A 142,889-nucleotide genomic window follows, 5' to 3' on the forward strand; every position below is an offset into this window, starting at 1 on the left:
TTCAGAATGAAAGTTCACGGAACAGGGAAAATTCTAGCTCTGGTGTTCAGAATTTATACACAGATTCGGAGAGAACTATTTTGCAGTATTGCTTATTTACAACGGACTACGCACTGAATATTTACTATAACTAGTTTGCAACAGTCCTGGGTTGATTCCCTCCTGCCTTTTGCAATTGTAATCTGTAGTTCATAAGAAGCTTTGTGGGGGGGAAAAAAGAGATGGAAATTTCTCTTCTCGCTTCTCCTAGTTTATGTATATTAGCAGGACTTCCTTGGTGTTGCTTATAGACAAAACTAGAGCTTTCCCAGAAGCAACATATGGCTGTGGGAGCTGGGCTATAAGGAAGGCACAGCGCCGAAGAATTTTTGCTTTCAAATTGTGCTGTTGGAGAAGACTCTTGAGAGTCTTCTTGGACCGCAAGGAGATCATATCAGTCAATCCTAAAGACAATCAACCCTGACTATCCTTTGGAAGGACAAACACTGAAGCTTTGGCCATCAACTGAGGAGAGAGGATTCATTGGAGAAGACCCTGATGGTGGGAAAGAGGGAAGGTAAAAGGAGAAGGGGACGGCAGAGGTGAGATGGTTAGATGGTGTCATCAACGCAACAAACATGGATTTGGCCAAACTCCAGGAGACAGTGGGCCATGGGGTTGCCAAGAGTTGGACATAACTTAGTGACTGAGCAATCACAACCTTGGTGTTTCTAGCTCAAATGCTTTAATGAACAGGTTTCAACCAGAATACTGGTCGAAGTAGTCCTTAACTTACGACCACAATTGAGACAGAAACTTCCATTGCCAAGCAAAATGTTTGTTAAGTGAATTGCACCAGATTTTATCACCTTTTTCAACACGGTTCTTAAAACAAATCATTGCGGTTGTTAAGTGGATCACAAGGTTGTTGAGCGAATCTGGCTTCCCCCATTCACTTTGCTTGTTGGAAGGGGGCTGGGAAGGTCACAAATGAGAATCACGTGACCCCGGGACACTGCAAACCTTGTAAATATTTGCCAGTTGTCAAGCGCTCAAATTCTGAGCACATGACCGTGAGGATGCTGCAATGGTCATAAGCATGAGGACTGATTGTAAGTCAATTTTTTTTAAGCTGTAATTTTGAACGGCTGCTAAATGAATTGTTCCAAGTCGAGGACTACCTGTTTATTGTGATTGTTCGCGAACTCATTTCAGAGCTCACATTTGGTTACATTTGAGGCCTAAATAGGAACTATGTTGGAAAATGGCAATAAAAAAGGCCATCATTATGGCTGAAATTTAGTAAAATTGAATATAATTAAAGAATAATCCATGAAACAGATTATATAAAACATCAAACTAGAATGCATTGAGTCAGAGCAGATCACCTGTGATCTATTAGTGAAGGTCATTGTGATTATTTCTGATGATCTGGCCAGCTTGTGTCTCAGTGACACCACTGACATATGCAAGGGTTGAAGATTGATTAAGATAGTTGGTGCCAGAAACCCGATGGATCTGATTAGATTTCAGCAGGCACTTGAATAAACTCAAATACTTTGGTCACCTAATGAGAAGGAAGGACTCACTGGAGAAGAGCCTAATGCTGGGAAAGGTTGAGGGCAAGAGAATGAGGTGGCTGGATGGAGTCACTGAAGCAGTAGGTGTGAGCCTAAATGGACTCCAGAAGATGGTAGAGGACAGGAAGGCCTGGAGGAACGTTGTCCATGGGGTCGTGATGGGTCGGACACGACTTCGCAGCTAACAACAAAAATATCAGGATGATCAGTTCAGCCCTCGGCTACTCCTATTAGCTTTAGTAAACTAGATCAGGAGGACAATGTAAAATATGGGGATTTGGAGGGCAGGTAGATGCAAAGGTATTTGCCCTTTGACTATGCCCCAAAGTTTAATTTCCATTTTCCTGGCGGGATTTTATTTAATGCTGTGTAAATTACAGTCTGATCAAACAAAATTAGTTGCTTTGGTGGATGGTGATGTCTGTCTCCCAGGAACAAATGTACTTGTTAACTTCAGAATAATTGCATGCTTTCCTGTTTAAAGATTAGTCTTCTCCCTCCCTATTTACCTAGCTATTTCATTCCCTCTTTACATGTGTTTTTCTACATCAGTGTTTCTTCAATTTTTTTTCCCCTCTCAGTTTTGAAAATTATGGAAGACCCCACAAGTTTTTATTCATACGGGTTATATTTACTGCATTAATAATTAAAATTGATGCATTAGCTGCTGGTATCACTTCTCACAGGTGCTTGATGGAATTTTAATTGTGAATTATTTTTCAACAGAGGTGGGAAACAATTTTGATTTCAAGCACTCCTGAGAGGGTCTTGAAGGACCCCCGGGGCCCTAGGACCACTTTAAGAAATACTGTTCTAGACGAAAAGATGAGATACAAGGGTATTTCTGGGGCTATGTCCGTTCATTCAGTGACTTACGCTGGTTCTGAACAAGCGGACTTACAACCAATCCTAGAGTTTTGGCTGTCACAGTATCTCCTTAGTCACATAAGCACAATTTCTGACATTCCTTGCTGGCTTCCCACAAGCCAAGTTTATATATCACAATGGCCAGATCTAAACAATTTGTTGGTTCCAAAGTAAATAAACTATCCAGATAGATTGCATTTATTACAATACAGGTTGTCCCCATTTAGCAACCACAATTGGGAGCAGCAATTCAGTCATTAAGATTGTGCTAACGATCTTACTTCAGCTTTCCTTTGCTTTACAGACTTGTGAAAATAATAAAAAAAAATGTAACAATTGGTCATAAAGTTACTTTTTCGTCACCGGCATAACCCCGAGACAGTCACTAAATAAGGACCAGAGATCTATTTATTTATTTATTTATTTAGTTAGTTACATTTATATACCGCCCTTTCCCTGAGGACTCAGGGCGGTTTACAGGGAATTAAAATCCAACATACAAAAGTTAAAACCGAATTAAAAATATTAAATTGACCCTGTACACAATTAAAACCCCAATTAAAAATTTCTCCTCAGCCTGGGCCCGAGAGCTCAAAGAGCCAGGTCTTCAGGCCCCTGCGGAATGATCGGAGGTCGGGGGCAGTTCTCAGCTCCACCGGCAGCTGGTTCCAGAGGGCAGGCGCTCCCACTGAGAAGGCCCTATCCCTGGGCGTCACCCGCCGGCAATCTCTCACCGGCGGAACCCTGAGCAGACCCTCCCTGTGGGAGCGCACTGGGCGAAGGGCATTTGATACCGGCAGCAGGTGTTCCCTCAAATAACCCGGACCCAGGCCATGTAGGGCTTTATAGGTAATAACCAGCACCTTGAATTTCACCCGGAGGGCAACCGGAAGCCAATGCAGCTCGCGGAGTAGAGGTGTTACATGGGAGTATCGGGAGACCCCCATTACAACTCGCGCGGCCGCATTCTGCACCAGTTGAAGCCTCCGTGTGGTCTTCAAGGGCAGCCCCATGTAGAGAGCGTTACAGTAGTCCAAGCGGGAGGTCACAAGCGCATGAGTAACTGTGCGTAGGGCGTCTCGGTCCAGATAGGGACGCAACTGGCGCACCAGGCGAACCTGTGCAAAAGCCCCCCTGGTCACGGCTCCTATATGGTCTTCAAAATTGAGCCGTGCATCCAGGAGGACGCCCAGGTTGCGAGCCCTATCAACGGGGGGTAACACCTCACCCCCCATCATTAAAGGTGGAATAAGTTGGTTAACCCGAGATGCCGATATGCACAGCCACTCAGTCTTGGCGGGATTGAGACGAAGCCTGTTTCTCCCCATCCAGACCTGAACCGCCTCCAGGCACCGGGACATCACGGAGAGGGCATCACTGGGTTGGTTTGGGGTGGAAAGAAAAAGTTGGGTATCATCAGCGTACTGGTGATACCCCACCCCAAAACCACGAATGATCTCGCCCAGCGGCTTCATATAGATGTTGAACAGGAGGGGCGAGAGAACCGACCCCTGAGGAACTCCACAAATGAGAGACCTCGGGGCGGATCTCTGCCCTCCTGTCAACACCGACTGCGAGCGGCCCTGGAGGTAGGAGGAGAACCACCGTAAAACGGTGCCTCCCACTCCCAGCCCCCTGAGACGCCGCAGCAAGATACCATGGTCGATGGTATCGAACGCCGCTGAGAGATCTAATAGGACCAGGACAGAGGAGCAACCCCTGTCCCTGGCCCTCCAGAGATCATTCACCAGCGCGACCAATGCCGTCTCCGTGCTGTGTCCGGGCCTGAAGCCCGACTGGTACGGGTCCAGATAATCAGTTTCCTCCAGGAACAGAGGGAGCTGGTGCGCCACCACACTCTCAACAACCTTCGCCAGAAAGCGAAGGTTGGAGACTGGATCATCAATAAGCATGATCAATGCTGTCTCCATGTTGAACCCAGGTCTTCTAGTCCAGAGGTCCCTAACCTTTTGGGCACCGGGAACAGTGCCATGGAGAAAGGTTTTTTCCAGGGACCAGACAGGGTGTGGTTTTGAATACTGCCTGCATCTCAAGGATGGAGCTTTGCTTGTTTGTCATGCTGCGGACCGGTGCCGGTCCATGGACCGGGGGTTGAGGATCCCTGTTCTAGTCCACCCCTCCTGTTCAAACAGGAGACCCTATAACAAGAGTGGGGAACCTTGGCTCTTTTATGACTTGTGGACTTCAACTCCCAGAATTCCTGAGCCAGCCATTCTGGGAGTTGAAGTCCACAAGTCATAAAAGAGCCAAGGTTCCCCACCCTTGCCCTATTGCATTTTGGACAACTCCAGTGTTGGAACAGTCACAAGTACTGGAGGCAAGTCGTTCCACTGATTGTTCTAATTAGACTAATTGTTCTAAGAGTACAGAGAAGAGCAACAAAGATGATTAGGAGACTGGAGGCTAAAACAATACAAGGAACAGCTGCTGGAATTGGGTATGTCTAGTTTAATGAAGAGAAGGACTAGGGGTGACATGATAGCAGTGTTCCAATATCTCAGGGGCTGCCACAAAGAAGAGGGAGTCAAGCTATTCTCCAAAGCGCCTGAAGGCAGGACAAGAAGCAACGGATGGAAACTAGTCAAGGAGAGAAGCAACCTAGAACTAAGGAGAAACTTCCTGACAGTTAGAACAATTAACCAGTGGAACAACCTGTCTCCAGAAGCTGTGAATGCTCCAACACTGGAAGTTTTTAAGAAGAGACTGGACAGCCACTTGTCTGAAATGGTATAGGGTTTCCTGCCTGAGCCAGTGGTTGGACTAGATGACCTCCAAGGTCCCTTCCAACTTTACTATTATGATTATGATTATAACTGTCAGGAAATTTCACCTTAGTTCTAGGTTGGTTTCTCTCCTTGGAGAATTCCCAACCGTTACTTCTTGTTCTGCCTTCGGGTGCTTTGGAGAATAGGTTGACACCGCCCCCCCCCCAAACACACACACACACACACACACCTTCTTTGTGGCATCCCTTCAAATAGCGGAAGACTGCTATTATGTCACACACACACACACACACAGCCAGTCCTTCATTAGCTTAGAACAGGGGTAGGCAACCTCGGCTCTTTTATGACTCATGGACTTCAACTCCCAGAATTCCTCAGTCAGGCATACTGGCTGAGGAATTCTGGGAGTTCAAGTCCATGAGTCATAAAAGGCCCGAGTTTGAAGACCCCTGGCTTAGAACAGGGGTAGGCAACCTCGGCTCTTGTATGACTCATGGACTTCAACTCCCAAAATTCCTCAGTCAGCATAGCTGACTGAGGAATTCTGGGAGTTGAAGTCCATGAGTCATACAAGAGCCGAGGTTGCCTATCCCTGGCTTAGAACAATCCCCATCATTGGGGTTCAGGGGTGTGTGTGTGTGTGTGTGTGTGTGAGGGAAGCGCGAGATGAAGGAAACCTGGTGCAAACACTTGACAAAGCGAGAGCGAGCCGAGCTGTCGCTGTCGCTGCTTCCACTTCCACCCGGGGCCAAGGGCCCCGCGCGCTCGTTCCTCTCTTCGAATTCCGCGCCTGGGTGGGCGGAGCCTGCCGGAGGGGCGGGGTCAGGAGGCGGAAGAGCGCGCGGGCGCTTTACGACTAAGGCCCGCCCTCGGCTTTACGGCAAGGGCGTCGGAGGGGAAGGCGGGAGGGGCGCTCAGCCTCTCCGAGGGCTGGAGGGTCGCGGCTGGCTTTCCCGCCTTTTGCTTTTCTCCTCCCCGAGCGCGTGAAAGGAGCGCGGCAGGCATGGTGAGTGCGTGGGAACGGTGGCTTGACCGTCCTCCTTCACCGGCGGCGGATGGGACGGCCTTCCCCTTCCTGGCGCTCTCCCGCTCTGGGAATCCCGGGCATGGTGGTGGTGGTGCCAGCTGGGGAATCCTGGGGGTTGTAGTCCCAGCACGCTTACCCGGGCGCCGGATGCACAACAACGGAAACAAGCCACCTTTTTCAAGACGGGGTTTGCTTTGCCGGGTGGGAGGAAGGGAGGGTCTGGGAACCCTGACCTCCCCCCCTCCCCAATTGTCAATAGCCACCCTCCCCCTCCAACCCTTGTTTCAGCCTCCTTAGGCCAGGGGTCTTCAAACTTGGCCCTTTTGTGACTTGTGGACTTCAACTCCCAGAATTCCTCAGCCAGCCATGCTGGCTGAGGAATTCTGGGAGTTGAAGTCCACAAGTCACAAAAGGGCCAAGTTTGAACACCCCTGCCTTAGGCTATCGCTGTGATGTTCTCCTTATAGCAGAACCTAAATGGAGCTAAAAAAAAAAGAGGAATTTGGTTGAGAATCATCTGGGGGGGGGGAGAGAGGGGCTGACCTCTCCCTGAGGATATGTTCAGAGCTGTTTAACTACTATTGCCCAGGATTTTTTATTTATTTTTTTATTTTAATTCCATTTAATATCCCGCCCTTCTCCGAAGACTCAGGGCGGCTTACAAGCTTAGCAGTAGCCTTCATTCTATGTATATGCCTGCTTATTAGGGCTTTCACACACACACACACACCCCAAGCGGCATTATTACAAAGTCAGCTTATTGCCCCCAACAATCTGGGTCCTCATTTTACCTACCTGGGAAGGATGGAAGGCTGAGTCAACCTTGAGCCTGGTGGGATGCGAACCTGCACTAATTGCAGGCAGCTGGTGTTACTTAAGGAGGCATCAGCCCACTGCTCCACCAAGGCTTTGCTTTTGAATATGGATTTTGAATATGGATGACTATCCTGGCCTGCTTGTTATCACTGATTCCTGACTCCATGAGGACAATGGTTAGGTTTTTATCCTGCCTTTTACTCTACACCGGGGTAGGCAACCATGGCTCTTTTATGACTCGTGGACTTCAACTCCCAGAATTCCTGAGCCACTGGCTCAGGAATTCTGGGAGTTGAAGTCCACGACTCATAAAAGAGCCAAGATTGCCTACCCCTGCTCTACACATTGAACATACTTAATACTCTTTCCTCCTCCTATTTTCCCTACAATCACCACTAGCTGTGAAATGGGTTGGGCTGAGAGAGAGCAGTTGACTTAAAGTCACCCAGCTGGCTTTCATTGGCTAAGCCTTAGCCAGTGAAAGCCAGCTGGGTGACTTTGGGCCAATCATCAGGGGACTGTGAGTTCTAGTCTCACCTTAGCCACTAAGGTGAGACTAGAACTCACAGTCTCCTGATGATTGGCCCAAAGTTATCCAGCTGGTTTTCATTAGGTAAGGTGAGCCTAGAACTCACAGTCTCCTGGTGATTGGCCCAAAGTCACCCAGCTGGCTTTCTTAGCTAAGGTGGGACTAGAATTCATGGTCGTCTGGTGATTGACCCAATGTTACCTAGCCAGCTTTCTTGCCTAAGGGAGATCTAAAGTTCATAAGTACCTACAGGACCATTTTTTTCCGACTAAATCACCCATTCAGGCTGCCTGGAAAAAGCATTTGGATGCATTCCTTTTCTATGAAGTAAGGTATATAGAGTTCGGCATTGTTGGACCGTCTTCCCTTACACACAAGGTTTGTTCTGTCCATTCCAATGTTACAGAATGGAATAGATTAGTATTGCTCAGCCAGTATTATTACTAAATAATAAATACTGTGGCTAAATAGCAATCACTGGTAGAACCTGAAGGGTAGAATTTATTAATTGCTAAAAATTAAGCCATCTCCAACAGCTGGTAAATTAAACGTCGCTATAGCCACCTTTAGTTATCTTGGCCATAGTGTAAGAATGGCTTGTTATTGCATTTATTTATTTTAAAGTTTTTACTGTCCATCAAAAGACTTAAAAGTTAAAGAAGAGAAGTTCAATATCCATCCACTACTTTTCCCTCAATCTCTTAAGGTTTCCACAGCAACTGCAGTTGTGTTAATCCAGTCATGTCAAACTCCCGGCCTGCAGGCCGGATGCGTCATGCTGAAACCGCGGCCACCCCATTGCTGGCAATGGGGAAAAAGTTGCGATATGCTGCGCGACGTCACGTGACGTCACGAGTTTGACATGTCTGTGTTAATCAGTAACGTTCTCCTATCTCACCTTCAGATGTATGCTTGGCGATACAAGGTTTTCTGTCGGCTTTATATAGACCACAATCTTAAAAGGGTTTTTCCCCTTGGATTTCTGCATATCCTTTAGGAATGTTTCTTTCAACTTCCCAGTCTATTTCATACCCTTGGTTTGTCTTGGGGTGGACTTCAAAATAAGAATACCAAATGTGGGCCACAAAATCTGCTTGCTTCAGGGAGTAAAGAGTATTTTCTATATTTCTTTGCTGTCATTCAATCTGATGACTGTCTGAACTTTGTAGCCGTAACTGAAGCACTAACCAGGTTAAGCCTTAACTAATTTTTCAGCAGCTAGTCAAGGTCAGCTAGGTGCTGCCATCTGCTGGGCTATTAACCAAAACTTAGTTAATTCACAGTTACTGTGTCAAAAGGTTCTCAGTCATCCAGATAAGAGTTGTCGAAGTTGTGTCATGGCAACTGGACTACTTGTTGGTTCAAAATATTTCATTTCATATCCAAGTAGCTTCTTTAGTCTGGGCAAGTTGGTCAGGGGACCAAATATAACAAGATGGTGGGTTTGTTGTCACTGTGAGTTGTGGTAGTGGGGGCACACAGGGAGGCTCACCCAATCTCAATGTGTATGTGGTTGTACTTTGACAATAAAGGTTCATTCATTCATTTATGTCCTCCAAGGAGGTTTCATTTATCGTGTAGCCGGGATAGGCTCATTAGGTGAGTAGCCAGAGAGTCATTAGGGTAAAGGATTTAAGAGCTGAAACTACTCAACTACTCTCTGCCTACTTACCTAATGAACTTATCCAGATTAGGTAAGAAATGAAACCTCCCCCGAGGACATATATGAGATCCTGCTAACCAATTTGCTCAGACTGAAAAAGCAACTTGGATAAGCAGTGAAATGTTTCAAATCAATAAGAAGTTCAGTTGCCATGACTCAACTTCCAGATCATGGTTGCTGTGCGTAGGTGTGCAAGATTTGGAAGATTGGTAGTGTGAGAACATATTAAAAGTGTATGTTGAAAATATACTACATAATGCGTTTGGTTTCCAATCCCAAGTTTAGTCCCTATGTCCTGTTTGTGAATACCTGGATATCACAGAGTTCTTGGAGAGTCTAGGCCAGGGTTAGGCAACCTTGGCTCTTATGACTTGCGGACTTCAACTCCCAGAATTCCTGAGCCAGCTGGCTCAGGAATTCTGGGAGTTGAAGTCCACGAGTCATAAAAGAGCCAAGGTTGCCTACCCCTGGTCTAGGCAAAGGTGGCATAATTTGAATTACTATAATGTGCTGCACATCTAAGTGATAGATTTGAAAACTATTTTGAACCTCCCATACATAATGTATCCAATTTTCCTCTAGTTGTAGCTCAGATGATATTGTAACAGTGGTCACATCGCATGTATCGGAGTGCTACTGTGATGCCAGGCAGAATTAAAAGTGCTGGCATTAATTTATAGCTTTAAATCTGTAATTCACTTCTTCTTCTTCTTGTGCCACATCCATTATTGAATGTTGGCGATCCTGTTTTTATCAGCCACCCGAAAAAGTGCTGTTGAGTTTTGTCCAAACCAGTCCCTTAGATTTTGAAGCCATATAATTCACTTGGACGCTCTATGGATTGTGCTTTATTCATCTTTGGAAGCGACACTTGCCAATACACTGTATAAAATCTATAAGGTTAGCAGGTGAGGGCACGCAGTCCATCATTCAAGATAAGATGGCTAGCACCATCTCTGGCAGCATTTTAAAAGGGCATTAAAATACATTTTTTCTCTTTGTCTTCCATTTTTAAAATACTACTTTGTTGCTGATAAATATTTGAACTTGCATTTTACTTAAAGTGATTGTTTTAAAATTATTTAAATGCCAGAGTTCTTTATAATTGAATACTGAATTTTACTATTTTATATTTCCAAATATTTTGGAGAAACTATGCTCTTGAAAAAGTGGGTAAAGTATATTAAACAAAATTCAGGCCTGTCATGTGCTAGATACAATAGAGTATTTGGTATTAGCCAAAATCTTTTAAGAGTAAAATTCAAGGCCCCAAACTGATTGCATTTGCACAGCTCCCAAAGTTATTCTATTTTACCCTTACTGAAAAGAACTAGACGCTACATACATAAAATCTATTGAAATAATGGAACTTCATCCTACTAACTTTTAGATATAAATTATTTCCCATTTATGACCTTTGGGTAGCTGCAGGAAAGCCGTTTTCTGCTGTGCTATAATACTTGATAAAAAAAACTACAGTGATATAATCTTAGCAATGTTGCTTATCATTTCTTATATATTTCAAATATAGGTTATTAACTCACATGAGTAATAAGCATTTCCCATGAGACTGCTTAAACATATAAATAATAACTACCAGTGGAACTTTTATGGCTTAAAATTAATAACCTTGATTGCTCGTTGGTATTATTTTGGAAAAGATAACATAAAATCGTTTATATGTATACAGTGAAAGAACTGTGGAAAGTATGTTCTTAAGTCTGAGTTTCTTAATTCATGAATTATTGATAGCTGAAATTTAATGAGTATATTGTCAAATATCAGTGACAAGAAATAAACAAAAATCTTCCTAGGAATTTTTTTTAAATGCTATTGTATCCAGTTGGAATAAAAATAATTCTTAAGATTTCTTAGAACCTTTAAGAGAGGAATTTCTTATACATATGCAGTTATTTTAATAAAGGTAAAGGTTCCCCCGCACATGTGTGCTAGTCGTTTCCAAGTCTAGGGGCCGGTGCTCATCTCCGTTTCAAAGCCAAAGAGCCAGCGCTTGTCCGAGGACGTCTCTGTGGTCATGTGACCGGCATGACTAGACGCCAAAGGCGCACAGAACGCTGTTACCTTCCCACCGTAGTGGTCCCTATTTTTCTACTTGCATTTTTTATGTGCTTTCGAACTGCTAGGTTGGCAGAAGCTGGGACGAGTAACAGGCGCTCACTCTGTTACGCGGCACTCGGGATTCGACCCGCCAAACTGCCGATCTGATCGACAAGCTCAGCATCCTAACCCACTGAGCAATTAAATTGATTGTCTGGCTCTCTGTTACGTTTGCACCCCAGATTTGTTCCAAAGGGTTGGTAGAAGAGAGAAAGTAAAATCCCATTGGTGAAGTTATTCATTACGATACCTATATAAGATAGGAAACTGGCATAATACAAGCTTCTGAATTATAGAATGTCTCTGTCAGTCAGAAAGGAATGAGCGAATATGAAAATGTTTTGTGTCCTAGTTTTAAAAGAAAAGTATTCATGTTTCACTAGCCATATAAATCTAGGTTTCATGATTTCTTCCTTCTTCTTCCCCCTCCCCCCCCCCCTCACACACACACAGACCTCTATAATGTATAAGCAATCACTTGTCTCATATGTTTGGTTACACTTTTATATATTCAGAAAATCTTCACTGATGAGTGTCCAAGCATAATGTTCTGAAGTTAATTTTTTTTCATTTTATGGTATTCCTTTTTTCCTTCCTTTTAGGCTGGTACTATGATTGTAGTTGGCCTGACAATAGCTGCTGCCAGTTATGCAGGTTGGTACTTGGAAAGCTTGCTTTATTTCAGTTTGTGCTAAATATCTATCCTATAATGGATAGTAGTAATACAGTATAGTGTTGGGAAGCACAGGCCTCTACAGGGGTAATTTGGATGGTTTAATAAACAAAGAGACAGTGGTTCGGGCAGATGGCTTCAGTGGCACTATTTCTTGCTGAATATTGCTAATTATGTGATACATTTAATTTCGTATCACATTTGTTATTGTGCTTTTAAGTTTAAAACAGATCTCATAAATGTAGGTTCACATATTGCAGAAAAGACTGATTTGCTAACCATAGTTTGTTGACTGGCTCAACATTTGTTAAGTATGGTTCACATAGCCCAGGGGTGTCAAACTGCCGGCCTATGGGCCGGACGCGTCACCACGAAACCGCGCCCACCCCATTGCCGGCAATGGGGAAAAAGCTCCGATACGTCGCGCGATGTCATGTGACGTCACGAGTTTGACATGCCTGACATAGCCCATACTACATTACAGCTTAATGTAATTTGTACATTGGCTCTGTATGACTTAATCTGTTTGAATTACATTTGTATTATTGGACATAATTCTGCATAGGGCTTGCACATGGAAATTTGGACCAAAATGATTTTAAATATTGTTAACACCTTCACCAGGATGAGGAGTATCATCAACTAAATGCTCTAGTCTAGGGTATTACTTAAATGACAGCAATTTATCAACATGGCAATAAATTGTCGAGCTTCAAAAGAGAGGATGGATTGTCAGTTCATTACCTGCGCTTAATATCCTACATGAAAACACTCAGAATTTGTCATCACATCAGAGGAAGCTGATCCCCAGGTTATCGGACTTCCCAGTCTTGTGCGGTAAAGTCATATTTGGAATGCTGATAAAGTACCGCGAGATTTTTGCAAAATGACCATTATGAAGGGGACAGTCCATTTTTAAAATGTCTACTATGAAAGCTATGGACAGTCACAAAACTTGATAAAAGTAAAAGCATTAATGACACTCATGAAACTTCACTCATCCCACGGACTTGTAGTCTTTTTCAAGACCATTTTTTAAACTGATGTTCCCTGACCCCACACACTTCCCTGGGTTAGGAGTTTCTCTTAAGTCTATCGTAAATATGTTATCCTCTCATTACAATGCTGTCTTTGTATCAATAAATTAGTTAAAACATGATTTTCTGAAAGGAATACCATAGTTAAAGAGCATCTGCCTTGCTCTTTCGTTTCTGCTGCCCAAACCTAACACACAAATGATGCTTTAAGAGATGTGCTGTTTAGTGTCCTTGTGCTTAATTTAGATTTCTTATTGTTGACTTTGTGAAATTCTTAATAGATTGCCTTTTTAAAAATTGCTGTAGTTAAGTTCTAAATCCTTTAGAATAGAATTTGAAATGTGCCGAGCAGAGGGGGAAAAAATAATTGAGCATGGTGAATGCAGCCCTTCCTTGGATTTAGTAACCTGAGTGATGTGTGGGAGGAAAAATAAATTAAATCCTTTCAGTGGGATAGGAAGTACACACACTCTTCAGCCTATTGCAGTAGTAGAAAGCTTGTGTGGAAGCATTACATTTTGTCCTGGGATTGTCTAGTTGCGTCTACAAGTTCTGCAGATCTCACTCTAAATAGCTGAAGTGGAATCTTTCCTTTCCTTCCAAGGTCGCTGTGCGCTGCAAGCAATGAAGCAAATGGAACCACAAGTAAAGCAAACTCTGCAATCTCTGCCAAAAACTGTGAGTTTGTTTTTTTTTCTCAGTATTCTTTTGCAGCAATATTATTTTCTTCTTTGCTTACCATGGGGCATTAGACAGAAACAGTTCAGTACTTAGGATTACGAGATCCCAGATTTGCCCATTCTATGCCTTATGCTTATTGGTATGCAAATGAATTAAAAATATTTGCTGAGTTTTATAGAAATATTTTTGTCTCATGCTAGGAAAAAATGATTATTTAGTTGGTGTGATGAACTAAACCCAGTGGGAAGACATTAAAAGTAAGAAATTGTGTCACCTCTTCTACTTCTTGGCAATGCCGTATGTAATTGGACGATGTATTTTGTTCTATTTGCCACAATTAGGTGATGTGCATCTTTAATTTCTTATTTGTAGCATTGCATAATGCTTTTGTAATAATAATGTATTTTATTTTCAGGCCTTCAGTGGCTATTACAGAGGTGGATTCGAAAGCAAAATGAACAAGCGGGAAGCTGCCTTAATATTAGGAGTGAGGTAAAATTAAAATTAAAAATCACAGGAATATTTCCAGGAAAAACTGCACAAGAAAAGAATGGGAAACATGTTAGTTGGCATGATTTTTGTAGCTATGATTTGAACATAAAAAGTTTTTGGTAATCTTTTTGCATCATATAGGCCAGACATGTCAAACTCACATCACGTGACGTCGCGCAATGTATCGGGACAGTTTTGCCATTGCCGGTAATGGAGTGGGCGTGGCTTCCAGATGACGCATCTGGCCCACGGGCCGGGAGTTTGACACCCCTGATATAGGCTGTAACTCTGATCAGAACATAGCCAATTTTACATTAGTGTTGTTAATGACAGGGTCTCCAAGATAGTGATTGGAGATAGGGTGGATGCCAAGTTTTCAGATCCCTCTAGAATAGCACTAGCAATAGCACTTAGACTTACATAGCACTTAAAGCTGTGATGGCACAGTGGTTAGAATGCAGTATTGCATGCTAACTGCTGACTGTCAGTAGTTTGTTCCTGACTGGCTCAAGGTTGACTCAACCGTCCATCCTTCTGAGGACTGGTAAGATGAGGACCCAGATGGTTGGGGGCAATATGCTGACTCTGTAAACTGCTTAGAGAGTGCTGTGAAGCACTATGAAGCGGTATATAAGTCTAAGTGTTATTGCTATATACTACTTCATAGTGTTTTACAGCACACACTAAGCGGTTTATAGTCAGCATATTGCCCCCAACCAGCTGGTCCTCATTTTACTGACCTCCGAAGGATGGAAGGCTGAATCAACCTTGAGCTGGTCAGGATCGAACTCCTAGCAGTGGGCAGTTAGCCTGCAATACTGCATTTTAACCATGACTCCCTAAAAGTTTGAATGCTGTTTTCTCAGGCAAACAGATTTGTCATATTTGTAATTCACCCAGCCAGTTAGGCAAAGAAGTTCAATAACTGGGTGATGTAATGAAGGATCTATTTTTTTTTTACTATCCTAATAGGACAAACAATGGAGGAGGGGAGGAAATATTTCTATGTGTAATTGCAGAACAATCAGAATAAGCCATTTGTTTTTTGCTATATTATCACAAAAAAAAAAGATTCTGTAGTTTGGAAATATCTCTTAAGGATACTGAAAATTTCAGACTATCCTTCCTCCTCCTAAGTCATTCTGTGAAATGAGGTAGTGAAGTGAAATAGGTGCAATAATCTGGTGTTTTTAATAATAATCTGTCTGATTTTGAATATTTTTCCTAGTTATAAATTATCTAATTAAAAAAAACTGTTAGTCCTACAGCTAACAAAGTAAAAATCAGAGAAGCTCACAGAAGAATCATGCTTTTGAATCATCCTGATAAAGGTAAATCAGAAGATGTTAATATGTTACATGGCTGTCTGTGGGGCTACATGGAAAAAAAATTAAGAATTGAATTTAGGCATTTTCCGTTCTGTTTTCCTAATTTTGTTATTTGAAAGTTGTGCATGCACACAGGGAAAAACTAAAATTTTCTGATAAGCATGGCAAGATATCGTTCCATTACCATTTCTAATGTAAAGGTTTTTGTATGTGGACCATTTTATTATTGAAATGACTAAAATGTTTTATTATTTTGAATATTCAGTTCACTGATTACATATATTTCATTTACCAGAATAATGGCATAATTTCTATATTGTGAACATGACAACCATATTTTCCTCTTTACCAGGTGGGTCTCCTTATGTTGCAGCCAAAATTAATGAAGCTAAGGATTTACTGGAAAGTCAAGCTAAGAAATGAAAACACATCATTGATTTAACAATTAGAATATATTTTCAAAATAACCCAAAGAAAATTGACAAATGAAGCTGTCATACATGCCAAAAGGATATTGTTTTGATGTAGGGCATATCCTTCTCTGTGGTTATTTTCAGAAATTAATGTCAACCACAACTTCTGATGCACTTCTGATGAAGTTCAAGTTTGTACAGAACCAGTTAATCAGATAGTAATATCTGAAATTCAGAGTTATCGTTTTAGATTAAAAAAATTAGCAGGATAAATGTGAACATGAAGATTCTGCTGAAAACACCTTTGAGGCTTAATAATATTTTGAAGTAATTTATTTCTCAGCTGAAAACAGCTGTATTATCATAGAATTATGGTACAGTATTCTTCAAAAGTGATTTTTTTATTACCATGATTGCTGAGCAATAAAATTCTTACAGTATTTCTTTATATGACTGCATAAGTGTTGTTATAGAACAGTCGCTCTCATAAACTGGGCTATAGCTTCCTGCTGACCAAACAGCCATTCATGAATAAGAACCAAGCTGGTAGTCTCCAACTTTCTAATAGAGCTTTCAAAATAAAAAAAATCAATTCCTTCATACTAAGAAAAACTTTTATTTCTGAATAATGGCTGCTGCCTTTGTGAATATTTGAAGAGGATAAACAAAAAGGGAAAGAACTAGGCTTGAAGCTGTCATGGATTTTAAGAATCCAAGTATTAAGTGTTGTGAATAATGTTGTCTCTTCTCTCTGTCTTAGATGTATACTAGAATTTTTCCCTCCCTTTAAATGAGGAAAAAACGGTTCTGTTGGGCTTTTTAATTGATTTTGTGGCGTCTAAAATGCTGTTCTTTGATTTAAGCCTTCTGTAGCTTACAAAACATGTTGCTCAACCTACTCTGGGAGCTGTATGCTTTTTTCAAACTTTTTTTTTTTATCTTGGAGGTTGCCTAATTTGTTACCCAGATCAACTCAAGTTGTGTGATCCAACATTGAATGTAATTAGAGCAGGAAGCTCTTTAGGACAGATCTTGGAATTCTACGTTTCAGTGAGTAGTTTGGGGATTTTTTTATGTGGGACTCTAGTAGGGAAGGGTATGAAGTACTTGGAGATGGCAGATTCATCTAGAGATGATTATATTATTACATTCCACTTTTTAGGCAGAATTCAAGACACAGCATCAACAATCTTAAAATATAAATATAGGAAATTATAGATTTTTTTCCCCCAAGGGGATCTGGAGAAATTTAGGGAAACAGGGCATCTGAGCAATTTTGTCGTCTTCTTGGTACCATATTCCTGTAGTATGGCTATGGTATTTGCCTACCTGTTGAAATATAGGAAGTATCACGACAGAAAATGCGAACGAACTATCTCCAGTAGTTAAGAAGGGTGAAAGTAGACAGAATAGTTCTGTGAAAGAGCACTGAGAACAAGGGGAGAGATATGGCAAGCATTAGGAGAATGGTTGAATATTATACATAAGATCAAGCGATAAAACATTAAACCAGAGATCCCCAATCTTTCCAGCCTGGCGGCCTGGCACAGGAGGGGGGGGTTGAGTGGAAGGAGCATAGCTCCATTTGGGCAAATGGTGCGCTCACCCTCCACTCACACAAATGGAGCTTCACATGCAAGGGGAGGGTGTTTGCACTCGTGGGTAAAGCTCCACTCGCGCGAGTGGTGCGCGTGAAGCTCCGTTCACCTGAATGGAGCTTAGTCTCGGCTCACGTCAGTGGAGCTTCACACACAAGCGCGCTTGTCTGCCGCTTGCGCAAGTGGAACTTCACATGCCCGCGCTTGCCCATTTCTCCTGTGGCCCAGTTTTGAACAAGCCGCGTCCCGGGGGTTGGGGACTCCTGGACTAAACTATATACTGAATCTGGACTTCTTATGTGTCATTCTTTACCCCACAGAAGACAATCCACTTCACGTATGGAAGAGGTTTAACCACATCTTTACTTATAAAGGGATGGGGAGTAGTCTGATTCAGTGAAAATTTGATCAGATCTCTCCATCGAAGCAACTATTTTAATGGACTTGAAGCTGAGCTGAAACTGATGAAGATTAGCTAAAATGACTTTTTTTTGCAGAGAACCTCCATAATTTTAAGATAGCAGAAATTTAATTAGGTGGCAGTAGGCAATTCAGAGTAGGCAGAGCTCAATGGATCATTAGCAGACTGTTTATAGAAATATAATCATTAAAAAAAGTGAGTGTGAATCTTAGAAATCCACTGTTACAAGCATCATTCACAGCTATAGGGAATGCTAAGCAACAAGTATGACCTAAAACAGGGATGTCAAACTGCCAGTCCAGGGGCCAGATGCATCATAGCGAAACTGCGCCCACCCCATTGCCGGCAATAGCAAAAAAGTCACGAAACGGCACATGTCACGTGATGTTGTGAGTTTGACACCCCTAACCTAAAAGCTAAGCTTTTATTAATCTACTGAGAGGCATGGTAAAAGAGGTTCTGTGACTTAGTTCTAATGAAAAAAGAAATTTAAAAATGCAAAATGCATTCTTTGTGCTACATCAGACTCACTCTTGAGATAAAAAGCAGGGGGCTGGACTAGAAGACCTCCAAGGTCCCTCCCAGCTCAGCTTCTCTTCTCTTCTCCTGTACTCTACTCTACTCTAAAATGATAAGTTATGAGATATCTAATTAGAATGCCAGGATTTTTAGGATCAAAAATTTAAATCGGAGAGAATCCAATTGGAAATGGAATTTTATCATTTTTTTCCTAAATTGTCCTATTACTGCTTTCTATGCAATAACCAGCAAAAGGAAAGACTTAGATCTGCAACTAAAATGAGGAACAATGTCGCCAGCTGCATAAACCTTTCAGAAAATGACATTAATATACTTTTCATTCAAAGGTAATGCCTCCATGAGATCTTATTTCCAACCCTTGTATAACAAATTAATAACTAGCAAATGTTTAAGGATCAACCAATGGAAGATCAAGGTTTATTTTTCTACCAGCATACAAAAACATATTGCACATCAAACAACCAAAAATAAAAATACTCTAAGGACTAACATATGTAGTTTATACAGAATAAACTTTCTGGAAATTGATCTTTTCAGTAGTTCTGGTTATCTTAATGGACATGACTAATTCAGAATTAAGTGTTTTAACTAAAGCTATGTTTGATTTTTAAATACTGTACAGTTTAATAAATAAATCAAACAAAGCCTCAATGTAGAACAGTCACTGCCAATGTCACCCAATATCCCTGCAGATTGAGAATTTAATAAATGTATTCCAGTGGTCTGCAGTTTTCCCCACTACATACAGCATTTAAAAAACATGTATTAAAACAGACCAGTTTCCAGACTAAACTAATGGAGAAATTACAATTCAGTGCAAAATATTTTAGACTGCATTTTTTTTCTAGTTTCCCTCAGGTGAAGAAGTGGTTGCATATTATTAAAAATGTAATAAAAGCAGCTAATGCTTTCATAAAGTAGGTTATGTTAGGGATCCCCCCCACATCTGTCATATTTTGAAAACAAAATAACGTTTCCTATAGCCAGCAATTTGTTTTTATTTAAATGTTACATATACTATTCTCAAGGCACATCTGATGATATTTATAACACAGTAGGTGTCAAAGTATGTTCAACATTGGATTTTTTTTTTCAGGATCCCTCCCTGTTGTTTTTCAAAATGGAGGAACTGAAAGTGCGGTGTCAAGACTCGCAATCCATATTCTATCTTTGGCAAGCTTATACAAGCACTATTGTAAAATGTAATGTAAAAGAACTGTAAACTAGGAACTCTTGTTTATGAAACACCATTCAACACAGCTTCTTCCTGTTTATTCCCATCTTCTTGTATAGTACTAGGCTTTTCCTCAGGACTATGCTGCTGCTTGGAAGATTCAGTCCCAGAAACCACTGCCGGGCCATTTACTGCTTTTTCAGAAAGGCCAACCTCTTCAATTACATCTTTCACCTTTTAAAGAAGGAAAAAAAACTTGGGTGAACGAGAAAACTGTGAATCATTAAACCATAATTAATACCCCCCCACACACACACACCCCAATTTCAGAGCACAGAAGGCATTCATTTTAGAGGGATGATTACATGAACGTTTTACACATAATAGTGGATGTTATACTCAGTTATCTACAGTACCTATTGCAGACATGTCAAACACAAGGCCCGGGGGCCGGATCCGGCCCGCAAAGTGGTTTCATGTGGCCCGCGAAGCCATCCTGGAAAGAGTGAGGGAACGGCTCCCACTGCCTTGGCCCTGGCCCAGAGACCCTCCTTCCGCCAGAGACCCTCAGATCTATCCCCACTCCTGCCCAGGCCCCCCCATAGGCACCCTTGATGCGAACGATGTAGAGCTGGCCAGGCCCACCCAGTAGGCCTAGCCACGCCCTGGCCATACCCACCCGGCTCCCTAAGGGTTACCGCAATGTTGATGCGGCCCTCAATGAAATTGAGTTTGACACCCCTGACCTATTGGATGTTATACCCAGTTATCTATACTGCCCACTTATTTAAATCACTCTTAAAATCCAGTTGAAAACACTGTCGAATGAACAAGGTAGGTAATTATTTCCAGACACAAGTGGCATTCTTGCCTTAGGGCTGCCATTTTCAGAAAGCTGGAAAATGTGATCAGGGCAAGGTATTCTTAACATAAGTTGTCTAAATTTGCTAATAAATTTCTAACAATTTTCCTATTTTTTACATTGCCTTGCAAACTGGCAGACCTTTTTCAGAGTACCTACAGGTGGATGTGGTAATTTAATCCTGGAAGTAATTTCATAGATGGATATTATGTAAAGGTAAAGGTTTCCCCATCCAGTTGTGTCCAAAGATCTTTCCGTGGCCAGCCTGATGACGTACCACAGTGCAGGCTGTACGGCAAAAACATGGAACACTGTTGCCTTTTTTATTTATTTATTTTAATCCCATTTATATCCCGCCCTACTCCGAAGACTCAGGGCGGCTTACAATCTAAAGCACAATGTGCTTAGCAATAGCCTTCATTCTATGTATATGCCTGCTTATTAGGGCTTTCCCTCCCCCCAAGCCTTCCCACCAAAGTGGCACCTATTTATCTACCAGGTCGCTCTGTCACATGGCACTTGGGTCTCGAACCCAGGCTGCCAGTTTTCCAGCTGACCATCTCAGCTTCTTAACCACGGTGCCCCCTCTAGCTAGGAATCAGTTCTTTTTAGCTTTCTTACCGTTTCTTTCTTGTTTTTACCCAGCGTTTCCTTTGGGAGGTTTCTTTGTCTACTCTGAGATTCTGCTCTTGATATATAATCAGCAACTGTAACTGTGAGGAGAAAAATGTACATACTTTTACATTTAGAAGACATCCAACTCCCCGTTGGATAAATTACATTTATCCTTTTACGTTCCAAGGCTCATATTATACAAATTCAGTCATCTTTTGAGGCCCTCCCAAACAGAAAAACTTAATGATTAATCCTGAAGCTTCATACAGCTAATTTAAATTAAATCCATATTGACCTGTTTTTGCTTTTTTTTTAATATGTCACTTTCAAAATATTTTTTGCCTTATTTATTATCAAAGGAGAACTTTACAATTTTCCTATGGCTTGCAGGGTTTGGGGTTTTTTTAAAAGGTATATTTAAAGGTACTGAAGAAGACTTGAAAGATGGTCAAGGTTTTGAAAAGAACCCTGTAAAATGATTAAAAAAACAACCCATGTTTTAGTCCAAACAGGCTATAGACTTGCGGCAGATAGATACACAGCCCAAGGAGATATTTTAGAGAACTTTCTTAGATTTAGGAACATTTCTTCTGAGGCGAGAAAGTGGGTAAGAAAAAACTGAAGTGGCATTAGCATCCCACCTTAACCATGAAAGCCAGCAGAGTGACTTTTGGCCAGTCACTCTCTCTTGGCCCAATGCACCTCAGAGGGTTGTTGTCTTACACTTGGGCAGGAAAAATCAAAGGTACAAGTACAGACTGGGTGAGACCTGGCTTAAAAACAGTAACTGTGAGAGGGACCTTAAGAGTCCTAGTGGATAATCACTTGACTATGAGCCAGCAGTGTGCAGCAGCACACATCAAATTTGCAGATGACACTAAACTGGCAGGAATAGCCAATATCCCAGAAGACAAACTCAGGATCCAAAAAGATCTTGACAAACTTGAACAATGGGTCCTCGGAGAAGGGCGGTATATAAAAACAAACAAACAAATAAATAAATAAATAAAATGAGTTTCAACGTGGATAAAAGCAAAGTTTTACGTTTAGGCAGGAAAAACCAAAAGTTTTAGGACAGATCAGGTGAGACCTGGCTTAAAAACAGTAACTGTGAGAGGGACCTTGGACTCCCAGTTGATGATCACTTGACTATGAGCCAGCAGTGTGCAGCAGCAGCCAAAAAAAAAAAAGCTAATACAATCCTGGGTTGTATAAACAGAGGCATAGAATCAAGATCACGCGAAGTATTAGTACCGCTTTAGAAGGCCCTAGTAAGACCACGCTTGGAATACTGCAGCCAATTTTAGTCACCATGTCACATGAAAGATGTTGAGAGTTTGGGGAAAAAAATTTGAAGAGTAACCAAGGTGATCAAAGGCCTGCAGGCTAAAACATACGAAGAACCGCTGTGGAACTTGCCTTTGGCTAATCTAAAGAAAAAAAGAAATAGGGGAGACATGATAGCACTGTTCCAGTATCTGAGGGGCTGCCACAAGGTAGAGGGGGCCAGGTTGTTCACCAGAGCACCAGAGGGAAAGACGAGAAACAATGGATGGAATCTAATCAAGGAGAGAAGCAACTTGGAATTAAGGAGAAACTTCCTGACAGTGAGGACAATCAACCAGTGCAACAGCTTACCCCCAGAAATTGTGGGCGCTCCATCACTGGAGATTTTTAAGAGACTAGACTATCCACCTGTCTGAGATGGTATAAATAAGTTCTCCTGCTGGAGCAGGGGGCTGGACTAGAAGACCTCCAAGGTCCCTTCCAGCTCTATTCTATTCTATTTGTGGGGGAAACAGGAGGAGGAAGATGTATTGCACATTTTGTTTATTGTATGTATTTGTTCAATGTATTGGCCACCCATCTTACCATAGAGTAACTCTGGGTGGCTTAAAAGGATAAAACTATATAGTATAAATATATAAATATTTTAACCCTAACTAAAAGTTCAGGAGGAAGGGAGCAGGATGAGTGGGGAGGGGCGCGAGGGGAGGTGGGATGAGATATTTATGAACCACTCCCAATGTGAAGCCCCTCGCCACTGGAGCCCCAAGCCCCAATTGGCAGTCAGGTCTTTAAGCTCTTGCAGAAGGTCAGAAGGGTTGGAGCTGACCTCACCTTGAGTGATTTGTAAAAAATAATAAAAGCAGAATACAAATAACTAAAAATCTTAAAATAGTTAACTAAATGCTTTTCTTTTTTTCTTTTTTTTTAAGAGAAGAATATCCTTAGGACAGGGAGTACCATAGCTTTGTTCTTTCCTTTTGACTCCATATAGCACCTATATTTTCCAGTTTAGTGTATTGGAAAAGAATTGGGGAAGAGGTATTAAAAATGAGTTCTGTGTGATGAATAAGGTGTAGCTAATAAATAAATTCACCATGTGGCCAAAAATGTGCAGCATATCGGAAAATACTTCCCAGCAGCGGCCGTCATTATCTGTCTCAGAATTTAAGATTAATTGATCATAAAACATACTGCCTTAATTTGTTAAGGATCCCTAATTGGTATAGGACTTTTGATTACTATATTTCTCCAGTGAAGTCATGCTGCAGTTCTCCAGAATTAAAGTGAAACCATCAGAAGCAGATTGAGAAAGCAATTTTTAATTATCCATCAAAGGATTTTTGTGGTTAACTGATCAAGATCATGTGTCTATTATTCTATACCGTTTTGTAGTGTGAAATTCATTTCCTTTAATTTTTAATTGTACTAAACTTCACAAGCCTTTGAACTCTACAGAAACATGTTAGAGGACACATTAACGTTCTTGAACTTGTTTTAACATACGCAAGATATTTACAAATGCAACAAACATGGATTATTCTAGAAATTAAAATCGGTACTTTTAAGTTGTTAGTACATATTTAAAGATGCATCAAACCACAATGGCAGACAGAGCATGCAACTATTTTTTGCTTTATTGCAGTTGTGTGATTTCTGTTGTCCTCCAAATATCAATCATATTAATTCAAAATATGAGACAGGCAAATACCATGCAAGTAACTTCATGTTTTATTGCAGTACTAATAAGCTAGCCAGCATTCCTACTAACAAGTAGTTGCCAGAAATGAAATGAGCCCCACCAGACAGTCATTATAGCATATATTTCCACTCTTGACATCTAGAAATCATTCTGTTTTAATGGGAGCATGACCAGTTATAAGACGCTAATGTTAGTTACTGGAACATGAGTAACTAGTAATTTCTCAGCCTGTGGTCCTAGTTATTAAGTAATTATTATTCACAAAAGGCACTTTACACGCTTCAGAGGTACACAAACGGTAGACATGGAGCATTCCTTCATGCTTGTGACCTGAGATGGGCCACCTTCCCACTTAAGTTACCTGGCTGTCTATCTTCTGCCTGACCCCTGAAGCGACGCCTGCGACTACGATTGCGTCGCTGGGTTTTTTTGTCTCTATCATCTGCAATTGCAAAGTTGAGGCATGAACCATCTTACAGATGAATATTTTTTTTCTCAGCACGAAGCACAAAGAAAAAAAACCTATTGCAAATGGAGTAGCAACAGTATAAGGCCATGTTTAAATTGGCATTATGTTGATACCAAAAGTTAAACACTGGTTCAAGAAATCAGTTCCCCCTCTTATTAGAAATATTTCTGTTTGATGTACTTTGCGGTTTTAGAATGCGGAGAGACAACTACATCAAAAAAAGTCCTACTGACTTTTAAAGGTATCTGGGATCACAGTTGTAGAGGAATAAGAAACCTGGGTATGCTGCTTGATTTCAATTACTTTTAATTCAGTTTAATCCACAAATTTAAGCAACAAAATCACTCAGACCCTACCAAAGATAAAATGGATGTTAAGATTACATTTATTTATTCTAAACAGGGTTTCAAAATCCTCAAGACTAAATCAATTTTGCATTTCATGGTAGGTGAAGCCTTGTTTTGTAAGACTTGGAATAAATGCTCCATTCTTCTAACACAGTGGTGGAAAATTGGTTGTGTTCACACCAGAAGGATTTTAATGCAGTTATAAGAAAATGGCCTGCATGGATTCTACGTAGCCTCAACTGTTCTGGTTACATGTATTTGACATCTTCAATTATGCAAACAGTTAACACAACATTAAATTACAATTAGAGCGGTGACTATGAAAATGAAGAGTAATTGACTGTAATAGCACATTACAATTATACAAGTTTATTGGTATGAATCTTTTCAGTTTCGTTACAAGCGATTTACATACCTAAGCCATTTTCATTAACTGACGCCGTGTCAGATTCTGTCATCCCATCCATTAAGGCAGCGTCTTCGTCAGTCCTCCGTCTGCGAGATCGCCTGCGTCGGTTAGTGGTGTGATGCGATTCACTGGCATCAGTGTCTGCAGTCTGGTCGGACTCTGTGTTATCCAGTAAGCTATAAGGATTGCTGTCTGGGTCTTTCAGCACTTACAGGAACAAAAAGAACGAGAAAAAGGCGAGAAGCGGCACGTAAATTTCTGTCGTTTTCTTCTACCGTTTTAAGCAAAACGTCACGAGGGCAACGTAAGTACAAAGTAATCTAATCCAGAACATGCATATTAATCTGCTGAGCAACCTAGGAAAAATCTGAAACATTCTCGAAAGCTGAGAATATTGCTCTTGAAAGCGAAACAAAAGCTAAAGAGTAGATGGTAGAGGCTTTGGGGGGGGATTATGGGCACCGAGGCCATTGCTTTAATTCTATCCTCCTAGTGGCAATTTGTTTTTGTTCATCTTCTGGGGTAAATGGTCAGACATAAAATTTCCGTGTCTTTCTGGCGGCCTTTAAATTAGGATATAAATAAAGTGGGAAGAAGTATGCACATCATAGCTACTGGAATTCTTTCCATCAATGTCCATATGAGACATTTATCTGTATGCACACGCTGGAAAATACAGGCAGGCTGCTTCAGCTTAGGGTCTGTGAGCAGGAGACTGAATACAGAAACTGGTAATATCCTAATGCAGCTGCCCAACTGTCCCCCAATGAGGGGAAATTTTCTTGGAATGTTATCCTCCAACTGTCCTAAGCTGGCTCAAGTCTATTTGCTTTCCTGAATTGTCTCACAATATTAAGTTGGGTCCCGCTTGGTTCGGTTTTCGGAGAGTCATCTAACTGAGGGTCTGATGAAAGAATCTTGAACCCATTTATATAATTTCTTCCCAACTATCCATTGGATGAGAAAATGAAATAAAATAGCAAAACAAAAAGCATTCAAAGTTCAAAATGTAATAACCTCAGTGAATCTAAATTGCATCTTAGTTTTAGCATTTTTTTTCTCATGGCAACTGAGAAAGCACTCGGGGCTGCTTGAGGCAGGTATAAAAATTCCCGTGGTTGTTCACTGGTGGCATGCTACACTGAACTCAGAAATAACACTGAATCTTTCAGGTTTTGTTTTTTTTTTTTTAAAAAAAAACACACCAGTCTGCTCATTTCCCCTTAAAACGTGGACCGTACAAGTAGTTCTCAACTTATGACTGGTTGCTTAGCAAATAGCTAATAACCCTGATGAATGTCCTTCTCCCTTTTTCATTTGCTTTTGGCATGAACCTTGGTATCTTTTTCATCTGTCAGGTCCCTCTATTAACCCACTTGCAACATTGTCCCCACCTCTTAGGCTACTTTCTGAAACATCTACAACTTTCTAGATCAGGGGAACAACCTGCCTCCAGAAGCTCTGAATGCTCCAACACCGGAAGTTTTTAAGAAGAGACTGGACAGGGTTTTCTGCCTGATTAGGGGTTGGGCTAGATGACCTCCAAGGTCCCTTCCAACATCATCGTTATTTATTTTTTATTACTATTACTACATTATTTATTATTATTATTATTATTATTATTATTATTATTATTATCATCATCATCATCATCATCATCATCATCATCATCATCATCAATCATCATCATCATCATCCAGCAGTTGCCAAGGACGTATCTGCTTTTCCTTAAGATACGTCCTGGACTAGGCAATCCCATTTCCCAACAGCAGTGACATCAACATGGTCTCCCCACCACCACCATCAGGCAACCTATTCTGATTAGCTGAGATGAAAAACATGAAGTCCTCTAAAGAATTATTTACATCTAATTTACTTTTCTTTCCGATCCTGCGAATCGAGATAATGGAACTTGAAAGTGGTAGCAGTAGAACTACGTTTTTTCTGGCGTGAATCTGAAACGCATTATCCATACCAGAACTGATGGATGACTTCCCACCTCGGGGGCCACCTCGGCCCCGACCCCCAGAAACACTACGTCTTCCTCCTGGTGGACGTCTTCGGCTGTCGCGCTGGTGCAGGGCCTCCCTATCTTCATCCCCTGCTAGTGACCAATCACTCAGTTCGTCTTTTCTTTCCGATTCCGTCTCAGAGGGATTAGATAGCTCAGAATTTGTCCCTTGGGGAAGAAAAGCGGAACCAAAAGAATAAAAAGGTAAAGCAGCAAAATACTTATAAGGGTCGGAATCGTTTCAAAGCCACAAAGAAATACCATAAGCAGTTCTCCCAACAGGCATTTAGATTTACTGCTTTACAAGGAGAAAATTACTATTCGGTATCTGGCAGACTATATACATCTAATATCAGGACATTTGTTGTATCTGCAGCAGGTAGTACTTAATCCAAAAGGTAGACTAGATGTATTAGATGAAAAGTCATGCAATCCAAATGAGAAAACAAGAAGTGCTAAGAGAGGTCGAAAGTATATGAAGGTAGCTAAGAGCCAACATATTTTAAAGTCTACTGCTTTTAAGGAATGAGCCCTAGCTGTTTGTTAACTATGTGATACTGGCAGTGGAAAAAAATGCTCCCCAAAAGAGCTATATGTTCTACAACAGAATGTGATGTAGTCTGGATGGGGGGGGGAGAAATAGGTGCTATACGCCTTTTAATAAAAAGGTGGCCCTGATTTTGTAAAATTTCATTTTCTGTCATGCATAATACATTTTGAGATAATGAACCAGTGAACATTATTCATTATATTTTCTGCTTCCAAACCTTCACTCCTTCCTGAAATGTGTGCAGAAGAGCAAACCCAAGCAAAATGCTTCCTTACTCAGTTTCAAGACCCCAAGGAAGACCCATTGGAAATTTTCAGACCAAAATACCATTCCAGATAACTGCATGACAATGGGGGGTTCATTTACATAATTGGATTTATTAGTCAAGATTGGGTTTATTATTCAAGATTCAAGGCACTGGGTTGTTTATCCACATTCCAGTACTGTGGGTCTTGTATTGTGAACGGTCTATGGTGTTTAGTTATTATTTATTTATAACTTCTCTTAGCAAATTGTCTGATTTATTCAATTATAAATCAACAATGACTAGGAATTACCAATATTTGCATTCCTTAGAGGTATTACGTTGATGTTACATTATACAGCTATCCTAGCTCCCAAAATTCAAAATTATAAACAAATCGGACGATACTCAGTTGTACAATTATAGATACTATGCTGGGGTAAGAGGTGAGAGAATCCATGGCATTATAAAAAGAACTGTATGGAATCAAATAGTGAACCAGGTCAATATTGCTAATTATGTTACATGCAATCCATCATCAAGAACATTACAAATATAAAGCCAACGTGATAGTTTTATAACAGTTTTAGAAATACAGAACTATCTTGTCCTACATGTCATAATCACAAGTGATTATCACTACATTATCACCTGTCATAATCTCCATATAATCACCACTGGATACGTAGTTCCAATGTTAATCACCAATGCATATATTAGTCTTACAACTATTCTTGTATTCACTGTACACAGCACACTTCCTGGCAATGCATGCAGAGACATAAGGTTTCTAACATGTTACCAACAATTCCCAAGGCATATAAAGCACCCAGATAAATCTGCATGAAAATAGCCCTTCAAACACTCAAGAACAGCAGTTGGGACTTGCTCTGAGGTATTGTATTGGCCTTTAGAAGATGGACCCAGCAGAAAAATATTAATTCCACCTCTTTCTGTCAGAAGCCAGGACTAAGACCTTTGTAATCCCTCTCACCTAAGCTAATCATTGCCTTTGCTACAAGGAAAAAACAAACCATTTTGACCATCTTTATATGTATCAGTTCATAAAACCTAAGGACAGCAAGAAATAAGTAAAATCACAAATGTCACATCCAAAATATAATTCCAAACTATCCAAAATGTAATTTCCAAAACACCATTAAGACAAGACAAACAAATAGATGGAAACTAATCAAGGAGAGAAGCAACCTAGAACTAAGGAGAAATTTCCTGACAGTGAGAAGAATTAACAATTAACTTTGCCTTCAGAAGTCATGGGTGCGCCATTCACTGGAGCCTGGAGACTGAGCAGCCCCTTGTCTGGAATGGTATAAGGTCTCCTGCTTGAGCAGAGGGTTGGACTAGAACAGGGGTGTCAAACTCAATTTCATTGAGGGCCGCATTAGCATTGCGGTTGCCCTCAGGGGGCTGGGTGGGTATGGCCAGGCTGGGCGTGGCCTACTGGGTGGGCGTGGCTAGAGTGTGTATGGCCTACTGGGTGGGCATGGCCAGCTCTACATCGTTGGCATCAAGGGTGCCTATGGGGGCCTGGGCAGGAGTGGGACAGATCTGAGGGTCTCTGGCAGAAGGAGGGTCTCTGGGCCAGGGCCAAGGCAGTGGGGGCCGTTCCCTCCCTGTTTCCAGGATGGCTTCACGGGCCACATGAAACCACTTCGCAGGCCGTATCCGGCCCCCGGGCCTTGTGTTTGACATGTCTGGACTAGAAGACCTCCAAGGTGCTTTTCAATTGTTATTCTGTCACCTTCTAGATATCTTCTAAGAGGAATTAGCTGGGTCCGCCTTCTGATGGCCACCATGGAACCTCACAGCAACTCAATTTTTTGTTTTTAGTAAACAAAGATGAAGACAACGGGAAAGTTCTGGGTAGGAAAGCATTCTATAACACCCCCCCCCCCGTAAAGCAGTTGCCAAAGGCAGTTTATGCAGAAGCAAATGATCCATTCTGACAAAGTTATTACAAATGTTATTAAGGACGACCATGAAAATAAAATACCAAAGACTGGGAAACAAGAACAAAAAAAAATTGAAACAGAAGCTTTAAGAAACATGAACTATCCAAGCGGTTGCCTTCAGCAAACCAGCCCTCCCACACATTCCCCTTATATAGAGTTCAGGGCGTGGCTTCTCTGTGCCTCCTTCCGAGGAGCCCCATTGCCTTCCTCTGTTTACTCCTAATTGACTGCCTCCTGCGTTGGGTGTCCTTGAACAGGGCCAGCTGTGGGTCATCTTCATCCACGCTGTCAGGCTCACACAGCTGGGTCTCCACCAGGTGGGAGGGGCCTGGCTGGGGGCTCTGCGGAGCCTCAAAGCCATCATCAGCAAGTTCTTCAACACCCCCCTCCTCCTCCTCCTCTGAGTCATCCAACCCAACTGCCGAACCCACAGGCTGACCCTGAATCACAACACTCACTAGCCCTGCCCCGTTATTGCGTGGTGCAGCGCCTTGCAGCACAGTGGCCCATTTTTGCGCCCCTGGTTTTTGCCTGCCAGAGGCGGCACTGCCCCCTCCCCCCCCCCCCCGAGGACACCATAATGCTGATGCGCCCCTGGCACTTTGCGATAAGTAAGTGGGTTTTGGGTTGCGGTTTGGGCACTCGGTCTCTAAAAGGTTCACCCTCACTGCCTTAGAAGATATTTCCTATTTACAAGAACCTGTAGTACTAGAAGTTGAAGTCAGATGAGTGCTCCACTAATTACCAAATTGGAAGGCTCCATGAACTGACGGAATACCCACAGATGTATGAGCCCAGAAGAAAAATCAGTGAAGATGAATGTGGTTTTAAAACTTGAAACATCAAATGAGCTATGCTGATGATACTACTCTTGACAGCTGAAAATGCAAATAACCTGCAAGCTCCAGTAATAAAAGTCAAGAAGTACAGTAGAAAAAGCACAAATAAATATAAAGAAACTGATTACGACCTACAAAGAAACCAGCCTTAGAAGTAGCAAGGAGCACATTTTAAGATCAACTATTAACAGTAAAGGAACCAGACGTTAAAAAATGTACTAGAGACCTGCACTAAACAGCCTTGGAAAAGTTTTCTAGACACCATGATATCAAAAATATCAAAACTGTGCAGACTCATATGCAAAGACCTAACTCTCTTGAGAAATCTATAATTCTAAGAAAGATGGGAAGAAAGAGAAGAAAAAGACAATAGTCGCCAGCTGGATGCACTCAAATACTGTGGCCACATGGGATAGATCATCCTGGAATATGATTGTGATTGCTAAGAATCGACACCAACTTGATGTCCCATGAGCAATCACATCCAGACAGCACTTAATATAAAAAGCTTGAATTAAGCTGTAAGAAACAAACAACATTTTCCTGAAATCCATATTGATGATGTTGATACTCTTAATGCTTGTAATGTATCAAAAACTCTGAAAAATAAACATCTAAGATAACCTTGTCATTTTTTCAATGTGAGCACACTGGCACACACTGAAAATGAAATTCTGTTCCCTGCGCTCAAAATAAAAGTATATATCTAACCCATGCACATACCTAACACACATACACACGTGCTATTGTATGGATATGGTAAAAAAAGAAGCACAATGCCCTTGTTATATTCCCTATTAATGATGATAGGAGCAAAGCAAATTGTCACTGCTTATCTTTAAGCACACTTACCATATCCAGAGGTGTAATTGGGCCCCCTCCGGCCTCTGCCTCTTCCACTATAGGACCTCGAACCCTGTACAGACGAAGGAGTGCTTTCATCGGTGGCGTAGCCCTTCTCCTTCTCAGGACCTCTGGTAGATGAAGGCCTGAAACCCATGCCAATTTGACGCAACTGCTCGTCAATCTGCAGCCTTTCCATCCGTAGTTGTTCTACTTCCTGAATTGAGAGTTGCATTAAATATAAACCAAAGTTATGTAATGTTATGACTTTCCCCAAGTTATTTTTTATGCACCCTTCACTTTAGGAAGAAAAAAAATAAGCAGTTTCTAACTCTGCTAATAAATAATTACATTCACAGAATTACAGGGTCAAAGAGTTTCTGATCACTTAAATGCCAGTGGGAACCAACAAGGCATGGTTGGATCAGAAATAACTAATACGTTTTAGATAGTTTGGTATACATTTCTTTCAAATGCCTTGGTGGAGCAGTGGGCTAATGCCTCCTTAAGTAACACCAGCTGCCTGCAATTAGTGCAGGTTCGAGTCCCACCAGGCTCAAGGTTGACTCAGCCTTCCATCCTTCCGAGGTAGGTAAAATGAGGACCCAGATTGTTGGGCTTTGTAAAAATGCCGCTGGGGGGGGGGGCGGCGAAAGCCCTAATAAGCAGGCATATAAATAGAATGAAGGCTATTGCTAAGCACATTGATTTGTGCTTCTTAGATTGTAAGCCGCCCTGAATCTTCGGAGAAGGGCGGGATATAAATGGGATAAAAAAAAATGTTTCACAATTTTTACTTTTTCCACATCGAGGACCAATTTCCAACATTTCTTGGCATAAGATGTCACTTATGTATCAGCTATATTTGTTCAAATGAACTTTTTAAAATTGCCAGAGTAAATATCTTTGCAGTTAAAGCTACTGTGTAGTCCTATTACAGAGTTATGAAATTATAAAATGAAAAAGTAGCAATTAGGCTGAAAATGTTCAAGCTTTTATACAGGGGCTGAGAAAAACAGTATAGTTTAGAAAAATACATAAAAATAAATAATAGCAACAACGATGGAAATATAACAAGGTTGATCTAAAAATTCTGCCCACAGGTACTAGAATACATAAGAAAAAGGCAGAATCAACTCTGGATTCCTAACTCCGCAGCAGCAAATCACATTTATTTAACAGACCCCCTTAGGTAAGAGTGGACTGCAAACTAAATCTGAAAATTACATCAAGCAGTGCTTACCTTTAAGTAGGCAATGTGGTATTCAAGAAGTACTTGGACATTCCCTATGCTTTCTTTAGTACCCACAAACACAAATGGAACCATTCCCTATAGAGAAAAAATATGTTTTTCAAATATATATAAACTAAATCACAAATAATTCTTGGAACCGTATATGGGTGCCTGGACACACACAAACCCAAACACTATTTTAATAAAGCTACAATGTAACTTATGTGCTAGATCGCATCTGTCTTATTTTATTTATTATGATTCCAGAGCAGTCTCAAAAATATTCTAGTATGAGGGTGTTTTTTTTCCTATCCATAAACTTGGTCTGTTTATTGGTATGATGTCTATATAATTCAGTTTGGCTAAAGAGCCAGCTGTTAAGATTTGTTTTGTGTGTATCTTACAAAGAGAATTAACCTGAATTCTCAAGTGACTAAACTGAACCTGAAGCTAAAACCAAATCGGCTTGAAGTTATAAAACCCACAGAAAACCTTTGAGAACAAAACCCAGATTTTGACTTCGGAAATCAACTTTTAAAAGAATTAGCTAACTTAGGGCCCAAACCCACTTGGAGCAGAAGCCGTAACTGATATATACACTCATTGGATTGAGAATAAGCTGATGTCAAGATTGTGTCTCTAATCAACTCAATTAGTGAGGAACCTCTGTACTCTTGCCAGAAATGCTGATGTGTTGTTGAAGTTACTTGGATGTACTTGCTACAAGACAGAGGTCATACAGACATCAGTGAACGCTATGCCATCACTAAACAGGTGAGCACAATCTAGAGCCCACAGTACTCTCCCATGACTGCACGGTGCAAATGCATATGCTTCAATGAAAGAATGCAGTCCTTCAAACCGCCAATTTAGAACCACATGCCTCTGAGCTATCTGAGGGATACCCTATTCCTACAGTATTTTTCTACAGTCACCTGGTTAGTCCCACTGGGCAACATAATGCTCCACAAAGTCTTGAGCCCAAGTGAGCATTACTACACAGCACATTAAAGAAATAATGTGATTTCACAACTAACCATGCAGCTACTCAAGTACATATCTGTTAGATTTATGTACAGGTAGTCCTCGACTTACAGCAGTTCATTTAGCGACCGTTCAAAGTTACAACAGCACTGGAAAAAGTGACTTATGACCGTTTTTCGCACTTATGATCTTTGTAGTAGCCCCGGCGGGACACGTGATGAAAATTCAGACGCTTGGCAACTGACTCATATTTATGACAATTGGCAGGGTTCCAGAGACACGTGATCAGCTTTTGCCATCTACTGATCAGCAAAGTCAATGGGGAAGCCAGATTCCCTTAATCGTGTTACTAATTGTACAACTGCAATGATTCACTTAACAACTGTGGCAAGAAAGGTCGTAAAATGGGGCAAAACTCACTTAACAAATGTTTTGCTTAGCAACAGAAATTTTGGGCCCCATTGTGGTCGTAGGTTGAGGACTACCTATACAGCCTTTTTCCCAGGAGCTCAAGGTGGCATGAAGAGATCACCCTTCCCACCATTATTCCACAAACAAAATCTCAGGTCCCCCTTTAATTTCTACATTACCCAGAGCACATTCATTGCAAAGGGAAGGGAGAAAAAAAAGAAGTTAAAATCATACATCTTCTCTGGGCAGTTTATTCTCGTTGTCTCCTTCAATTCTCACTCGCACGACTCCAGATTTGTCCACAATCTCTTGAATAACTTTGCCATTTTTACCAATAACTTTCCCTTTAACAAATAAAGAGAGATTTAAGTTTTGGATTATCATAGGGACTTTGGTCTCAAGTAAACCATCAACAAGAAAAAGTCAGGAAAATTATTTATAATAATTTAAGGCTGACGTCCAATTCAGCTCTCCTGCTGATAGAACTACTTCTATGACTGAAAGGAGGAGAAGGATAAGAAGGAGAGGGGGGGGAGAGAGAGAGAGAGAAGATGGAGAAAAGAAAAGATTTTTATGTTGAAACTTTTCCCTGCTAGTTAGAATTGTATTATTATTACGTACCCACAAGATTCCTAGGAACCTGAATAAAGTCCTCCACAAATTCCAAATAGCTTCTAGCTTTTTTTACTGCCTCAGCACTCTGGTAATAAACAGAACGTAATGCATTAAACATTAATAGTTAAAACACTTTTAGGGAACAACTATTTCCATATAAAATGAGATAAAACTACATGTGCTCTCTTTTGCAATGAGAAAATGCAAGTATCTATACCAGGCTAATTAAAAATGATGGCTTTCAGACAGGTGCTTAAACACTATGGGACTATGGGAATTTACCTTCAAACTACCACATATATTTGCCAATTGGTGCCTATGCTTTTACACAACTATTTAAATACATGTTTTTATCTAAGGCTCAACATTATGATACCCATTTTGCCACCCATCTAAAATTTTCTCAGATCTGAGGAGAACCTTGATTCTTCTTCAATAATCCTGAATCAACCAGCATTCCTGCAAAGAAACCACACAACCAACTGAACTTCATCATCTAGTCCTTTAGTTAGAGAAAAAAGTATCCTAATGATGCCATATAATGAAAGAAGGCACACCTACTTAGTTCTCCCCAAATTAGGGATCATCCTAACCTACCGTGTGGCTTTGTATTGTAGCATGAAGACCAAATGTTACATTACGAACATGTATTACCATATCTTATCTACTCTGTAACATCTTGCTGCTGCATGGTTATAGTAAAAATAGCCGCTGGTTGTAATCAGGCTACGTCTAGCAAAAGAGTGTAAATAGTGTAAATATATTTACTTCTTTTCCTTTTATTTTATATTTGTAGCATGTGATTACTTTGAATGGAGTACTATGAAATATATTCCTTCAAAATTTGGGGGGGGAACACAACTAAGTATCTATAGTTAATATGATTCTTCTCGAGGTATGTTTGCATGTTCCTTTTCTGCCCCCTTGCACATTACAGTGTGGCAATATCTTTGGAAGCCTGTGTAGCTGCGATCCAACTTTTACTGGCAAAAGCCTCCGTTGGGTCGCTTCTTTCAACAGTCTCAAACATTCCCCAAAGACTCCCTCTCCTTTTTCCTTCTAAGCACACTCTCCCATTTATTACCAGCATTTCCTGAAGGAATGGGACATCTGGGGGAGGCAAGTTCATTAGCCTTTATGCAACAACTCTTAAACGAGAAACTGTTGAATTCATCAGGAACATCGTAGCAATATTTTCAGATGTACTTAAATTGGGGTTATTCTATCAACTGCCAGTAGGAATCTAAACCCAATGTGGAGGTATGCTCTGTCATATGAGCATAGTTGAGGTGGATTTGAGAAAGCTTTACACAAATGCATTTAACAACTGTTAAAATTGTGTAGAACTTAATCCCCAGGCATTTCTGAAGAAGACCACAACTGAATAAAACAGTGTAATATTTTATATTGCCTTCTCTTCCACCAAATGCCTCATATTTGCACTGTACTGGGATTAAAATAGCGGAATTTGTACATTCCCTGCAGTCTACATTCAGACCTCTAGACCTAAGCTCAAAGAAGTCACAGCTTCCCAACTTGAAAGCAGGACTTTTCAGCGTTCTCTCTTACCTCTCCGTAGATCCTGAAAGTTCCGGTATCTTCTTCCAGTTCAATTGCAGTAACACCTGGAACCTTCCTGGCTTGCTGTATATTGCTGCCATGTGTCCCTATTGCAAGTCCCATCAAGTCTTCTCTGACAACAAATTCTTCATGAAATGCTGCTGCAAGCTGTTTTGTGCACTGGGGGGGGGGGGGGGGAAAGGGGTCATTCTTTATAAAACCTTCAAGCATGAACACTGTTTCAGTGACTATGCCAGAAGCATAATTAAAGGGGGGGCGGTCAAACCAGCTGAGACCCACTCACTTCTAAATGCTTTGTTGCTTCTTCATTTCTTGACATGAGCATTAACTTGGTTCGAATGCTACGCAAGTGCATGTCGCTGAGTATGCCCACTCTTTTTACTGTTGCCTCGGTGGCAGACTGAAAGAAAAATGCTGTATAAGGATCTTCATTTTACAGACAATGAATTTTTAAAAAATCTAATTATTTTACCTAGCATTGATTTAATTCTAGTTTAGAACACACTGCAAATAAGAGAGAAAATCACCTTGGTGTGCTAGTCCATTTGAATCTGAAATATTTATTTCTATTAGTTTATCAGGAGAGTGAGATCTGTATTGTTATTAGCAGTCAAAGAGAGTATGCTGAACTACTTTGCTCAATGCAGCTTGATGTGCTTTTAGTATAAAGCCTGATTCAGATGCAACGGCTGTGGCAATCAAAGTGACACCAAATAAAGACAAAACCCTTTGCTATGGGTCACAGGTTGCTGTTTGATCCACTAGGCAAAGGCTGCCAGGCCCAAACAGTACAGCTTGGATTATAGCTTGCATGAGATCCTATCTGCAACTCTTCAATCTGCATTCTCTAAAGAATATTTTCTTTTCACAAGTCAAAAGGTATGGTAATATCTTTTAATACTGGTTACTTTTCTATACAATCCAGACCGCACATATCAAATTGGTCACATAATGTCAGCATTAAAATGATCTGCTCATCGATGGGGTAAAAAAGGAAGAAACTTTTTCTTACCAGAACTACTAATTGAGCTGTTTCAGCCTGGTAAAAAATTCTGCAAGCTCCTACAGCTTTCTTAAAATCCTTGTGAGCACTTTCATTAGCACACCTAGAAAATTAAGGTATGAATTAATTAATTCATTTTGCAGGGTGACCAGTGAGACATGCAGTTGGAGAAATTGTAAATACTGAAAAAGCTCTAAGGCACAGCCAGAAAGCAATTTTTAAAAATCCATTTACATTTATTGAGAAAAGATCTGAAAATGTATACTAAATTATTTCCAAAAGGAAAAAAAACACAACAAAATATTACAAGGTAATACATTGATTTAACAGACCAATTATCCCAATTGTCCATTAAATCAGACTGTGCATCATTTGAAGGAATATTACTATACAAATAATACAAATTAGAATCCAGGTGTTTTTATACAAATGATGTAAAAGCAGGAAGAATATTATCTGAGGCATCTGAGGTCCACTGCATTGAGTTCTGCTAAATCGAAGTTTCATTTTTCAGATTTATGCAATCTGAGAATAATTTGCTTTAGCACACAGGTAGTCCTCACTCAACGACCCCCTAATTGGGATTGGCAACTCTGCAGCTAACCAAAGCAGTTGCTAAGTGGGAAATCACATGACCACGATTGCTCTTTCCACCTGGAAAGAGACAAGATTAATGTACTCAGTTTCAGCTTTTGTTTGACACGTGGATACGGGTGCAGTCGCACTGCTTTCAATGTGCAGAGGAACAATAGTAATAATAAAGTTGGAAGGGACCTTTGGAGGTCATCTAGTCCATCCCCCTGCTCAGGCAGGAAACCCTATACCCTTTCAGACAAATGGCTGTCCAGTCTCTTCTTAAAAACTTCCAGTGTTGAAGCATTCACCACTTCTGGAGGCAGGTTGTTCCACTGGTTAATTGTTCTAACTGTCAGGAAATTTCTCCTTAGTTCTAGGTTGCTTTTCTCTTTGGTTAGTTTCCATCCTTTGCTTCTTCTCCTGCCTTCAGGTGCTTGCTCTCTTGAAATCCCTCTCGTGTGACTCAGGGACATTGAAAAGGTTGTAAATGGGCTGTAAACTTATTTTTTCAGCACTGCTGTAACTTTGAACAGTTGCTGAACAAACTACCTGTAAGTTTTTATTTTTTTATTTATTTTAATTCCATTTATATCCCGCCCTTCTCCGAAGACTCAGGGCGGCTTACAAGCTTAGCAGTAGCCTTCATTCTATGTATATGCCTGCTTATTAGGGCTTTCACATACACCCCAAGTGGCATTATTACAAAGTCAGCTTAATTGCCCCCAACAATCTGGGTCCTCATTTTACCTACCTCGGAAGGATGGAAGGCTGAGTCAACCTTGAGCCTGGTGGGATGCGAACCTGCAATAATTGCAGGCAGCTGGTGTTACTTAAGGAGGCATTAGCCCACTGCTCCACCAAGGTAAGTGAAGACTACATGTATATGTCCTTTTGTGCCATAAAAATTGTGACCTTTGATACTGATGAATTATTATTTTACACTTAACTATAAAGCCTACCTCAAAATGTTTAGTGCTGTTATGAAAAGTGATACAACCTCCATCCTTAGATACTGTGGTACCTTGGTACTCGTTCATTGGTTCCGGGAGGCGCAGTGAGTACCAAAAACAATGAGAACCAATCAATTTTTTCCCAAAAGGAATAATGTAGTGAGTCACAAGGCAGGTGACAGTGACAAATTCTAGCTTGTGTGTTGAGTACCAAACAAACAATGAGTACCAGGACAAAATTCGTTCATTGGCTCCGGGAGCCGCAGTGAGTACCAAAAACAATGAGAACCAATCAAATTTTTCCCAAAAGGAATAATGTAGTGAGTCACAAGGCAAGTGACAGTGACAAGTTCTAGCTTGTGCGTTGAGTACCAAACAAACAATGAGTACCAGGATAAAATTTTCACGTCAAAATGCACCGAGTACCAAATTCAATGAGTTTCAAAGCAGTCTACTCTATACCAGGGGTGTCAAACTGCCGGAAGCCGCGCCCACCCCATTGCCGGCAATGGCAAAACCATCCCGATACATTGCACAATGTCACGTGACGTCGCGAGTTTGACATGTCTGGTCTATACCAAGGTACCACCGTACTAAACTTCATGTATCTGGTAACTTAATCTTATTTAAAAAATAATCTTCCAAAGCAACATTGTATGATATTCTGTAACTCCCTCCTCTTTCACTTCCATATTTTTCAGTAATCCCTGCCTTCTGCCACCTATTCAAATCTAGTCATCGGTCTTTGTACTCCATGTGCCATACACTTCTTCCCGTTGATGAGAAAGCCTTACTTCCTGATCGACTCTTCTTTTCTATCTTACCGTAATAACTTGAATACAAAGACCTTCCAAAATATGAGTCCCAGCCCAAAAAGAGAATTTCCGTGTTAATTTGCAAAGAGAGGCAGATTCACTCTTTCTTTAGACAAAAAGGGCTCAAATTCCAACATCAAACTCAGGATAATCTATGAAAGTCAATTCCTAATAAAGATCTAATGTAAAGAATTTTTATAGTACTTACGCATCTCTCAGATCTTCTGGAACATCTACAGCACATCTGAAGAATGTATTCTTGTTCACAGGTTTATTCTGATTTACAGGCCGAAGTCTTTCAAATGTGACTATTTCATTGTAAGTGGCATCGCAAGCAGCATACTCAATGACATAAAACTGAGAAAAGATTATTCTTCTTAATTTTTTAAAATAAGCGATTGCTGATCAAAGGTTCAGAATACTTACTTTACCCAAATATGTAACATCATCAGTACTAGAACTTCACTGTTCTAGCAGAAGAACCAGTGATGATATTACTTAGTTGGATAATGAAATGTTTGCAAGAAAACAACCAAACTCAGAATGCACCAAAGACCCCATGGATAAGAAGCTAGTTACTAAATATATAGTTTAACTTCTAAGTGGTTCTTATCTATTCAAATAATTCACAAAAGTTAATGCTCCCTTTAGCTGGATCTCTCTCACGGTACAATTCCACTTCTACTTACCTCTCCTTTCATCATTCGAACCTTTGCCAGCCACCAGCCACAAGGCTCTTGGTCATTTGCTCTTGAATAAACCTGAAAGTAAATTATACACCATTCAGACCACTGTGCTTTGAACCTCCATTTTAGTATGAAAATAATTTTAAAATGTTATATAATATTTATAATTATTCCATAATTGCTAATCATAGTTCCCCAAAATCAGACGAGAAATTACAGTTAACTGAATATTTTGTTTCTTTTCTCTCGCCGTAAAGAGGTTATACCTATGTTGAAAGATGGTTCACTTCTCTATGCTGACATGTAATTGCTCCAAAGTAATTATTTTTCTACAAATTAATATTATGAAGCATCAAAACATCTTAATCAAGAGAATCTTCTTAAATTTAAAGATTATTAGCAGGGTAGTTAGCCTTTTTTTAAAAAAAATCATATTCCTTAGGCAGTAGTAAGTAAAGCATACTTTAAACTTTTGATAGTTTAGATATACAAAGCAGAAAAATGTTTTTTTTTTAAAGCTACGTTTTTAACTAGATGAAATTCTCCTGCCAAAGTTTTAATTTAAACATTTTCCCCTCAATTTTAAAGAAAATGCTTATTACAAATTACTTTGAAATTGAATATAATGGAATAAAAGCTTTACAATAATAAAATTAATATTGAACTCTATTTATATGGGGGGGGGGAGAGCTGATTTTAAATAATTTTCCTGAGTCTGAAGAAAATGGAACTTTATAAATAATAGTCTGATTCAAACCTGCTCATATAGGAGAAAAGTATCTCCTTCAATCCACTGGCCTCTTTTCTAGCACAGTGGAGGCATCTAAGCACTCCCCAATCCTAAAGAATTATCACAACAGAAAAACGCAAACAGGCATCTAAATTACTGGCTTAAAATGTTCTACTGTGGTGGTAAAACCAGATGCTCTTTACTCTGATCTCTGTTCATCATAGGTTTTCAGGGGCGGTGGCAGCGGGGGGGAGGGGGGAATAGGGGGCAACTTGACTGTTTGGATCCAAGATGTTGTGCACACTTCTTGACAGGAGGAGTTAATGTCTGCAGCCTTAAAATGACTTATGGTGTGTCTCCTCTTCACAATTCTCTCTCTGGTTTCAGCCATATTTGAGCTCTTTACCTCTTACCTTTGAGCTCTAGCTGATGTGTAAGTTGTGGCCCTACCCAAAATACAAGGATTTTGCAACAGTAGTGTTTGTTCTTATCAGCATTCATCTAGACTGCTGCAATTGCACCTTGCAAGGGTATAACTTTAAAAAAAATCACTGCTCTATCTCTTCATGGAGCAGCCTTTTCAACTTGAAAATTATTTAGAACTCTTCTAGATAGCATTTGTTGATTGATTGATTGATTGATTGATTGATTGATTGATTGATTTTTGGTTGGATTGTTTGATAAAGTTTCTAATGATTATGGTAGGTTTAAATATAATACAGTGGAACCTTTGTGCTCACCTGCTTTGAAAATCATCAAATTTAGTATTCAATGCACTTTGATGCAAAAAATTTTGTCCCGGTACTCGTTTGTTTGATATTCAATGCACAAACCAGAACTTGTTAGTGTCAGCTACCTTGTGATTCACTACATCATTTCTTATGGGGAAAAATTTGTTTAGTACTCATCCCTTTTGGTCCTCATCAGACCTCCCAGAACCAATTAATGATGAGTACCGAGGTACTACTGCAATTTTATTTTATTTTATGTGAATGTTTTAACTCTACTTTTACTGTAGATGCTTTAATTACGAATTGTAAACCACTAGAAGTCCACAGCAGATTCAGTGGTATAGAAATGAAACAAAGTTATTATGCAATTAATAATGCTGTCAATTAAGCATAATGGAACATACTTTTATAACAAAAAGAAATTAAATATGTCCACGCATGAATTACTTCTCTACTGAAGAAAATGTGGTGGATGTAGCCATCACGATAATCTAATCTGAAACATATTTGACCTGAGTTTTAGTAATTATATCCAATCACTAAAGTTTACAAATTATTGGACAAAAATATAAGACTGATATAACTTAATCTGTGGCTGTATCAATCCAATTCTGCTATACTATAGCAAGAAAGTATAAAGTCATACCTCTTCCTAGCTATCCTATATCCATTCTCTAAGTCTAATGAAGAAATAATGGCTATTACATTCCAACACATCCCAAATGTTTAAAATCCAAGCACAGAAGCACAAACCACCTGGCTGAACATATGATTTAATCAGTGATATCAATCACAAATTTCAAATAAACAGCTTACACATCTCATGTAGAATAAGAGAACTAGGTTAACAATTTGAATTTTCTTCAGACAATATTCTTTACACTGGAACCTCAAATAGCTTTTACACTTATTCTGACAGAACAGAATAAACAATGAAATTTTGCCCGCTGCATTTTATCACTCTAACTAAAAGAATTTAGCTTTATAGAACTGAACAACAACAAAACTAACCAGTAGCAATATCTTTATCTACAAGAACATCTTTGGACTACGCATATCCAAGAAGCTTTCAAACAATGTTCGTACTTGCCCAAAATAAAGGCATGGTGAAGTTCTATTATAAAAAGTATCTTGAAGGGTCTACAGGATATGACAGGAGGAAGCCTCATCCAATCTGCCTTCTATAAATATTGCATGACTGGTTAAACCTACCATGGCAACCATTTTGTAAAAACACCTACAGCATGCTCTCAGCATTCCTAGCATACCTACAGGGTTCAAAATATTACATCCACCACTCAGGGTGTCTTTTCTCCAAGAAAGCATATTTTGGGTAATTATTAAAAACACATTCATGACAATAAAAGTTATTTGGCATTAAAATATCCTACCCTGGCCTTCTGTCAGGAGTGTAAAATTCCATGTGGAGCAATGAGTTTGAGGTCATTTCTAACTATATCCCAGCTTCAGGTTTGGCAGGAATTCAAGACAAATCTTTTGTACTGTGTAACTATTAACAACTAATATTCATGTGATTTTCTTTTTACTAATTTAAACATGGCTGGTTAAAAAACCTGCCCAAAAGCAACTCTTCCAATTTTTTAATTTTTCTAATAATTTTCTTTTTAAAATATAACGTTTCTGCTTTTTTATATTTTGCATTTTTGAAGCAGTTAAAAAAAAACAAGTTCACTCATCTCAGTGATATAGCACACTAAACTCTACCATTAATGTGTTGGAATGTAATAAGTCATTAACCTTCCAGAAGAAACTTCCACATAAGTAAGCAAAGAAATACTTGAATGAAATCACCTCTACTTCATCTCCTTCGCCAATTTCTTTCTTGATGTCAGGTGGTGGTGGTAATCTTACTTCACCGAATGGAACCTGGCGTTCTGGTTGCCAGCTGTAAATTGAATAGATATTTTAGATTATGCAATGAGTACTAAGAATGTTACATGTCATTTAAATGGAATACTATCAAGTTTAATTTAACACCGAACCCCATTACGTATAGACACATGTCAGAAGTGCAGCTGTTAGAAAATGGGGACTAAACTGCAGGCAGAACAACTCACCAGTGTAAAGTGACACCAATTTTAATTTGGCTCTTCTGGTTGCCAATACAGTGGGCTATCACATACAATTCAAAGTGTTGGTATCTTTAAACCAGGGGTCTTCAAACTGGGCCCTTTTATGACTTGTGGACTAACTCCCAGAATTCCTCAGCCAGCGTGCCTGGCTGAGGAATTCTGGGAGTTGGAAGTCCACAAGTCTTAAAAGGGCCCAGTTTGAAGACCCCTGCTTTAAATTCTACAGCGATTTAGCCAACCAGTCCTTTCCTTTCAGAGTAAAAAAGATGGGATGGGCACATTCTGCAACCAAAATGAAAGGGGGAAAAGCAATGCTTGTAATACATACTTGTTTTCAAACACAACTGTGAGTGAATCCTCATGAACATCTTTGATGAATCCCTGAGATAAAACAAAAACAAAAACTATTACAGTAATTTATAGCACAAAAATATAACATTTTATTACAAAATCCCTACTGTCTATTCAGAAGTGCCAAAGAAGATACTAAAGATTGTAGTTTCATTTAAGAGACTGAAATTTATTGGAGAAGAAATACTGATGAATTGCTCACACTCTGGTTGCAGTGATATGGAGACTAATGAATCATTAATATTCCCCAACAAATTATTCTTGATAGAACAAAAAATCCTGCATCCTGTTCAAATTCTCTCCTACCTGTTTCCTACCCAGACCAATAACTATTCATAGTTGGTATTTCCCAAACTTTATTTATTAAATATGCCACCAATCTCACTGTTGACTTTGAAATGTTGCTAAAAAAATATCCAACCATTATTGTCAAATCCAGTTTCTTGACACCTTCATTGTGACAGAATACAGACTACCAAAAACAAACGTTCAGACAAGACAAACAACCTGCAGTTAATTGGCAATTAATGACTGCAATTGGGAGAGAACTCCACTGTTAAGCACTGCTGTCATAAAATGGGGGGGGGCAGAAATCACATGACTTAAGATGGTAGATCTAGTTACAGTCAGGTGAGGTCATTGAGTGCAATGCCACAACGAGTACAATGACGGCAACTTGAGATTTCTTGCTGGCTTAACCTTTGCTTAAGGGGTGGTGGCCCAATGATTAAGCCGCTGAGCTTGTCAGCTGAAAAGTTGACAGCCCGAGATCCAAGTGCCCCACGATGGGGTGAGTTCCCGTTCTTGCCCAATCTAGCAATTCAAAAGTATGTAAAAGTGAGTAGATACCACTTTGGTGGGAAAGTCAACAGTGTCTGTGACGTCACGCTGGCCACATGACTGCAGTAACCTTTGGATAGGGCTGGCTCAATAGCCCTTAAAATGGAGATGAGCACCGCCCTCTCCACAGTCAGCAACGACTAGCAGAGTAAAAACTGCAGGGATTTTTACCCTTTGCTTTCGAAAAGATGGCAGAGAGTCACAAATGGTGATTACGTGACTTGCAGGGACACTGTGTCAAGCGCAACACGAGGACTGGTTATAAGTTTAAGTTTATTGAATTTATATACCGCCCTTTTCCCGTAGGACTCAGGGCGGTTTACAAGGTAATTAAAAACGTCAATACAATACAAAAGTAAAGCCTCCTTGTTCAGTACCATTATAACGGCAAATATTTGCTGAGCAAGTGGTCGCTCGGCACTTATGTACTTTTTTCTTCCAGAATAAAAAAGAAACACCCCAGGATTTCTGACACCTTAATGCAACCTCAGTTCTGTATCTGTTACTATGCTGAGTAAAGTGCATCCCAAGTCTGCATGGGAACTGCCATCAGTCTTGCCATAAGGTGAATCCCTTGGCCATCATAGAATAAGACTCCTAGCTTTTGATGAGTTTATAACACCGCAGGTGATGCAGAGAAATAGAAAGAAAAGATATATAGACTTTCTTCATTCTTTCTATTAAAAATTATTTCCCAACATTACATTACTGATGGACACAAATATTTACTGCATAAAATGCAAGAAACATTTGATAATTATTCGAATGAATAAATACAAACCCTATAAATCCCAACATTGTGCATTATCAATTAATTAATTAATTCAAGACTAAGTATCGATCAACAACAAACAAATTAAATGAATGAATGAGAAATATGAAGGTTCCCAGGATTATTTCCTGGATTTGGAAGATTCACTAAACGGACTCAAAGAAATCTGAAAAAGTAGTAGAACTGATATTTAATTTAGTTCCTCCAAAGCAAGTCAAATCAGAACCTTTCCTGAAGTCCTGTTAGGTGAAAAACCACGCTAATTGATACATCTCTAGTTAAATTCTCCAAATGATGTTAACCCTGAAATGTTGTGTTAGATCCCCTTATTTCAAACAAGTGACTTCTCAGGCATGGCCAGTGATTTCCATGTCTGGTCCAAGACAGCTCATTTGATGCCAACTTTAGTAACATTTCAGAGCCAGATAAAAGTAGTATTATTCAGTCTTGATTTAACACCTGATTTTGTTGTTGTTAGCTGCGAAGTCGTGTCCGACCCATCGCGACCCCATGGACAACGTTCCTCCAGGCCTTCCTGTCCTCTACCATCTTCTGGAGTCCATTTAAGCTCACGCCTACTACTTCAGTGACTCCATCCAGCCACCTCATTCTCTGTCGTCCCCTTCTTCTCTTGCCCTCAACCTTTCCCAGCATTAGGCTCTTCTCCAGTGAGTCCTTCCTTTTCATTAAGTGGCCAAAGTATTTGAGTTTCAACTTCAGGATCTGGCCTTCTAAAGAGCAGTCAGGGTTGATCTCCTACTATATTCCATACTAAGCATTTTCTGAAATTATGCTTAAATTTCCTAAAAGTTCGATGAAGGCTAGAAAACATTAATAAATGAGGTAATTGAAAACTCCAAATGAGATTGGACTAAGGTAAGCAAATTGGTACAATTACTTCCTATAAGTAGACTCTATGATCCTGTTAATGCATTCCCAAAATAGCATTTGCTTTTTTAGTAGATGTATCACACCGGTGGCTCAGATTTGGCTTATGGCTGGCAAGGTCACCCAGAAACCTTTCATTTGTACTACCTGGTATCACCAAGCCAGATCTCTTGTGCCCTATATTTCGTATTTCCTATCTAGATGTAGAATTTCCTGTGAAATTCCCTCCTATTAATTTCAGTCCACTATTCAAGGGCAGTCTATATTTTTCTGATTTGAAACATTTACATAGCTACCAAACTCAACATGGCATACAAAATAATTAAATAATATATAAATATAATATATGATATAAATATAACACATAACCTTAAAGCAAGCTAAAACTTCAAATAGCAATCAGAACTAAAATACGCTATATGTCCCCAGGAGGGATCCCTATTCATCCTGATGCAAGCAGCTGAAGAGTCACATTGTACCGGTGTTTCTTTCAGCCCAGCTTTGTAATACCGTAATACCTGCAGACTTGGCAATATAAATGCCTGATAAAATGTTGGGCTAAACCATGTGGCATTCAACTCAACTCTTCCCTTCAAACTGAAGTGGAACCATTAACGAGTGTTCACCAGATGCATTCATTCCATCGTGAATCCAACTAACAATAGTAACATATAGCTCATCTTTTAACCATTTCATTAAGAAGAGGGTTTTTTTTATAAGGCACTATGCTGAAGACTGACAAGCTCTGTGAGGCTGGCATAACAAAACGAAACAAAACCAAACTCACTTATATTACTAGCAGGATAATGTAACTCAAATCTTGAAAGCTTGTCAAGACAATATGCCCATTTAACATTCCTATCTTTAACTAAGGAAGAGTTGATCTCTTTCTCCTACTGCCATCTTCTGAACTAAGGAATATCTTCTGCAGTGGTCCAGTTGTTGTTGTTAGCTGCGAAGCCATGTCCGACCCATTGCGACCCCATGGACAACGTTCCTCCAGGCCTTCCTGTCCTCTACCATCTTCTGGAATCCATTTAAGCTCACGCCTACTGCTTCAGTGACTCCATCCAGCCACCTCATTCTCTGTCGTCCCCTTCTTCTCTTGCCCTCAACCTTTCCCAGCATTTGGCTCTTCTCCAGTGAGTCCTTCCTTCTCATGAGGTGGCCAAAGTATTTGAGTTTCAACTTCAGGATCTGGCCTTCTAAAGAGCAGTCAGGGTTGATCTCCTCTAGGACTGACCGGTTTGATCGCTTTGCAGTCCAAGGGACTCGCAGGAGTCTTCTCCAGCACCATAGTTCAAAGGCTTCAATTCTTTGGCGCTCAGCCTTTCTTATGATCCAACTTTCACAGCCATATATTGCAACTGGGAAGACTATAGCCTTGACTGTATGCACTTTTGTTGACAGGGTGATGTCTCTGCTTTTTAGTGGTCCAGCACCCTGTCCAATTCCCTCTTCTGCCTTCCATGTTCCCAAAGCCTGTTAGCTATGATGCTACCTCCTCCTTCATGCTCACTCTTTCCTTCCACCATGGAATGTAGAGAGCATAACGATCCTAACCCACAAAGACTAGCCTGGCACCTCAAGGCCAATGATCTTAACCTGACCAGTCTTGGCATCAGCTCTTCTTCCTGTCCCTCAAGGCCATTTCCTCTGCTTTCCACAACATCTGACACTGCTGCCAATAATCTCTTTGTTTCAGGATGGCCTTTTCGGTGAATTCCAATGAATTAAAGGTTCTAATCTCCTCCTCCTCCTCCTCCTCCTGCATATAGAATCTAGAAGTTATTCCACCTTGTCTACCAAAACAGGGAGGCAGGGGTAGTTAGAACAGGAGGGGGAAACTGCTGAATACATGGAACAGGGAAACCACTCTTGCACAAAGAGAAAGCAAAGAAACACCAGATATTTATTTATTTATTTATTTGTTTTTATAAACCGCCCTTCTCCCGAGGGACTCAGGGCGGTGTACAGAATAAGATAGGCATACAGAATGAACCGTAATGAAAAACAAACACTAGTAAAATACAAACTGGGACCCCAATAAGAGCTATCAGGCCAGGCCGGACTGCTGGAACAGGTAAGTTTTTAATTCTCGCCGGAAGGTGCGGAGGTCGGGGGCCATCCGGATTTCGGTTGGCAAGCTGTTCCAGAGGGCTGGCGCACCCACTGAGAATGCCCTCCCCCTGGGGGCCACCAGCCGACATTCCTTGAGCGGTGGCACCCTGAGGAGGCCCTCTCTGTGGGAGCGCACAGGGCGGTGGGGCGCTGACATTGGCAGAAGGTGCTCCCGCAGGTAGTCCGGACCCATGCCATGTAGGGCTTTGTATGTCATTGTCAGCACCTTGAACTTCACACGGAAGGCAACTGGAAGCCAGTGCAGCGCACGGAGGAGAGGTGTGATATGGGAGTATCGGGAGGCTCCCAAGAGTGTCCGCGCCGCTGCACTTTGCACCAGTTGAAGCTTCCGAGTGGATCTCAAGGGCAGCCCCAAGTAGAGAGCGTTACAGTAGTCTAGGCGAGAGGTCACAAGCGCATGGGTGACTGTACGTAAGGCATCCAGGTCCAGATAAGGCCGTAATTGGCGAACTAGTCGAACCCGGGAGAAGGCCCCCTTGGTCACAGCTCCTATGTGATCTTCCAGGGAGAGCTGCGAGTCAAGGAGGACACCCAGGTTGCGGGCCCTATCAACAGGGGGTAGTAACTCGTCCCCGATGTTAAGGGATGGGATGTTCTGAGTATCCTGGCTAGCCGGTACGTACAGCCATTCAGTCTTGTCCGGGTTCAGTTGAAGCCTGTTCCTCCCCATCCATTCCCGGACCGCTTTCAGGCAGCGGGACATCACGTCGAGGGCATCACTGATGTTGTTTGGAGTTGAGATGAAAAGCTGGGTGTCATCAGCATACTGATGGTACCCTACTCCAAAGCTGCGAATGATCTCGCCCAGCGGTTTCATGTAGATGTTGAACAGGAGAGGCGAGAGGACCGACCCCTGAGGTACTCCGCGAGAGGCCTCGGGGTCGACCTCTGTCCTCCTGCCAACACCGACTGCGAGCGACCCTGGAGAAAGGAGGAGAACCAGCGCAGAACCGTGCCTCCCACTCCCAGTCCCCTGAGGCGTCGCAGCAAGATACCATGGTCGATGGTATCGAAAGCCGCCGAGAGGTCTAATAAGACTAGGACAGAGGAATGGCCCCTGTCCCGGGCTCTCCAGAGATCATTTATCAGAGCGACCAATGCCGTCTCCGTGCTGTACCCCGGCCTGAAGCCCGATTGGTACGGGTCTAGATAAACCGCTTCATCCAGGATCTGAGGGAGTTGGTGCGCCACCACGCTCTCAACAACCTTCGCAAGGAAGCGAAGATTGGAGACTGGACGAAAGTTATTCAATGAGGATGGGTCCAAGGTGGGCTTCTTGAGGAGAGGTCTCACCACCGCCTCCTTCAAGGCGGTGGGGAAGTGACCCTCACTCAGAGAAGCGGAGATGACCGCCTGGAACCAGCCTCGTGTCCCCTCTCGAGCTGCATATGCCAGCCATGAAGGGCACGGGTCCAGTAAGCATGTGGAGGAGCTCAGCCTCCTCATAATCCTGTCCACTTCCTTGGGAGTCACAGGATCAAATTCCTCCCAGGTGACGTCGACAAGACTGTCCATGCCTTGTTCTTCCAACTCAGCCCAGTTGGAGTCCAGGCCGGTTCGGATCCGAGCAATTTTATCCAGCAGATATTGACCGAATTCCTCGGCTCGGCCCTGCAAGGGTTCCTCCCTCACCTCTTGGTTCAGTAGGGAGCGAGTCACCCTGAACAAGGCAGCCGGGCGGTTATCTGCGGACGCGATGAGGGTGGAAAAGTAGTTGGATTTTGCCACCCTTATCGCAGCGAGATAAGACCTGGTGAGGCTTCTTAATCGCAATCGGTCGGATTCGGATCGACTGGATCTCCAATGGCTCTCTAGGCCCCGTCTCCGACGCTTCATTTCCCGGAGCTCCGCGGTGAACCATGGGGCTCGCTGGGATCTGCGCCGGGTCAGAGGCCGCATGGGTGCAACTCGGTCCAGAGCCTCCGTGGCTGCCTTCTCCCAGGCTTCCACTAAGGCATCTGCCGAGCTGTGAGCAGGGAGTGCATGTGCGTCCCCCAGCGCTGCCTGGAACCTATCAGGGTCCATTAGGCGCCTAGGGCGGTACCATCTGGTTGGCACCGTGCACCCACGGCGGGGGGTGGCAAAGGGGAAGTCTAGCCGCACGAGGTGATGATCGGTCCATGACAGGGGCATAACAGTCGTGGCACCCCCACCGATATCATCGCGCCACCGTCCAGACAAGAACACTAAGTCTGGGGTGTGGCCTCTCTCATGAGTCGGTCCAGAAATTATTTGCGACAGGTCCATGGCCGTCATGGAAGCCATGAACTCCCGAGCCAGATCGGACGATCCTCCCAGGGACGGTAGGTTAAAGTCGCCCAAGACCATGAGTCTTGGGAATTCAACCACCAACCCTGAGAGGACATCGAGTAGCTCAGGCAGGGCTGCTGCTGCACGATTAGGTGGTAGGTATGCTAGCAGCAGGCCCAACTGCGCTCCCGGGCCGTATCTCAGTAGGAGAGACTCACACCCGACCATCTGAGGGACGGTGATCTCTCGCGGGCTAAGGGATTCCCTGATGATAACTGCCACTCCCCCGCCCCTCCCGTGGGTCCGAGGCTGGTGCAGCACCTGGAAACCTGGCGGGCAGAGGTCAACCAGAGGGACACCACCCTCTTGGCCCAACCAGGTTTCCGTGATGCAAGCCAGGTCCGCGTGCTCACTCTCCACTAGGTCACGAACAAGATGTGCCTTGTTAGCTACGGACCTGGCATTCAGGTAGACCAGCCTCAGCATAGGAGGCTGCACACCTTCGCTCCCGGGTCCTCCGGGGAAGTACAGAGGGTCGGAGCGTCTCACCGCTTGTACAGAGCGGAGATGACACTCCCGGTGATGATGCGGCCCTCTGTTTGTGCACCTTCTGCCGTTCCCCACCATCCTGGGAATAGGATGTTCGTCAGTGCACCTTTGGATATTGTCGGCGACTGGTCCTCGTTTCTCACCAAGCCTGGCCTGCGTTATGGCACTCGGAAGGCCTGCCTTCCCCGAGCAGCCATACTCTTTTCCCGCCCCCCTCCCTAACCCAACAAAAAACTTAACAAGAAACTTAACCAGGGGCCTCTTGTTGGTCTTGTAATGGAGGCCCCTGACCCTGCCTGGCCATCTCTCAGAGGCCCAAAGGTCGGGCCCGTCATCGAGGTTTGATGTAATGAAGGCAGGACGAACCCAGGAGAGGGGGGAACTCCTGAGGGCGAGAAGGTCTATGCAAGAATATTGAAGATGCATAGGGAGCATCGGGGAGCATTGGGAAGGCGGTCCCCTGGGTGGAGCATTAGAAGGAGGGTCTAGTCGGGTAGGTGGGTATCTGGACCGTCACCCAGCCACTGCCACTTGGCTGGGTGAACCGCAGAAGCAGGCCACTCCCCCATCCTCTCACGATGGGTTGTGATTCTGCTTCTGGGGGTGGTCCAGGACCCACTCTGGGTGAAGCATACCCCATAGAGCTCTCACCTCTATGGGGCTGCAGGTGTAGGACAGGCCACTCTGCCACCGTGGCTTGCACCCAGGCCCATCATGTCCTGTGGGGCGAGGGAGGGCAGGGGGGGGGGTTCGGAGCTGGAGGAGGCCAGATGTTGATGGCCTCGGTTGTCTGGTCGCCGTCATCTCCAACGATCAGCTGCATCCTGGCGTCTTTAGGGGTGTTGATCGGCACGGAGATAGTGTCGGCACCCAGGGTGCGGGCCGTGGACGCCCCGCCGCATCTAGTGGTGCTGCTGTCGAGGGGTTTCGGTGAGATTGGGTGACCGGGGCCTGGAGAAGTTTAGCGCCGCTGTCAAAGGCCCCTCGGTGGTGGTCGATCGGGTCCGTACAGCCGGCCTGCGGCATCTCCTTGATCCCAGGGAGAAGCCGCCGTTGATCAGGAGCAGGCCAGGAGGTCGAAGCAGGGCAACGACTCCAGTCCCGGTTGCTGCGGCTGTCTCTTCCGCCGCCTAGCTGATCCATTTGATCCGCGGGGTCTTTCCTGATTCCTGAACATCCCTGACGTCGCTGTTGTCCAGGGAGGCATAATAGGGAGCCGAGGATGGAGGCACCGGCCCCACTCTGGATGGCTGCAGCAGTTGCAGCGGCTCGGGGGCGTGTTAGAGGCGCCCCATCGCCACTGCCCCCGCCGGTGTTCAGGCCCGTGGGGAGATGACAGGCTAGGGCCCCGCGGGGTACTCGCCGTCGCCGCTGCCGACGATGCCGCCGCCTCCGCTACCCAGGTGGTCTGCAGCGCCTCCGTTGGTCGTTCGGGGAAGCCGCCGGAGTCGAACAGGTACGGGGGCTGGGGCAGGGCAGAGATGTTGCCGCAGTCGCCTGGAAGCCGGTCAGGGGGCCGGGGCAGAGCAGAGCCTCCGGCCCCTCCTGGATGCCCGCCAAGGGCCAGGGGGCGGGCCTGGGGAAGCCCTGCCGCCACTGCCATCGTGGCTGCCGGCTCCCCGAATAGGCGACCGAGCTGGGGCTTGGGAGTCGTTGCCACCGCCGCTGAAGGCGCCTCCGCCGCACAGCTGGTCCGCGGAGACGCCGCTGCCGCCCGGGAGCCGGTCAGGAGCCGATCAGGGGGCCGGGGCAGAGCAGAGCCTCCGGCCCCTCCTGGATGTCTGAAGGCGCCTCCGCCGTACCGCTGATCTGCGGAGACGCCGATTGCCGCCCGGGAGCCGGTCAGGAGTCGATCAGGGGGCCGGGGCAGAGCAGAGCCTCCGGCCCCTCCTGGGTGCCTGAAGGCGCCTCCGCCGCACAGCTGGCCCACGGAGACGCCGCTGCCGCCCGGGAGCCGGTCAGGAGTCGATCAGGGGGCCGGGGCAGAGCAGAGCCTCCGGCCCCTCCTGGATGCCTGAAGGCGCCTCCGCCGCACAGCTGATCTGCGGAGACGCCGTTGCCGCCCGGGAGCCGGTCAGGAGTCGATCAGGGGGCCGGGCAGAGCAGAGCCTCCGGTCTCTCCTGGATGCCTGAAGGCGCCTCCGCCGCACAGCTGATCCGCGGAGACGCCGCCCCTGCCCGGCAGCATGAACATTGGTAGAGGCAGGGCAGAGGCGCTGGCCCCCGCTTATAACGGTTGCCAACGGCCCAGGTGATGAGGCGGAGATGTCCCGGCACCCCAGCAGCTGTTTCGGGAGGCAGCAGGTGGCACCATTGCCCAGCTCATCTGCCCGAATTTTTGGCCCCACCCCAGGGGTCCGCTGACATCCCTGGGGGGCTCCTGGGGGGACGCCTTACCGTTGGGGGCTACGGAGCTCTCCCCAGCGCGTCCGCCATCTTTGGAGCAGGAAAAAAAAAAAAAAATACTTCACAACGAAAAACTACTTGGTTGAGCTAAGCAGCCACAGTAAAGAGCCCAATAAGCTTTGAATCCACTTTCTTGGACAGGGGGAAATAAGGTGAAAATTAAATGGAAAACCACTCAAATCCCACACAGTAATTCTTGATCCTTCCTCTCTATGCACATACACTATCAATTTACGCACAGCCTTGGCAGAATCCAGATGTTCATTCCCAAAAGGGAGCTGCACCGCTTGGAGAAAATTTGAGGCGCAAGGAACTCAAGGCAAGGATTCCGGAGAACAAACCGTGTGAGCTACAGCCATAAACTCTCCATCATGCCAACAGTATCACACACGCGTATTTTAAAAGCAAATTCTGCCAATGGCCACAATTCAGGCCAAATTTTAATTTAATTTAATTTAATTTATTGAGATTTCTATACCGCCCTTCTCCCTAAGGGACTCAGGGCGGTTCACAGGGCATACATAAATAACAATACAAAAATTAAAAGAAAATTAAACCAATGCCCAATTAAAACAAGAATGATAAAATAATAAAAAACCTATAAAAACCCATATACCCCCATCAGGCCAGACCCGCTAGTTCAAATAAATGGGTCTTCAACCCGCGACGGAAGGATCGGAGGTCCGATGCCGTCCGGAGCTCAACCGGCAGTTGGTTCCATAATGCCGGAGCACCCACAGAGAAGGCCCTCCCCCTGGGGGCCACCAGTCGACATTCCTTGACCGGAGGCACCCTGAGGAGGCCCTCTCTGTGGGCACGCACAGGGCGGAGGGGAGTCGACGCCGGCAGCAGGTGGTCCTCGAGGTATTGCGGACCCATGCCATGTAGGGACTTAAAGATCATAACCAAAACCTTGAACCTTACCCGGAAGACAACTGGTAACCAATGCAGCTCACGGAGCAAAGGTGTAACATGGGAGTACCGGGAAACTCCCAAGACAACTCTCGCGGCTGCATTCTGTACCAGTTGGAGCCTCCGAGTAGTCTTCAAGGGAAGCCCCATGTAGAGAGCATTACAGTAGTCTAGGCGAGAGGTCACGAGCGCATGAGTGACCGTACATAAGGCCTCCTGGTTCCACTGGTGGACAGAGAGCGAGACAAATATTGTTCTAATATCACATTTCTTCACTCCATCTTCACATTCCATTCCAGGAGATGAGGCAATGATAAATGACATGACTGGCCAATAATAATTGAAAGACAGCTTGCCAGTATCTGGATACACACGGAGAACCAAAATGTGGGATCACAGAAGTAACAAAAATCCTATTTTGAAAAGAAAAAAATAGCGCCAAACCAGTTCTGTAGCCCCCCTAGAGTGAATGATAACCCATTACATATAATAAAAGAAACTATTACTTCTGGAATGTTCATTAAAATATGCAAGTCAAAGATTTTCCAAATCCTAAAGTCCAAATTTCATGGTTCAGCAGCAGAGAACAGCTGGAGCAAACGCTTTAGCAGGGACACAGTCCTAGACTATGACAAAGAATAAGCCATCGCCAATTGGTCTCACCTGTAGCCACCAGAGATCTCTTGACAAAAGATAGACTATCTTAAAACCTCCTCTATGCACTACAGCAGGGGTGTCAAAGTTGCAACGTTTCGCAACATTTTTTTGCCAATGCCGGCAATGGGTGGGCGCAGTTTCGCTGTGATGCAACCAGCCCGTGGGCCGGCACTGAAAAAAGTGACTTATGACCATTTTTCACACTTATGACTGTTGCAGTATCCCCAGGGTCATGTGATTTACATTCGGATGCTTGGCAACTGATTCATACTTATGACGGTCACAATGTCCCAAGATCATGTGATCACCTTTTGCAACTTTTTGACAAGCGAAGTCATGGGGGGGGGCAGCTCATCACTCAGGTTGCAGGGTGCCTGTGTGGGGGGAATCCATGGGTCCCTGGTGGAAGGGGGTGGGACTGGGTGGGTGACCTCCTTCCTCCCTCTCCCCCATTGTCCCTTCCTTCCTTCTTTGTCCCTTTCCCCTTCCCTCCCTCCCTTCCACTGTCCCTCCCTCCCTCAGGTTGCAGGGTGTCTGTGTGTGCGGGAGGGGGGGGGAATCCATGGGTTACTATTGTGAGTGGGCAGGAGGGAAAACAAACTTTTCAATAGGCAAGTTACTGTTTATACTCTGAAGGGCAAATATCCCTTTCTTCTTTCCTTCCTTTCTTCCTTCCCTCCCTTTGTCCCTTCCTTCCTTCCTTCCCTCTCTCCCACTGTCCCTAGCTTTCTTCTTTCCTTCCTTCCCTGTTTTTTTTTTAATAACTTGATCGTTATTTCAAAAAGTTCTTTTTATTCCTCCACCAACCTCGGTTCATTCTCAGCAGTTCACAATTCTGGGCTTCTTTTGTCACCTTTTTGTTTTTCCAGTTCTTCCCTAAGATTTTTGGGTCGCTTCTTCTCTTTTTTTTTCTCCTCCATTCTCTGAGCAATTGTGCTTTCAACGAGTCCAACTCCCCCACCCCACCACGTCTCCTTTCCCCATTATTTCCTCTTGCTACCAGGCACTCTCGGTTTAGGAAAAACCGCTTTCTGAAGTCCAAGATAGGGAGGTATCAGACACAGTCACGCTTCCGTTGCAGTTGCCCTTAAAGTCCCGAAATTGGGCTTATTTTGCTTCCATAAAGATCGTTCTTTCCCAAGCGGGCTTTGGCTGCCTCAGAAGGCGCGAGGGGCCTTGCTCCTTATCGGAGACGCAGAGAGAGGGAGGCCAAAAATCCACCCTCAGACAGCGGCGGCGGGGGCAGACCCTGGGGCTGGGCGGGTGGCGCCCATCAGCCTCCTTGGGGACGCGCCTGTTGGAAAAGGGCGGCAGCAGCGGTGGCCACACGGAAGACAGGTGCAGTGCTGAGGCGATGGAGCGTGGTCTGGGAGGACGTGGCGTCTCCGCAGCTTCACTTCAGAGGGGACTCGCTACCTGCCCACCCGCCCGCGTGGCTCCTTCCCCGGGCGCTTCACGTCCAGCTCTACGAAAGGCCTGCAAAGGGCGATGGGAGAGGAGCGGGCACAGGGCCAATCAGGAACCCTGCTAGGGGGCAAGCCGGCATGAAGAGAGAGAGAGAGAGAGAGAGAGAGAGAGAGAGAGAGAGGAGAGAGAGAGAGAGAGAGAGAGAGAAGGGAAGCACAAGTGCCTCTCTCTCTCTCTCTCTCTCTGCAAATGCTGGAGGACTGGGAGCCGTAGTCGAAGGCTGAAACGCCTTCAGCTATAACTGCTCGCACGTGTTTGTGTATGTGAGAGCAGGGATTAATGCTGCTTTCCAGGTGATAAGTGCTTCTTCGGGGCTCAGCAGCTCCAGCTGCATCCTGGCGCTGATCCTGGCACTTCTGCTGAGCCCTGACAGCCTTGAAGAAGCACCAAACAGCTGCAAAGCAGCACTGATCCTGGCGCTTGAGCCCTGGCAGCCCCAGCGCCAGGCCACCACCTCCCTCCCAGCCTCACCAGCTGGGGCTGCCGCCGAGAAGCCATCGACCCACTGGGAGCTCTCTGTGGACTGGAGTCCATGGGTGGAGGTTGGGGCTGGCTGTACAGAGTCAGCAGCTGATCGGTATGTACGGCTGGCCCCGACCTCCGCTGACAGGCTCCAGTCCACGGAGAGCTCCCGGCGGGTCAATGCAGCGAAGGGGGGGAAGGAAGGCAACACCGCGTACCAGCAGCCCGGTGCTCATATACCACCAATGGTACACATACACATACTACTGCTTCAGACATAGAAAATGGAGAAAAATTCAAACTGGTGGGACTCCCTGTTGAAAGAATTTGGGTATGAATAAAAGGAAAAACAAAACTGATACCATTTTGGAATATATAGATCACATGTATCAATTTTGTTTCTCTTCTATTCTTACTCATCTCCTTTCAAAAAGATTGCCACACTGCAGCTCCAAGATTTTTGGGCAAGTATATTTTTTCTTTATGTACAATGCAACATTCCATGCCTTTTACTAGGTTTTCCACTGTTAAATAAATTGTAGGCTTTTCACGCTATGTACCAATCATGTATACTATCCCACCAAGTTGTGTCCTTGAATTAAGCTCTCTAGTTCTCACTGTTTACTTTTTATACTTCGTGCAGTGGTGTAGAACATCTGAGGTTTTGAGTACTGTATATAGTAGTGTCTCTGTTGCGGTGCCCTCTGCAGCCCCATCCTAGCCGCCTGATATTCCTATTTACAGTCCCTATCTGCTTACTCACTCAGCTCCTAAGTTTATAAAACTGCCAATAAAACAATACAATAAAACCAGGCGCGGACAACTATGGCAACTTTACAATCCTGCAGACCTCAATTCCCAATTTTATTCCCCTGAATAAAACCAATAATCCCTGAGCAAAAAAAGCAGTCAATCTAATGATGAAGGGCCCGAGTCTTGGGTCTCTGAGAGATGGCTGGGCAGGGGTAGGGGCCGTCAACATAAATTTAGTAAGAGGCCCCTGATTATGTTTTTATCAAAAAATTTTATGGGGTTGGGGAGGGGGGTGGGAGATAGAGGTTGTCTGGCTTTGGGGGGCAGCCAATCAACCATAGTCCAGGCTAGACTTGGGTCCGACCGCGCGGGGGGAGAACGAAGGGTCGTTGTCTCCGGAGCTCATGAGCGGGTCGTGGGGTTACCAATTCCCACGACGGGGAATGGCAGCAGGCGGATAGACAGGGGGCCATATCGTTACCGGGAGCGCCGTCTCCGCTATTTGCAAGCGGTGGGGCGCTCCGACCCTCTGCTTCTTCCCCGAGGTTCCGGGAGCGATGATGTGCAGCCTCCTGAGCTCCGGCTGGTGTACCTGAATGCCAGGTCCGTGGTTAACAAAGCTCCCCTTGTTAGGGATTTGGTTGAGGGTTAGTTAGTTAGTTAGTTAGTTAGTTTATTTGATTTATATACCGCCCTTCTCCTTGGTGGGACTCAGGGCGGTTCACAGGGCATACATAAGAAACACTATACAAAAATTAAAAAGAATTAAATCCATGCCCAATTAAAAACAGAAGTACAGATTAAAAACAATTAAAAGCCCATAATCCCCCATCAGGCCAGACCAGCTAATTCGAACAGATGGGTCTTCAGGCCCCGACGGAAAGTTCGAAGGTCTGGTGCCATCCGGAGCTCCACCGGCAATTGATTCCATAAAGCCGGAGCCCCCACAGAGAAGGCCCTCCCCCTGGGGGCCACCAGTCGACATTCCCTGACTGGCGGCACCCTGAGGAGGCCCTCTCTGTGGGAACGCACAGGGCGGAGGGGAGTCGATGCCGGCAGCAGGTGGTCCCTGAGGTAACCCGGACCCATGCCATGTAGGGCCTTAAAGATCGTAACCAGCACCTTGAACCTCACCCGAAAGACAACTGGTAACCAATGCAGCTCGCGGAGCAAAGGTGTAACATGGGAGTACCGGGAAACTCCCAAGACAACTCTCGCGGCCGCATTCTGTACCAGTTGGAGCCTCCGAGTGGTCTTCAAGGGAAGCCCCATGTAGAGAGCATTACAGTAGTCAAGGCGAGAGGTCACGAGCGCATGAGTGACTGTACACAGGGCATCCCGGTTCAGATAGGGCCGCAACTGGCGCACCAGGCGAACCTGGGCGAAAGCCCCCCTAGTCACGGCCACTATATGCTCTTCCAAAGTAAGCCGTGAATCTAGAAGGACTCCCAAGTTGCGAGCCCTATCCACGGGGGGTAAGAGCTCACCCCCCATAGAAAGAGATGGAACATTTGGAATGTCCCGGGATGCCGGAATGCACAGCCACTCAGTCTTGTCAGGGTTGAGCTGAAGTCTGTTCCTCCCCATCCAGACCCGAACCGCCTCCAGGCAACGGGACATCACGGCGAGGGCATCACTGGGGTGGTTTGGGGTCGAAAAGAAAAGTTGGGTATCATCGGCATACTGATGATACCCAACTCCAAAACCACGAATGATCTCACCCAGCGGTTTCATATAGATGTTGAACAGGAGAGGCGAGAGAACCGACCCCTGAGGAACTCCACAAACGAGAGACCTAGGGGCCGATCTCTGCCCCCCTGCCAACACCGACTCCGAGCGTCCCAGGAGATAGGAGGAGAACCACTGAAGAACTGTGCCTCCCACTCCCAATCCCCTGAGACGCCGCAGCAAGATACCATGGTCGATGGTATCGAAAGCCGCTGAGAGGTCTAATAGGACTAGGACAGAGGAATGTCCCCTATCCCGCGCCCTCCAGAGATCATTCACCAGAGCGACCAATGCCGTCTCCGTGCTGTACCCGGGCCTGAAACCCGATTGGTAGGGGTCCAGATAATCCGCTTCATCCAGGACCAGAGGGAGCTGATGCGCCACCACACTCTCAACAACCTTCGCAAGAAAGCGAAGGTTGGAGACTGGACGAAAGTTGTTCAAAACGGCTGGGTCCAGGGCAGGCTTCTTGAGGAGAGGTCTCACCACCGCCTCCTTCAAGACGGTGGGGAAATAACCCTCACTCAAAGAAGCAGATATAACCGCCTGGAGCCAGCCTCGTGTCCTCTCCCTGGCTGCATAAACCAGCCAGGAAGGGCACGGGTCCAACAAACATGTGGAGGAGCTCAGCCTCCCCATAATCCTGTCCACTTCATCAGGGGTCACAGAATCAAACTCTTCCCAGATAACATTGACAAGACCGCCCGTGTCCTGATCGCCTGACTCTGCCCAGCTGGAGTCCAAACCGGTCCGAATCCGAGCGATTTTATCCGACAGATGATGACTAAATTCCTCGGCACGACCTTGCAAGGGATCCTCCCTCACCTCCTGATTGAGAAGTGAGCGAGTCACCCTAAACAAGGCGGCCGGGCGATTATCTGCGGACGCGATGAGGGTGGAGAAGTAATTACACCTCGCCACCCTCATCGCTGCGAGATAAGACCTAATATAGGTTCTTAACCGCAACCGGTTAAGAGCATGCGGACCTGGCTTGCATCACGGAGACTTGGTTGGGCCCAGAGGGTGGGGTCCCTTTGGTTGACCTTTGCCCACCAGGCTTCCGGGTGCTACACCAGCCTCGAGCTCAGGGTAGGGGTGGGGGTGTGGCGGTGATTGTTAGGGAGACCTTATGTCCGCGGGAGACCACCGTTCCTCAGATAGTCGGGTGTGAGTCTCTCTTTATGAGATTTGGCTCTGGGGCGCAGCTGGGCTTGCTGCTCGTGTACATTTCGCCTAGTCGCGTAGCGGCAGCCCTGCCCGAGCTGCTCGATATCCTCTCGGGGTTGGTGGTTGAGTTCCCCAAACTTATAGTTTTGGGAGACGTCAACCTACCATCCCTGGGAGGTTCATCTGAGCTTGCTCGGGAGTTCATGGCTTCCATGACGGCCATGGACCTGACGCAGGTAATTTCTGAGCCAACTCATGAGGGAGGCCACACCCTTGACCTGATTTTTTTATCTGGACGGTGGTTGGATGATCTTGGTGGGGGCTTTCCATTTATTATGCCCCTGTCATGGACCGATCATCACCTCCTGCGGCTGGTCTTCCATTTTGCCACCCCCCGCCGTGGGGGTACGGAGCCAACTAGATGGTACCGCCCCAGACGCCTAATGGATCCTGATAGATTCCAAGCGGCGCTGGGGTCCCCACCTGCCTCCATTGCTCACAGCTCGGCGGATGCCTTAGTGGAAGCCTGGGAAAGGGCAGCCACTGAGGCACTCGACCGGGTTGTACCCTTGCGGCCCCTGACCCGGCGCAGATCCCAGCGAGCTCCATGGTTCTCCGCGGAGCTCCGGGAGATGAAGCGTCGGAAACGGGGTCTAGAGAGCTGCTGGAGGTCCAGCCGATCTGAACCCGACCGATTGCGGTTAAGAACCTACATTAGGTCTTATCTCGCTGCGATGAGGGAGGCGAGGTGTAATTACTTCTCCACCCTCATCGCGTCCGCAGATAATCGCCCGGCCGCCTTGTTTAGGGTGACTCGCTCCCTTCTTAATCAGGAGGTGAGGGAGGATCCCTTGCAGGGTCGTGCCGAGGAGTTTAGTCAACATCTGTCGGATAAAATCGCTCGGATTCGGACCGGTTTGGACTCCAGCTGGGCAGAGTCTGGCGATCAGGACACGGGCGGTCTTGTCAATGTTATCTGGGAGGAGTTTGATTCTGTGACCCCTGATGAAGTGGTCAGGATTATGGGGAAGCTGAGTTCCACCACATGTTTATTGGATCCGTGCCCTTCTTGGCTGGTTTATGCAGCTAGGGAGAGGACACGAGGCTGGCTCCAGGCGGTTATATCTGCTTCTTTGAGTGAGGGTTATTTCCCCACCGTCTTGAAGGAGGCGGTGGTGAGACCTCTCCTCAAGAAGCCTGCCTTGGACCCAGCTGTATTGAACAACTTTCGTCCAGTCTCCAACCTTCTCTTTCTTGCGAAGGTTGTTGAGAGTGTGGTGGCGCATCAGCTTCCTCTGGTCCTGGATGAAGCGGATTATCTGGACCCTTACCAATCGGGTTTCAGGCCCGGGCACAGCACGGAGACGGCATTGGTCGCACTGGTGAATGATCTCTGGAGGGCTCGGGATAGGGGATATTCCTCTGTCCTAGTCCTATTAGACCTCTCGGCGGCTTTCGATACCATCGACCATGGTATCCTGCTGCAGCGTCTCAGGGGATTGGGAGTGGGAGGCACGGTTTTTCAGTGGTTCTCCTCCTATCTCCTGGGACGCTCGCAGTCGGTGTTGGCAGGGGGGCAGAGGTCGACCCCTGGGACTCTCGCTTGTGGAGTTCCTCAGGGGTCGGTCCTCTCGCCTCTCCTGTTCAACATCTATATGAAACCGCTGGGTGAGATCATTCGTGGTTTTGGAGTTGGGTATCATCAATATGCTGATGATACCCAACTTTTTATTTCGACCCCAAACCACCCCAGTGATGCCCTCGCTGTGATGTCCCGTTGCCTGGAGGCGGTTCGGGTCTGGATGGGGAGGAACAGACTTCAACTCAACCCTGACAAGACTGAGTGGCTGTGCATTCCGTCTCCCCGGGACACTTGGGATGTTCCATCTCTTTCTATGGGGGGTGAGCTTTTACCCCCTGTGGATAGGGCTCGCAACTTGGGAGTCCTCCTAGATTCACGACTCACTTTGGAGGATCACATAGTGGCCGTGACTAGGGGGGCTTTTGCCCAGGTTCGCCTGGTGCGCCAGTTGCGGCCCTATCTGGACCGGGAGGCCTTATGTACGGTTACTCATGCGCTCGTGACCTCTCGCCTAGACTACTGTAATGCTCTCTACATGGGACTTCCCTTGAAGACTACTCGGAGGCTCCAACTGGTACAGAATGCGGCCGCGAGAGTTGTCTTGGGAGTTTCCCGGTACTCCCATGTTACACCTTTGCTCCGTGAGCTACATTGGTTACCGGTTGTCTTCCGGGTAAGGTTCAAGGTTTTGGTTATGATCTTTAAGTCCCTACATGGCATGGGTCCGCGATACCTCGAGGACCACCTGCTGCCGGTGTCGACTCCCCTCCGCCCTGTGCACGCCCACAGAGGGGGCCTCCTCAGGGTGCCTCCTGTCAGGGAGTGTCGACTGGTGGCCCCCAGGGGGAGGGCCTTCTCTGTGGGTGCCCCGGCTTTGTGGAACCAACTGCCGGTGGAGCTCCGGACGACATCAGACCTCCGATCCTTCCGTCGCGGGTTGAAGACCCATTTATTTGAACTAGCGGGTCTAGCCTGATGGGGGTACATGGGTTTTTATTGGCTTGTTTTATTCTTGTTTTAACTTGGGCACTGATTTAATTGTTTTTTAATGTTTGTAATGTTTATATTGTTATTTATATTTATGCCCTGTAAACCGCCCTGAGTCCCTTTGGGAGAAGGGCGGTATATAAATCTCAATAAATTAAATTAAATTAAAATTAAAAATTAATGAACAAGCGGTCTCTAAATTTCTCTATGAGAAATTTCTTAATGTTGAGAACAATCAACCGGTGGAATGCCTTGCCTTCAGAAGTTGTGGGTGCCCCATCAGTTGAGGCTTTCAAGAAGATGACTGACAGCCATTTATCTGAAATGGTATAGAATTGTCCTGTTTCTGCAGGGATTCTTCTCTCTTCCGACTCTGTTATTCTATATTCGATGACAACTGATAGTTTACACGTGCCTGAATTAAATGGCCTGGTTTTCATGTATTTTTTGAAACAAAGCACAGGAGCCTTTCTGACAAGTTTCCCACAACTGAAGCTCCTTCCTGACCATCCCACTATGGGACACCCATAACCTGTGGGAACACAAGGAAGGCCTCCCGAGCTGATCTTAGCCCATTGATTGGATGGTATATTAGAATAATCCTTGAGATTCTTAGACCGTAAGCCATTCTGGGCTTTTTAAACTGATCTCAACACACTCAATTAGTTCTGGTAGTTCACACAAAGCCACTGCCATATTTCTAGAACAAGTATTACGTACACAATTTCATTTTTGCCTGCTTAATGATTGGGCAAGTGCACTCTGTGCTGCTCATTTAAGGACACTGGTTTACTTTTAATTTAAAATGATCATCATAATCCTGGGATATTGCTTTTATATATAAATAATATTTTTTCTATACTTAATATATGTAGTTGTTTTTCTGATTTAAATGCTTAACTCTGTAACCTTCAAAGACAATTTTGATTACTGAGCAAATACCACCATCACCATAACCAAAATTATTGAAATTACTGCTTCACAGAACCATTCTACACAAATCTACTCAGAAATTAATTCAGACACATAAGCATAAATCCACTGACTTAAACTGTAATCCTCTAGATACTTATTTAGAAATTAAATTGAATTTAAAATACAGTGTTAAATCACTGTCAAAGTACTAGTGTTTGCTTTACACAAAATCAGTTTATACACAAGAATATCACAATATACATCAACACTATTTTCCATCATTTCTTCCAGACATATAAACTTCCAAACATATAAACATGAAAAAGGTAATTATGCGGGAAATCATTTTGTTAAATTACTAATCAAAATGCCATTTAAATTTTTTCTACTGACCCTAGTCCACAATGAGAAATAAGCAGACAACACAACACTGGGAAAGACTACAACCCCACAGATGCGTCAAAATAGATCTCAGAGTATAAAGCAAGTAACAAGGAACTGAAAGTCAGCAAATTTGAAACTCTACACAAACCATTTTAAGAGGAAAAATTTGAGAATTGCAGTGGGAATGTGGAAAGTGAATGGGAGTCAATGCAGAGATATTAATGGACAAAACACTCCATTACTACAGGAAAGTATGGACCAAAAGTTCCATTACTACAGGAAAGTGAAGGACCACAGCTCAGTGATAAGGTATACACTATGGGTAAAGGTAAAGGTTCCCCCGCACATGCGTGCTAGTCGTTTCCAACTCTAGGGGCCAGTGCTCATCTCCGTTTCAAAGCCGAAGAGCCAGCGCTTGTCTGAGGACGTCTCCGTGGTCATGTGGCCGGCATGACTAGACGCCAAAGGCGCACGGAACGCTGTTACCTTCCCACCATAATGGTCCCTATTTTTCTACTTGCATTTTTTACGTGCTTTCGAACTGCTAGGTTGGCAGAAGCTGGGACGAGTAACAGGCGCTCACTCTGTTACGCAGCACTCAGGATTCAACCCACCAAACTGCCGACCTTCTGATCGACGAGCTCAGCGTCCTAACCCGAGCCACCGCGTCCCTACACTATGGGTATAATATGTCAAATCCAATTTGCTGCGTCTCTAGTCAAAATAATCTCCTATCAGAAGACAAGTCTCAAGAACTGCCCTTCTATATTTCACTATAGTAAGTATATCAATATCAACAGCTACCAACTGTGCCAGCAGTTAAAAGAAAAATTTGGCCTCCTGTTTGAGGGAGCCCTGCTCAGACATGCTGGTCAAACATTTACTCCTTTTTCAAGTATTAAAGTCCAGAGCCTTGGTGGAGCAGTGGGCTAATGCCTCCTTAAGTAACACCAGCTGCCTGCAATTAGTGCAGGTTCGCGTCCCACCAGGCTCAAGGTTGACTCAGCCTTCCATCATTCCGAGGTAGGTAAAATGAGAACCTAGATTGTTGGGGGCAGTAAGCTGACTTTGTAATAATGCTGCTTGGGGGGGGGGGGCGAAAGCCCTAATAAGCAGGCATATACATAGAATGAAGGCTATTGCTAAGCACATTGATTTGTGCTTTAGATTGTAAGCCACCCTGAGTCTTCGGAGAAGGGTGGGATATAAATGGGATTTTTTTAAAAAATGCTCCTTACTATTAGTAGTTCAGATCTTTTTGGACAGAGCAATACAGGTAGTCCTTGACTTACAACCATTCGTTTCATGACAGTTTGAAGTTACAACAGCACTGGGAAAAAATGACTTAGGACCAACACTTATGATCACTGCAGCATCCCCACGGTCAAAATTCAGACGCTTGGGAACTGGAACGTACTTATGACGGTTGCAGTATCCTGTGGTTATGTGATCACCATTTGCAACCTTCTCAGACGGCTTCTGATAAGCAACGTCAATGGGGGGAAGCCAGATTCACTTAATGACGTTTCACTTGAGAACAGCAATGATTCATTTAACAACTGTGGCAAAAATGGTCATAAAATGAGGCACAACCCATTTAATAACTGCCTTAACAACAGACATTTTGGGTTCCACTATGGTCATAAGTCAAGGACTACCTGTAGACCACGGGGATTAAGAGCAGGTCAAACATAATAAGCCACTTTGGACTAGTGCAAAAGTAGGCAACCTTGACTCTTTTATAACTCGTGGACTTCAATTCCCAGAATTCCTGAGCCAGCATGGCTGGCTCAGGAATTCTGGGAGTTGAAGTCCACGAGTCATAAAAGAGCCAAGGTTGCCTACCCTTGATGTAGTGGTTAAGGCACCAGACTAGACAGCAGAGACTGTAAGTTCAAGTTCCGCCTTAGCCATGAAAGGTAGCTGGGTGGCTTTGGGCCAGTCACTCTTTCTCTCAATCCAACCCACCTCACAGGGTAGTTGTTTTGGGGAAAACAGGAGCAGGAAGGCATGCTAGAGATGTTTGCTGCCTTGAGTTATTTGCAAAAAAAAAGGTGGGATACAAACAAACAGGTAAAATATACTGAGGAATGCTCAAGCGCAAGAGCCCAACAGCATGATCCTCACCAGCTCATCCAAAAGGAAAAGAAGTCAGGGGATGCTAAACTCATGCAAAATAGCCCACTCAAGTGATCTCTGACAAGAAGGAGAGACTGCAGCTCAGGGAACTTAAAATTCTGGCTTGGTTAAAAAGGTGAATGACCAATTATACAATTCTTCAACTAGGGCTAGTCGATGCTTAAGCCCTTGGATGTCGCTATCAGCCAGAAACTTTATACTAGGTACAATATACCAACAATCCATTCATTGGTTTTATATCTTATAGGAAACAATAAATTGGGCATCTATTACTGCAGCTTTTGATGAGATCTTGTTTTCTCTCTAAACAATTATATCGCTCACATTACCTTAAATTATACCTATTACATATTAAGAGTATGTCTCTGCCTCTGCCTGGCAGGGATTTCAGTCCATCATTTGCAGGCGGTGAGATGTCAAGCCTACAGAGTCTCCAATATTTTTTTTTGCTTTGATGCTTTTTTCCTATGTATTTTTTCTGCACTTTTTTCTTTTCTTTTGCTTCTATTAACTTTCATCTTTTTAATTGTAATCTTTAATAATATTACTAATACAAATAATCGATTACCACAAAAAAGATTTTAAAATGAACAAAGTCAGAATATTTAAATACTCAATAGCTGCTAAGGTCTTCACAGCTCTACTATCAAAATCAGATAGCCCAAAATAACCTCACAGCTATGCAACTTGACAGTGACAAGTGAATGTGAGGGAGCCAATGAGAACTCAAACTAAAAAAAGACATATGACTCACGGGTAGCAGAAGCAAGCAAAAGTAGAGGCAGGTATCACTTATGGTCAAACTAATGATTTCAAAACATATTAAAGGTAGCAAATTTTGTCACTTCTGTTCAAAAAAGAAAAGTATCAGTGATATTCCATATTTAATTAGTCTAATTTATACAAAGCATATTATTTTGAATAACTGTTAAAATTAAAAATATTCCCACTAGACAAAATGGATACAGATCTTTTTTTAGTCAGGCCTATTCTGACCTAGGTTAAAACTCAGAGGTACCTGCTGAACATTTAAAAAAAGTGCAAATACAGGTGGTCCTTGACTTACTTAGGACCACAACTGAGTCCAAAATTTATGTTGCAGAACGAGAAATTTGTTATGTGAGTTTTGCCCCATTTTACGACTTTTCTGGCCACTTTTGTTCAATGAATCACTGTAGTTGTTAAATTAATAACACAGTTGTTCAATGAATTTGGCTTACCCACTGACTTTGCTTGTCAGAAGGTCGCAAAAGGGGATCACCTGACCCCAGCATAAATGTGAGTCAGCTGCCAAGCGTCTGAATGTTGATCACGTGACCATGGGGATGCTGCAATGGTCGTAAGTGTAAAAACCGGTCATAAGTCACTTTTTTCAGGGTCGCTGTAACTTTGAATGGCCCCTAAATGAACTGTTGTCAGTTGAGGACTACCTGTAGTGGATGTTTCTTAGATTTCTGCATATCTATTTGTATTTGTAGTGTAAACTACTTTGGAAACGCTGTCTATAGAAAAGTTGAAACAGATCCAGAACCTCTTAGAAAGTCATTCCGTCATATGGGTAGGCAATGCAGAACACTGGATTTGTCTCAATGAATTCATTCATGAAATTTTAGCCTTCACGTTAGAAGAACTATATGAAACACTGACAGCAAAGGTTTCTTTAAAAGAACAAAATATTACACATTTTTCAGCTAGACTTTTCTAATGCAATTGTTCAAAATTTCTAAGAATATACTAGTATACAATAAGGCAGAATAGCTGCATCATAATTACATTTGGTACGGAAATAAAAGTGATTCCCAAGCTGTCACATTATGTGATTATATATAGATCACCCACTTCTACAAATGACTCAAGGCAGATTGCAATCAGAATGTAACACAACCTGATCAAACAGCAATTATCAATCTAACATAACTAAACTAAGGCACTTCTAGCACTACTAGTGTGCACCCAATCTGCAGAATAAAGTGTTCAAAGTCTTTTTGAAAACCAAGAAACTAGGGAAATCCCTCATGTCAGGATACAAGATGTTCCTAAAGGCAGGGGCAACCAGAGACAGCAAACTGTTGACTGCCCCCCCCACACACACACACACATCTGCTGGCTTCCTGTTGAATGGGACTGCAAATCAAATTTGAACAGGAAAGCCAGTCCTGGGGTATATTGTATAATTATAGGATACAGGTAACTTTATTTTCATGCACGAAGCGGACTTCATGAGAAATCCATGGGGTTTTTTTGTATGGGTACAAAACAGTATGGATTGCCACCATCTTCATCCAATATGCTTTTCTTACTTTTTTGCCTAGTCTATACATCGAAGGATTGCCATCTAAGTGCTAAAGTTTTCAGCAAGTACCGTATATACTTGAATATAAGCCGACTCGAATATAAGCCGAGACCCCAATTTTACCCCCAAAAAATGGAAAAAGTTGGTGACTCGAGTATAAGCCGAGGCTGGGAAATGCAGCAGCTCACCTTATGCTCCTCTCCAGAGATCTTCCCTCAGCAGCGGCCGGCAAAGTAGCTCGCACGCGAAACAAGCCCGGCAGAGGAGCCGGAGCGGCGAGCAGAGGCGCCCGGCCCAGATCCTGCAAGGCCCGGCCGAGACACGCCCCCAGCAGCGGAGCTGCTCCGGCTCCTCTGCCGGGCTTGATTTGCATGTGAGCTACTTTGCCTGATGCTGAGAAGACCCGCTTGGGCACTCGGGTTGCTGTCAGTCTCCGCAGGCCCTTCTCGTTTCCAGGAACGTCAAGCGCGCTTGGCTCTCCACCCCCACGGCAGGGCAGGGCAGGGCAGAGACTTGCTCGCCCTTCTGACGGCCCTGAAGAGAAACGAAGGGCTTGCAAACTCCCCGCGAGAAGCTGGGCGAAGCGCGCGGCTGGGCGAGTGTGTGCCTGCGCGCGTATTTACGAAAGAAACGCTCCGAGAGTTCTTCTTTCTCCGCCCCCTTGGGGGGAACTCTAGCGACTGCTATAGCCGCGCTTCTCTTCTCAGCTCCGAAAATAGGGATTTCTACTCTCTCTCTCTCTCTCTCTCCCCTCCCCACCCCGCATTCTCCTGCCTCTTCGATTGCGACAATAAAAGGGCGAAGGGTGCGCTGGTTTCTTCCTCCTTCCTCCCCCCCTCCCCTCCCCTCCCCGATTGTCAGGTGAGGCAGCTGGAGGTCTGGCCGGGAGATTGTAGCCGTTTTGAAACGCCGCGTCTTGAAACGCCCGATCAGCTGATTTTCGGGTGGAAGAGCCGCGGCTTGAATCTGTTTGCATCTGCCTGAATTAGACCGAAACGGCCTGAATTTGACCAGAGTTGCTTTGTAATGGCTGGAGGAACTGCAGAGGAGGTCTTGCCGGGAGATTGTGGCCGTTTTGAAACGCCGCGGCTTGAAACGCCCGATCAGCTGATTTTCGGGGCGGAAAGAGCCACGGCTTGAATCTGCTTGTATTTGTTTGAACTTAACCAGAAACGGCTCGTAATGGCTGGAGGAACTGTGGAGGGAGTGAATGCTCCAGCCTGGAATATTTGGAAAGGCTGGGGGAACCGGATGAACTGCAGCTTAAGCGACTGTTGCCGGAGGAGCCATGGCTTGAAACGCCCCAGTTTTGGGGCAGCGTTTGCTTGTTCCCTCCCTCCCTCCCTCCCTCCCCTTTCCCTCCTCTCTAAATCCTTCCTTCCTTCCTTCCTTCCTTCCTTCCTTCCTCCCTCCCTCCCTCCCTCCCTCCCCTTTCCCACCTCTCTAAATCCTTCCTTCCTTCCTTCCTTCCTCCCTCCCTCCCTCCCTCCCCTTTCCCTCCTCTCTAAATCCTTCCTTCCTTCCTTCCTTCCTTCCTTCCTTCCTTCCTTCCTTCCTTCCTTCCTTCCTTCCTTCCCCAGCCCTAATCCGGAAAGTGGAAGGAAAGAAGAGTAAAGGCTGGGCGGAGGAGGAGGGGAAGTTTAAAAAGGGGGCGGCGTTCCCTTTAAAAAGCCGCCCGCCACGCCGTGCTCCCTCGCAGCACTCGCGGCGGCTGGCTTCTTGGCTCCCGGTCTCCCCCAGGCTTCCCGGCTGTGATTGGCGAGCGAGCCTCCCGAGCTCCGGCGGCCGTGACATCAGCAGAAGCGGAGCAAGCAAAAGCGAAGGGGGAAGGAAGTTCACCAGCAGCACCTCGAGCCCGCTCCGAGCGCTGGCGGACGCGGAGCCGAAAGAGAAGCAGCATCTCTGCGCGCCCGGGCTGCTGGGGTGAAGTTGCAGCCGCCGCACCAACCAGCCGAGGAGAAGCAAGAGAAGGAAGTCGCCGCCGCTGCCCAGGCTGGGTTTCCTTGAAGGCTGCTGTTTGCACCCGGGAAGGAAAGTGCAGGAAAAAGGGCAAAGTGGCGAGCTAGCCCGGCATTCAACGTTTCTTCGCCGCTGCCATCCCCGAGAAGGCGAAGGGCTCCTATTTACAGCCACCCATCCGAGAGAAAAGCGGCTGTCGGTGCTTCGTCGGCCTTGATCCGGGACACAGCCTGACCTCCCCTCGTCCCGGGAGACTCTCGCTTCCCCCCACCCCCCACCCTCCCTACATCCCGAGCCTTCCAGATCTTCGCCTGCCTACTCGCGAGCAGGCATGTTTTCCAGCCCCTCCCCGCAAAAGATGCCGGGGTCGACAGCGTTTTTTCTACCCGGAACAAGCAAACACGCAGGCAACCCTGCACTATTCAGCTCAGTGAAGTCACGCTTGGTTAAAAAACAGATTTAATAATAATAATAAGAAGAAGAAGAAGTTGGGCTGATCAAATGTTTCAATAATGACTGAAGGAGAGCTGCTTGTACCTTGGTCTTTGTGCTGGTGTCTTGACATGCCAATACACTAGTACGGAAAGCTGCCGTTCACTTTCGGGGGGAGGAAAAAAAACACAACAACACCGCACACTTTCCGCCCCGAAAATCACAAAGACCAAGGTACAAGCAGCTCTCCTTCAGTCATTATTGAAACATTTGATCAGCCCAACTTCTTCTTCTTCTTATTATTATTATTAAATCTGTTTTTTAACCAAGCGTGACTTCACTGAGCTGAATAGTGCAGGGTTGCCTGCGTGTTTGCTTGTTCCGGGTAGAAAAAACGCTGTCGACCCCGGCATCTTTTGCGGGGAGGGGCTGGAAAACATGCCTGCTCGCGAGTAGGCAGGCGAAGATCTGGAAGGCTCGGGATGTAGGGAGGGTGGGGGGTGGGGGGAAGCGAGAGTCTCCCGGGACGAGGGGAGGTCAGGCTGTGTCCCGGATCAAGGCCGACGAAGCACCGACAGCCGCTTTTCTCTCGGATGGGTGGCTGTAAATAGGAGCCCTTCGCCTTCTCGGGGATGGCAGCGGCGAAGAAACGTTGAATGCCGGGCTAGCTCGCCACTTTGCCCTTTTTCCTGCACTTTCCTTCCCGGGTGCAAACAGCAGCCTTCAAGGAAACCCAGCCTGGGCAGCGGCGGCGACTTCCTTCTCTTGCTTCTCCTCGGCTGGTTGGTGCGGCGGCTGCAACTTCACCCCAGCAGCCCGGGCGCGCAGAGATGCTGCTTCTCTTTCGGCTCCGCGTCCGCCAGCGCTCGGAGCGGGCTCGAGGTGCTGCTGGTGAACTTCCTTCCCCCTTCGCTTTTGCTTGCTCCGCTTCTGCTGATGTCACGGCCGCCGGAGCTCGGGAGGCTCGCTCGCCAATCACAGCCGGGAAGCCTGGGGGAGACCGGGAGCCAAGAAGCCAGCCGCCGCGAGTGCTGCGAGGGAGCGCGGCGTGGCGGGCGGCTTTTTAAAGGGAACGCCGCCCCCTTTTTAAACTTCCCCTCCTCCTCCGCCCAGCCTTTACTCTTCTTTCCTTCCACTTTCCGGATTAGGGCTGGGGAAGGAAGGAAGGAAGGAAGGAAGGAAGGAAGGAAGGAAGGAAGGAAGGAAGGATTTAGAGAGGAGGGAAAGGGGAGGGAGGGAGGGAGGGAGGGAGGAAGGAAGGAAGGAAGGAAGGAAGGAAGGAAGGATTTAGAGAGGAGGGAAAGGGGAGGGAGGGAGGGAGGAAGGAAGGAAGGAAGGAAGGAAGGAAGGAAGGAAGGAAGGAAGGAAGGAAGGATTTAGAGAGGAGGGAAAGGGGAGGGAGGGAGGGAGGGAGGGAACAAGCAAACGCTGCCCCAAAACTGGGGCGTTTCAAGCCATGGCTCCTCCGGCAACAGTCACTTAAGCTGCAGTTCATCCGGTTCCCCCAGCCTTTCCAAATATTCCAGGCTGGAGCATTCACTCCCTCCACAGTTCCTCCAGCCATTACGAGCCGTTTCTGGTTAAGTTCAAACAAATACAAGCAGATTCAAGCCGTGGCTCTTTCCGCCCCGAAAATCAGCTGATTGGGTGTTTCAAGCCGCGGCGTTTCAAAACGGCCACAATCTCCCGGCAAGACCTCCTCTGCAGTTCCTCCAGCCATTACAAAGCAACTCTGGTCAAATTCAGGCCGTTTCGGTCTAATTCAGGCAGATGCAAACAGATTCAAGCCGCGGCTCTTCCACCCGAAAATCAGCTGATCGGGCGTTTCAAGACGCGGCGTTTCAAAACGGCTACAATCTCCCGGCCAGACCTCCAGCTGCCTCACCTGACAATCGGGGAGGGGAGGGGAGGGGGGGAGGAAGGAGGAAGAAACCAGCGCACCCTTCGCCCTTTTATTGTCGCAATCGAAGAGGCAGGAGAATGCGGGGTGGGGAGGGGAGAGAGAGAGAGAGAGAGAGTAGAAATCCCTATTTTCGGAGCTGAGAAGAGAAGCGCGGCTATAGCAGTCGCTAGAGTTCCCCCCAAGGGGGCGGAGAAAGAAGAACTCTCGGAGCGTTTCTTTCGTAAATACGCGCGCAGGCACACACTCGCCCAGCCGCGCGCTTCGCCCAGCTTCTCGCGGGGAGTTTGCAAGCCCTTCGTTTCTCTTCAGGGCCGTCAGAAGGGCGAGCAAGTCTCTGCCCTGCCCTGCCCTGCCGTGGGGGTGGAGAGCCAAGCGCGCTTGACGTTCCTGGAAACGAGAAGGGCCTGCGGAGACTGACAGCAACCCGAGTGCCCAAGCGGGTCTTCTCAGCATCAGGCAAAGTAGCTCACATGCAAAACAAGCCCGGCAGAGGAGCCGGAGCAGCTCCGCTGCTGGGGGCGTGTCTCGGCCGGGCCTTGCAGGATCTGGGCCGGGCGCCTCTGCTCGCCGCTCCGGCTCCTCTGCCGGGCTTGTTTCGCATGTGATTCCGGGCCAGGTGCTGCTGAGGGCGAGCAGAGGCACCCGGGCAACCCCAGCAGCATCAGGCAAAGTAGCTCGGCCGCGCGCAAGTCCTCGGTAAGTTCTTTTTTTTTTGTTGACTGGAGTATAAGCCGAAGTGGATTTTTTCAGCCCAAAAAGTGGGCTGAAAAATTCGGCTTATACTCAAGTATATACGGTATTACAGTTCTTCTAAAGGTGTATTAATGTGACTCTAAAACTAATCTCAGTACTGAAGATTATCTGCTTCTGCTGCTGATCTGATTCAATTACTATTTTCTCAATGAATTTCAGACAATCCTTCAATTTTATCTGGAAAGGGAAAAAAAAAACACCCTAATATTACTTTCAAGTAAGTACAACAAATTCCCTTCACTGAGAACTGTATGCAAGTCCAACCCAATATATTGGGCTGAGGGAGCTACTACTGCCAGAATTTTTACCACAGCCCTAATAAGCCTGGTGTGAAAGTTGCAAAATCCTAAAATGGTTTAGGAGCAGATGACAAAAGGCCCCTTCCTCACTTAAGAAATTGATCACTTACTGAAATAATATTCAGAGCCCCTCTTTAATGCCTCAGAAACCTCTGAGATGCAGAGAAACGTCTTTCCAAATGGCTAATCTAAGTCGTGATGTTTTCTTCTAGGAAAAGTTTTTTGCAGATTGTAAAAAAAATGATGAAAACGTGTCTGCTGGATAATTTTACTAGATGCTTAATTAATCTTTTACTGTTTTAGAGGGGTATTTTTAACTGTCAATTATTTGAGAATCCCCTTGAAGAGAAAGTCCAAAACTTAATGTTGATTTCAGAATACAAAATATAAAAAGCAACTCTTTTTGGTGCTTCCTTTCCCACCACAAACTTCAGCTGTTTTGATATAGATCATCTTCGCTGCCTTCTAGTTATACAAATTGTGGTAAACAATGAAGCAGCAATTAGAGCGTAACAATTTTTATATTGTTTTTTACTAATTTCAGCCAGGTTAGCCATAATAGTTATATTTCAGCAGAACTAAGCATTATTAAATATTCCAATTTTCATGACTCTCAATGATCAATGAATAATCACACTGACTTGATCATATGCTAAATAGGAAATGCATAGTATAACACCTTTGTGGAATGGGGAGAAAATCGGCATCAACAATATTTCTCAGAGGCAGGAAACTTAGCTTCATTAATATACAAGTAAGGATGTAGAGACCCTTCTCTAAAATCCTGGTTAGCCTGATTTTTTTTAAACTAGTTTCCAAATCTAGCCATCTGAAAGCTATCACCTGTATCGGGGTAACGAAACTAATATCTTTCATGTGCTCCTTGCAATGACCAGTAATTCCAACAAGCATGGCTAATGGTGATGGATGCTACAAGTTGTGATTCAGCATCTTCAGAGGGCCTCAGATGCTTTCACATTCTTCTTTGCTGCAAATGTTTCTGGCACATTATTTTCTTCGAAAGACAGGCTCTCAACATGTCTTTCAGTATCACAGTGGGGAAGGTTACTTTTTGTAAAAAAAAAAAAAGAGAGAGAGAAAGAAAAAACCAGATATAGGCTTCTGTAAGGAATAGTATCTCTTAGAATATGTAAAATGATAACAGATACATATTACTGTTCGGGTGATTGTAATAGCTATTAGCAAGTAAATATGTGATAGTCCTGCAAATGCAAAGGTAATATGGAACACTAAAGAAATAATCAGATTCAATGGCAGTTACTATTTTATTCTTTATAAAGTACTTCCAAGAAGGAAAAATGGGGTACTCAATGGCCTAAAAGATTTGACACTAAGCAGACCAGACCTTATTGAAATAGTTTCTCCTCTCAAAGGTCAATTTATCCAGCATGAAGAAGAGGATTTTCTCTGCCCTTATTTCTCAGGCTACAGAGCACAATTCTTTCACAAGTTTATATTTGGTCATAATTTAGCTTTTATAGCTATCGACTCATAACTTTAGTCAAGTTTTGACTTAGTTTTTCTGGTTGTTTTAATTTATATGTTGTATTTGGCTATCCACTTAACTACCTGAATGAAGAGGCACAATATCAATAAACAGATAACATGTTTGGTGTTGCTGTCTGCTCAGTATTCAAATTCAATCTAAATGAAATATAGTACAGAATTATTTTGAGAAAAAAAACCTGCCAATGGTTGTTTTAATATGACTTCATAACATAACTTTAAATCCCATTACCAAATGACTATTATTTACTTCTATACCACTCTTCTTTCCACTGGTGCCCAAAACAACTTAAAAAGAAATATAGTATGTTAAAGAACAAACAACTCTTTATAACTACTTTCACAAATCAGAACCAAATTGAAAAAAAAGTCATATAAACAGGAAATCTAAAAACTGCTTGATCTAGGAATCACTATTTTACAAATACCTGGATAAACAAGCACATCTTCAGCTGATGTCTATAACTGAGTTATTGTGATTGAAAATGTCCTGATGTCAGCCCTTGAACTCTGAACCAAACCAGCCTCTCGGGTTTTCCCAGCTACCTTCAGTGCATAGATTAGATGGTACTGGGGAAGATATTAAATTCCTAGTACCTAGTTAAAATTTTATAGACCAACGCCAACACCTAATACTGGGTCCAATAATTGAAGGAAACCCAGTGCAGCACTTTCAGCATTTTATATGGTGCAATTTAGCATATGATTTAATAAGCAGGTAGTTATAATGTACAGCAATAGCAACTTGTGGACAATCTTCTCAAGATGGTATCTGTATAAGCCAGGGGTGTCAAACTGCCGATCCACAGGCTGGATGGGTCATGCCGAAACCATGCCCATTCCATTACTAGCAATGGAGAAAAAGTTGCGATACGTTGCAACACGTCACGCGACGTTGCAAGTTTGACACTCCTGGTATAAGCCATTTGTGTGATTATCAGAGCATGGAGCTCTGATAATCACAGTTCAAGAGAACTGAGCTGGTAAATGAGCTGACTTGGTGAGATGGCCTGTGCTTCCAGTAACAAAATAGAAACAAAAACCCTCCAGCTACATACCTAATGAGGTGGAAAGGATACCATCACATCATCTTCCATTCTAATAACATCACTTCCACCTCCCTTCTTTTATATGCACAAAAGCAACAAAGAAACAAACTTCTGTTAAAACATCAATACCAGTTGATTGCAGCTACTTTTGGCATGAGGTAACTTCTACAAATTCAGGCACTGTCTCATTTTTTGATATAAAATATATGAAGATAAAATTTGAGTGAACTAAAGGAGAAATGTTTCAGTACAGAATATATCCCAACTTTTTACACACACACACACACACACACACACACACACAAAGTATATCCCTCATTATGGCTTCAATGAATGACTCCAGACATCCATCCGGTTTATCTTATTTTTTTTAATGAAACAACCCTCCCAGTTCAGAAACTTTATAAGCCATTTGGCTCAATGCTAACATAACATTTTTTAAAATTAGGATCTCCTTTTAGAACCTAGAAACTACACAAAAATGCTATGTTGAGAAATAAAAGACATAAAACTTCTTAGTACAACAAACGAAGAACACAGCTCATATGCTATGTAAGAATTCAAAAGTGTGACATGAAGCTATTAAATATTTTATAGAGATTCCTCCTATTCGTCTTACCAAACTATTAAGCACAGTCCTTGGAACATCTTTTTTTAAGTATCTTTCAAATTTCCATGAGACTTACTATATATATACTTAACCGCTACTCACTCAACTTGAAATAAAAAAACAATAACAAAAGAATATGGCATCCGATAGCAGGATAGAACAAGCAGCACAGTATATGCATGTAATCGCTCGCAATTAATTTACACAATGCACTGATAAACTAACATTCACACACCGCTGACCCGCTAGCAGCACTTCTCTAAAGGAAGGCAGAGGCCTCACACCATTAAAAGGGGTTAGGATTTTCAAGAATCCAAGGCTTGGCTCAGGAAGACAAGACTGACAGCCACAGCTGAGAGTATCCTGTATTGATCCTGCAACATCCTGGCATTCCAGAGAGGGTAGCAGGGGAAAAGGCTTTCTGGTGACATAAATAAAACTCCAGAGACCCCCCTCCCTTTCCCTCCCCCCCCCCCGGTCCTCCAAGACTACAGGAGCCACACATTATGCCACAAAAGTTGTGACCTGCAAAGTTTCCTGAATTTGGGAGGAAACGAAACTTCCACACGATGTCCTAGGACAGGGGTAGGCAACCTCGGCTCTTTTATGACTCATGGACTTCAACTCCCAGAATTCCTGAGCCAGCTGGCTCAGGAATTCTGGGAGTTGAAGTCCATGAGTCATAAAAGAGCCGAGGTTGCCTACCCCTGACCTAGGACTAACAATTCAGGCTAGTGGATCCCTTTTTTTTTGTTTTTTTGGTATTTTTAATTGTATGACTTCACACGGGGGTGGGGCGGGGGGGGGTGAATCGAGTAAAGGTCCCCCAGGAAAGACGGCACGATTAAGAAGAGAGAGAGAGAGAGTTCAAACCCCTAACCTGGCACACTCGTCCTGGGCTGGTGAAGCAAAAAAAAAAAAAAAGAAGAAAAAACAACAACCCTGCCCGTCCCCGTGTGTCTCTCTGCACTAGAAAACACACAAAGGAGACCGAAGCTTAATGGTTTATGGATGGGCTTAAACGGTTACGGGCACGGAGGGAGGGAGGGAGGGAGGGAGGGGGCTGAAAGGCATCCCGAGAGAACCGTCCTCCCCGAGGGCCGGGAGAAGAGACGAGAAGCCGCCCTCAAGTCTCACGGCATCCTTTTTTTTTTCCCCACTTCTGAGGATGAAACCTCCCCGCAAGCACCACAAAACGGCCTCGCCGCCTCCCGGCCCGCCGGCCTCTCCTCAGGTCTCCCCACACAGGCCCCTCACGGCTTTTCCCCCTCGCTCCCCTCTCCGGCCTGGGGCGGAAAGCCCCAAGACTGGTCGCCCGGGGAGCGACGGCGGCCGAGGCCTCCACAAACACACACACACAAACACACACACACACAACAAGCCCCCGCCATCACAGCTCCCGGCCTTTCCCCGCTGCCGCTCCCCCTTCCGCCGGTGGCGCCGACGGGAGGCGCGAGGCGCGGCGTACCTTGTAGAAGGCCCCGTTGGAGCCGCGCACTTCCACCGTCAGCTCCTCCATGTTGGGGCCGCAAAGGACGCCGGGAAGGGCTTCTAGAAACTATCGCCACCTGAGTGGGTTAGAGGAGGAAGGAAGGAAGGAAGAAGAAGGAGGAGGAGGAGGAGGGGACGCCCTCTCTCCCCCCCCTCCCCTGCCCCCGGGCTCTCTCCCCCCTCCGCACACCCGGCGCAGGCCCAGGGGCGCGGGAAGGCGGAGCGGCACGGCAAACGCGACAGGCGGAGGAGGAGGCGGCGCCGCCCTCGGTCGCCGCGGGCGACTCACAGCGGCGGAGGGATTTCCTCGGCGGTTCGGCGTCCGTCCCCCTCCCCCGGGCGCCTCGCGCAAGCCCCGAAGGCGAGTTCTGGCTTTTCCACCCCACCCCCCAGGGGGCGGGGCTTGCGCGTCGTCTTCCCGTGGCTGGTGTTGTGGTGGGGACTTCGACTCCCAGCATTCCTAGCGGCTCTTTAGCCGTTATTCTTTTTATTTATTTGATTTTAATTCCATTTATATCCCACCCTTCTCCGAAGACTCGGGGCGGCTTACAAAGCTTAGCAGTAGCCTTCATTCTATGTATATGCCTGCTTGTTAGGGCTTTCACACACACCCCAAGCGGCATTATTACAAAGTCAGCTTAATTGCCCCCAACAATCTGGGTCCTTTTATTTTAATTCCATTTATATCCCGCCCTTCTCCGAAGACTCAGGGCGGCTTACAAGCTTAGCAGTAGCCTTCATTCTATGTATATGCCTGCTTATTAGGGCTTTCACACACACACACACCAAGCGGCATTATTACAAAGTCAGCTTATTGCCCCCAACAATCTGGGTCCTCATTTTACCTACCTCGGAAGGATGGAAGGCTGAGTCAACCTTGAGCCTGGTGGGATGCGAACCTGCACTAATTGCAGGCAGCTGGTGTTCCTTAAGGAGGCATTAGCCCACTGCTCCACCAAGGCTCTTATACACTGGAGTTATACACTGGAGTAGGAGGCATGGGAGTTGTAGTGCAGTACCTGTGGTTGGGGAGTGGGGCGGGGGAGCCTCCACCACCACCCTTTCCTCTAGGACCGGTGATCTTTTGGTGGGCTTCGATGGAAGGTCGAATCGGAGCTGGGATGTCTCCGTGGTATCTCAACCTTGGCTGGTTTGAGAAGCAAGTCCCAGTGTTTCCCAGCCAGCATTCTGCCTGGGGAATTCTGGGACTTAGAAGTCCACTTTTTAAAACCGCCAAGATTAAGAAACACTGTTTTATTTTTACAAGCCATATGGGGAGCAGCAAGGTTGAGCGGGTGGCTGCTTGGGAGTGGTTAATCTTATACAAATCTATGGCATGAGGACAAACAGCCCTGGAAAAGTGACTTATGACCGCTTTTCACACTTAACGACTGTTGCAGCAGCCACATGGTCACATCACCATGCTCGGCAACTGGTTCATATTTATGATGGTCACAGTGCCGCAGAGTCATGTGATCACCTTTCTAACCTTCTGACAAGCAAAATCAATAGGGGAGCCAGATTCACTTAATAAAATGCAACAAAACTCACTTAACAAATGTCTCGCTTAGCGACAGAAATTCTGGCTCAACTGTCGTAAATTGAGCTGTCTTGTGTATTTGATCATAGAAAAGGGCATAAAGTGGAGCTAGAGAAGGGCCCAAGGAGAAGGTCTAGCTAAGATGGTCCAAGATTGGAAGCAGCATCCATATGAAGATTGTGGCCCTTGCAGGTTTTTTTAATGGAAAGGAGGTGTCTGACATCTGAAAAAGTGCATGGATAAGGTGAACCTGTTTTCCCAAAATCAGGATCATCCAGTGGTGGGATTCAAATATGTGACCAACCGGTTCTCTGTGTGGATGCTGCTTCCGGAAATCCATTCTGGGCCTGGGCAACAAAAATTAGCTACCGGTTCTGCTGAAATGGTACGAGCTGGCTGAATCCCACCACTGGGGTCATCTAATGAAACTGAACCCTAGAAGAATAGGACATATGAAAAATATTTTTTAAAATGCAACACATAATCAAATTCTGGAATTTGTTAGCACGAGATGTGGAGGATACCACCTTGGTTGGCTTCAGAGAAAAAGGTTGGACTCATTCCTGGAAGTTCTGGGGATCCATGATTCTTAACATGACAGCAGTGGGTCTGCCTCTGATGGCCATCTGCTGGGAAACTATTGGGCTTCTTAGGTTTGTTGGTCTGTGAGAGTTGTCCCAAAGGCGCTTTTTCCAAAAGGCACCTGGAAAACATTTCGCTTCTCATCCAAGAAGCTTATTTAGTTCTTCATGAAGTAACTCAAGAAACTTCTTGGATGAGAAGCAAAACATTTTAAAAGGGAAAAAAACCAAGAAAGTCAAGTTGTCTTTTGGAAAAAGCACCTTTTAATTCCATTTGGGACAAGCATGACCTGGAAGCTTGAGAATCTCCATAGATGTCTGTGAAAGTTGGTTGATCACTGGGTTGGAAGAATAGGGTACTGGTTGGAATGGACCAGGGGTCTGGTCCAGCCAAGCATTGCTTATGTTCTTATGAAGGATGGAAAGGCTGATGCCTCTGGGGTTCCTTCTAAGGAGTGTGGGAAGCCATGGATCCCTTTGCTATCAGCAGATGCCTCAAAATGGTGTTCTGTGGATTTGCCTAATCACTTATGGGAAACTGTGACCTTGTAACAGTGGTATACATATTTATTTATTTATTTATTTATTTTTGGGACTTATATGCCGCCCTATCTCCCGAAGGACTCAGGGCGGCTAACAACAATAAAAATAACAATACAAAAGTTAAAAGAAATTAAATAAACAGCCCCAATAAATAAGTTAAACTAAACAATTAAAAATTAAAAAGCATTTTAAAAAACCCTGTCGTCAGTCCAGGTCAGCCTGATGAAAAAGGAAAGTTTTAAGGCCGCGGCGAAAGGACCGGAGATCCGGGGCCATCCGGAGCTCAAGGGGGAGTTGGTTCCATAGGGCTGGCGCTCCCACAGAGAAGGCCCTCCCCCTGGGGGTCGCCAGCCGACATTGTGTAGCCGACGGCACCCTGAGGAGGCCCTCTCTGTGTGAGCGCACTGGGTGATGGGAAATCGTTCCCGGCAGCAGACGGTCCTGCAAATATCCCGGGCCTAGGCCATGTAGGGCTTTAAAGGTAAGTACTAGCACCTTAAATCTCACCCGGAGGACAACCGGTAACCAATGCAGCTCACGCAGGAGGGGTGTAATATGGGAGTATCGGGATGCTCCCATCACTACCCGCGCGGCCGCATTCTGCACCAGCTGGAGCCTCCGGGTGGTCTTCAAGGGCAGCCCCATGTAGAGAGCATTGCAGTAATCTTATCTGGGAGGTAACGAGTGCATGAGTGACCGTACGTAGGGCATCTCGGTCCAGATAGGGGCGCAACTGGTGCACCAGGCGAACCTGGGCAAATGCCCCCCTGGCCACGACTCCAATATGATCTTCAAAACTGAGTCGTGAGTCCAGGAGGACGCCTAAATTGTGTGCCCTATCAACGGGAGGTAACACCTCTCCTCCCATAAACAAAGATGGAACAAGTCGAGATGCCGGTATGTAAAGCCACTCAGTCTTGGCCGGGTTGAGCTGGAGCCTGTTCTTCCCCATCCAAATCCATAACGCTTCCAGGCAACGGGACATCACATCGAGGGCATCGCTGGGTTGGTTCGGGGTGGAGATGAAAAGCTGGGTATCATCAGCATATTGATGATACGTCACCCCGAAACCACGGATGATCTCACCCAGTGGCTTCATATAGATGTTGAACAGGAGGGGCGAGAGTACCGACCCCTGAGGCACCCCACAACTAAGGGGCCTAGGGGTTGACCTCTGCCCTCCTGCCAACACCATCTGTGAATGGCCCGAGAGGTAGGAGGAGAACCACCGTAAAACGGTGCCTCCCACTCCCAACCCCTCAAGACGTCGCAGCAAGATACCATGGTCGATGGTATCAAAAGCCGCTGAGAGGTCTAATAGGACCAGGACAGAGGAATAACCCCTGTCTCGGGCCTGCCAGAGATCATCCACCAGCGCGACCAATGCCGTCTCCATGCTGTACCCGAGCCTGAAACCCAATTGGTATGGATCCAGATACTCAGTTTCCTCCAGGACCAAAGGGAGCTGCCGTGCCACCACGCTCTCAACAACCTTCGCAAGGAAGTGAAGGTTGGAGACAGGACGAAAGTTATTTAAAATAGCTGGATCCAAGGCAGGTTTCTTGAGGAGGGGCCTTACCACCGCCTCTTTCAAGGCGGCAGGGAAGCACCCCTCACTCAAGGAAGCATTAATAACTGCCAGGAGCCAGCCTCGTGTAACCTCCCGAACCGCGTAAACCAGCCAGGAGGGACATGGGTCCAACAAACACGTGGCGGCACTTAATTTCCCCATGATCCTGTCCACTTCAACCGGAGTCACAGGATCAAACTTTTCCCAAATATTATCGGCCAAACCCATCGCTTCCCCCTCGTCAGATACTGCCCAGTCGGAGTCCAAGCCAGCCCGAATCTGAGCGATTTTATCCACCAGATACTCACTAAACTCCTCGGCCCGTCCCTGCAAGGGGTCCTCTCCCATCCCCTGATTTAAAAGGGAACGGGTCACCCTAAACAGGGCAGCCGGGCGGTTATCTGCGGATGCAATGAGGGTGGCAAAGTGAGCACGCTTCGCCACTTCCATTGCCACAAGATAAGATCTAGAAAAGGATCTTAACTGTGTTCGGTCAGACTCGGACCGACTGGATCTCCAAATGCTCTCTAGGCCCCTTCTCCGGCGCTTCATCTCCTGCAGGTCTACGGAGAACCAAGGAGTGAGCCGGGATCTGCACCGGGTCAGAGGCCACAAAGGCACAACACGGTCGAGAGCCTCCGAAGCAGCCCGTTGCCAGGCGTCAACTAAGGTCTTGACCGGGCTGTGGGAAAGGGAGGAAGAAATCAATCCAAGCACCGTCTGGAACCTATCTGGGTCCATCAGGCACCTGGGGCGGAACCACCTGGTCGGTTCCGCCTCCCAGCAGCAGGGAGTGGCATGACGGAGGCCCAGCCGCAGGAGATAATGGTCTGTCCATGAAAGGGGTTAAGATGTTGGAGTAACCCCACCCAGACCATTAAGCCACTGCCCAGAGATAAAAATAAAGTTGGGCGTGTTTCCCCCCTCGTGAGTCGGACCCTGAATAATCTGGGTCAGGTCCATGGCTATCATGGAAGCCATGAACTCTCAGGCCACCCCCGACATGCCACCCAGGGAAGGCAGGTTAAAATCTCCCAGAACCATAAGCCTGGGAAACTCAACCACCAACCCCGAGAGAGGCCAGAAATATATTAACAAGGGAGATCAGAGCAGCAAAAAGAAGCTACTCTGAAAAGCTAATGAATCAGGTCTAAACAAATGATCCAGCAAATATGACGAAAACAATTAAAAATATCACCGGCTACAGCAAACCTCTCCTGAAGGAAATCGACAACTGGTGGACGACCTGAATGTGTTTTACTGTAGGTTTGAGGAAACGACTGTCACCTATCTCCATCATCCCCATCTCAGATACACCAACAGCCACACCTCCTACAACTGACCCCATCCCCTTGGGTCCCCCACCTCTGGCAATCACAGAAAATAATATGCGAGGTCCAGGGCATTTTTTTTCTCATAGAACGCCCAGAACGGAGTTCTGGCACCTTTTTTGGATGGAACCTTGTAGGGTAGGCAAGGTGGATTCTATGACGTGTGTGAGTTCCAGCACCATTTATTTTGTTTTATTTTTACAAAAAAAGCACTGGCAAGGTCTATTTCACAGACAAAAGCTGGAAAAACACCAGGCCCAGACAAGGTAACTCCTCCTTGCTTGAAAGCTTGTGCTGATCAATTGGCCCCCATCTTCTCCCAAATCTTTAATAGATCACTAGAGATGTGCTAAGAGACGCAGTGGCTCAGTGGGTTAGGATGCTGAGCTTGTCGATCAGAAGATCAGCAGTTTGGCGGGTCGAATCCCGAGTGCCGCATAGCAGAGTGAGCGCCTGTTACTCATCCCAGCTTCTGCCAACCTAGCAGTTCGAAAGCACATAAAAATGCAAGTAGAAAAATAGGGACCACTATGGTGGGAAGGTAACAGTGTTCCGTGCACCTCTGGCGTCTAGTCATGCCGGCCACATGACCACGGAGACGTCCTCGGACAAGCGCTTGCTCTTTGGCTTTGAAACGGAGATGAGCACCGGCCCCTACAGCCAGAAACGACTAGCACGCATGTGCGGGGGAACCTTTACCTTTTACCTTAGAGATGTGCTATGTTCCTTCTTGCTTTAAATGCTCTACTATCATCCCAGTGCCAAAGAAACCCTCCATCAAAGAACTGAATGACTACAGACCGGTTGCTTTGACATCCGTAGTTTTATGAACACCTTTGAAAAGTTAGTGCTAGCCCACCTGAAAATCATCAAAGATCACTGTTAGACCCCTTGCATTTTGCCTACCGAGCAAATAGATCAGCAGATGAGGCTGTTAATATGGCTCTGCACTACATTCTACAACGTCTTGAATCTCCAAAGATCTATTCAAGGGTCCTTTTTGTAGATTTCAGTTCAACATTCAATACCATCATTCCAGATATTCTTCTCACTATACTAAATCAGCTAGCCATGCCTGATCACACCTGTAAGCGGATCATAAGCTTTCTAACAGACAGGAAGCAGCAAGTGAAGCTAGGCAAAATCACATCAGATACCTCTACAATTAGCACAGAGGCCCCTCAGGGCTGTGTGCTCTCTCCACTTCTCTCTATATACCAGTGATGGTGAACCTTTTACAGACCAAGTGCCCCAACTGCAGCCCCAAAGCCACTTATGTATCGTCGGGTGCCGGGGGCGTGGCCCATTGGGTGGGTGTGGCCAATTGGGTGGGCATGGCTGCGATGATAACGGCAGACTGGGTGGGTCTAAAAAGTTCAAACAATTCCAAATTTGTGAGATCTTTTTTTTCCCCGCAAGAAGTTGAAATTGATTGATTGAACCTTTTTTTTCCACACGGCGGCGGAGGCCTAAAGTGAAAAAATTTTGTAAAACCCAGCTGAAGGCCTAGGACTGGGGCAACGGCGCGTCTGCCCACAGAGAGGGCTCTGCGTGCCACCTGTGGCACGTGTGCCTTAGGTTGGCCACTATGGCTATATACCAATGACTGCAACTCAAGAGATCCCTCGGTTAAAGTACTGAAGTTTGCAAATGATACAACAGTGATTGGCCTCATTCGAGACAACAAATCGGCATACAGGTGGGAGGTTAACCAACTAGCCTTGTGGTGCAACTGGAACAATCTTGAACTAAATACACTCAAAACTGTAGAAATGTCAGTAGACTTTAGGAGAAACCCTACTATTCTACAACCTTTTGCAATACTAGACAACACAGTATCAACAATAGAGACTGTTATGTATCCTGATGCAGGCAGCCGCATAGCAACAGCCACCAGGGGGCATTGGCCTGGACGGTTTTGGCGCGAAACCTAGTCTCGGCGGGAAACCTAGGGCCAACCCCATTGGCTGGTTGCCTACCTGGCTAGGTATTTAAGGAGGCCAGGTAGCCCTTGTTCTTCAGTACGTTTCCCCCCCCCAATAAAGAGCTGAACACGTACTCCAGCTGGCGTCTCTTCCTTGCGTCGGACCCACTACTTTACAGAGACCTTCAAGTTTCTAGGTTCTATAATATCTCAAGATTTAAAATGGACACCTAACATCAAAAATGTAATCAAAAAAGCACAACAAAGAATGTTCTTCCTGCGCCAACTCAGACTGCTCAAGGAGCTGCTGATACAGTTCTACAAAGGAATTAATGTGTCTGTCATTTGCACCTCTATAACTGTCTGATTTGGTACAGCAACCAAACAGGACAGGCACAGACTTCAACAGATAGTTAGAACTGCAGAAAAAAACAATTGCTACCAGCCTGCCTTCCATTGAGGACCTGTATACTGCACGAGCCAGAAAGAGGGCTGTGAAAATATCTACAGACCCCTCACACCCTGAACATAAACTATTTCAACTTCTTTCCTCAAGACGATGCTATAGAGCATTGCACACCAGAACGACTAGACATAAGGACAGTTTTTTCTCCCATGCAGTCACTCTGCTTAACAGCTAATTCCTACAACACTGTCAAAATACTTAGTAAAGCTGTATTACTATGATACTCCTCATCTTTCCTATTACCTATCCTTATCTTCTTATGACTATAACCTGGCTGCTTGTATCTTACAATTTATATTGGGGTTTTTTGTACCCTAGTATGATTTATGTTGTTTGCTTAGCTAGTACTTTATGACTATCGCTAAGTGTTGCATCTTATGATTTATGATGAAGTGTTGTATTTCACGATTTATGATGAATGTATTTTCATGTTGTATGTGATTATGACTACCACTACTACTTGTATGTACACTGAGAGCTTATGCACTGGAAACAAATTCCTTGTGTGTCCAACCACACTTGGCCAATAAAGAATTCTAGTCTAGTCTAGTCTAGCCTAGCCTAGCCTAGCCTAGCCTAGTCTAGTCTAGTCTAGTCTAGTCTACTGCTATAGGTTGAACACCACCTGTAGTGTACCATTCATTTAGTGACCATTCAAAGTTACAACAGCATGGGAAATAATGACTTATGACCATTTTTCACACAACCATTCCAGCATCTCCATGGTCACATGATCAAAATTCGGCTGCTTGGCAACTGACGTGTATTTATGACCCCTGTGCTGTCCTGGGGTCACGTGATCCCCATTTGTAACCTTCCCAGCCAGCTTCTGACAAACAAAGTCAATGGGGAAGCCAGATTCGCTTAACACCCTCATGATTCATTTAACAACTGCACTGATTCTCTTAACAACTGTGGCAAAAAAGTAAAATAAAATGAAGCACAACTCACTCAACAATTGTCTTGCTTAGCAACAAAAACTTTAGGCTCAGTTGCAGTCATAAGTAGAAGATTACCTATACTGTTGGTTTTTTTCATCCATTACAATTTATTCAGTTTTTAACTTGATAGCGGTAGACTTTCAAATAGTCTGATTCCATTAAGCGTTTGAGGAAGGAGGACAGTCAGAAAAGAGACATAACATCTAACATTTAAATTCATAAAAACAAATAGCTTAACTTTATTCATTGAATGTCATTTTACCTCCTATTTTCTGGCTTTAAATAGCTCTGACTAATGAAGGGTTCCTGAGAACTAAACAACTGCACATGCCTTCTTCACAAACTAGTTGGGTCATAAAGGGTCACAAATTGCATTAGGATATAGTCAGAATAAAAGAGCAATCAGTCAGGAAAATGTACACCCCTGCAGTCTTTGAATTGGCTAAGATTCTGCTAATTTCAAAGTGAGTTGATGTGCACCCATAAGAAATATCAGCAAGACTATATTTGGAATATTATTCACCGTTCTGGTCAATAATGATAACAAGAGTTGGTTTGGCCTTCTGTAATCTGCAGGTGAATTTGCCTGATTAAAATTGTTGGTGCTGGAAATATGCACTCAGCAGCCTTTAAAAAGAAGTGTATTCATATGCTGATACTGGTGTCGCTTATTGCAGCTGGCCAAAAACTACGGTGTTTTTATGGGGCTCAATTAAAGAGGGAACAATACAAAGGAAATCAGACTGACAATACTGATCACACTAAAGTCTGTTTACAGTATTAGTCTTTCCGTTTCCCAACTGGTTCCTCCTCAGGAATCACCTGCTGCCAGCGTCAACCTCCCTCTGTCCAGTGCGCTCCCACAGAGAGGGCCTCCTAAGGGTTCCGCTGTTCAGAGAATGCCGTCTGGTGGCTCCCAGGGGGAGGGCGTTCTCTGTGGGCGCACCTGACCTATGGAACCGTTTACCGGTTGAGCTCCGGATGGCTCCCGACCTTCACTCCTTCCGACGCGACCTAAAAACCTATCTGTTTGAGCAATCCGGTCTGGTCTGACGGGTTCTGTTGTAATTATTGTTTTAAGGTAACTTATCTTCTGCATTTGGGCATTAGGGTTTAATTTGTTTTCAATATCTGTATTTGTGCATTTTGATATTTATGTCACTGTTCACCGCCCTGAGTCCTTAGGGAGAAGGGCGGTATACAAATCAAATCAAATCAAATCAAATCAAATCAAATCAAATCAAATCAAATCAATAAATAAATAAATAAATAAATAAATAAATAAATAAATAAATGTCTTCAACTAGAACACCTGATTGTCAACTTGGCTGCAAATAATATGAGTTAGACCCATAATACACCAATAATACACTAATTTGAAGAAAACTGACAAAAATCTATGGTGATTCAAGTAACCTGATGCACCGACCTGTTTATTTGAAAGACAAGTAGTCCTCAACTTATAAACTTGACTCTTTGACTCAAAGGTGTCTTTTTCAAGAGGCAACTGGATTTTCTTTCTCATCCAAGAAGTGAAATGTCTTCAAAGAAAAATGAAGTCCAGTTGCCTCTTGAAAAAGTACCTTTGGGGCAACCATGACCTGGATGACTGACAATCTCCATAGACTTGACCCTTTAAAGTTACAATGGAAGTGAAAAAAGTGACTTATGACGGAGACTATGAGTTCTAACCTGGTCTTAGGCACAAAGCCAGCAGGGTGGCCTTGGGCTAGTCCCTTTCTCAGCCCTAGGAAGGAGGCAATGGCAAACCTCTTCTGAAAAACCTTGCCAAGAAAACTGCAAGGGCTTGTCCAGGCATTCTCTGAGAATTAGACACGATTGAATGGAAGAAAGAAAAATGTATGCAGGTACCTCTCTTGGTTATCCATCCCCTGAACTCTCATATGAGTGTGCATCACTAGACTGCTCTACCAATAATATTGTCTCTTTAACGAGAATATGCAATGTTGTGGTTGTTTTTTCTTAACTGCTCTAAAAATCAGTCATCTTTTCCTGCACCTTCTGAATTGAGAAGAAGGGCCTTCTGGGATGATGATGTCGCTCCAGATAGAACCCAGTTTCATTTTTCCTGGAAATCAGTGTTCGTGACCATCTTCCACCCATTTCAAAAAAATGTTTTTTTTTGTTGTAGGATTTTTCCTCTGCTGATCCATCAGTTATTCAAGATCTTAAAAAAAAAGACACTCCACCTTAGGAGGAAGATGGGTGATAATAAATAAATAAGTAAGTAAATAAATAAATAAATAAATAAAATGTACTACATTTCATCATTGTGCTTTTGGGTTTTCAGCTTAACTTTGGTATTAGGATTTTCCTCCTTTTATGAAGTGGCCGTGCAATGATTAGAATGCAGTATTGTAGGCTAACTCTGCTCACAGTTCAATCCTGACCAGCTCAAGGTTGATTTCACCTTCCGAGGTCAGTAAAATGAGGACCCAGATTGTTGGGGATAATACGCTGACTCTGTAAACTGCTCAGAGAGGGCTGAAAGGCACTGCGAAGCGGTATATAAGTCTAATTTTGCTATGCAAAATTACAGTAGTATTTCTAAGCAAAGTGTGTCTTCCATTTGTTTCTGATGGATATAAGACAGAAATGCCCAAATCCAGTGTTAATTAATTGGGCTAATGAGAATAGCAGACAAGGAAGATACGAATATTTTTAAACATAGACTGGACAATCATTTGTCTGGGTAGGGTTGATGGATGGATGTGGTTGGAAGTAAGGACAATTTGCAAGGCCAGAACGGCGTGGTTTGCTGAATGCTGCTGTATAAACCAGCTTTAGCTATATATTTTTGTCTTCTACCCTGGGCAGAAGTTTGAACCCTATTTCCCCAAAGCCCTCCCCCAATCCTACAGTTCTATGAAATGAGATGGACAATGAGATAAATTAAAAGGATTATAGCAAACGGAAAAGGAAAAAAAGAATAGAAAATGAGAAAGCAAAGAACAGAAAAATCAACCTGTACATACCCACCTGTTACTTATTTTAGGGATAAACAGTGTTTTGCAAAGCACGAACATGACGAAACTGATCAATTAGCTGAAATAGGTAGTCCTCAAAAACTCAATTGCTAAGCAAGGCAATTGTTAAGAGAGTTATGTCTGATTTTACCACCATTTTTGCCATACTTGTTAAATGAATCATTATCAGTCATTAAACGAATCCAACTTCCCCCATTCATTTTGCTTGTTGGAAACCATCTGGAAAAATCCCAAATGACAACCCCATGATTGCAGGATGCTGTAACTGTCATAAATACAGGCCAGTTTCGAAGTGCCCAATTTTTTATCACATACACGACTGTGAGGATGCTGCAACGGTCTTGTGAAAATCAGTTGCAAATCACTTTTTTCAGTGCCATTGTAACCAAACAGTTGCTAAACAAATGGCTATCAGTTCATAGTTTGAGAACAAACTATGAAACCTGTATCGATCAAAATCCACTGAAGCGTAGAACTTGGCATGTATATTCATGCCTCTGCATGCAATTATTATGGCTCCGGATCTTACCGATTTTTGAAAATATTCAGTCAAATATTCTGGAGGTCTCCAAAGATAGCCTAAGCCCATATACCATAGCGTGAACCAGAAGCAACAAAGGTTAAGATTTTGAAATTTAAGAGTAATAATTCAAATGCATGGTGTGATTAAAGTTATCAAGGAATTTCACAAAAACAAAAGAATTTACGCCCAGATTACTAAGGCCTGTTTCCAAGACTGTGTCTTCTGGATCTCACAGGATTATATTGGGTCCAATGGATTACTTTGACAAGCAGAAATTTTCGGATTACCTTTTCATCTAGGCCTGACACGATGCCCCTTACTGAGCAAGAATTCGGAAATCTCTGCTATGCTCGGAATTGAATTCCACGTACAGCTTCAATCTGTTTTACAGGTACCCCTCAGTTTATGATTACAATTGACCCCAAAATTTCTGTTGCTAAGCAAGACATTTGTTTATTTTATTTATTTTATTTAAATTCCATTTATATCCCGCCCTTCTCCGAAGACTCAGGGCGGCTTACAAGCTTAGCAGTAGCCTTCATTCTATGTATATGCCTGCTTATTAGGGCTTTCATACACCCCCCAAGCGGCATTATTACAAAGTCAGCTTAATTGCCCCCAACAATCTGGGTCCTCATTTTACCTACCTCGGAAGGGTGGAAGGCTGAGTCAACCTTGAGCCTGGTGGGATGCGAACCTGCACTAATTGCAGGCAGCTGGTATTACTTAAGGAGGCATTAGCCCACTGCTCCACCAAGGCTCATTTGTTAAACGGGTTTTGCCCTACTTTAGGACATTTTTGACACATTTGTTAAGTTAACCATTGGGTTGTTAAATGAATTTGGCATTGATTTTGCTTGTTGAAAGTCGGTTGGGAAGATTACAAATAGTGATCACATGATCCCTGGACAATGCCACTGTCATAAATACATGCCAGTTGCCAAGTGTCTGAATTTTGATCATGTGACCATGGGGATGCTGCAATGGTCAGAAGTGTGAAAACTGGTCATAAGTCACCTTTTCAGTGCTGCTAAAGCTTTGAACGGTCACTAAACTAATGGTTATAAGGTGAGGACTCCCTGTTTTAATATTCCTTGAGCACCATTTTGCCTTGTAAAAAAGCAAGTTATTCATCTTTGATCTAAGCTGACATTTCTGCCCATAAATTTACCCAAATTGAAACCACCTCATCCCTCTAAGAGCATTTTTTTTAAAAAATGTAACACTGTTTGGTTTCATTGCTTCTTTCTCTCCCTCCTCCACACACCCCCAATTCTTTTTGAATCTATCATCTCAGACAGCTCTGTGTGAAATTTTTAGAAGACGGGTTTTAAACAGCGGTGAAGACAGAGACCTATGTAGAATTCAAAAGGCTTTTGTTTAAAAGAAATTTGCCATATTCTAGACTTCAGGTTGGTGTTGGCCATTCAAGGACATAAAATCCATCATTCACATTATTATTTTTACTTCTGAAATACGCACACACACATACACAGAGAGAGAAAGAGAGAGAGAGAGAGAGAAACTATAGCAGGCAGATTCGAAACTTATAGGGTCATTTGCTCAGCATGGGATAGAATGCCTGAGTTACCGATTCTAATTAGCTTGACCACCTTCAATAGGCCTATACGGTAACTCTGGCTCTGTTTCACCAATTCCCACTTGGCTTTATCTGTTCCTTCTGTGTTGTTCCTGGAACCTGATTTTATCAGTCTTTTGATTAAAAAAAAATTCAATTACCCCAGGGAGAAGCTTTCAATTTTAGGAAGCCTTGAAGTCTTCTCTGTTTGTTCCTCTCTTGAAAAGCAGTTCAAACAAAGAGTTTTGGAGGAAGTTCATCTGAAAAAATTAGGATAAGGTCTCACTGACTTTTCCCGCTGTGGATGCTGGTTCACGCTGCCTTTCCCATCTTCCTGTCTTGTACTCTGAACGGACCGGAAAGAAGCAGGGGACTTAATGTTCAGGGACAAATTATACATTACAACACACCCCCTCCCTTCTTCTTTTTTTAAAGAAAAATCCAAAGAAGCCAAAGTTTTGAGCAGGGTGGAATGGCAATACTGTTGATGCTTTCTCAACAGGCTTTTTCCAATTTCTGTTAAAGAACTTGTACAGGTAGTCCTTGACTTACGACCAGAATTGAGTCCAACGGTCAAAGCACATTGTTGGTAGACAAAAGTCAAATGAATTCAAGCTGGGCTCAACTTTGATCTCTTGTGGGCACAAAGGGACTGCAAACTGATGACACATTTGTCCCCTCCCTCGGCCTCAGCCTTGTCATCTCCTACAATAGCGTTGGAAGTACAGATAGTCCTCTATGTACAGACACAATTGAGCCCAAAATTTCTGTCGCTGAAACATTTGTTAAGTGAATTTCGCCCCATTTTACAACCTTTCTTACCACAGTGGTTAAGGGATTAACTGCAGTTGTTAAGTTAGTAACACACAGTTGTTAAACAAATCTGTTAAGTGAATTTTGCCATTAACATTGCTCAGCAGAAGGTCCGCAGAAGCTGATCACACGACCCCAAGGCACTGCAACCATCATAAATATGAGTCAGTTGCCAATCATCTGAATTTTGATCTTGTGACCGTGGGGATGCTGCAATGGTTGTAAGTGTGAAAAATGGTCATAAGTCACTTTTTTCAGTGCCCTTGTAACTTCAAACGGCCACTAAATGAACTCTTGTACGTTGAGGACTACCTGTAAAGTGTTCGGCATCATTCCCTATACTGCTACTTTCAATGAGATGAAATAGTATTTTTCAGTTTTTAACTTCATCTTCCAGCGCAAGGGTCCCCAACCTTGGCAACTTTAAGACTTGTGGACTTCCAGAATTTCCCAGCCAGCTGGCTGGGGAAATCTTGGAGTTGAAGTCCACAAGTCTTAAAGTTGCCAAGGTTGGGGACCCCTGTTCTAGCATTTAAAGTCAATTTGAGGGCAAAGTCTGATTTATAATTTCCCACTTTTTAAGCCAAGAGCTAGTTTGATGTAGTGATTCAAGCCAGAAATTGGGAGACTGTTAATTCTAGTCCTGACATAGGCATGAAGTCAGCCAGTGATGTTGGGCCAGTCCATTTCTCTCAGCCCTAGGAAAGAGATAATGGCAACCCACTTCTGAAAAACCTTGACAAGAAAAACAAGGGATTTGTCCAGGTAATCTCCAAGAATTGGACATGACTGAAGGCAAGGGGGAAAAAAAATAATCCACCAGATCAGAATGGGAAACAAATATGAGAAGGAGAAGAATTAATCTCAAAGCAGTATAAAGTTAAAGCACCGCAGCTAAATCATAGCGTATCAGCGCTGTTTGAGAGAGAACATGCCCAAAGATGACCTTAGCTGTTAATCTCAAGGGAGAAAGTTGATATGAAAATGTTTCCTCCCATCTGTTTGCCACCTTCTAAATTTCCTATCCATATGTTCTGCCCTAACTTTAAAACAGCTGATGCCATCCATAAGTGATGAACTTTGACTTCTAACTATCTACTGGAGCGCCAGTCAAACATATTGAAAAAACAAAGATTGGGTAAGATTATTAAATTTTCATTCTGGCTTTCTATCTGGTGAGTGCTCAACTCACGTTTGCCATTGAGTAACAGAATAACAGAGTTGGAAGAGACCTTGGAGGTCTTCTAGTCCAACCCCCTGCTCGGGCAGGAGACCCTAGAGCATTTCAGACAAATGGTTGTCCAATCTCTTCTTTAAAAACCCCAGTGTTGGGGCACTGACAACTTCTGAAAGCAACTCATTCCACTGTTCTAACTGTCAGGAAATTTCTCCTTAGTTCTAGGTTGCTTCTCTCCTTGATCAATTTCCATCCGTTGCTTCTTGTCCTGCTTAGAGGTGCTTTGGAGAATAGCTTGACTCCCTCTTCTTTGTGGCAGCCACTGAGATATTGGAACGCTGCTATCATGTCACCCCTATTCCTTCTTTTTATTAAACTAGTCCAGGGGTCAGCAATCTGAAACAGTAAAAGAGCCACTCGGAACCGGTTCCCTCACAAAAGGAAAAACTGGGAGCCGCAAAAAAAATGTGTGTACATGAGTGTACATGCGCGCATGCGCAGAACAGGGTTTGACTGAAGAGTGGAGACAAGGCGAGATATGCACCTACCCTGCATATTTGAATTGATTGGTTGAACTTTTTTAGTCCCGCTTTTTTTTTTTTTTGGACTGCACATGGCAGAGGACTGGGAGCCACAGGAGACGGCTGAAAGAGCCACATGCGGCTCTGGAGCCGCGGGTTGCAGACTTGTGAACTAGACAATTCCTGCAACCGTTCTTCAAGTGTTTTAGTCTCCAGTCCCCTGATCAACTTTGTTGCTCTTCTCTGTACTCTTTCCAGAGTCTCAACATCTTTTTTATATCATGGCGACCAAAAAAGAAGAGGACGATAGCAGTGCAATAATTCTATGCAACTCCTGATTTAGAATGGCAGAAACGGGACATTCTCTTCAGTCATACATTTGTTAGTCTCTCTTGCCTCTCAATAACCCAGGTGAACCAGTACAGATGAAATTGACCAAAGAAGCAAAGGCAAAATGCCCCTGTACATCTCTTTTATTTCTTTTTGGTCAGGATAGCACATGATGCATTTGTTTTGCATCAGAATTTGTGGCAGCTTTCAGAGCAAGGCAGAGAATTTGGGGGTAAAATTTCCAAGTTGGAAAAGCAGAAGATGATTAATTGCAGATCTTTTTTTAAACTAGTTCTTGGACAGTGGAAATAGTGATAGTGTACCGTGTGCTCTGATCATCTATTGGAGGCCTAATTCCAGATGTTCTCCCATGCTAAACAGCTGTGACAAACAGCTGTCTGGGAATCAAATGTCCTGGTAATGCTAGGAAATCTCCCCATGTGAAGCATGCATTTTATTGTCTTTGTGGGACCTGCACAAAGACATTTTTGTTCAACCAGATATTTTAACATAATGTCAACAAACAAACATATTTAGGATGTAATAGAACTGACTTAGAACTGCTGTCCACGTGCTCATTGTCTTTATGTTGGTTACTTTTAATCAGTATATACTTTTGAAACCTTTAAAAGTATAACTTTAAAGTGTTCTGTGACACCATGAAAGTTAAACTACAAAACACTAAAATATTTTTAAAAGAGGACAAAAGAAGAAAAAATGCAGCAAACGAAGTATTAAAAAGAAAAAGTGTCTTAAAAAAAGACTAACACATATACACATATTATCCTTATTGTGTAGTGGGTCCGACGCAAGGAAGAGACGCCAGCCAGTATGCGAGTTCAGCTCTTTATTGGAAGGGGGGGTAGCGAACTGGGAGATGAGGGTTACCTGGCCTCCTTAAATACCTAGCCAGGTAAGCGGACAGCCAATGGGGTTGGCCCTAGGTTTCCCGCCAAAACTGGGTTTCCCGCCAAAACCATCCAGACCAACGCCCCCTGGTGGCTGTTGCTATGCAGGTGCCTGCATACATAACACCCCTCCCCCCTTAGAGAAGAACCACATAACAATGAAACAACTTGCAACTAACTATAACTATATACACTATGTGTCAATAATAAAAAAAAACAATGCAACTGTGTAGGGGTCATTTGCACACATAGTCCGACAGGTAGGCAGGTGTCCTGTGGGGCCGGGTGGAACGTCTGGGTGTGGCTTGGCCCTGGGCTTGGACAGCTGGTTCCTGGGGCCTCTGTGCTGGGTTGAACAGAGCTGGGTTCAGGAGACCTCCCCTCCTCTGGTTCCTGCTCTGTGTTGTTTCCGGTTGGGCTGGCCTCTCCTGGGGTGTGGCTCTCCAGTTGGGCATGTGTGGTGCGCTCAGGGACCCTTCCTCTGAGCTGGTCGATGTGTCGCCTTATGTGTCTGTCCCCCTCCACCCCCACGATGTAGGAGAGGGGTCCAGTTATCTCAACCACTGTCCCTGGAACCCATGGATGCCCTGCCCCGCAGTTCCTCTCCCAGACCAGGTCCCCCACATTGAGAACTCTGTGTGCTGGTGATAATGGCGATGAAGATGATGATGATGATGATGGGGGGGCTAACCGTCTCGGCTGCTACCTGGTCTGGGTGTAAACGGTCCAGCTTGGTGATGAGACGCCTTCCCCATCACAGTTCTATTGGGCTCTTCCCGGTAGCAACGCATGGTGTAGTGTGCTGGGCGAGTAGGATTTCGCCAGTCTGTGATGCCAGTCCCCGCTAATGATGCGCCGGAGTGCGTCTTTGGTCGTCTTTACCATCCGTTCAGCTTGCCTGTTGGTCGATGGATGGAAGGGCGCGGAGGTGGCGTGCCTAATCCAGTTTGCCTTCAAGAACACCTGGAAATCATTAGCGGTAAACTGAGGCCCATTGTCAGACACAATTATGTCGGGGAGGTCGTGTGTGGCAAAGAGAGCTCTGAGCACCTGGATTGTCCTCCCCGAGGTCATGTTGGGCACTGGGACTACCTCCAACCACTTGGAGTGGCTGTCCACCACTACTAAGAACAGTTGGCCCTGGAATGGCCCTGCATAGTCAATTTGGATGCAGGACCAGGGTGTGTGTGTGGCCTCCCACCTGTGCACGGGTGCGTGTGGCATTTCCGGCTTGGATCTCTGGCATGTGTAACAGGCCTTGACCCGTTCCTCAATGTCCTTGTCCAGCCCTGGCCATCATGGTGCTGGTGCGGTCTCGGTCATGGTGCGGTGTGCGGCCTCGGTTGCGGATGCGGATGCGGTGACCGGCGTGGTCCGGTCGGCTGGTCCGGTCGGCTGGCGGTTGTGGGGGGGAGAAGGAAGGAAAATGCCTTTCCCTTCAGCTCGCGGAGCGCTCCCCCGGTGACTTCAGCTCCTTGTCGGCAGCAATCCCACCTTCGTCGCCACTATTGTGTAGTGGGTCCAACGCAAGGAAGAGACGCCAGCCAGTATGCGAGTTCAGCTCTTTATTGGAAGGGGGGTAGCGAACTGGGAGATGAGGGTTACCCGGCCTCCTTAAATACCTAGCCAGGTAAGCAAACAGCCAATGGGGTTGGCCCTAGGTTTCCTGATGAAACTGGGTTTCCCGCCAAAACCGTCCAGGCCAACGCCCCCTGGTGGCTGTTGCTATGCAGGTTCCTGCATACATAACAATCCTCCCTAGTTGAATACTGATTGATATAATACAATGTTAGTTTCCCACCCTTTGCAAAATAGGGCAAAAGGATTTTAAGCTATTAAATATTAAATTTGTTTACAAATTGTTAGCCTGCCATTTACATACAGTACCCTATTAAGGACAAAATAGTTAACAGAAAAAAAAACAACAATAAATAAAAATAGTATATAAAAGTATTAAAAATATTAATGATAATAAAAGAAAGACAGGATTGAAATTCCAAAACTTTCTGTTAACTGTTAGAGCAGCCCACACATGCTTTCAGTCAGTCAATCAATCAGTCAATCAGTCAAATAAAATCTTAGCAAGATATGAAGAAAATATAACAGGAAGATAAGCTTAATTCTGGTCTCGTTTGGACAGTGGTAAAGCCAAGCTTCTTGATTTAATCCTTGAAATCTCAGACACAATTATTTTGATTAGTTATTGAGAGCTCTAATCAGTGGTGGGATTCAAATATGTGAACAACTGGTTCTCTGTGTGGCTGCCACTTCCAGAAGTCCATTCTGGTCTTGGGCAACAAAAGATTAGCTACCAGTTCTGCCGAAGTGGTGCGAACTGGCTGAATCCCACCACTGGCTCTAATGTTTTGCAAACATCAATAGCCTGATGTCCCAGCTTCAAATCTTGCTTCATCTAGGACAGAGGTGTCAAACTGGTAGCCCACAAGCCAAATGTGTCACGCGCAGGCCACACCCACTCTGGCTCCACAGAGGCAAAAAACGTAGCAATACATCACGATACATCACATAACACAATCGAGTTTGACACCTGTAATCTAGGCATTTATTAAGCAGAGCCATTAGTTCTCGCCTTCAACTGCTTACAAGTTTCATATCATATTTGATAGGAAAATCACAAGTAGTGCAAGTCTGCCTTACAGGACTGTTGTAAAGGTTCTTAAGTTAATGCAAATGAAGCATTTCCAGTAATTTGGTTGAAGGCTGTAAACTGCATTGGACAATTAGCTTCTATTGTTTCATTCAGAAAATCATCTCCTTACTTAAGCTTGATGAACTATATAAATAAATTCATTACCACCTAAATGAACACACCAAAAATAACATATATAATCATGATTAGCAAACTATATTTTCTCCATGGCTATTTTGTGCCACTGCTGCCATCTAGGGTATAAAATGCTAGTGAAAATAAATGCATTAATTTTATAATGAGACACTCAAATTAACAAGGGAAAAATCATGATCAGGATAGCTGTTTGATTTCTCCCCCATCTCCAATCCACAGTCTTGATCTGAATTTTGGTCTGCTGCTGCCACTTAAAGCATCTTAGCTATATATAAACTATATAATCTGAAAAATATATTTTTACCTATGGATCAGCAACCCAGCAAAATTCAGCTGAGCATTGAATTTAAAATATCCCTATACAGTGATGCAAGTAGACATGAACAGATTAAAAATCCATTTATCCCTCCCTTATCTGTCTTAAATCCCATGGTTCCAACTGGTAAATAAGAATTAAAATCAGTATCTAACATTGCTTAGCAGCATTGTTTCTTTCTCCTCTGTTCTGCCTTAACAAAATAACAGAGTTAGAAGGGACCTTTGAGGTCTTCTAGTCCAAACCCCTGCTCAGGCAGGAAATCCTATACCATTTCAGACATATGGTTGTCTAATCTCTTCTTAAAAACTTCCTATGTTGGAGCATCCACAAGTTCTGGAGTCAAGTCGTTCCACTGATTAATTGTTCTGTCAGGAAATTTCTCCTTAGTTCTAGGTTGGATCTCACTTTGATAAGTTTCCATCCGTTGCTTCTTGTTCTGCCTTCTGGTGCTTTGGAGAATAGCTTGACCCCCCTCTTCTTTGTGGCAGCCCCTGAGATATTGGAACACTGCTATCATGTCACCCCTCACCCTTCTCTTCATTAAACTAAAAGGTAAAGGTAAAGGTTCCCCCGCACATGCGTGCTAGTCGTTTCCGACTCTAGGGGCCGGTGCTCATCTCCGTTTCAAAGCTGAAGAGCCAGCGCTTGTCTGAGGACATCTCCGTGGTCATGTGGCCGGCATGACTAGATGCCAAAGGCGCACGGAACGCTGTTACCTTCCCACAGTAGTGGTCCCTATTTTTCTACTTGCATTTTTACGTGCTTTCGAACTGCTAGGTTGGCAGAAGCTGGGACGAGTAACAGGCGCTCACTCTGTTACGCGGCACTCGGGATTCGACCCGCCAAACTGCCGACCTTCTGATCAACAAGCTCAGCGTCCTAACTCACTGAGCCACCGCGTCCCTTCTTCATTAAACTACACATACCCAATTCCAGCAACTGTTCTTTATATGTTTTAGCCTCCAGTCCCCTAATCATCTGTGTTGCTCTTCTCTGCATTCTTTTTTAGGGTCTCACCATCTTTTTTACATCGTGGTGACCAAAACTGGATGCAGTATTCCAAGTGTGGTCTTACCCAGTGCTTTTTTTTGTAAAAGAAAAAGGTGCCGGAACTCACACATGTCATACAACCTGCCTTGCCTACCCTACAAGGTTCCATCCAAAAAAGGTGCCGGAACTCCGTTCTGAGCGTTCTATGACAAAAAAGGCTCTGGTCTTACCAACTCATTATGGGGTGGTATTAATACTTCATGTGATCTTGCTTCTATCCCTCTGTTAATGCAGCCTGAACTGCGTTGGCTTTTTTCAATTAATGCAGCCTAGGACTGCATTCCTTTCTTCCTCATCTCAAAGATGAAGATTATGGAAGTACTCCTGCCTGTAATAGTATGTGAGAAGAATTTTAGGGGATAGGAGGAAGATCCACAGACTATAACCATCACAAAAGACTGATGTCTGAAGTTATCCAGACTTACTAATCCTGAGTAATAACACTACCTTTATTGTAAGGCTATGGTAGCAGAGTCTTGCAAATCTGAAAGTACCTCATCCCTCCTTTACATTTACTTTCACCCAAACTATGGTGGGTCCATTCTGAGAAGCTTCCCACACCCCTTTTTCTACTGTAGATTGAAATGCCTTGTGCATGATGGTTGTCTAGTGTATTGGTTTTCCTTCAGTCTCCAAAGTTATTCCCTCATACCATTTCATTACTACTATATAGAAGGCAATTTTCGAACTCGAAGAAAATTGCAACTGGCCTGTAATCTGGATTCAATCTATCACAAGTCCTACCATCATCAATTTGTTAGTTGTTCAGTTGCTAAGTCATGTCCAACTCTTTCACAATCCCAATGGACCATAGCACGCCAGACCCTCCTGTCCTCTACTGTCTCCTGGAATTTGCCCAAATTCATGTTCATTGTGTCGATGACTATCTAACCATCTCACCCTCTGCTGTCCCCTTCTCCTTGCCCCATTTTACGACCTTTCTTACCAGAGTTGTTAGGTTGTTAACTGCAGTTGTTTAGTTAATAACACGGATGTTAAGTGGAACTGACTTCCCCACTGACTTTGCTTGTCAGAGAGGAGACTGCAACCATCATAAATAAGATCCAGCTTTACCAAGCATCTGAATCTTGGTCACATGACCATGGGGATGCTGCAACAGTCATAAGTGTGAAAAATGGTCCTAAGTCACTTTTTTCAGGGCTACCTGTATAGAGTGATCCTATCACTTCCTCCGGTCTTGATGCTATCCTCTGTTGATGCAGACACAAAGGGGAGCAAAAGATTGGGCAGGATGATAGCAGAGTTGCCATGGAAGTGTGGTGAATATAATAAAATGTATTGCCAATGTCTTTTTAATTTACAGTGGATGATGAGGCTATTGGCAGAATGCCACTCAGGAAAGGGACCCTTTTGCTGTAACCTCCCAACTGGACAGCCACAGCTGTTGGGCTCTTTTGTTCTCTGAATGGTTTCTACTCCATCTGGTCATTGTGAGAAAAAAAATACGGTGTTTCATATGAAGCAAAAACAAGGGATCCCAAACCTGCCTGTTGATCAATTGGAAAAGAATATGATTTGGCCAGTTGCCATGAAAGAATAACACTTTTTTTTAAAAAAAAATTAACCCCGCATAATTTCATACTTTACATTTATGAGTGAATCATACTGAAATTTTAAATTACATTTTACATGACAGTAATGTTACAACAGCACTGAAAGAATTGTAAAGCCAAAGAATGTCATCATCATCGTCATCATGATCATCATCATCATCATCATCATCATCATCATCATCATATCATTATTAGCAGCAGCAGCAGCAGCAGGCAAAAAAGCAAATACAATCAGTGGTGGGATTCAAATATGTGAACAACCGGTTCTCTGTGTGGATGCCACTTCCAGAAGTCCATTCTGGTCTTGGGCAACAAAAAATTAGCTACCAGTTCTGCTGATGTGGTGCGAACTGGCTGAATCCCACCACTGGCTCTAATGTTTTGCAAACATCAATAGCCTGGTGTCCCAGCTTCAAATCTTGCTTCATCTAGGACAGAGGTGTCAAACTGGTAGCCCACAAGCCGGATGTGTCACGCACAGGCCACACCCACTCTGGCTCCACAGAGGCAAAAAACGTAGTGATACATCACGATACGTCACATAACGCAATTGAGTTTGACACCCATAATCTAGGCTGAAACCCACCACTGAATACAATCCTTGGTTGTACAAACAGAGGCATAGAATCAAAACCATGGGAGGTATTATTACCGCTTTCTAAATTCTTAGTAAGGCCGCACCTGGAATACTGCATCCAGTTTAGGTCACCACATTACAAAAAAGATGTTGAGATTTTGGAAAAAGAAAAAGAGCAAATAAGATGATTAAGGGCCTGGAGACTAAAACATATGAAGAGCGGTTTCAGGAATTGGGTGTAGCTAGTCTAGAGAAAAGAAGGACTAGGGGTGACATGATAGCAGTATTCCAGTATTTGAGGGGCTGCCAGAAAGAAGAGGGGGTCAACTTATTTTCCATAGCACCAGAAGGCAAGACAAGAAACAATAACTGTACCGGTGCAAATGGATTAAAGGGAGGAAGATTAGGCTTTCCACAGCCTCTCCTAAGGGTCCTAAACCAAATGGCACCACTCTACATTTACAGCAAAGAAAATAAAGTTACTTTATTTAAAATAAAATTCAGATGTAGTGTAGCGATAGCACTTAGACTTATATGCCGCTTCATAGTGCTTTGCAGCCCTTTCTAAGTGGTTTACAGTGTCAGCTTCCCCAGATACCTCTCCAGCTGTCAGTTCAGGGGAGGATGAACCAGTTCCTGGCAAGTCAGGAGGGGAGTTGGCCAATGGCTCCCAAGCAGCCATCTGAGAGGGATTTGGCTGAAGCACAGTTGCAGCAGGACAGCCCTGAGGCTTCAGGTGGGGAAAGCAGGCAGCTGCAGCCAGCCAGTCAGTGATGAGGATGAGGAACTGCCTTTTGCACTTGATCCAAGAATCTGCAGGGCAGAGAAAAGGCAGAAGCAGCAAAGATCAGCCAGATTATTTGTGAGGAGGCAGCCTCGCCCCTCTTGATGGGCTGCAACAAAAGCTGGCTATTTAGCACAGCAAACAGATGGAAACAATGCTGGCAATGTGTTCATTTCCTAGCTGTTGTGATTCTTGCCTTGCTTTGGATTGACACCATGCCTTGATTCTGGATTGTGCCTTGTGAACTCTGGACTTTTCTTGCCTCGTGAATCCTCTTGTATTGTGGATTTAATTTTGCCTGGTAGATTTGTCTTGTTTGGGTAACCTTCAAGTGCCTTGTGGACTCACTGGCCATTATTCTGTAGATTAACACTGGTCTGCTTTTGGTTGGACTTAATTGGGACAATTCTGGCTTTTTTGAGTGAAAGAAGTTGCGGGGAAATATTGACAAACCCACTAAACCACTGTTATGTGTGTGTGTGTGAGTGGGACTGCACAGTATATTTTCCCCAACAATCTGGGTCCTCATTTTACCAACCTTGGAAGAATGGATAGCTGAATCAACCTTGAGCCGGTCCAGGATTAAATAGTATAGCATATGTACTTATATGTCTTCCAGTTTATCCTTTGCTTAGCAACTTCTCAATGGAATCTTGGGATCCACAAATGGCTGCATATTCTTTTCCCCAAAATTGATTCAGGCTGTTGGAATTCACTCATTCCATGCACATCAGCTTTGTTTGTGCACACCAGCTCTATGTTCAGCCAGGCAAAATGCAAGTGAGTTTTAACTGTCACGGAACAATTGAAATAAGTAGCACACACCATTGAGCCATGTTTTATAGCCATGATATTAAATGTCTGCTTTACAAGAAAAAGAGACCCCGAATGATGGGAAAACAAAGATTTGTATAGAAGTTGAGGCCTGCAAGGTGGGAAATCCTAGGGATCTGATTGGCTGGTCAATTTGGGGAAGCTAAGCAGGCCTTGTCGGTGTAATGAGTACTATTGTTAGGCAAAATGGGGCTTTGGGGAGGAGAGTTGGAGAAGTTCATTATTTAAGGCAGGGGTGTCAAACTGCCGGCCCGCATGCCAGATGCATCATGGTGAAACCATGCCCACCCCAGCTCCAGCAATGGGGAAAAAGTCGTGATACGTCATAACACGTCACATGACGTTGCAAGTTTGACACCCCTGATTTAAGGTGATAGAATGTTGTGGTCATGAACTGATGAGAAGATGAAAGGTTGGGGGTTTCTTTAGGTTGCAACTCCACATTAGGGCTGTTCTTAGGCTGAATATTTATTTATTTATTTATTTATTTATTTATTTATTTATTTATCTATTTATTTATTTATTTGGATTTATATACCGCCCCTCTCCCAAGGGACTCGGGGTGGTGTACAGGGCAATTAAAACACTATAAACAACACATAATATACAAAAATTAAAATGAAATTAAACCAAATAGCCCTAAACAATAAACACATTCTAAAATTTAAAATTTTTAAAATTTTAGATCTAAAATCCCAGTCCCTCAGTCCAGGCCGGCAAGTTCAAATAGCCAAGTCTTCAGGTCGCGGTGAAAAGAGCGAAGGTCGGGAGCCATCCGGAGCTCAACAGGAAGCTGATTCCAGAGGGGAGGTGCGCCCACAAAGAATGCTCTCCCCCTGGGGGCCGCCAGTCGACATTCCCTGACCGACGGCACCCTGAGGAGGCCCTCTCTGTGGGAGCGTACAGGGCGATGGGAAGTTAACGCCGGCAAAAGGTACTCCCGTAAATAGCCCGGACCCATGCCATTTAGGGCTTTATAGGTCATCACCAGCATTTATTGTATATTTTTTATTTTATTTATTTTATTTTAATCCCATTTATATCCCACCCTTCTCCGAAGACTCAGGGCGGCTTACAATTTAAGCACAAACCAATGTGCTTAGCAATAGCCTTCATTCTATGTATATGCCTGCTTATTAGGGCTTTCGCCCCCCCCCCCAGCGGCATTATTACAAAGTCAGCTTATTGCCCCCAACAATCTGGGTCCTCATTTTACCTACCTCGGAAGGATGGAAGGCTGAGTCAACCTTGAGCCTGGTGGGATGCGAACCTGCACTAATTGCAGGCAACTGGTGTTACCTAAGGAGGCATTAGCCCACTGCTCCACCAAGGCTCCTTATTGAGCTGGTGAGGTGACTTTTACTCTTTGGTTTAGATGGGATTACAGAGAATTGTCTGGGGCATGGAGGGTCAGTGTAGGTCTGATGCGATTAGGTAAAGAGAGGATCTGGGTTTGGCCCTGGTCACGTCTAAAGGACAGGAAGAAAAAGGGAGCCATTTCCCTTTTGGTTGTTACGTCCAGGGCTTTTTTTCTCATAGAACGCTCAGAACAGAGTTCCAGCACCTTTTTTGGATGGAACCTTGTAGGGTAGGCAAGGCGGGTTGTATGACATGTGTGAGTTCCGGCACCTTTTTCTTTTGCAAAAAAAGCACTGGTTACGTCTATTTTCTCCACTATAGAAACACGTCAAAACTTCCTCTGAGCTTTGCTTCTCGCTCTGTCTTCACAAGTTCACAGGTTGTGAACTTGTCACAAGACAGGCTTTGGTTCCACAAAATTTGAGCACCTTTGGGATGTATAATCACTGCATTGTTTAAAGGGGTATATTTATTACTTCTTCAATTCCAGCCCTAAAGTGAAATCTTTAGCTTTATTCGTGGGTGGATTGCACAGATTGATTTAGCGTTTGTGGTGTGGGTCATTGTAGGGTGCTTTGAGAGCAACTGTTTTAGTTGGATTTAGCATGAACCAAGGAAAATCAGAAATTGTCAAAGAGGTCCTTAAGCATATTAAATTGAATATCTTAGTAATGTGAACTAGAATGAGTGACACATGAAATACTATTCAGGGAATGAATCCATAGGAAAGAAAAGATTGGAAGTATACTCAAAAAGGATATTGTTAAGTATATATGTGCTCAGCTGTAAGTCAGTTACAGGATCATAAATACTAATTTTATTAAATATCCAGTAAATATCATTATTATACAATTGTAAGCACCTTCTGCAGATGCACTACAGAAAAATTATTGAGTATTTATGTAACAAATCTCAAACACTAAATTCAATATGAAAAATGTTGTACCACCAATATGTAATTGGAAGGTAGAAATGGAATAGCCTGAAATCACAGAAAGATTTGGACTGGGTTAATGTAGTGATGCAGGAGATAAAATGTGAGGATAACTCCTTCTTTATTGCCAACCAGATGGACAACATCAGAATCAAAATAACAGGAAACAGACAATAAATAAATACTGCATCCAGCTTTGGTCGCCACAATGTAAAAAAGATGTTAAGACTCTAGAGAGGGTAGAGAAGAGCAACAAAAATGATTAGGAGGCTAAAACATATGAAGGATGGTTGCTGGAATTGGATATGTCTAGTTTGAGCTTGTCGATCAGAAGATTGGCAGTTTGACAGGTCGAATCCCGAGTGCCATGTAACAGAGTGAGCGCCTGTTACTCGTCCCAGCTTCTGCCAACCTAGCAGTTCGAAAGCACGTAAAAATGCAAGTAGAAAAATAGGGACCACTACAGTGGGAAGGTAACAGCGTTCCGTGCGCCTTTGGCTTCTAGTCATGCCGGCCACATGACCACGGAGACGTCCTCGGACAAGCGCTGGCTCTTCGGCTTTGAAACGGAGATGAGCACCGGCCCCTAGAGTCGGAACCGACTAGCACGCATGTGCGGGGGAACCTTTATCTTTAGTTTAATAAAAAAAAAGAAACAAGAGTGACAGGATAGCAGTGTTCCAACATTTGAGAGGCTACCACAAAGAAGAGGAGGTCAGCCCTGGAACTAAGGAGAAATTTCCTGACAGAACAATTAATCAGTGGACCAACTTGCGTTCAGAAGTTGGGAATTCTCCAACACTGGAAGTTTTAAAGAAGAGATTTGGACAAGGATTTGGTACAGAGTTTCCTGCCTGAGCAGGGAATTGGACTGGAAGACCTCCGAGGTCCCTTTCCAACTCTGTTATTATATATTCTGTAAATACTGCACAATCCTATCAGGATATTTCCTGCTGCAGATTCTGGGTCAGACCGTGAATTTTTCAGATCCAGTACATGGATCATTCTAAAGCATTAAAAAGAGTAGCTGTGCCAGCAACATTTGATTTAGAGGAAGCACAGAACAGAAAAACAATTTTTACAAAAGGGACGGTGTGGAGCTATAAGAAGATTTGAGAGACATCCTGAAACCTGAAACACAAAAATAAATATTCTCAAAATTCCAGGAAAAAAATTGAAGTGGCTTTCAAGATAAACTAAATGAGAAAGATGGAAGAGGAACATCTTGAGCAAGATGGACACATAATGACTAAATAATACCAAGCATGAATGACAAGGCAAGATATCTTAATGAAAAAAGTCAACAAATAAAATAATATAGCAAGAATAAAAGTGTTTAGGAAGATCATAGAAATCACAGGGAAATTTACAGCTAAGCAGGGAATGCTCAAGAGTATTCATAGAAAAGATCATTTAGAGGCAAATGAAATTTGAGAAAGGTGAAAATACTGCTTTACAAACATGTTATAGAACAAAAGAAACATTTATAGAGAAAAACACAGGTAGTTCTCAACTTATGACCAAAAATGGAGCCCAGAATTTCGGTCATAAATTGCTATGGTTTTAAGTTGAAGCATCACATGACTAGATTCGATTTTACAGCTATTTTTATGATGGTCATAAAGCCAATCATCATGGTCGTAAAACAAATCACATGGTCATTAAGGAAAGCCCTTTTTCTGAATAGGCACTTTTTCCAAAAATCAGTAAAATGTCACAAATTGATATCATAGGATGCTGCAACCAGTTGTAAATGTGAGCCAGTTGCCAAGCAACCAAAATGTGATCAAATAACCACAGGGGGAGCAAGTCATAACTTTGAGAATGGGTCATATGAGTAGCTTTTTTAATGTCCGTCATAACTTCGAATGGTCACTAAGCAAGCTGTCATAAGTCAAGGACTACCTTCACGTTCATAAACTAATTGCACTAGATGCAATAGCTAGTTAGCAAGGCAGCTATTGGACAGAAAGGCACTAGACCAGGGGGTCAAACTGCCGGCCCATGGGCTGGACGCGTCATCCGGAAGCCACGCCCACCCCATTGCCGGCAATAGCAAAACCGTCCCGATATGTTGCGTGACGTTGCGAGTTTGACATGTCTGCACTAGACACTAGATGAAATACCAACTGAACTGTTAAAAAAAATACAGTCAAAGAGATAGTTAAAATACAGTACCTATAACAAAGAAAATGCTAGAAAATATGCATTGAATGAAATTACTGAACCATTTCATTAATTCCTCATGTTTATAAAGTTTTACTTAAAATCTTACAACGAGAAATGGAACCAGACATATAAGCAGAGAGAAATGCCAAGTGAACAGGCAAGTTACAGAAATAGTAAACAAGACCAGATACCTAATCAAATAAATATGAAAAATGAGACGAACAAGACAGTGCAAAAAGAATTTTATTTTTCCTTCACTGAATACTGAATACACTACAGAATCTATAGATTCATATATAGATCATGCCTAAACAGTGAATTCATTCATTCATTCATTCATTCATTCATTCATTCATTCATTCACTTATTTATTTAAATGTATTGGTTGTCCAATCCCATCTGATTTCTTTTCTGAGGAAACTTTACAATGAACTAGAGTGGTTCAGAATAGGGAACTGAGTGAGACACATTAGAGAACGCATATTATCTCTATCTTATTTCTATAATTTTACTTTACTTTACTTTACTTCTATAAATAAATAATAAATAAATAATTTATCATAAAAATTAGAGATCAGAATGCTAACTATTTAAAATATCATTCATTTATTTTTTGTCCTACCTTTATTGCTTTTTGAGTAATTCAAGTGAACATAATTAATACTTCCTTCTCCTCTCAATTGTGTGATGGAGGTTGGACTGAGCATGATTTGGCCCAAAGTCACTCAGCCGGCTGTCATGCTTTTATGCTTAAGGCAAGACTAGAACTCACAGTCTCCTGTTGATTGGCTTAATATTAGCCAGCTGGCTTTCACGTCTAAGGTGGGATTAGAACTCAGAGTCTCCTGGTGATTGGCCCAAAATCACTCAGCCGGCTCTCATGTCTAAGGCGGGATTAGAACTCACTGTCTCCTGTTGATTGGCTCAATGTCATCCACTGACTTTCATTTCTAAGATGAGACTAGAACTCAGAGTCTCCTGGTTTCTATCCGAGAGAAGCACAACTAAAGAAGGAATAGGAGGATTTATAATGAAAATAAAATAAAATAAGTCATAGATTGGAAGACTGTTATTAAGAGTGTTTCCTACCAATCAACAAGGGAGTTAATTTAAAGTTTCTCCCAGAGACTCTTCTTCCAAAGATTGTCCAACAAAAGGTAATTATGATTTAAATGTCCTTTCATCCCTAGTTTATACAACTGAACAGTTCTTATTCCTTCTACCAGGAATTTTCTCATTAGCCCAGCTCTGGGAAAGCTACCATGAAGATGCCGAGAATCTTCCTGCCAAAGCTTAGAAATTACCACATCTTGTGCCAATACTGAAACACGAGCAAAATCTAATTGTTAAACATGGTCTTCCTCATGGAGACGGTCTTAGTGAGAAATTTCTCCCTAAAGCCAATGTAGCCATGTCTCTAGCTATTAAGAGCAGTTTCTTGGGGAAAACAGATAAAGAATCAACACCATCTGTCAATCTAAACTGCTACTAATGACCTTCTTGAATAAGCTCTTTAATTTCAGTACACCTTCATTGGTGAAAAGATGGTTGGAGAGAGTTCCCCCCTCTTCCTCCCCCCTTATTTATACTGTTTTTTATGGGGAGACTGATTGCCATCTATGATTCCCAGATCTACTCAGCAAATTAATAAAATGAAGGAAGCAAAATCTACCTTCCTCTCACACCTTGGAATTATAACAGTACAGTCTACTTTTTATCAATTGTATGGATTCTATTTATCCAGGTCTCTCGACATGGGAGCAAGTTCTCAGATGCTTTAGTAGGGCAAGGCTTAAATCACAGGGTCATGGCTGATATCCTAGTTTATTTATCTCCCCTATCTTGGTAGATGCCTTATTGGAAGGGAAACGTTTTCCAGCTTTTTTAAAAGATGATGTGCTAGATCAAATGAAAAGTAGATCTACTGTAGGAGAAGAGCAGGCAGAGCTGGAGGACAAGTTAAATGCCTCATCAGTTTAGAGTCCACAAGAAATACAATTCCAGCCCCTCTTGAATTCCGTTGACCCTTATCTAGAGCCAATTTGGTGTTGACCGTGAGTTGATCAGATTAATGTTAGGCATAAAGAATCAGGATCATTCGTAAAGTTCCACATAGAAAATTTATTCAAACCTATATGCAAGAATCCAGTCAATTAACTATCAGCAGTAATTCTGGGACTGGACTGGATTTTCTTGTGGCAGCGCAAGGACTCTAAACTAAAGGTGCATTTAACTCCACCACCCCCAACTCTGCTTGCTCTTGTCCTACATCTACTGCATCACTGTAGTGTTTTCATCACTATGTCAACAAGGACCCTGGAAAGCTTCCGAATATGACATTACAGTAAAGATCCTCTACAGCAGGGGTGTCAAACTCGCAACGTCACGTGATGTGGTGCGACGTATTGCAATTTTTTTTGCCATTGACAGCAATGGGGTGGGCATGGTTTCACTATGATGCATCCAGCCCGTGGGCCAGCAGTTTGACACCCCTTGTCTACAGTCTTCCTGCATTATACAGGAGTAGTATGTTCACCTATTTGGACATATCTTGTTCTGAAATATATTTAATAGAAAGGAAATATTTAATATTGCTGTGCTAATTTTCTAAATAAAATCTACATAGCAAATTTTGAATATTCAGAAAATGTGATTTGCTTATAAAGCAAGCAAACATTTCATTTATAGCGCACCACTCTTCCTCCCACCCACCTCCATCCTGGGATAGATTCTAACTACAATTAAAATTAACAAAAACTGTGACCGTTTAAAAATCACAGAAAAGCATTGCAGTCAATATGTAATATGATACATTTAAGCTATAAAATGCACAACCTACACACCTGCCAATAGCTTTGCCTAGCAGACTGGGGTACAGATTCTTGAATAATGCATTTAAGAAAAATATTTCCTTAGCATATTGAACTGTGATGGTTAATAACTGTTGTTAGAATGTCATGAACTTCCTTTTTTTAAAAAAAATGATCTAAACTAATTACTGTTATGACACCTTGTGGCAGTGAACTGTATAAATGAACCAAGACATCAAAGGAATCAGAAAACTAAAAATCTAAAATGATTTAACTGCCATCTTTCCCTAAAGAATCCTGGGAAATGTAGTTCGGGGACAGGGAACATAGGTTCCCAAGTGGGCAACTGAATGAAGCTGCAGTTTTCCAGGTTCCTTGGGAAAACCATGCTAGTTAAATCTTGGGTCAAAAATCCCTGCAATTTCCTATCCATAATAGGATATTACACTGTGGTTTTCTGACTTGAGGCAATCAATAACTTCTTTTAAGATATTTATTTTATTTATTTATTTATTTAGATTTATATACCGCCCTTTCCCGAAGGACTCAGGGTGGTTTACAGGGTATTTAAAAGAAAATCAATACAAAAGTTAAAACAAATTTAAAAAGATTAAATGAAACCCTGAGAAAAAATAAAAACCCAGTTAAAATTAAAAATTAAAAAATTCTCAGCCTGGGCCAGAGAGCTCGAAGAGCCAGGTCTTCAGGTCCTGGTGGAATGAACGGAGGTCGGGGGCAGTCCTAAGCTCCGCGGGCAGCTGATTCTAAAGGGCAGGCACGCCCACTGAGAAGGCCCTACCCCTGGGTGTTACCCGCCGGCAATCTTTAACTGGCGGCACCCTGAGAAGACCCTCCCTGTGGGAGCGCACTGGACGAAGAGAGCTTGATGCTGGCAGCAGGTGTTCCCTCAAATATCCCTCAAATTTATATTGAGTTTATTAACATGCCAAACTTCTATACTAAAGCTGGATGACATAATTCAGATGAAGAGCTCACCAAGATATCAATAGAAGAGAATATTTGTAGCTCAGAGTTGAATTGTATGGTCCTTAGGGCTCCCTGAACTTGGTTGTTTCTTGGTTGGACATTTTGTTACCCAACTAAATAACATCCTCAGTGCTAGAAAAGAGACAGGAGTTTTGCTCTCTATTTATATACAAGTGAACTGCCCTAGTCCAGTGTTTGTAGGAGTATTCACATTTTGATTAGGCTGTTGTTTACTGTTTGATTCCTTGTCTATGTCGGTGGTTCCTTGACTGGGGTATTATTTACTGCTTGACTGTTGATCTGCTATTGATCTTGGTGTCTAATATTAATTCAGGATTGGTACACCAGGATTAATATCCACTGTATGCAGGGCTTTTTTTCTCATAGAACGCTCAGAACGGAGTTCCGGCACCTTTTTTGGATGGAACCTTGTAGGGTAGGCAAGGCGGGTTGTATGACATGTGTGAGTTCCGGCACCTCTTTCTTTTACAAAAAAAGCACTGACTGTATGTAAAGAGAGAGCAAACTCCAGTGCCTTCTAGCACTGAATATGTTTCCTAGTTGCAAGAAAACAGCCAAGCTTAGAGAGCATCAATATATATTTCTGGAAATTTGTTGTTATACTGATGTGACACTGATACTCTTCCCTGAACCCTGGACCCTGAATACAGTAGAACAGGGGTCTCCACCCCTGGCAAGTTTAAGACTTGTGGACTTCATCTCCCAGAATTCCTCAGACAGCCGTGCTGGCTGGGGAATTCTGGGAGTTGAAGTCCACAAGTCTTAAACTTGCCAGGATTGGAGACCCCTGCAGTAGAGCGCTGTTTCTTAACCCCAGCAGCTTTTATTTATTTATTTATTTATTTTATTATTTAAATTTATATACCGCCCTATTCCCGTAGGACTCAGGGCGGTTTACAGGGAAAATTAAAATACATAGCATACAAAATTAAAATCAGTTAAAACTATTAATTAAATTACAGTCCCTGAAGTTAAACTAAAACCCAATTAAATTAAATTAAATTAAAACCCCTCAGTCTGGGCCAAACAGCTTGAAGAACCAGATTTTCAAGTCCCGGCGAAATGAGTGAAGGTCGGGGGCAGTCCTGAGTTCCATGGGAAGTTGGTTCCATAGGGCCGGCGCACCCACAGAGAATGCCCTTCCCCTGGGAATAACCCGCTGGCATTCCTTAACCGGCGGTACCCTGAGAAGGCCCTCCCTGTGGGAGCGCACAGGACGATGGGAAGTTGATGCCGGCAGCAGGTATTCCCTTAGATAATCCGGACCCAAGCCATTTAGGGCTTTATAGGTCATTACCTTTTAAATGTATGGACTGCAAATTTCCCAGCTAGCTAGGCTGTAGAGACCAGTGTGGATGGATAGTCAAAAAGATAGCAAAGTTGAAGACCTAAATTAGATTTCATGACATGGAATATGCAAACCAAAAATGTAGCTGTAATTCTTGTTCAGTTCAGCTGGAAGAGAAATGGGACTCGTACACAAGCACTCCAGCCGAAGAGTCTTTTGAAAGGATGTTGAGTTGATTAGTTCGTTCCTCTGTCTCTTGAAAATCGTGAGTTTATGTCAGACAAACAATGATCAATCTGGAAACGGCAGTAACAGCACCTGTTCTTATTTACAGCTGTGCATGAAATATTCGTGGAACTTCCCCTTCACATTTTGGTTAGCATCTTTCTGCGCATGTCAACCAAATAATTTCCCCTTGATTTTTTTCACAGCTGTGTCCTATGCTGCTCGGTCACAGACATCTTTGAAGGTCTACTCTGTCCCCTTCTTTAAGGATGCAGGGACATGATCATATCTCCTCTCTCTTTTTCTCTTTTTTCTCTTTCTTTCTTCTTTTCTTAATGGAGGTGGCGGCTGTGATCACTTGTGTTTCTGCATAATGAAGTACTACTAGACCGAAGAGTCACTTGTGGCAGGTAGCAAAGAAATTTCAATAAAGTAAAACTCTCAGTATTATCAAAATTATACATTTAGTGGTGCTAGCATGGCCTAGAAAATGATGAGGACAGGCTCATCACATTAAATGAGAAGAAATAGTGGAATTAGCTTGAATCTAATTACAAACCACACTATCTAATGTAAAAACATGACTGTTTTTTCACTCCCATTCATTTGGGCTAGTAATTAGTTTTGGCCTCTAAAATGCCACCCTTTAATCATCCAAACACAGATGTGATTTGCCGTGCTATTTAATCTTGCTTTAATGAAGAACTAATGGACGCATCGCAAATTACTTTCCCTGTTGGAGAAAAATTCTATTTCCTGCTTTTCAAAAGATCAAGAGTATCTTGTGATAATAGCCCAAACCGCCCTGGCAGCAGCATTGGGTAGAGCAAACAAGCTCTTTTTACTCAACTCCCAATTCAATGGAGAAAAAGAGGCTACAATTAGCAACAAAGCAGGGGAAACGCAGCATTACAGCCGAATCACTTTCTGTAGCTCAACCCCCGGCAACCGCTGCCTTGTTAGAGCCAGGTCTAAAGTGTCAGGCGCGAACAATGTGGCATGATAAATTACTCTCTTCAAACAGCTGCACTGCTAATTTTCAATTATACATACAAATGGCTCTCAGATTGGAAGAAAATGGAGTCCATGGGGGGAACATTTGTAGGTTTCTGGGTTGAGTGGGGAGAGTGAAGGTGAGAAAGTAGAAGGATCATCCCAAGAGGGAGCCAGTTTTTGGATGTCCAGATTTCAGAGACATCCCGTGAGATGCAACCAGCTTCTATCGCAGGATGGAGAACTGCTAGGTAAAGGTAAAGGTTCCCTTGCACATGTGTGCTAGTTGTTTCTGACTCTAGGGGCCAGTGCTCATCTCCGTTTCAAAGCCGAAGAGACGGCGCTTGTCCGAGGACGTCTCCGTGGTCATGTGGCCGGCATGACTAGACGCCAAAGGCTCAGGGAACGCTGTTACCTTCCCACCGCAGTGGTCCCTATTTTTCTACTTGCATTTTTACGTGCTTTCGAACTGCTAGGTTGGCAGAAGCTGGGACGAGTAACAGGCGCTCACTCTGTTACGCGGCACTCGGGATTTGACCCGCCAAACTGCCGACCTTCTGATCGACAAGCTCAGCGTCCTAACCCACTGAGCCACCGCGTCCCTTGGAGAACTGCTACAACTGTCATTAAGTTCTTGCCGATAGCTAAGCACCCAAATTTTGATCATGTGACCACGGGGATGCTGCAACCATTGTAAGTAGGAGAACTGGTCATAAGACCCTTTTTTCCAACACTGTTGTAACTCTGAACAGTCGCTAGATGAATGGTTGTAAGTCGAGAAATACCTGAACATGTCCTGATTTAGATCACAAGATTTATAAGCATCTGTGCTTATGCTTGGATGTTCATGGCTTGGTGTCATCAGTGCTTCCTGCTGGCGGGGTTCAAAAAAGTAAAGATGGCAGCTGCAGTAGAGTGATCAAAACTTTGACTCCTTTCTACGTACACATGTGTTTCATTCACATACACAGAAGGCTATGCTGGTATGACTGCTATCTTCAATCCTGCTCATATCATTATGGGCTTTACTTAGCATCAACACTTTGAGGGCTGGACACAAATATACGTAATAGTAAATTGCTTTTTTTTTGTTATGTGAGATTTGGTCAGCATATATACAAGGGCTCTTTGTGTGGAAGTTTCTGATCCTTGAATATGTGACATCCCCAGCAATTTGGATCAACTGTCAAGAGTGGTCCTCTTCCTGTTAGTGACATGTTTTATCTTTAATCTCATTAACAGTGCCATTTGACAGGGAAAGCAAACTAGTGAAATTCATGGCTGGAGGGACCAACTTGCATGACAGCTTGTATTTTGCTGCACGATTTCAGCAGTATAATCTTGGAGGTCTTCAAGAGAAACAAAAAGGCGAGCCAGTTTGGTCTAGTGCACAGGTCTGCAACCCGCGCCTCCGGAGCAGCATGCGGCTCTTTCATCCGTCTTCTGCGGCTTCCAGTCCTCTGCCATGTGCAGTCCAAAAAAAAAAGTGGGACTAAAAAAGTTCAACCAATCAATTCAAATATGCAGGGTAGGTGCATATCTCACCTTGGCTCCACTCTTCAGTCAAACCCTGTTCTGTGCATGCCCGCATGTACGCACATGCGCACACATTTTTTGCGGCTCCCAGTTTTTCCTTTTGTGAGGGAACCAGTTCCGAGTGGCTCTTTCACTGTTTCAGGTTGCTGACCCCTGGTCTAGTGGTTAAGACACCAGACTAGAAACTGGGAGACTGTGAGTTCTAGTCCCGCCTTAGCCATGGAAGCCAGCTAGCTGACTTTGGGCCAATTACCAGGAGACTGTGAGTTCTAGTCCCACCTTTGGCATCATAGCTGGCTGGGTGACTTTAGGTCAGCCCCTCTTTCTCAGCCCAACTCACCTCGCAGGGTTGTTAGTGTGAAAAAAAAATAGGAGGGTGAAGGAGCATATGTTTTAAGTTATTTATAAAAAATAATAAAGACAGGATAAAAATAAAAAAGTAAACAAATCTTAGGAGCCATTTGTATCCATCAGACTTCAGTTTGCCCCCCATGATCTAAAACAGTCCCCTATATTAGGCACTGTTAGGCCTTCAGAGACATTGGCCCAAGTGTTGTAGCAATACTTTTGCAAAGTCCCAGAGATACATCTCTTTTCTGCTCTCCCAAACTTAGTTGTACATTTCCGATACATTAAGTTTTTCCTTTTGCCTCTAGTATATAGATTAGTTGCCAGAAATCAAGTACTGTAATTTTATTATTCTCTTCGTGTTTAAGACTATTTTTTTCTTTCTTCTTTTTAAAGTAAGCTTAACCAAAATTAAACAGGATGTTTTTTGATCGGTGCCAGCAAGCCTCATTTTACATTTCTCGTGTTGATTTGCAGCTGATGGCTAAAAGCATCTTATACTGATTTTGTTTGTTTGGAGGGCAAATGAGAAAACGTTCTACCCCAATTAGTAATGACAATTTTTATCCCCAGAAATGTATATTGCTCATGTAATGGTATTTGTTGTCGTTTCAACATCTTGGCCCTAATTGAAACAGGACAACCAGTACTAATTTTTGCTGTCATATTTTTTTAAAAAAGGGAAATAAAGCTTTTAAATAATCGTCAAGGTTTTCATTCATCACTGGCATACTCCTTGGAGTACACCCTCATCAAAACAGCTAAACAAAAGCTAACTAAGGTTCTGGTTTCTAATCTTTTTAGGAAACATACTCTGTGCTTTCTCTGGAGACGTGTTCAGCGTGCTGGTTTGCCAAGTTGTCAAGGCGTTCAAGAAGCTGCAATTCGAAATATGAGATGGGCACCAGGTTGGCCAGGTGGTTCTGTGCAATTTCTAACTAAAAAGAATGTCTCTAAAATTCAGAGAAGCATTAACGGAAGATGTGTGCATCTCCCAAAGAGAGTCACACGTAGGGGGAAATGGCCTTAAATATTTTCCTTACTTTACCGCTGACGTGAATTTACATTTTAAGTCCAATAAGCATTCGTGCTTTTCAACACTGTTTACAAACCAAATACTGTACAGGATTCCGATTAAGAATACAGAATAACAGAGTTGAAAGGGACCTTGGAGGTCTTCCAGTCCTGCCCACTGCTCAAGAAGGAGACCCTATACCATTTCAGGCAAAGGCTGTCAGTCTCTTCTTTTAAAAAAATCCCTTGATGGAGCACCCAAAACTTCTGAAGGCAAGCCATTCTATTGATGAATTCTTCTCGCTGTCAGGAAATTTCTCTTTATTTCTAGGTTGGTTTTCTCCTTAATTAGTTTCCATTCATGGTTTCTTGCCCTGCCTTCAGGTGCTATGAAGAATAGGTTGGCCTCCTCTTCTTTGTGGCAACTCCTTAGATATTTTTAGATAGAGGGTTTGTTTGTTTTTTTTGCACTTGAATTTTATTTAATTTTGCACAATTGCTAGATCCAACCATATTTATTTTATTATTTATTTATTTATTAAACTTATATACCGCCCTTCTCCCGTAGGACTCAGGGCGGTTAACAAGGTTTTTTTTAAAAAACAATACAACAATTACAAAAATTAAAAACAATTAAAATGATTACATTAACCTTGAATAAATAAAAATCCCAATTAGAATCCAATTAAAACCCCAATTAATACTCTCAGTCCAGGCCAGAAAGCTCGAAGAGCCAGGTCTTCAGGTCCCGGCGGAATGAGCGAAGGTCAGGGGAAGTCCTAAGCTCTACAGGTAGCTGGTTCCAAAGGGCCGGCGCACCCACAGAGAAGGCCCTCCCCCTGGGTATTGTCCGCCGGCAATCTTTTACCGGTGGTACCCTGAGAAGACCCTCCCTGTGGGAGCGCACAGGACGAAGGGAGCTTGATGCCGGCAGCAGGTGTTCCCTCAGATATCCTGGACCCAAGCCATTTAGGGCTTTATAGGTCATCACCAGCACCTTGAATCACCAGCACCTTGTTCAGGATCCAACCTTCCCCTTTTAAGGAAGTTGTTGAAAAGATGGTTGTGCTGCAATCTCAGAAGATCCTGGCTGAAGCTGATTATCTGGACCCCTTTCAGTTGGGTTTCAGGCATAAAACAACAAGGGCTAAACTTTTAATGTCCTCTGGACTCAATGGAATGGCAGTACTACATCCATTATTGCTTTACTTGACTTCTCGGCAGCCTTTGATGCTATGGACCATGTTATCTTTCTGGATTAGTTGAGGCAATTGAGGGCGATTGGCATAATGTGCTGGTTCACTTTCTCCCTTAAATAAGAATTCTGTAAACAGGATCTATGATGAGGCAATCAAGATGATCAATTAGAAAAGAAGCTTTATATTGATGTGGTTATGATTTGCAAAAACATGAGAAAAATGTCTATATTTAATTGTCATTCATTCAAATAGTAAGAAATGGATTAATTTAAGATTGGCAAAAGAGAATATTATTGCAAGAAGAGAAAATCAAGCAAAGCCATTATATGGGCTATAGAATTACAGAAATTAATTTTTATTGATTGTTTTTAAATACTAACTCAGACAACACACTGTTTACCTAATATTTATGTTAAAAATCTATAAAACATATTTTTTTTAAAAAAAGGAAGTGTGAGAGCCTACCCTCTCCCCCTATTTTGTGGGGTGCTTCAGAGTTCAGTATTTTCTCTGTTCCTGTGTAACAACGACTGTATGCCAAGCCACTGGGTGAGGACATCTCTAAGATAAAAAACCACATTATACTAATGATATCCAGCGATATATCTCCAGGTAATGCTGTTAATGTCCTGGGTTAGTGTCTGGAAGTATGGATGAGGAATCAGACTTTGGGTCAACTTGGGTAAGACTGAGAGTCTTTGGGGCTTGGAGTCACCAGGACTTGAGAATTTACCATTGTCAGATAAGGTGACACTGCTGTTCACAGTCGGTGGGTCCTTCTGGACTTACAACTCCTTCTTGAAGAATGGGTGGCAGTTGTGACTAGGAGGCCTTTTCCACAGCTTGGACTGTGTCCTAGTTGCACCATTTCTGCATCAGGAGGCCTTGCCCTCAATCACCTATGCCCTGACCCACATTGACTACTATAATGCACTCTATATGGGGCTACTCTGGAACAGGAATCCCCAACCCCCAGTCGTGAACCAGTAGTGGTCTGTGGCATGCCAGAAACCGGGCCTCACAAACAAGCAAAGCCCCATGGGATGCAGGCAGTACATGAAACTAGGCCCCCTCTGGTCCACAGAAAAACCTCTCTCCACGGAACCGGTCCCTGGTGCCCAAAAGGTTGGGGGCCTCTGCTCTAGAAAAATATCTGGAAGCTTCAGCTGGTGGGGCAATATAGGTAATTACGTGAGCACCTAGACCAGCGTACTATACATCTCTGCATCATGAGTTCCACTGGTTACCACTTTGCTTCCAGGTTTAATTTAAGGTGCTAATAATGAACTATAAAGCTCTACATGGCATGGAGTTGGATTATTAAGTGACCGCATTTGCCCAATTCCATCTACCCATCCCATCAGGAATGGCAGGAACTGGGTATGTTACAGGTCCTGTCCACGAAGGCTGTCATCTGATGGTACCCAGGAGGAGAACCTTTTCAGCGGAAGCCCCAACCTTTGGGACATCATTCCTCCTGAAGTCAGATTGGCCCCAGTTTTCTTGGCCTTGTGGAAGAGCCTGAAGAAGTGGCTTTGTCTTTTGGTCTGGGGATCTGGTAATGGTGGTATGCAGCCTGCAAAATATCTGTACTGCTACTGAGAGCTTTGATGGAGCAGTGGTTAGAATGCAGTACTGCAGGCTGACTCTGCCCACTGCCAGCAGATTGATCCTGACCGGTTCAGCTTTCCATCCTTCTGAGGTTGGTAAAATGAGTACCCAGATTGTTGGGGGGCAATATGCTGACTCTGTAAATTGCTTAGAGAGGGCTGTAAAACACTGTGAAGCAGTATATAAGTCTAAGTGCTATTGCTATTATGTTTTTATGCTTTTGATATTTTTTATTATATTAATCTTTTAATGGTTTTTGTTGTCATAAATTTTGGTTACTTTTGTGTGTGTGTTTTTAATTTTGTAAGTCATCCAGAGACGTACCTGAGACAGTGGGCTATATAAATAAAATAAATATAAATAAATCTCAAATCCTTATACCATGTAAGGAAGAGCATGTATATTTACATACTTTCCCATATTTATTTTGCTTGCATTTGACATATTTTTAAACAGAGCCAAGTAATTAAGAAAATACTGAATTGGCAATCTGTATTAGCTGCGCAGTTTTTTGAACGTATTTTCATCCTCCTTGTGGCTACTGATTACATGATAAGGAAGGAAGGAAATGTATTGGTGGATACACTTTTTAATTAGTATTTTTAAACGTGCCTCAGGTGGTATCTTTCTATGTTGGAATCAAAATTTCATTCTTCTGTTTGCTGGGACAAATAAATGACCTTCTCCACTATCTTTAAATGTACCAGGAAATTTAATATGCTTACGATCATATTATAGGATGAGGGGATAATCATTCTGTGGTTTTTTTTTAAAAAAAAAGAAAACAAAGCATTTTTGTATGTGCAAAATGTAACAATCACATAAAGCTAAAGCATGCATTAAAACAATGACAAATTGACATATTGTGCCATGCATGCTTGTAAGTATTGCATTTGTATCAGGACCAGTATCTGTTCCTTTGGACAGATCAGCAATAGTTGCTGAATTTTTCCTTATACATTGTTCTTCATTCCTTTTTGGGCCTGGAATTATTATCCTACAACTGTTGTTAGCCACTTCCAGGACATATTTAGTATGCAGGTAAATTGATAAAAAATATACCCCTATGGGGGATAGATTAGAGCTTTCTCCACCTTGGCAACTTCAAGATGTATGGCCTACAACTCCCAGAATTCCCCAGCCCGTATGGGTCGAAGTCCTCACATCTTAAAATTATCCAAGTTGAGGAACACTGGATCAGAGTAAAATGTGACCGGCTGATTTACTTGCAGCAGTGTAAATTAAAAGTTTGTTAGGTTTTTTTAAAATAGAAATAAAGAACTCTTGTTGTGAGGCTACCTATCTGCCTGCCTTGTCCAGTCTGTTGTCTACATCAGACATGTCAAACACAAGGCCCGGGGGCCAGATCCGGCCCGCAAAGTGGTTTCATGAGGCCCGTGAAGCCATCCTGGAAACAGTGAGGGAACGGCCCCCACTGCTTTGGCCCTGGCCCAGAGACCCTCCTCCTGCCAGAGACCCTCAGATCTGTCCCACTCCTGCCCAGGCCCCCATAGGCACCCTTGATGCGAACGATGTAGAGCTGGCCACGCCCACCCAGTAGGCCATACGCACTTTAGCCATGCCCACCCAGTAGGCCACACCCACTCTGGCCACACCCACCCGGCCCCCTGAGGGCAACTGCAATGCTGATGAGTTTGACACCCCTGGTCTACATGCTAACTGTAGACGAGCATTTTCAAGCTCAGCCAGATTAAGAAACTGACTGTATGGAAAGGCTGTAACTCTGCCTTGCTGAATTAGGCAACACTATAGCCAGTCCTCATTCATTTACTGACCGTTCATTTAGTGACCATTACTAAGGCACTGGAAAAGTGATTTATGGCCATTTTTCACACTGACAACTGTTTCCTCCACGATCACTTGGTCAAAATTTGGACACTTGGCAGCTGGCGTGTATTTATGACGGTTGCAGTGTCCTGGAGTCACCTTTGGTGACCTCCTGACAAGCAAAGTTAATGGGAAAGCCAGATTCACTTAACAACTGTGTTACTATCTTAAGAACTGCAGGAATTCAGTCAACAACTGTAGCAAGAAAGGTTGTAAAATGCAGCAAAACTCACTTAGCTGTCTTGCTTAGCAACAGAAACTTTGGACTCAATTGTGGTCGTAAGTCAAGGACTACCTGTAACAGAATCTTGCAAAGTCTGCTTGTAATTTATCTTTCCTCCCCTTTATATCCCCATTGACTCAGGGAAAAGCCAGTGTAAGTCTCTTCCTAATACTACTGTGCCCTTTTTCCTGAAGCAATAGAATAGAATAGAATAGAATAGAATAGAATAGAATAGAATAGAATAGAATAGAATAGAATAGAATAGAATAGAATAGAATAGAATAGAATAGAATAGAATAGAATAGAATATGGAAGGGACCTTGGAGGTCTTCTAGTCCGACCCCCTGCTCAAGCAGGAGACCCTATACCATTTGAAACAAGTGGCTGTCCAATCTCTTCTTAAAATCCTTCAGTGATGAAGCACCCCACAACTTCGGAAGACAAGCCGTTCCACTGGTTAATTGTTCTCACTGTTAGGAAGTTTCTTCTTAATTCCAGGTTGCTTCTCTCCTTGATTGGTTTCCATCCATTGTTTCTTGTCCTGCCTTCTGGTGCTTTGGAAAATAAGTTGACTCCCCCCCCTTCTTTGTGGCAGCCCCTCAAATACTGGAATACTTCTATCATGTCACCCCTAGTCCTTCTTTTCCCTAGACTAGCCAAACCACAATCCTGCAACCATTCTTCATATGTTTTAGTCTCCAGGTCTTTAATCATCTTAGTTGCTCATCTTTTTAAAGGGGTTTTTAAGTCTTTTTAAAAGTCTTTTTTAAGGGCTTCTGACTATTTCCTTCAAGGGCATCTCCATGGCTCTGTACAGCTTGTAGCTCTGTTTTATGGCTCTATCACCATGGGGTCAGGGGTAGGCAACCTTGGCTCTTTTAAGACTTGTGGACTTCAACTCCCAGAATTCCTGAGTCAGCATGGCTGGTTCAGGAATTCTGGGTGTTGAAATCCACAAGTCATAAAAGAGCCAAGGTTGCCTATCCCTGGCTAAGTGGTCCTTTAGAAATAGGAACAATGTTGTTGTTGTTAGTTGCGAAGTCGTGTCCGACCCATCGCGACCCCATGGACAACGTTGCTCCAGGCCTTCCTGCCCTCTACCATCTTCTGGAGTCCATTTAAGCTCACGATAGGAACGATACCTTCCCATAAAGCAACCATCCTCTGACAGCCTTCCAGGTAGGAGATCTCTTCAATAGGAGACTGTATTTTGCAAAGTAGGACCTAGGCCAGCCTGTCTAATAGCCATGACTGAGGATGTAGTCGTAAAGCCACTTAAGAGAGAATACGACCTCTTGAACTCTTCAGAGCTTACCTTTGAGTAAATATGCATAGGATTCCTTTGCATCCCCATTAAATATAAACTCTGCCACTGAATGCTTCTAAGTTGCTCAGCTAGCACTTATTCAGCACAATCTATGGAGCTCAGTGGCTGCGGTCTTGCTTGTATTTAGCAGGCAATCTTTGCATTAGGATTAGCTGCTCTTTTTACAATTATCAGGCTGGTGTATTAGAGACCTACTGGAGCTCTTCAGAAAATTTCCATTTTGTTTTCTGCACCAATGTATTGATCATTCTGATTTCAGAGACAATCCCCTTCTACCTATATGAAGACCTGTGCGCTCCCACAGAGAGGGCCTCCTTAGGGTGCCATTGGTCAAAGAGTGTCGACTGGCGGCCCCCAGGGGGAGGGCGTTCTCTGTGGGCGTGTCAGACCTTTGGAACTGTTTACCGGTGGAACTCCCGACCTTCGCTCCTTCCGACGTGACCTAAAAACATATTTATTTGAACAAGCCGGCCTGGTCTGATGGGTTTAGGGGTATTTTAACGCTATTGTATTAATTTATTGAATTGGGCTGTAGTATTTAATATTTTTTAACTTTTATATATTGTATTTTATTGTATTGCCCTGTACACCGCCCTGAGTCCTTCGGGAAAAGGGCGGTATAAAAATTAAATAATAATAATAATAATAATAATAATAATAATAATAATAATAATAATAATAATAATAACAATAATAATAATGATAATTATTATTATTATTATTATTATTATTATTATTATTATTATTATTATTATTATTATTATTATTTCTTTCAGAACATCCTTCTATTGAACTAAGTAATTCCAATATTGCGCAGGGTCTGTTATTCAGGTGAATAGGCAGACTCGGCCATCATATACTCACTCACCCTACTGTGAGCAAATGGTAAATAGTGTTGTTGTGTTTTTTTTAAAATGATTTCATTGCTTATTTTGCATTCTAAGGAGATTAGATAGTGCTTGTCATTTCAACAACACAATAACACTTTATAGGAAATCTTAAAACCCCCACCAGTATGGGAAGAGGACTCAGATTAAAGCAACCAGACACACAGCCCTCCATCTGAAGGGATTTCTTTTCTGAAAACCTGCTGGATTCAAATGTAAAGACAAAGAAGTATGAGAAGGGGAAACAAGAGCTCAAACAGCCCAAAAATAGTTAACATATGAGAGATCATCTGATCCTGGAAGATGTATTTCTGTTTAAATTTATTAATGGTAGCACTTATTTCTAATTTTGTGTACATGAAGATAGGAAGTGATATGCTGACTTAAAGAGAAGAGTTCTCTGTTGAAGAATTATCAAAGAACGCTCCTCTCTTTGAACATAATCTCTGCTTAAAAGGCTCTCTGATCCAAATCTGTGTTGTAGAAAAAGGATGAAAAGAAGCGGTTCACAATTGTCGATCAGTTAGTATTACCGCTGCAATATGAAGAGCACTCAGGTCATCTGATAGCTGACTCTCCCTCAAAGAGCCAGCATTTAATTTAAATTGATTATTTATAAAGTTGCCTCCATAAACTTACACTAACACATGCACATTGTCAACAACTAGGAAATGTATGGATTAGCAGATATCCAGCCTCTGTTGGTGTGACATGTTTTTACATCTTCCATTCCACTGATTTTTTTGCACTGACTAAAAAAGAATAATTTAATTTAATTTAATTTAATAACATTTATATACCGCCCTTCTCCCTGAGGACTCAGGGCGGTTCACAGGGCAGAATAAAATACCAAATACAAACATTAAAAAAAGATTAAACGGTTGCCCTAGTTAAAACAATAGGAGTACAATTCTAAAAACCCCAGGATAAAATTAAGAGACCAAAGATAAAACAACCCCACCGATCCCCATCAGGCTAGGCCAGCTTGTACAAACAAAAACGTCTTGAGATCGCGACGAAAGGAGCGAAGATCGGGCGCCATCCGGAGCTCTACCGGTAGCTGATTCCACAGCTCCGGGGCGCCCACAGAGAAGGATCTCCCCCTGGGGGCCACCAATCGACATTCTCTGATCGGTGGTACCCTGAGGAGGCCCTCTCTGTGGGAACGCACAGGGCGCAGGGAGCTTGATGCCGGCAGCAGATGTTCCCTAAGGTACTCCGGCCCCATGCCATGGAGGGCTTTAAACACCGTTACCAGTACCTTGAAACTAATGCCATGAAAGCGAAGATAGTCTATTATTGTTCATATTGCATATTTCTGTAAGATATGTTGCATTTACATAAATAGCCCAGAGACACCTCCAAACTACTGTATTTATTCTGGGAGTTGAAGTCCACACACGATGTAAAAAAGATGTCAAGACTCTAGAAAGAGTACAGAGAAGAGCAACAAAGATGATTGGGGGACTGGAGGCTAAAACATATAGGGAACGGTTGCTGGAATTGGGTATGTGTAGTTTAATGAAGAGAAGGACGAGGGGGGACATGATAGCAATCTTCCAATATCTCAGGGGCTGCCACAAAGAAGAGGGAGTCAAGAAATTCTCCAAAGCACCTGAAAGCAGGACAAGAAGCAATGGATGGAAACTAGTCAAGGAGAGAAGCAACCTAGAACTAAGGAGAAACTTCCTGACAGTTAGAACAATTAACCAGTGGAACAACCTGCCTCCAGAGGTGGTGAATGCTCCAACACTGGAGGTTTTTAAGAAGAGACTGGCCAGCCACTTGTCTGAAATGGTATAGGGTTTCCTGCCTGAGCAGGGGGTTGGACTAGATGACCTCCAAGGTTCCTTCCAATTACTACTACTACTACTACTACTACTACTACTACTAATTATTATTATTATTATTATTATTATTATTATTATTATTATTATTATTATTATTATTATTATTATTATTATTTGCAAGCATCAGAAGAAGAATCTGTGAAGATTGTGGCTATGCCAGCAAATCTGATACAGTGGCCAGTTAGATTGGAAGAGTTCAGTCTACATAACAATACCAAAGAGAAGAGACTTAACAAAGTATGCAAATTATTGTACAATATAAACTGGCTTTAGAAAATGTGATAAACATATAGATTATTGATGATGTATGCAGGATCATTGAAAGAGTCAATGAATACCAAAAATAAATCAATATGGGTTCATTGATTATAAAAATGCCTTTGGTTAGTTGCAGTATGTCAAACTGTGGAATGTGCTTAGAAAAATGGAAATCCCAGGCCCTCTGATTGTTGTTACATAAAACCTACACATAGGTCAAGAAGCCACAATGCAAGTGGAGCATGGTGAAACAAACCAAGTCCAGATTGGCAAAGGAGTAAGACAAGACTGCGTGCCCTCCCCTTATTTATTCAACATATATACAAACTATATATCGAAGGAACCTGATGTTAGAAAATGCAAATGTTCTGCAAGTTTAGTGCAGGGAGTCCTTGACTTGCAACCATTCATTTAGTGACCATTCCAAGTTACAACAGCACTGAAAGAAAAGGACTTATGGCCACTTTTCACACTTAATGACTGTTGCGGCATTCCTATGGTCACATGAACAAAATTTGGACAGTTGGCAACTGGCATGTATTTACGATGGTTTGCAGTGTCCCAGGGTCATATGATCATAGGATTAACAAGCAAAGTCAATGGGGAAGCCAGATTCACTTAAAATCAAAGTGCATTTTTTTAAAAAAAAGTTCAGAGAGGGCCTCCTCAGGGTGCCTCCAGTCAGGGAATGTCGACTGGTGGCCCCCAGGGGGAGGGCCTTCTCTGTGGGCGCTCCGGCGCTATGGAACCAACTGCCGGTTGAGCTCTGGATGGCATCGGACCTTCGCTCCTTCCGGTGCGGTCTGAAGACCCACTTATTTGAACTAGCTGGTCTGGCCTGATGGGGGAACGTTAGGGTTTTTAATGGGTCTTTTATTGCTTTTATTGCTACTGTAATTTTTAATTGGGCATTTGTTTAATTCCTTTTTAATTTTTGTATTGTTATTTATATATGCCCTGTTAACCTCCCTGAGTCCTTCGGGAGAAGGGCGGTATACAAATTTAATAAAAGTAAAGTAAAGTAAAAAACTTTTTTACTAACTTAACCATATTATTTCAATACTTCCCCAGCTAACCTCATCTCCTAACTAAGCAGTTATGCCTTAGAATCATAGAGCACAACTGCCAAACAAAAGATGATTTGGGGGGTTTCAAATAAAATACTATTCTGATTTCAGTTGTCTCTTTTCACCTATCCCCATGACAATATAAAAACAGGAAAAGTGGGGGCAGGAAAAATGCAAATTGTGAAATGCCTCTTCGGAAGGGGAGGCTGAAGTGGGATTTTATTCCTTCTAGTTTATAATCATTACAGAAATTTAAACCTCAAGCCATTTCATTCCAGGCTTATAGTAAGCTTGTTAGTGGTTTCTGATGCTGGGTGTGATAGTGCCCAAGCATTACCATAAAGCAGCAGAATTAACTATGATCTTCAGAAGCTTGAAAGTGGGTGACAGGAGTCTGCAATTTGGTGCACTGAATATTATGATAACATTCTACATTAAATGTTTATAATCTACTTACAGCTGAGCTTCAAGTATATTTGATACATCTGCGTTTTGCCCAGTACTGAATATCACAGCTATTATGGCTTTCCGGAATGACAGCATTAATAAATTTCTCCTCCTTTCCATTTTTATTTTTTATTTTATTTTGAAAACAGAAAGGAAACCAACAAACAAAAGCAGAGAGATTTTATTTCTTCCCAATAAGGAAAGGAAATCAGACTTTCACTGCTATGTAGTTTGTGGATGCAGTCACATTTTAGGGAAGTATGCACACTAAGGGACATTGCATACTGTCTCTACTGTCAAGTTTTTTTTTTTGTCATCCCTTCCTGTTGTTGAAATATAGATTGTGGGGGCGGTTTTTTGGAAGCACAAAATATTAGTTTAATATTTCATTAAATATTTGGGGTGGGGGTCTTTTAAAGCATTTTGCGCACTGAAAGTGCAAGCAGATTTTTATAACATGCAACCATAGGACTGAAGCCCCGCCCCTTTGTATGTCTATCAACACATGTAAAAAAGAGGCAGGACTTTGATCACACATCTGCAGTTGCTATTATTAATCCTTCTTCCAGAAGACTCTGGACTGGATGGGTAGCATAAACCAACACCACCCATTTATCTTGGGGTAAATGAGTTTTGTGTCTGGGCACACCTTCCATGACAGCCATTGTGGACATAGGCATAACTCCTCACACTCTGGTTCAATAAAATTGCAAAGTGGGCATTCCTCTTGAACAGTGAAATTTAAACTCAATATTCCACCTTGTACGATATCCTTGTGTTTGTCAAGTATTCATGCATGGAGAAAGACTAAGTCCTCTATAACAGTAATAAGGGAGGGTGCAAGTAATGAAGCTTTGACTTCACCATTCTGAGTTTTTTGAGCCTTCCTGTAGACTGCCTTGGTCTGGCTCCACTTGCTTTTAAACACTACTTGTCCAAGATTCATTCCTTCCTTCCTTCCTTCCTTCCTTCCTTCCTTCCTTCCTTCCTTCCTTCCTTCCTTCCCTCCCTCCCTCCCTCCCTCCCTCCCTCCCTCGTTCCCTTCCCAACATGAGCAGTTGAACCCAGAAATAAAATACTGAGATTCTGCACTCTAAATATCTATGAGACCTACAGATGTTCCATAGATATTTTTAGAAACAGATAGGATGCAAAAGCATTTTTTTGGGTACCACTCATGCTACTCATCTTTTCCCCCTTCCTCTTCCCCTCCCCCCCCCCCATGTCACCAGAGGTAAGGAGCTTTGGTGAACATTGCTGACTTTTTCGCTACAAGAAGTTGATCTGTGCTGTAACCAAGCTTGAAAAGAAATTAACTTGCTTCCTACAGGGAAATCCTATGACAGAATTAGATTCCCTAAAATCTTATAGGAACAGGGATTTGCTGAAGTGTTAATACAATGAGCCTATGGATGTAAATAATATGATTTATATCAGTTACAGCAGGTGGCAGTGTGTACCAGACCTTGGCTGAGTTTGAACAGATTAAGCAGGATCAAATTACTTAATAATAATAACAATAACAATAATAGAGTTGGAAGGGACCTTGGAGGTCTTTTAGTCCAACCCTCTGCTTAAGCAGGAAATCTATACCATTTCTGACAAATGGCTGTCCAGTCTCTTCTTAAAAATTTCCAGTGTTGGAGCAGTCACAGCTTCTGGAGGCAGGTTGTTCCACTGGTTAATTGTTCTAACTGAGGAAATTTCTCCTTAGTTCTAGGTTGCTTCTCGCCTTGATTAGTTTCCATCCCTTGCTTCTTGTCCTGCTTTCAGGCGCTTTGGAGAATAGCTTGACTCCCTCTTCTTTGTGGTAACCCCTGAGATATTGGAACATTGCTATCATGTCACCCCTCACCCTTCCCTTCAACTCTTCACTTCTCAGGTTGGAGACCACTAGGAAGATCTCAGCATAGTCAATTAAACTTGGAAGCTGGAAAAAAAAATTCCCAGAAACAGGTGGTGCCAAACTACTGCTGTATTCTTGCCCAGAAAATAGTGTATGTCAGATTCATCTTATTTCTCTAGGAGCTGAGTTTGCTTCAAATACTGTATATGGCATCTGAGTTGCGGGTGCTCCATCAGTGGAGGTTTTCAAAAATAGACTGGACAAATATTTGACCAGGATGGTATAAGATCTTCTGCCGTGAGCAGGGTGTTGTACTCTCCAAGCCTATGATTCTGTGTTGTATGTTCAGACAAACCATCTAGCAATCCAGAAATAAAACATTGAATCACCCTGAGTCTCATAGCAATGATGAGCATGAATTAAGTATGGAAAAATGAGGATTTCAGCCTGGCAACTAAATGAAGATTAGTTTGCACTATTATGTTTCTGCTAGCTAGTTGTGAAGGTTGGACCATGGAAAAACTGGACTGGAGGAAAATCAGTTGATTCAAGTTGTGGTTTTAGAGAAGGTTCATGAATATTCCTTGGAGAGCAAAGGGGACGACACCAAGCTTGGAGGAATAGCCAACACTCCAGAAGACAGGCTTACGATACAGAAGGATCTTGACAGACTTGAATATTGGGCCCTATCCAGTGGTGGGATTGAAATATATGAACAACCAGTTCTCTGTGTGGACGCCGCTTCCAGAAGTCCATTCTGGGCCAACAAAAAAATTAGCTGGTGTAAACTGGCTGAATCCCACAGGTGGCCCTATCTAAGAAAATGAAATTCAATGGTAAAAAAGGTAAGGTTTTACATTTAGGCAAGAAGAACCAAATGCACAGGTATATTATAGGTCAGCCAGCATAGCTGGCTCAGGAATTCTGGGAGTTGAAGTCCACGAGTCATAAAAGAGCCAAGGTTGCCTACCCCTGGTATAGGTGGTGCCTCTCTCAACAGTAGTAACTGTGAGAGAGATCTTGGAGTCGTAGTGGACAATCATTTAATATGAGCCAGCAGTGTGCTGCAGCTGCCAAAAAGAACAAAGCATTCCTAGGCTGCATTAACAGAGGTATAGAATCAAGATCACATGAAGTGTTAATACCATGCCTTGATAAGACCACACTTGGAATATTGCATCCAGTTTAGGTCGCCATGATGTAAGAAAGATGTTCAGACTCTAGAAAGAGTACAGGGAAGAGCACCAAAGATGATTAAGGGACTGGAGGCTAAAATATATAAAGAACAGTTGCAGGAATTGGGTATCTCTAGTTTAATGAAGAGAAGGATGAGGGGGGGGGGACATGACAGCAGTGTTCCAATATCTCAGGGGCTGCCACAAAGTGGAGGGACTCAAGCTATTCTCCAAAGCACCTGGAGGCAGAACAAGAAGCAATGGATGGAAACTAATCAAGGTGAGAAGCAACGTAGAACTAAGGAGACATTTCCTGTCAAAAGAACATTTAATCAGAGAAATGACTTGCCTCCAGAAGTTGTGGGTGCTCCAACACTGGAGGTTTTTAAGAAGAGATTGGACAACTATTTGTCTGAAATGATATAGAATTTCCTGCCTGAGCAGGGGGTTGGACTGAAGGACCTCCAAGGTCCCTTACAACTCTCTGTTATTCTGTTGTTCTTTTTATTTTGTAAGCAAGTACTACAGGGTATAAAATCAGACATATCACAGTGGAAGACAAAAATTCCGCCTTCTTTATTTTTATCATCTCATGCAAGCAAATTCATTGGAAAAGGCAGTTATGCTCAAAATGATTGGTGGTAAAAGGAAACTAGGCTGCCCAAAAAAGACACACTGACTAGACACCATCAAATCAACATCAGACAAAGCATTAAACAACTGAACAAAGCCATAGAAGATTGGAAAATATGGAGAGAGCTGGGCCATCGAATCACTGAGAACTGGATATGATTGAGCAGATAGCACCACCATCAAATTAAGGTCAAAATTTAAAAAAGAAAAAACAATGTCATAACATGACATGATCAGGAAAACTGCCCATATAAGAACCAGGAAAGGGGGAAAAATCCAGCCAGTGAAACACTGTTAACTTCTAGTCCAGGGGTCTTCAAACTTGGCCCTTTTATGACTTGTGGACTTCAACTCCCAGAATTCCTCAGACAAGGTGCCTGGCTGAGGAATTCTGGGAGCTGAAGTCCACAAGTCATGAAAGGGCCAAGTTTGAAGACCCCTGTTCTAGTCATTCAAGAGAAAAAACACAATTGATGTAATAAAAATAAAATATTTTTAATGAGTTGGTGGAATCAGAACTAATCAAGCTAAGTATCAAACCCAATGAAATCAATGAATTTCATTTAGGGATCTCTGAGCTTGGGTATTTTTCCGGCAGATGCTTCATTGTCAAACTAACTAACATCATCAGTACATGGCAGAATGAAGTAAGCAGCAAATCTCACTGTCCCGCTCACTAATTATGTTAGTAACCATGTTACTTGTGATGAAATATCTGCAAGAAAACAACCAAGCTCAAGGAACAGCAAGTACGTAACAGTTCAACCCTGAACTATTGAATTTACCTTATTTGTCCCACTGATCTTAGCGGACCTGCCTTAAGTATGAATAAATCTGGATCCAACTTATCTGCTTGGAAGAGAAATTCTTCCCTCCATCTCTGTCAGATCCTATGGGATGCTTGTTCTGAAATAATGAAGCACATAAAAATATCACCAAAATACAAACAGCTTGACACAGGTTTAACGGTTTTATTGTTTTCTGACGCAGTCACCAATGCAAACTGAATGCCAAAACCCATTAATCGATTCCACCAATTTAATTTTCTTTAAGGGTTTGATAAAGATAAAAACAAATATAAAATGTATAAAATCAGGGGAAACGGGGTTGATTTAGTGCAGGGGTTCTCAACCTCCGGTCCGTGGACCAGGACCGGTCTGCGGCATACCAACAACCAGGCCGTGCCCCATCCGCAGAAGCCTCATCCGTGGGATGCAGGCACTACATGAAACCACACCCCTTCCGGTCTATGGAAAAACCTCTCTCCACAGAACCCGTCCCTGGTGCCCAAAAGGTTGGTGGCCACTGGTTTAGGGTGTGTATTCTCAAATGACTATTTTATTTGAAAAGGGTTTTTTTTGAACCCTGAGCAGCAGCACAGAAGGTGATGCTAGTTCATTGGAAATTTGGTTTTAGATAGAATACAGTTAATCCTTCACTTAAAGCCACAATTGACCCCAAAATTGCTATATTTCTATGCCTTCTATAGAAAGGTGTGTACCTTTCCAAATCATGTCCAATCAATTTAAGTTACCACAGATGGACGCCAATCAAGGTTTAGAAACATGTCAGCAGTGATCCAGAGAAATGGGAGGCACCGGAAGTAAATTTTGTGTGTTGTTGCAAAAGGTCTGAATATTTATGCCAATGTGATAGTTCAGGGTTTTTTTTCTTTTTAATAAATTTACAGACATTCCTAAAAGTCTGCTTTTATTTTGTCATTACTTTGTGCTGAGTGTAGATTAATGAGAAAAAAAATTGAATTTTCACAACTGTAGAATCAGGCTGCAGCATAACAAAATTGACAAAAGTGAAGGGGGTCTGAATAGTTTCTGAATCTACTGTAATTCAAAGTGCTGTTTGCTATTGCTGTCATGCATTGGCCCTCTCCCTCTTCATAACATCCTTCTGCCACTGATGACAGGACAGAAAACCTGTCCTCAATATTGCTATTTGATCTTGATGACAGTTGAATGACTCTAGAACATGGGTGTCAAACTCAGTCATGTCACGTGACGTATCATGATGTATCGCAACATTTTTTGCCTTTCTGGAGCTGGGGTGGGCATGGCCTGCACATGATGCATCCAGCCCATGGGCCACCAGTTTGACACCCCTGTATCTAGAGGATCTATACTTTGCTGGCAGAGAGGTTGCCTCTCTGCATACTGTAGACACAAGTCTAAGGAGAAATTGTTGCCAGTTTACCTCACCTGCTGCCCTCATGCTGAGCTCCTGAGTGAGATGATCTTAAAATCTCACATATTTTTCAGTAAATGCTAATAATGGCATTCTTCTCTATCAAAAAATGTACAATGTTGCCATTCCTAAAATAGATATGCCCAAATCTCTCATTAGTGGTAAAAATATCATCTACATATTGGAATATTTGTAACAGCTTCTTCTAACAATATTTTTGGAAAATCCAATTAAACTCATTTCCTTGAATATATATATATAACACATATCTCCCTTGCTTCTCAGCTAACAAAGAGAGAGAGAGAGAGCCTGTGGCCTAGGGGTTAAAACAATTGCCTAATGTGTAATCAGCCCAGGTTTGAATCTCAGAAGGGTATGGCTGACTGATGAGAACAAATAAGTTTGAAATGCATATCAGTCTCCCTTTAATTCTTTGTTAGCAATCCAAAAAAATTACATATATATTGAATTTCAATGAATTAGAACAGGGGTGTCAAACTCACAACATCATGTGATGTGTCGTGACATATTGCGACTTTTTTGTCATTGCCAGCAATGGGGTGGGCACGGTTTACTATGATGCATCCAGCCCACGGACCGGCAGTTTGACACCCTTGCATTAGAAGAAACTTCCTCATTTTCTCCTCCATATCAATGACTTAACATGATGAACTTTGAAACAGGTATAATTTAAAGATTTTTTTTTCTGTACTAACAAATTTATTTCTTTATTTATAATGTCTAACTTTTAGAAGAGATGACCCAACCATTGGTCAGGGGAAGCATCAAGTTTCAAGATTCCATGAAAGGACAATCAATTCTAATGTACTTAGCATACTTTGTTATGGTATTTTCATTCTGAGCAGATGCATTTATTTTCTCTATCCCTGGCCCAAAGTTACAGGCCAACTTTAATTGCTTAAGTAACAGTTTGGCTGGTGTTTTCTGCACAATGGTGGAGATAAAGTACAGCCCAGATAGTAGAATGTGCAATAAAAAAGGAATACTTGAAAGCTTCAACTTGTATACAATGTTTTTTGAAAGTTAGGGGAGATGGAGAAAAAGCTAGAGATGGGAAAATGATTTTTTAAAAATCATTTTTTTCTCATTAGAGCAGAAAAGAATCATTCAAAGCATGTCAAAAATGGGAAACAATTTACTTGGGACGGTTTCCTTAAGTGCCACAAAACTCTGGCTGTTGCAATATTCTCTAATGACATTACAGCTTGTGGTCCCATCTCATCTAATCTGTTAGCAAAATCCGAAAGTCACTTATGTCAGTCTCTAATGCAAGCTAAATGAGTCTTTCCAGTAATAAGAAGCTTCGCAGAATTAGTTTGCGTTTGCAGAAAATTGCCATTGGGCCTGGCACTTTTATCTAAAAATTTCACTTGTGCATAAGCAAAAAACTCATATATTATTTGGTTACATTCCATCAGTATGAGCAATAACATTGTGAGAATTCAATGCATGCTAATGATATATAGAAATCCACCTGCTTTCTGATAAAATGAGTTTAATTTTCTGTTGCCCACTGTCTGGTTGGCCTTTCATAAATTACTTATGCACAGCTATTATTAAAATAGAGGGAAAGCAAATTAGAAAGTCCGCATATCTCTCCACTGGATTTAACCAAGGCAGGGCTGTGACAGCTAGTCAGCGTTTTTGGAAAAAAAATTCTGCTCTCTTGAAAAATTTTGCATCTCTATACAATTCTGGGCCACTGTTGTAAACGTCCTGACCTGCCTTCTTACCAAATTAACCTAAATCCTTTCTATTTTTCAACATTAATGGAATCCTCTAGAGCTCTGCTGATATATATTAAAATATATTTATTGGTTAATTTGAATTCCAGCCATTTTTTCTCTTTTTTTTCTGTACCTCATTTCCCAGCACCTTCTGTTATATTTCTCCAGTTTGAAGGTTTAGCATTGGAAATCTTACAAATGAAGATAAATGCATCTGACAATTATCAGATCAAAAATAACTTAACTTTCATCAGAATATATGATTACAATTTTCCCTTCCTGATGAAGGGGGAAAAACGAGGACTTTCTCCTTGAAACGGTTAATTGGATTTTGAAGTACTGTACATTTCAGACAAGTGGTACAGCTTTTGGCTGGTCTGTGACTGTCTGACAGTTTGGCTTTGCAACAGACAATGTGTTTTCATTTTTTTAAAGGTCTTTCAATGGTGACTTTAACTTTAATTTCTGTTAATGATATTATTTTGCTCTCTTTCAGATCAAGCTTTCATATGATGGATTTGAGAAACAGTGGCAATCCCATTAGCTTTTCCAATTGCTCCCTTTCATAGTTGCTTGGAGCATTATTTATTTTATAATGTATTTACTCTCAGCATCCAGAAAAAGAGCGAGAGACAATTTGAACCTGTTGTTATTCTAGGAAAGTTCTTATACTCCCCACCAAGACTCAATCTGTATATTTGATTCAAACTCATTACTTCCATCTTCCATTTGGCAGACAGTAGAATACTGAAAGACAAACACAATCTTTTAGTGGTGTGATCTGCAACATCAGTTTAAATGAAGGGATTTTTCCCTTCATAAATTCACACTAATCCTTCATACCTGTGAGTATGGGGATTACTAGTACTACAAAAACACTACATTGTCTTAAGAAAAGTTCCACACAGCTCCAGAAATATTTGGCAGTGGGGCAAACTGATCTCTGAAAGAATTTGGCAGGAAGGAAAGTGTTACAAATGCAACACGAAGGAAAATAACTGTGGGAAAATATAATTAACTTTCAGTTTAATAAAAAAAGTAAGAATAAGTAATTTTCTACAGTAATTTCTCTTCTAAGTAACATTTTCTAAGTAATTTATAATTCAAAGCCAAGAGCAGACCAACCCAAATAATATTATAAGATATTATTTGGGCTGCAATTTTTATCACAATTCAATGAAAAAAATAGCAGAATTCTTTTTTTTAATCCATAAAAAATAGTTAAAAACTGTACTACTAACCTATATTTTTTTTTAAAAAAATTTACCTTACATCCATGGGTTGGCACTTTCTCTCTCTCTCTCTCTCTCTCTCTCTCTCTCTCTCTCTCTCTCTCTCTCTCTCTCTCTCTCTCTCTCTCTCTCTCTCTCTGTCTCTCTCTCTCTCTCTCTCTTTCTAAAAAGCCCAACTGGCACTATAATATAAAAAATGTCCCCAAAGTCTGTATTTTTGTAGTAGTATGTTTCTCAAATATATATTTTTCAAAGCCATGGCCAAGTGGTTAAGGCACGAAACCAGAAAGCAGGAGATTATGAATTCAAGTCCTGCCTTAGCTACGAAAGCCAGCTGGGGTGGCTTTGGGCCTGTGATTCTCCCTCACCCGAACTCTCCCCTCACAGGATTGTTTTTGTGAGGAAAATAGGAGGAGGAAGGTGTGCTTGGATATGTTCGCCACCTTGAGATATTCGTAAAAATAATAAAGGTAGGAAATAAATAAACAAATAAAAAAACATCTTTGTTTGAATTTGTACAGTGGCATTGACCTGAATGGGAATTTTTATTCTGATGGAGAGAATTTCACCATGGTCTTCAAAACTGCTCATGTTTAACTTAACGACTGTGAGTGATTAACTTAATGACCAGAGGGGAACTGACATTGTAAGTCTGGCACAGTCACACGTTGTTTCATTCGACTGCAGTGCTTAGCAATAACATTGCCAGTGCAAGTGCAGTAGTTAAGTAGAGCTTCCTACAAATCATGTATACACTTTCAATGGAAAATAGAATTGTTTTTCTCAATAATAACAATAATAACAATAATTTAATTTAATTTTAATTTAATAACATTTATATACCGCCCTTCTCCCTGAGGACTCAGGGCGGTTCACAGGGCAGAATAAAATAGCAACAAATCATGTATACACTTTCAATGGAAAATAGAATTGTTTTTCTCAATAATAACAATAATAACAACAATAACAACAATAACAACAATAACAACAATAACAATAACAATAACAATAACAATAATAATAATAATAATAAGGAAGGTACATTGGAGGTCATCTAGTCCAACCCCGTGCTCAGGCAGGAAACCCTATACCATTTCAGACAGTCTCTTCTTAAAAACTTCCAGTGTTGGAGCATTCACAGCTTCTGGAGGCAGGTTGTTCCACTGATTAATTGTTCTGTCAGGAAATTTCTCCTTAGTTCTAGATTGCTCCCTCTTCCTTGTGGCAATCCCTGAGATATTGGAACACTGCTATCATGTCACCTCTTCATTAAATTCGACATACCCAATTCTAACAACCGTTCCTTATACGTTTTAGCCTCCAGTTATTCCTCATCTTTCCTCTTTTTATCAATTAGGATCTTATTTCACTACAGAATCCACTGGAGATTTTTTTCAGAGTTGACTCCTGACAACTTCCTGGGAAAAATCCTGAAATTTTCTTAGCAAGGTTTTTTGGAAGTGGTCTGCAATTGCCTCTTTCTTAGGCTCAGAGAGGGAATGGCTGACAGAGTTGGAAGGGAAGTCAATTGGGAAAACCAGATTCACTTAACAACCATGTTACTAACTCAACAACTTCAGTGATTCACTTAACAACTGCGGCAAGAAAAGTCATAAAATGGGGCAAAACTTACTTAATTTTTTTTTAACTTAACAACAGAAATATTGCGCTCAGTTGTGGTCGTACATTGAGGACTAACGTATATCAGAATATCTCCAATATCAAAGGCCAGACATTAAAGCAGGCCAAAGAACCCAACAGTGTGTTGAATACATTAATTTGCTGTGTTGAAGGTTTTTTTCCTATTTATATTCACCAATATATCCCATCATTGCTTTAAGAAATGCCCCTTTTAAATATGTTACATCCCAATGAAAATACAAAGGCTTTTCCATCAATGAGCAGAAAACACAGGTATACTTCCCAAAATTTCAGGTAGGGTTGAGCTGCAGATTCACCTATCTAAACTATGGTCACACTTCTGTAAATCTCCATGTACAGTAATTAATGGCCTCTGACAATTCCCACTGGCTGCCCTTTTGTAAAACAGAACCCTTTTCTCTAATTCCCATCAGTCTGATAATGATAGAAGATGAAACAATAACATTTCTCACTACTGTAGCGGTGTTCAAAATAAGGGCAAAATGTTGCCTCATTTTTCATGTTCTTGCACGTACCTCCATAGCCTCTTCAAATGTCACGAAACAGCTTAAATCAGGGAGCGTATTCCTCCCTTGAAAAGATTTAGGAATAGATTTCCGGTTTGCCATGCAGCCGCTATGGATGGCTGGGAGACTTGCTCTCTCTCTCCCCCGTCCAGTTTCACATCGCTGAGGGGCCCTGAAAAGGGCCAAAAGTTGCCCCAAAGAGGCGACCAGCAAGGAGGGGTGCTCGCTGGATCGCAGGAGAGCTGCAACTCTCCCATTAGATCTGGCGATCCCTCCAAACCGGTGGACGAAAGGACCGGCCGTTATGGCTCGTCCCTAGGCTGTGAACAGCCAAAGTCACATTTTCCACCAAGCAACTCTTAAAGCAGCGTGGAAGAGACTGGGTGAGATCTACCTCTTTTACACTCTAATTACTTTCTGTACCTCCTTAAGCTGCTAAGCATTCTACCCCACTGCGGTGAGGAAAGGGGGACTTTTGCCCTCCCTCCAGAAAGAGCGGCAACTAAATATCCAGGGGCATTTTAAATGTTGAAAAAGTAACTGAATCCCAATTGGAACTTTATTTCTTAAAGCATGTGGACTGAAAGATTTTTTATTTTTTATTTTTCATTATTTACTTCTGTTGGAAATCTGGGTTTCTCCTTATAAAAAAAAAGAAAAACTGAAAAGATTATGATAACTTTGGGACTCAAAGGGAAACTTTAAAAGGGGCCTGGCTGACTGCCCAGGGAAATAGATAAGATACATAACCTTGAGAGCCCTGAAACAACACTGTGAAAGGCTCTGTGCTCCCTAACTAGGAGAAAAAAAATTCTCTCTCTTGAAGTGTAAAGCCTTTAGTTTAAAATATCAATATGGAAGAAGGCCAGGAACAAAGTTTCTTTATAGAAGAAGATCCACAAACTCTCGCTATGTTGAAAGCACTAATTCAAACTCTTACCACAACCAATGAAATACTAAGAGGCTATGTGAAGGAACAAGAAGACAGCCCAGATATGAAAGCCCAAACTTTGACCACAACTAAAGAACCATCTATACAAAATACAATAGAAAAAATGAAACATTCAAATCCTATGACAGAAGAATCTACAATTCAACAAATACTGACATTTGAAAATCCAGAAAAAGGATCGACAACTTGGAAAAAGGAAACGGTTTCTTATACAACACAGAAGGAACTAGAGGATCTAGAAAAAGAACAGTTGGATGAGAAGACAAACAATTCAGAACAACCACATCGACATGGAAGAATAAAGAGATGACCCACAAGTCCTCTCAAAAAAATAGCGACCGGATGGTTTTGCCAACATCAATTAATATACATGATATTACAAGGAGATTGGTTCGATGACCCAAAAGCAAGGACATGGAAGATGATTTGGCAAAGGAAAAAAGCCAGAATAAGACTCAAGCAGAATGGAGTTTTGACCATCTTATTGAAATCTAAAACAGAATGTACTTAAATAGATAAGATGTGCATGTTGAACACAAGACATTGTTATGAACTGAGATAAAGAAAATTTTTTGGTCATTAAAATTTAGCAGTATAAATACTAATAGCTAATTTGAATATTGATTTGTGCATAAAGGTCATGTAAAGGTGAATAATGTAGATAAGCTAAAAACTTATTGTTGAAAGTAATAAATAAGTCTATATGGACCGTTAAAAATGAGAAATATCAGTTTAAGCAAGAGATAGCAGATACAAAGAGGAAGAGCACATTGATTTGTGCTTTAAATTGTAAGCCGCCCTGAGTCTTCAGAGAAGGGCGGGATATAAATGGGATTTTTTTTTTAAAAAAAGAGAGGAAGTATTAAATACTGAAATAAAAAAGAAATTTTGATTACTACTTAAAAAAACCAAACTGAAAATTAGCA

The 142,889-nt window shown here is 43.2% G+C and overlaps 2 protein-coding genes across 5 annotated transcripts; one reads left to right on the plus strand and one right to left on the minus strand.

The window, feature by feature from the left end:
- Positions 1-6,047: 6,047 nt before the first annotated feature.
- On the plus strand, positions 6,048-19,768 carry DNAJC19 (DnaJ heat shock protein family (Hsp40) member C19). Of its 3 annotated transcripts, none has more exons than XM_083364071.1 (8): positions 6,048-6,179; positions 11,929-11,980; positions 13,641-13,714; positions 14,133-14,209; positions 15,470-15,540; positions 15,890-17,000; positions 17,869-18,835; positions 19,606-19,768. In XM_083364071.1, exons 1-6 carry the CDS (start codon positions 6,177-6,179, stop codon positions 15,958-15,960), a joined length of 348 nt encoding a protein of 115 aa, XP_083220197.1. In that variant the 5' UTR covers positions 6,048-6,176; the 3' UTR covers positions 15,961-17,000; positions 17,869-18,835; positions 19,606-19,768. The 3 variants fall into 3 exon arrangements, with proteins under 3 accessions (XP_083220197.1, XP_083220198.1, XP_083220199.1); XM_083364072.1 differs by having other exon boundaries at positions 18,738-18,835; XM_083364073.1 differs by lacking the exon at positions 17,869-18,835.
- Positions 18,892-80,444, minus strand: FXR1 (FMR1 autosomal homolog 1). 2 transcript variants are annotated; one of them, XM_083363954.1, is made up of 17 exons: positions 79,888-80,444; positions 44,572-44,624; positions 43,963-44,056; positions 40,693-40,764; positions 40,212-40,360; positions 37,672-37,765; positions 36,943-37,059; positions 36,648-36,818; positions 35,085-35,163; positions 34,698-34,807; positions 33,078-33,164; positions 31,844-32,051; positions 27,350-27,553; positions 25,381-25,581; positions 24,511-24,591; positions 21,167-21,258; positions 18,892-19,917 (listed from the first exon to the last, which is right to left on the minus strand). In XM_083363954.1, exons 1-17 carry the CDS (start codon positions 79,936-79,938, stop codon positions 19,747-19,749), a joined length of 2,034 nt encoding a protein of 677 aa, XP_083220080.1. In that variant the 5' UTR covers positions 79,939-80,444; the 3' UTR covers positions 18,892-19,746. The 2 variants fall into 2 exon arrangements, with proteins under 2 accessions (XP_083220080.1, XP_083220081.1); XM_083363955.1 differs by lacking the exon at positions 24,511-24,591 and having other exon boundaries at positions 79,888-80,441.
- Positions 80,445-142,889: the final 62,445 nt, after the last annotated feature.

The sequence above is a fragment of the Vipera ursinii genome, assembly GCF_947247035.1.
Source record: "Vipera ursinii genome assembly, chromosome: 5".
Classification (NCBI taxonomy): domain Eukaryota; kingdom Metazoa; phylum Chordata; class Lepidosauria; order Squamata; family Viperidae; genus Vipera; species Vipera ursinii.

Excerpts from the sequence above, each read along its gene's own strand:
- DNAJC19 (XM_083364071.1), top strand. Across the intron at positions 13,715-14,132 it reads TGCAATCTCTGCCAAAAACT|GCCTTCAGTGGCTATTACAG; the intron begins GTGAGTTTGTTT and ends TTTTATTTTCAG. Across the intron at positions 14,210-15,469 it reads GCCTTAATATTAGGAGTGAG|TCCTACAGCTAACAAAGTAA; the intron begins GTAAAATTAAAA and ends AAAAACTGTTAG.
- FXR1 (XM_083363954.1), bottom strand. The coding sequence starts at position 79,938 with ATGGAGGAGCTGACGGTGGAAGTGCGCGGCTCCAACGGGGCCTTCTAC. Across the intron at positions 37,766-40,211 it reads CCAGAAGATCTGAGAGATGC|GTGTGCTAATGAAAGTGCTC; the intron begins GTAAGTACTATA and ends TTAATTTTCTAG. Across the intron at positions 24,592-25,380 it reads AGTTAATGAAAATGGCTTAG|ATGATAGAGACAAAAAAACC; the intron begins GTATGTAAATCG and ends TTGCAATTGCAG.